This window comes from Pholcus phalangioides, unplaced genomic scaffold (genome assembly GCF_987345545.1).
Source record: "Pholcus phalangioides strain wild (caught in Gottingen) unplaced genomic scaffold, Ppha-v1.0 ptg000013l_1, whole genome shotgun sequence".
Taxonomy (NCBI): domain Eukaryota; kingdom Metazoa; phylum Arthropoda; class Arachnida; order Araneae; family Pholcidae; genus Pholcus; species Pholcus phalangioides.
In genome coordinates, this window is record NW_028301606.1 from 2085616 (window position 1) to 2207511 (window position 121896).

Below are 121896 nucleotides of genomic sequence, written 5' to 3' on the forward strand. Positions count from 1 at the left end.
GACCAAATTCATTGTTCTGTCACTTTGGTCCCCCCCCCCGAAATGAAAGTGGTCCCCCCCCGAACGAAATTTCTGGCTACGCCCCTGTGTTAGAGTTATACTCGCTTCGCGTTACTCTGACGTTGCCATCTGTTTTGGATATTTTGAAGTGAGAATGACCAAATGTCTGAATATCCATGCTATGTAAGTATCGTGATAAAGGTTTGCTGGCTCTCTTCGGGGAGATTTTTTCTGACCAATTCATACAGTAAATTCATTAGAAAATCAAGAGCCTGATCTGAGAGCCCACCAAAATAATCCCAGCGTAAAGGGTCTTGTCTTAGGTGATTTTGTCTATTAATACTAATCAGATCATTTGACTATGATTTACTAAACTGCGTTTATTAAGCATAATGATATGGATAAAGAATAACGCGCGTAATTATCTGATTAAATCGTACCAATTATGGATCGGCCATCTTATTTATTTCGTATTGCAGGTCGAATAACATGCAGTGGTTGCAAAAAACCCATAAATGAAAAAGCGATGATGAAAGTGAAAGAGAGCTTGTGGCATTCAAAATGTTTGAAATGTTATATCTGCCGGAAAAGATTGTCAAACAGATGTTATTTCAAAGAGGATCGTTACTATTGTATAGAAGACTTCTTTAGGTAAAACTTCCGTACAGAATCATTGTTAAAATTCGTATGAACAGTACTCGAGCGGAGCATTTCAACATCTCGACAGAAAAAATTGTAATGTCGTATGTGCTGTGAATTTAAATCTCATACAAATCAGAATATGAAAAATTAAAATGATTAATTAAAACTTGTGATCTCTCTCGTAGAAGAGTAATGTTATGTTAATCTAGATTTTTACTTCTCTTCAGAAAATTCGGGACAGCTTGCGCAGCTTGCCATGTCGGAATCTCGCCATCGGAGCACGTGCGCAGAGCTCAGAACTTGGTTTATCACCTGAATTGTTTTTCGTGTTGTTTATGCAGTCGAGAACTAGAGACCGGAGACCAGTTCTATATGGTGGAATGCCAGCAAATAGTTTGTCAAAACGACTACGAAAAAATCCGGAAACTCTCGAATATAAGTAAGAAAAATCGATGCTGAGTTAACTTTACTAAAACATCACTTTTTCCTTGTATGCAGGGCCGCCCTTGTCAGACGCGAGACCCGGGGCGGAAATTTTTAATTTCGGGGATATATTTATTTACCCCAAATTTTATCAATTTCGTGGGGGGAGGAGAATCAGGAATGCAAAGATTCATGCATTATCATACAGGAATGCTGAAAAATATAAATATCTACTGACCTATGAAAATTCAGAATTGAGCAGAGAAAAAATCAGACTTGATGAAAATTCAGAATCGATGAAAGGAAACATCCCATAGTTTACGAAAATGCAAAATTAATGAGAGAAATAATCCCAGAATTGACGAAACTTTAGAATTAATGACAGAAAAAAATCCCAAAATTGATGAAAATTCAGAGTTAACGAGAGAAAAAATCCCAAATTTGAAAATATGTTTGATACATATTTTTTCACTTCTACTACCATAAGTGCCGGGCCGGTGTGGCCGCACCTGTCGTACACCCCCAAGGCCAGCTCTGCATATACTCTTTTCGTTTTTAATTATTTTTATACTTAAAAATTTCGTAATTGAGCATTTTTCACAAAAAAAATAATTAAAAATCACTAATTGTCAAAATTATCACTAAAAACCGCTTACTTCATTAATTAAAAAAAAAAAAACTCAGAGTTTGATATGATTCAAGGCACTAAAACCATTTTCCCTTTGTCTTTGACCTATACTTGCAGCACAGGTGGAACAATCAAAAGACCTCGAACAGCAATATCCATATTCCAACTAGAAACTCTCAGAAATTCATACAAAAATAGCCCAAAACCACCACGGCATGTTAGAGAACAGCTAGCTGCACAGACAGGACTGGACATAAGAGTCGTTCAAGTATGGTTTCAAAACAGAAGAGCTAAAGAGAAGAGAAATATGAAAGACAAGAGGAGAATGCAATGGATGACAGACATCACTTCTTCAACTGCAACAATTTACAATCCATTCAGGATTAATATGTTTGGTTATGCACGATGCAGCCCTTGTTCGCAAAACAATATATATAATAATGCTTGTTTAGAAGATTCATTGAACTCATCACAAGAGGGACCACATTTCCTTTACTTTCTGAATCAATAATATATCAAGTTGACTTAACATTGTAGTATAATGTAGATTGGGCTCAAGAAGAAATACACACTTTCATGGGGGAAAAATCACAAAAATATCCATAAACAATTTCAAAATTTTTTAAAGGAAATTATGTCTTATGACTTTTGGTCAGACTACTACTACTTAACCATACATGCACCTCGTAAGCATTCTTTTAAGGAATTTCTAACGAATTGGTGCATGCTGGAATATGCTTTCTGAGTACATGCGTAGTCTAAGCATGTTTATGTTGTCTGAATTATGCAGGCTAGCGCTCAATGGTGCAGCCATCTGTCTTTCGTATTTTGAAATAAAAATGGTAGATACCTGAATTTTCATTTTATGTAAGTATAGGTCTGCCTGCTCTTTGCAGAGAGACGGCTTTTTTAAATAGGAGATTGGTTCACATATATATTCCTCCAAGTTGGAAAACTGTAGGAAACCAACTCAGCCGACCACCAATGTGCTGCCAATGGGGTTCGAACCTAAATCCTTGGGATGAGAGTCCAGGGCGATTCCCACATGACCGCACAGTAGCAATGTTGTTTTTGAAAAATTCAGCCTGCTGTAATAAATGAGATGCTACACAGGGACACAATAGCAGGGCCGCAACTAGATGCTTGGTTAGCTGGGACAAGCACGCATTTTGGCGCCTCCTCGCAATGTTGAAGGAGAGGTTAAAGAACACATGCTCGACCCGTGGCCCGCGACAAATAAACAAACCCACCCAAGTGGTTCACGAAAGATTATCCTATCACTTAGGTGGCCCGTGGTGCATTTATAGATAACTTAAGTGGCTCGCGGCACATTTCTAAATCATTACAGCTGGCAACGACACATATCCAGATATCTTGAGCGACCCCAAACACATTTCCAAATATCTAGAGCGACCCCAAACACATTTCCAAATATCTAGAGCGACCCCAAACACATTTCCAAATCACTTGATTGATCCGTGGCACACCTCCAGTTCACTTGACTGGCTCGTGGTACATTTGTAAATCGCTCGAGCGGCACACTTTCAAATCATCTGAGTGAATCACGTAACCTTTACAGATGACTCTCGTGGCCGCCACTCTTTCAAATAAAACCACCTCAGTGATACACAATCACACCCACCTGAGTGATTCGTTGCACATTTTCAGATGACTTAAATTACCCTGACCCATTTCTAGATCACTCAAGAGGCCTGCTGCACACTTTCAGATCAGCTGGTCGACTTCCGGCACACCTGGAAATGTGCCGGGAGTGGCCAGTGGCGCATTTTCAGATCACCTGAGTGGCTCGAGGACTTTTCTAAAACAATGAAGAGGCCTGCACTCTGAGAGCTTGAGCACCCTTGGGTAAAAGGGTGAAATTTGCACCTCCTCTAGTCCGATATCCGGAGCACCAGACCCACCTGCCCCCCTCCTCAGGGCCTCGTTGTGGCCCTGCACACTGGAGCATGTCTTTATAATCTTGTGTACTCTGTCTTTGATGTAATTAGATAAAGGAAAAGAAAACAGATATTCCTGGCTCTTCCTTTTCTCAACTCCGTACAGTGAACATAGTTAATTCAAATTTTGGATAGTTTGACCTTTTACAGACTACCCTTGAGTTTTTATCTCTCTCTCTCTCTATATATATATATATATACAGGGTGATTATAAAAAAACTATCAAATACAAATACAACGCCACAACAGGCAAATTGCCCAACGAGGTGGCTGACTTAAGAACATCATGGATCCCCGAGCCCCTACCTACTACTGCTACACCACACATGAAACCCCCCCACTTCCGCGGAACCCCCCAACGAATCGGTACATGCGGGAATGTGCGTGTACGTGTAGTGCAACCTGACGTAAAGTTTGTTTCAGTGTAATGCTTGTTATGTGTAGTGCTGTCATCTGCCCCCAGTTTTACTAACTATGAGTGAAGTGTTATGGTTGAATGATTTACCGTTATAGGACTGTTGCTCTCTGTGGCGAGACTTTTTAACGGGGAGATCGGCTCGCATTTGCGCCTTGAAGTTGGGAACCACAGAAAACCAACTTCAGCCGACCACCACTGTGGGGTTCGAACCCGGATTCTCGCATCACGAGTCCGGCACTATAACCACTCGACCACCACAGCGGCAAAAACTCATCTCTGCCTCTACCGGGAGTCGAACCCGGGTCCCTCGATTGCCGGACGAGTGCTCTGACCACTAAGCTACAGAGGAGGGCTATCCTGACATATGGGCCCCTAACTATCATACCATTCACAGAAACTGAATGAAATTTTGGCATAAGGTATTTTGAGGTATGCACTCAAGAATGATATGGAAAACAACAGTGTCACTCTAACAGTTACGGTTACAGTGAGAAAATTTCGAAAATATCAAATGGCAACACCAAGTTTTTTGTATTGGAATGCGATCTCCATTGTGAAAAACCCTAAATAGCGTTCGAACGGCAACTGTAGCATGAAAATCACCGGCAGTAGATAGGCTAAAAGTGAGGCCAACCAATAAGGACAGAGAAGCAGCATAAAATAAAGCATTTTATTGTGTTTCACAAATTTTCCACTTGACCTTGTGGAGGACTAATCAGGCTGGGATCTCAGCCGAAGAAACGGTGTGACGAATGAAACGAACATTAATGCTCTGGTGCACGGCAAAGTCCTTTTTCCTTGCCTAGCTCCGGGAATTTTCGTGCTACAGGTGTCATTCCAACGCTATTTAGTGTTTTTCAGTATGGAGATCGCATTCCAATACAAAAAACTTGGTGTGGCCATTTGATATTTTCGAAATTTTCTCACTGTAACCGTAACTGTTAGAGTGACACTGTTGTTTTCCATATCATTCTTGAGTGCATACCTCAAAATACCTTATGCCAAAATTTCATTCAGTTTCTGTGAATGGTATGATAGTTAGGGGCCCATATGTTGGGATAGTTTTTTTATAATCACCCCGTATATTAGAGTTAAAAATTTTTTTTCAATTGTATTGGTTAATTCAAAGTTGGAGGGAAAAAATTACGATTTTTGTTTGAGCAAATTTTGTTTGGAAAAGTTCTACAAATTGTTAAACAACAAATTCTTAAAAAACAAATAAAAGCTTGACAATTTTTTCTCAACACTGTTTTTGATAAGTTAATGCCACTTTTAACATTGTTCAGCTGCAGTGCATTGAGAATGTGTACCACTTGATAGCGATTATGTTGTTCAACCTATAGATCAAGTACTCTATTCAAAATCTGAATATTTTTATTGTCATTAAGATTATGGAAAGTAGGGGAAAGTGGAAATTGTAATACATTAAAAAAAGTTATTTTGCAAAATTTGTGAAACAGTTCCATAATGGATGATCATTGTTTCCGTAAACTGGGCTTTGAGCATGGGACAAGAAATTCGACCATGATGATGATTCCTGAATAGTGGAATAATGTAGTAGAGCTAAGATCAATTATAATTATGAATTAATAAAATCTGGTAAAAAGTTTCATATATAACATGTGATAAAATTTTAATAACTGATAATTATTAGCCAATGTGAGCGCTGATGATTGAGTTGCAATTTATGGTCACTGAGGATCCAGAGAATAGATTAATTAAATAATTCAAACTTTTTCCCAGTGAGTTTGAACTTTGAATTAACTAAGTTTGACTGTATTAATGTTTGTCAAGTGAATTACCCAACTTTAATAGGTAGATTATCATACAAATATCACTGAATTTTGGTATGACACTGACATGGAACACTATATTAGAAAAAAATTGAGTGGTGGATACATTTTTCATTTCGTTCAAGATGATCAGAATCTTAACAGCCACGTTTAGAGCATATTGAAGTGAGATTTATTTGATGGGTTTTTCATTGTGGAAAAAAAGAATGATCTGCCCTTCCATGGGATACAACACAGAAAAATGTTGAATTTTGGTGAATCTTGCCAAGTACAGTATGATTATTGAAAGAATTTTACAATTTACTTCAACAAATTGGAAAAGAAATGCATGCAAGTAATTTTTATCATTTAACCCTACGAAATTTGGAAAGCATCAATTTGAATCCAGTGTGCACAAAGTTTTGATGCACACTGGATACAGAATGAGAAATTTATGTAGCAAGGGATAAAATTCAAGGGGACATTAGTCTATACTAGTAAAACTTAAAGATTTTCAAAACTATTTCAATGGTTATTATTGATATTCATGATGAACATCATATTCTACGTCAAATAAAATAATTAAAAGATAATGTTCAGGAAATCAAAACTTTTGAGAAATTTTTTCCTCACAGGCAAGAACTATCATTTGTATCAATATGAATCAATTTACATGCACAATGTGAAGAAAAGAACCACCAGTCAAAATATGTGACTTATCAAAAACATTAATATTCAATAGCTATATAAAATTTTATAATAGTATATTAAATCATGTAAATGAAACTAAACTACTTAGCTGTATGCAAATTTTTTAATAGTGATCTGAAATGTACAAAACGTATACAAACATTTATGCATTTTACAAAAATATGTTAACTCTATTTGACGATGTAAAAAATAATCCAAGTCACAATACTAAATCTGAATATACACAGAAAAAGCTCCAATTTTCTCAAGTCTATGATACATATTATATGTACAACAAATTGTTTTCTAAAATGCAATTTCTCATTGAGAACCGTGAAGTTATGATGACCGATCAGACAATTCTTCTTCAAAAGCCTGGGAAAAGGAAAAAAAAATCTACTTAAGAGAGAAAATTAAATGAATTGATGAGGAATTAAAAGCCTCATAGTTCAACACATAATTATTCCAACAAAAACTTTCAAAAGCACTAATTACAAACATCGTGAAATGAAACAAAGCAATATACACTTTGCATGTCATACAGTGAATTATATCACTAAAAATTCAAGCTTAAAGAATAATGAAATAGGAAATTATCAAGCACTCACATTCATTAGATTCTTAGGGCCCAGACTGAATGAGCTATTAATGCTTTGTTTGGAAAACCTGGGGCTTCGCCTTGCCGACTTCGGACTGCTACTTCTGTGGGGAGTAAATCTGTATAAAGGAAAGTAAAAAAAATGATTATTATAGAGCTTGCATAATAAACTTAAAAAATATCTAAATAAATTAAATTGTACACTGAAATGTATGCACACATAAACTGATTTAAAAAAATATTGTTTCAAATGTTACCTCAGGCCTCTTACAAACAGAGCGGGTGCGTCTGTTTTAACTCATGTAATCACATGCCAGGTCTAACTCAAGAATGACTGAGATTAGAATCCTTTCAGATGAATTGGAAGAGGGGAATCGCCTGCTCACAGACAAAATGTATGAGCAAGCATGATAAAGCATCAGTTTCTATGCATTGCCTCATGATCTTTCACACACAGCGTATTTCCAGTCCCTTGCTACAGTTGTTTCTAGTGTTCTTGTGGACATTGCATCAATTAATTTTGTAATTTTTTTATTGATTTTGATTTCAGTTGCTATTAATCTTTTTGACTGACTTTGCATTTGCATAACACTTTGTTAAAAAAAAAAAATTCAAGTAATTTTAATATAAAATATTTTGTGATCAGCAATTAATTCTGTGAACTTTTAAAAGTTTTAATTTTATTTTATAGTATCTTTTGAAATTTATTCAATGTAAATGCAATTTTGATTTTTTTTAAATATTAATTTTTGAATGATTTTTATTTTCACGCATTTTATGTTTGTTCATAAATGGTTATGTGTGAATTTTTTCAAAAGAAAAAACCCCCTAAATTTTTGTTTTCATACAGCATATTAGATTTCAAGCAAATTTTTAAGCATTATAATTTTTAAAATTTTTTTCCTGATGGTTTTTTGAAAAAGATTACAAGCTGGATCAACTGTATTTCATATGAATAAAGAAGTTTTTTTTTTAACACTTTCGGGTCTGAGCTATTTCGACTATGTTTGTCCCTGTGGACTGAGGGTTTTTGGCACTTTTCATGATTTTTTTTAAATACTTAGAATATATACATCTCCACAGTTTTTTTAGCTAGAAATTTCAAACTCTTTTCTTTCATAATATAGCAATTATTTAAAGATATAAATAATTAATGAGAAATAATTAAAAAGTATGTTTTAGAGTTTTAAAAAGTTTCACATAAAGAAACATCATTTTTTAACATAAAATTTTAAACAATTCTGAATAAAAACTTATCCAAATGTTGTAAAAATATCTAAAAATGGTTTTTATTAAAAAAAAAATCTTGTCATCAACAAACATGGCTACCTTACCTAGGAAGACAAATATGTTTCAACTATACTTACTTTCACATCATTTCATAAAGCTACATCGGTTGGCTCTGCTGCCATCTTATATATATATAGATTAATTTTATTTTATTTTTTTTGGAACAGGAAGATTCATGGATTATGTTTAAAAGCACTGGGAACATATATATTCAACCATTTTATAGCTGCTAGAGTTAAATTTAAGCCCGAGTTTGACTCAGGCTTAGTTCCCTTGGACAGAAACAGCATTCCGAGTCAGGCTCGGGATTAGACCTGAAAGTGTTAAATTAAATGAATACCCATTTTTTTTAACTTGTCAAATACGTTATCTAAAATACCGGCAGTTAATTAGTAAATTTTAAATCAATTAAAAACACCAAACAGATGACGACTATCAATTTTTTTTTTAGAAAATTGGTTTGAAAATGTCAAAATATGGCATTATTCTAGTGTTTTGTTGCAATATTTGATATAAATTAATTAATTTTACTGATTAATTATTGATTCTTCCAACAATGTTTAAGAAGTTTCTGAAAACTGTGAATTAGTTTGATGGTTTTTTTCATTGATATTTTTCTAAATTAATTAAAAGTAAAAATAAACCCATAAAATTAATGCTTTAATTTTTGAAAACAAAAAATTTCAACTCAAAGATGCATCAGTAATCATATAGTATACCCTGCATTAACCAGCATGTAGTGAAACTTGAGGAACACTAGCTTTTTGAATGTTCCCAGCATACTGGAAAAAGCAAGGTTTAAATAAGGATCACAATATGAATTTAGCCAATTCAATGGATATTTAGATTAAAGATATTAAGGAATTTTCCAGAATTTGTGGCTTGAATTTACTGGCATGCTGGATAATATGGGGAATATGGTATAAAAAAAAATTGTGCAATGCATCCACCAATTCACCCATCCAAAGAATTGTAAAGATTAGATAAATCAGTGATTAATCAAGAATTAGTAACTTAGAAATTTTACAACCAATAATTAATTAATTTTGATTGTTGGAAATAGCTATTGTTATGGAACATGAAGTAGAATATGAATAACAATGACGATTCATATTCATTACAAACTAGCGCTAGCATTGTTGATGAAAATTTGCTGAAACGGGGGGGGGGGGGGAAAGGGAGGATTCAAGCGATGTTTCTGCACTGCGTATGAAAGGATCAATGGAATGGATGGAAAAAATTATTCACACGGATCCTATCCACTCTGTCTGAAAGAAGCCTCAAGAGTCTGATGACCCTAAGTAGCAGTGTCCAGCCATCAGTGCACCTAACTATTAGCCAGGGTACATTTACAGTGCAGTGAGTATTTGGGCACCTACAATATTATAGGGTAAAGCACCACCTGAATTAATTTATGTATCAGAAATTCCAGCATAAAGCAAAAGCTGAGCACCCATAGGTCTAAAACACTTTCAATGCTAATGATGAAGAATGAATAAGTGTTTTGCAGTGGTTTCTGTAATGATATCGAAGGTTTAACTTCTGAATCTTCAGGACATAGTAATAACTGAACCCTCCATATTCCCCTTTTCTTTTAGAGTATATATTAATCGCAACTGCACTCAATATAGTGTAAATGTATAAATACAATCTACAGTGGAACCTCTCCATAATGAACGCCTATGAAAGATCTTTGGAACTGAAAATATTGTCTGCTAATGAGGAATGTATGTTAATAAAAATTTTGAAGTTCATTAAAGCCCTACATGGCTGGATTCAAAAAGTGTTTGGTAATAAGAGGTGTCCACTAATTGCAAAAGTTCATAATGGGACGTTCCCCTGTAAAATTGATTTTCTATCGGTCCTTGTGTATATAAGCATCCAATAAAAATCTACAATTTTGAACTGATGTCACCTAAATTTTGTACATCATACGGTTTACGTCTAATGTCTTCAAGAACCAGCAGGCCATTTCCCAGACTTCAGATACTTTGCAGTGGGAAGCAACTGCTTAGTCTTGTTGCAAAAATGATAAACCTTGCAGCAGTGCTGCAGGAACCTCTGACACATTGATAAATGGGGCCCCTCACTGAAATTTTTTGACTATATTCCTTAACTCGTTTTTTTCTCCTTTTCTTTTCTAACATGAATCATTTTATTTCATGCTCAGAGCGGGGATTAAGTAACAGTTGTATTTTTCGCAAAATGCGAAAGAAAATTGTATAATGCAAAAGTACTAGTAGCCACTTTCGCAAAAATGCGTACAGGAGGTACGAAACGAGTAGAAATCCAACCATAAATCATTACATTAGCATTGTAGCATTTTGCTAAAGCTTTCACCCCCATTTTCGCTTTTTAGCGAAAGGAATTTTTTATCCAGCTTAAACCCTGGCTCAGAGTACAGAGCAAATCCAGACGGTAGCAGATATTTCTGTAGCAAAATAGATGAATACATTAACATGTATAAAATAAAACCATATAGATGCTATAAAATGATTTCTCACAGAAATAAAAACCAAATTTAAATGTCTCCGAATATTCAATGAGAGATTCAAATATTGTGAGAAAAATCATTAATCCCACAAAATACAGAAATTAGTTGATATGAAATAATTGAACTAATTTAAGATTAAGAGCACCTCCTGTTATTTGTCTGATTAATACACTTTAGCCAATTATAAAGAATAACAAATATTTAAAATTAAATCATACCTGGTATAATAAGAAGAGCCACTAGATTCATCAAGATCTGTTTCATTGAAAATCGAACTCTGAGAATTTTCTGCACTCACTTTATCTCGAATTCTACTACATAGAGTAAAAAATTTGTTTTCATCAAAGAAAAAATTCATAATTTGTTTTATGCATTGCCATTTAATTGCTAATACAAGTTGACTCAATATACTCAAAAAAAAAACCCATAAGAAATAGCAAAAAATCTTTTATGTCTGTAAAAAAATAAAGATAAAATTACTGCTGAACTGGACAATAAAATACTTCTAATGAGGTAGGTAGAATAAAGAGAGAAAATTGTTGACAGAAAATTGTTGCTTTTGAAGCTCTGAAATAAAGACTAAAAATAATAATTTAACAGAGATGCTACAAAATGAAATTCACAATTTTGTCATACATCAGAATAGCTCCAAAGAATTTCTTTCAATCTTATACAATAAATTTTCAGGCAACAGCAAGGAAAAAAAAACCCATTGCTTTAAAATGTACTGGATTATAATTATTTTAAATACAAGCGGATTTCCAAGGGTATCAATAGCTGGCTGATTGTGAAGATGAATTTAGGAAAGAGAAAATTTAACTGCCCTTGCGGGAAATCAAACCCACGTCCTCTCACCTGCCAGGTGATGACTTTCTTAAATTCATCTTCGCATGAGCCAGCTGTTGAAAATCTTTGTATGTATAGCCAAGAGTGACATCATCCTTGGGTAAGTGGATTTGTTTTATTAAACACAGATTTTCATAGTCCACTACATGCAATAAAACTGGTTATAAAGAAAAATTTTCATGGTGCCATGTGTGAGACTTTGAGGGCTAGTTCCATGCACAGTTGACTATTATTTCAATAAATAAATTACCTTTTGATTATGAAGTTACTTTTTTCTTTCACATTGCTTGATTTTGAAACCTCATCTTCGTCATCTTTAAATAAAACACCACAAACATCATCCAAAGAAACATCATCTGAACTCCTTTCTCCTTCAAAAACATCATCTAAATAAAAATGTGATATAACAATTATATCTTTCGTTGTAAGTAGCATTCAAATATTTGCTATTGGCCATATTATAGGTAAGTACAATAAAACCCTCTTAGCGGACACCCCTTAGATGTGGTCACTCTTTTACAGCCAAATAATATTTCCCCTTGTGTAATGAAAGTATGCATTTCAAACCCGATTAATGGTCACCCCTCTTTTATGGACAAATATTTTTGTCCCATTGGTGTCCCTAAAAGAGAGGTTTTACCATATAATAAAACCTCAATATAACAAATGTTCTGGGGACCAAGGATAAAATACCATTGTAGAGGGATTATTGTTATATCAAGAGGCAATATTATCATGTCATCAAAAATTTGTTTTTGTTGATATATTTTCTGAATCGCCATTGTTAGCATTTTTAGTAACACCAGAAATGAATTATTATTTGTTCCGCTGCAAAAAATTGTAATCAATTAGATTAATAAAATTCAATTAGATACATAGCCCAATAACATTCTTTACTTAATTGTACTTCTGTCTTACACAAAAAGTAGCAATATCAACAACTTTATCAGTACTTTTCGGTGATTAGCCCTGAAGCAGAATGGTTTGTATTGTTCTGCAACGAGCCCTCACCTAACTGGAAATGTTCTGTGGTGAAAATTCCCATAATAGTGTTTTTTACACTTTTTCTTAAAGTTCTTTCAAATTGTTCTGCCTAAACATGTGATGTTCACATGTTTAGGTATATTCTGCTCTGGAAGTGATTAGGTGGTGCCAAATATTGATATGCTTTTAGATACCATCAGAAGAACAAAAGCAAGTGAAAAAGTCAACATTCGAATTCAAGATGATTTTGAGCGAAATATAAAAAAATATTGTTGAAGCACTTGCAGAATCTCAAAAAATATTATAAAGGAATTTATTGTAGTGATGGAACTACTAAACCACACATGCACCTCGTCCATATTCCTCAGCGGAACTTCTAACGAGTTGGTACATGTTGGAATGTGCATGTATGTGTAGCGAACCTGACATGAAGTTTGTTTCAGTGCAATGCTTGTTGTATGTAATGCTTCCATCAACCATCAATTTTTCTAACTATGAGTGAAGTGTAATGACTGAATAATTGTATTGTTGTAGGCTTGTTGCTCTCTGTGGACAGACTTTTTAACAGAGATTGGCTTGCATTCATGCCTCGAAGTTGGGAACCACATAAAACCAACTTCAGCCGACCTCCATTATGGTGATGGTGGGGCTCAAACACCTGGGTCTTCGTGATGCAAGTCCGTCACTATGACAACTCGACCACCATAGCGGCTATAAAGACAGAGGAGGACAGCAAAAGGGGCAAATGCCAAGGCGGGTAACTTTAGGACAAAACAAAAAAATAGTTATAAAATCATCGGGGGGGACAAATTAGCCTATAGGTAATTCGAAACAAGATTTGATAAAAATATATATCATTGTTATATTGAGCATCGCTGTAGCAAGGTTTCACTGTGCTACATTACCAATGATTTCTACTGAGGTTGAAAAGAATGGTATTTTCATTAATCTGATCTTTACAAAAAAACATACATGTTATGGTAAATATGATAAATCATTATTTTTCACAATAACCAGTTATTATGCATATTTATCAATTGTTTTGGTAAGTTTGATAAATTTATCCCTTTCATTGACGAAATGCTTAAGACCCAAGCATCGTTGGTAAATTTGATAAATAGTAAAAAAATTATCACTTTTACCAGCGATTATGCATAATAAACAAGCGTCTCATTGGTAAATACTTGAAATTTATTGCCTTTATCTGTGATTATGCATAATACCCCAGTGTAATTGGTAAATTTGATAAATATTAAATTTTTTTAAAATGAGTCTAGTATGTTGTGATGAATACAGACAGTCATACCCCGATGTAATGATACAATACATGTATGAATTGATGTAAAGTACATCATAGAGTGTGGGTTTATCATGTTCACTAACGAGCAATGCTTGGTTATTATGTAAAATCACCAGTAATTAATTTATGGAAATTTACCAAATTTACGAAAATGCTAGGTGATTATACATAACTGGTTATTAAAATAATTACTGGATTCATCACATTTACCCTAACATATGTGTATATATATATATATATATATATATATACACACATATAACACTGCTCATATCCTCCAGACCAGATTATTAGCAGCCTCTCCTCAAATTAAATATGAAAAAATTAGATATTAAGATTGAGTTGATGATTCTAAAATTTATGCACTCACATTACCAATATTGAAAACAAGTATTCAAGAAGTGCATATTCAATTCTCTCATTGTGTACGCTACCACTGAACTTGAACTGTACATGCACCTTTGTACACATCCCTATGAAGAATTTCTAATCAATTGGTGCATGATGGAAGATGTCACATGCAAATGTGTGTTACCTTATTATATTTATATCTGAGGTAGGCACATTGTGCATTAAGTGTTGTCATCTACTTTTCAAATTGGGAGTGAAAATGACAAATGTCTGAAATTTGGTGTTTTGTAAGTACAGTCGAATCCCATTATAATGAACTCCAAGAGACCGGAGAAATCACTTCGATATAACAAAATTTCGTCATAAAGGAATTCCAGGTTATTCCATTGTTCCTATGTAAACTTATGTGGGGGATCAGAAAAATGCTCATAAAAACAATATTTTTGCTAAAACGGTATTTGTTAAAATAAGATTTGACTGTATTGTATTGTTGGACTGCCTTTTCTCCAGGCAGACTGTTTTTAAATGGCAGACCGGCTCACATTCATGTCTTGAAGTTGGAATTTGTGTACACTTATGTCTAGTCGAAAACAGAATTAGAAACAAGAATGTGTTCTGGTGAATTATTCCTTTTATGCGCCTTTACTGTCTTTCCTTAACTGTGAATCAATTCAAGTCACATCACTGATTATGCAACTCATTACCGATTGAGTTTGGTTGGAATTCTCTGGAGAAAGCATTTTTATAGTAGACTTATAGTGTTGCTGGTGGCCGCTGTGGTGGTCGAGGGTCACAGTGATGGACTCGAGTCGCGAGGATCAGGGTTCAAACCCCACCATTGCCGCAGTGGTGGTAGGCTGAAAAGTTGGTTTTCTGTGGTTCCCAACTTCGAGGCGCAAATGCGAGCCGATATCCCCGTTAAAAAGTCTCTCCGCAGAGAGCAACAGGCCTACAACGGTATACTAATTCATTAGTACACTTCACTCACTATGAGCTGAGAAAAAAACTCATAGCTTAAAAAATTGATTGCATATGGCAGCACTAAACATCACAAGCAAGGGAAATGGACCACTATGGTCATGGTTTGGGCAGGCATCATACTGGGTGGCAGCACACCCCTCCATGTGTTTGGCAGAAGGTCTGTGACTGCTAGGAGGTATAGAGAGGAAATCTTAGAGCCCTAAGTTTGGCTTTTCAGGGGTGCAGTTAGCCCTCGGTTCTTGTTCATGGACAACCAATGCTCGTCCACATTGGGCTCACCTGGTCAATGATTATCTGGAAAGTGAGGACATTCAGCGTATGGATTGGCCAGCCAGATCTCCTGACCTAAACCCTATAGAACATGTTTGGGACGCTATTCAGAGGACAATTGTATCTTGCCATCCCCCTCTGAGAACCATCCTGGAACTGAAAACTGTGTTGCTGCAGGAGTGGGCCGATTGCCACAGGGACTCCTCAACTGCCTTGTGTCCAGTATGCTGTTGCGCTGTGCGGCCTGTCTGACTGTGAGGGGGGACTATACACTATATTAGACTCATTTTCGGTTCGATCTCGCAACATGGATTTTGGACATTCTTGCAATGATGAGCTTCACTGACAATCATGCATGTGTACTATGATTTTTGTATGGTACACCTCTTTCGCTGTTATATAACTGTGTATTCATACCAAATTTCATTAAAATCTGTCCACTAGTTTTTCAGAAAATTCAATATAATGTGCTAATTCTCTTAATTTTGCACACGAGTGTACATCAGTCATGTGGCGCATTTGTAATTTAAAGCAAATTAATAGTTAAAGAAAATGATTTTGATTTCAAAACTATAAACCGAAAGTGTTCAATCAAATAATGAAAAAAAAATTTACCATCCGAGAAACTATAATCCCAATCACCGGTTTTCTTTTGAACATCTCGTGTAGGAGTGATCAGATCAACATCTTTTTGTGCAGCCTTTTTCTGAAAGTATGGAATCTTTTTTAGAACAAAAGACTTGATCCAACAGGAAAGAAAAGTGAGCCAGTGGTACACAACCATAAAGGAAGACTGCTGTAAAAAAATGAACACCATGAATAAATAAACTTTGTATTAGTAAATAGAAATTTAATGCTTTAAATTCAATTTGAAATATTAAAATTATTTTCTTACCACTGACTTTAATCGTAAAAGGAATCTTCTTTTGTTGTACACCTGAAAAAAAAATTGAACATACTTAAAAATTAGACAGAAAAATTAATTCAAACAAAAGGTTTTCACAAATTAAACATATTTTGAAAATGACAGATCATTACTTTATGAACTGCAGGAATTTTAAGAATTTCATCGATTGTGGGTCTATTCTTATAGTTGGGTTCCATCATCATCCGAATGACTGCAGCTAATGCTGGACTCAGTCCTAGAGAACATACATCAAAATACATTACTTACATTCAGAAAAAGGATTATGCAATAATATGAAAATATACAAAAATGTTTATGAATTATCTAGGAAAATTACTTGCCGAAACATAAAAATAATTTTTACCCAAGTGGGAATAAAATTAACTTTAATAACTGGTCACTTTCTATGAAAACAAATCATGTATCACATATCATCAGTTAGAGATGTAAAATTCTCAAGAATAATCTTTCGGAGGAGAATAATCTTTCTTATTCTTATCGAGGAGAATATTCTGTGGTAGGACTACTATTATAAATAACTTGAGAATATTCTTATAAGTTCTTGATGAGAATATTCTCCTGTTATTTATAAAATATAGTTACATATCATATCCTTGAGAATTGAGAATATTCTCTGGAAGGACTACTTTCATAAATTTCTGGGGAATATTCTTGTGGAAAATAAGAATTATTCTGAAGTTATTAATAATAGTCCTTCCAGAGAATATTCTCGAATACTCTCCTCGATGAGAGAATATTTTTCAGTTACCAAAATCTTTCCAGAGAGTATTATCAAGAATATATGTAATAAGATGTATTATAATAAATAATCTAGATAAATAACTTGAGAATAATAAAAAGTTATTATTTTTGATAAGAATAATCTCTAGTAATTTATAGTCCTTTGAGTTCTCTGGAGAATGTCCCTGTCTCTCTTCCCGTCAAGAAGATGGGTATATTGAAGTTTGTAGACCACAATATTAAAGTTTGAAAGCAAGAAAATTAAACCAACATGGCTGAATTACGCAACTTTTAAAGAAATGTGAGTGATACAGAATTTAAGTATATGTGCATTGAAAAAACAACAGTTCTGTATCTTCTTAGAATGAAGGTGATTGTATAATAATTGCTTCCTTATCAATCAACTTTGATTTAATTCCTTTTGCTGTGAACTTATTTCTGAAAATTTATCTAATTTTAAAATAATTTTTTAATGTTTTAATCTAAAGGTTTCTAAAATCTTTATAACAAAACTTTTAAAATCTCTCATGTCCTGAAGAATATTCTGAGAATATTCTTGAACTAAAAGTTGTCATTGGGGAGTGATTATACCAAAAATTGTTCTGTTGTAAATGCTTCAGGCAATTAAAACTGATTTATATTTCACAATATAAATAAAATTAGTAAAAAAATTTAAATTATTTAAAAGAAAAATGAATATTCTCAATTATTCTCCAATTTTTACTTTCAAGAGAATATTCTCAGAATATTTTCGTTCTCTGAGAATATTCTAATATTCTCACCTCACATCTCTATAATCAGAAAAGGAAAAAAAGAGAGATACAGGCTAATATGAAAATAGTTTTTCCCACACTAATTCACTGATTGTCTGCCATATCTAAAGCGAAAATTCTAATGATTTGGCTACTTGATTATTGACTGATGTTCACTGATAATTTATCAGCAATAAAATGTAACTAACAACAGCAAAAATTCTCATGCACAATATATTATGATCAAAATTTAAGGAACATAATAAGGCATTTTCAGATCAACAAAACAAACAGAAAGCTTAACATACGTTGAATGAATTCCTTTGGGAAATCGCCTTGCCTCAATTGATGCCATGCTGTATCTCCACGTGGCAAATCAAGATCACAAGCAAGTTCCAAGATGGTTATACCTAAGCTGATTTTTTAAAGATATGCAATGAATTCTCAGAATACACAAAAATAAATCAACAGAAGCAAGTTTTCACAAACACACACAAATCTTTGATGTATCGATATAAATAAATATTTTGGATCAAAATGAAATGGATCTTGGCAAGCAGCCAATTTGTTATGCATATATATTATGCAGAAATCCAGAAAGTCCCTCAAAGAAAATACACAGTACACATAGTGAGGACCAAACCTAATGTGATTTCAAAGAATTTATAATTTTTTATAATTCCTGATAGAAATAAAAAACAGAGGTGTATAGATGGGGGATATTCAAAAGACTGACTAAAACATTGATTTAATATAAAAATAAAAAATTCTGCTTTGAGAATTATTAGGAGAAGCTCTATTAGAGACCTTCAGGAAATAGAATATGTTCTGTCATTTCTCTATCATAAAATATAAAATTTTGACATTCTGTTATAAGTGCTGTACCTACATGGTAAACATTGACTAGAGAGGCATCACAGTTATGTTGCTTTCCAACAAAAACATTCCCTTCAATGAAACTTGCTACAGTATATTGCGGACATCAAATTATTTTATGTGAAAACAAAAAAACATAAATTACCTGAAAATATCAGCGGCTTTGGTAAAATGCCCTTGCATTAGCTCAGGTGCTAAATATTTTGGATCTCCTTCTAACGCATCACCTAAATCACCCTAAGAACACAAAAAATAGGGATACTTGATTGTTAATAAAAGGCAATGAACAGCTCTGGTTTTAATAATGTAGGATACTTATAATTGATAGTATTTGTGATGTGTTTTATCCATTGTTTTATTTATTTGTATGTTCATGTCCACAATTTGCAATTTATTATTTTTTTCAGGTTTACATTAGTAAACCTGTATGGGGGGGGGGGAACACTTGTACATTACTGAAATCTATATCAAAGTCACAAGTGCATGAATAATAGTGATGAAAGAAAAAAAAATTGAAGACTTAGTTAAAGAAAGCAATGCATTAAAAAAAACTTACCACTTGACGATCAGTTAGCCCATTAGCCAACATTTAAATAACTTCTCAGCTGATAGAGAAATTTGATTTAACACTAGAATGTCACGAATTCTGAATGATCTAGAACAGTGGTTTCCAAAAGTTGATTTATGAGGCTTTTTTGATCACGTGATACCTCCCTCTTTTTTTGAGGGACATACAAACCATATCCAAGGTAACCACACACAATATGGCGACTTCATGCGCAACTCATGAAAGAGACTAATCTAGGTTAAAGAAACATAGAAATGAATCTTTTTTCTTTTTAATGGGTGCTAGATATCTTGAATTTTTTTTATATTTAAGTTATTGAACCACCTGTTTTTGCTTTAAAAAATAATTAGTTAAAGCTACAGAATTTTTTCAATCTATTTTATGTACCCATAATTAATTTTAAAACATCCTAAACTATATGGATTGATGCAATTGGATATTAAGAGACAATACGGATTAATTCATTTTCATTTTCGCGCTTGAGAAGATATAAATAAAAAGTTGAAATCAATGTTATCGCATAGATATCCAACTCATAAGTAGGTCCGGCTAATTATTTTATATTCAATTTTCTGTGCTTCATTCATATCTTAAAGTGAACTCAATACTTCAAAAATCAAAAATTCAATTTGACTTTTAAAATTATTGATGTGGTGGAAAACACCACTAAATTTCTGCATTTCTACAGTAAAATCTGCAATATTAACATTGATTTCTATGGGGATCATCCTGTGCCTGTGCCTCAAAGTGATGCTGATGTGATGATTATGATATCTATTCAAAAAGCCTCATAGACTCCCAGAGACTATCATAGGTTGCTAAAGTGTTAAAGTATGTTTAGAACAAAGATGGAAAAATAAGCATTCTCTCAAACAGAAGATTCTTTAATTGATGTTTGACAAAAGAGTCCTAAATCAAGTAAGTGCTAATCAAAAAATACATACTTAGAATGTCAGACACATGTCATTTTGACTACCATGGAAGAAAAATGCCTCACATTTTGTTTTTTATAATGAGAACATCTTACAAACTACATTTATGTAGTTTTTTCAGCACATTTTTGCAATAAACCTTCCTCATATACATATGCAGTTTTTAGCATTCTGGACAAATAGCTTGATAAATGACAATATGAAAATCGTTTGTTTTGTTGTGGCAAAAGAAGTATTGATTGCTTGTGATTATTTTAGATCTTTTTATAGTCATTGATCTATTTTCGTATATAATATTACAATAAAACATCCTTTTCTTTGATATTTTTTTTATTTTGCATGCAGAGTAACTATATTTCATTATAATATTTTGATAACTATATATAACTTTTATAACTATACTTCATCATTATATTTTGTACACAAATGCAAATTCTACATCACTAAACTGGGCAGTTAAAACAGAATTCCTATAAAAATATGAATGTCAAATCAAATATATGTGATCATACTGCACACAATATTTATGTTGGTCATTTTGACCTCTGCAGTGTTCACAGGTTAAACATTTGTTTGATCACTTTCAAACCAAATGATGAACAAAACCAAGAAAATTTGTCTTATAAGAATTAAAAAGAAAAGAAATAAGTCATAAAATGTATATAACCAGTGATTAGCTATTTAGGTAAAATTATATGTAAAAGCAGCTTTGTGGTGAAAATAATCACTTCTGCCATTCTAATGTTGAATTTCCTACCATAACAGTAGAAAGCTTAGCAATTCTTGGAAATAAAAAAATATATATAAAATAACTAATGAATTCTTCATAACTGCATTATAAGAAATGCCATAACATACCCTGACTTTAGATAAGAATATTAATGAAAACTATGCATGTGACTACACACACACACATATGCTTTCAGAACTCGTAACCATTTTAAAAGAGCAAAAAAAAAAAACAACAATTACATGAAAGAATCATTCATGATTTCTTCTACTTGCTATACAAATTGTAATAAAAATTCTCTACCTTTGAGATATCAAACACCAAACCAAAATCTCCCAATTTACAAATGCCATCTTCAGAGATGAAAATGTTGTCAGGTTTAATGTCAAAATGCACAAGATCATGATCATGAAGGTGTTTAACAGCCTGAATAATGAAAATGTCAGAAATATAGAGTTAGGACAGACAAAGTAACATAAAAATATATACATTCACAAATAAAAAATATATATATTACAAAAGAAGCAAATTTCGGTATAAAAAGTAATCACCATCAGCAAGTCAACAAGGTAGTTCCACACAATGGATTCCGGTATATCATGATTTTCTTCTGTGTATTGACTCAAACTGAAATGTATTACCATAAATTATTTAATTACACATTAAAAACAATAAATATTATTAACACTGGAAAATAATCATCTGAGTAAGTTCTGTCATCCTGGTAAAATAAAATAGGATTTCATGCTATGAACAATATTAGTTTAGTTTTCTCTTTTATCATTTCTTTGTGTAACACTGGGAAAGAGAAGCTGTAGAGCAAAAGCATATGCTTTCATGAAATTTATATTTCAGAGATCAATGAAAGAAATACAGAAAAAATTAACACAAACCTTGTTTGACAGAGTTCTGTTTGGATGTAAAGATATCCCCTTTCTTCCCATGCATTATAAAATGCAACACAGTTTTGGTGCTTTGGCAGCTGTTCATGCTTTTTCACTTCCTCGAGTTTCCTCAGCCTGTCTGATTTGCCTCTGAAGCGTTCTTTGGAACGTTTTATGGCATAGCACTTGCCATCATCTTTATTTTGAACTTTGAAAACCTATTTGAGTTATCAGGAAATATATGATCAGTTAGATTTAAAGCGAAAAAACTATTCAACTGAAAAACATTTTTTTATGTAGGGTTAATGAATATGTGTGCGCATATGCAATTATGTAACATACAACGCAAGATTTATTTAACCCACCCAAATGGGACATGCAAGAATAATCCAGCTGAATAGATTTCAGAAGTATACATGGATATTAATATTGCATACATGCAAAAATAAAGGCATGCAAAACATTATGGCAAATGTGACTAATCTAGTGATTATGCATAATTGCTGATAATTTTGGTAAGTTTGGCAAATTTTTTTCATACATTGCAAATTCATCACATTCCCCGGTGATCGTTCATAATGACCATTTCTTGTTGGTAAATCAAATTAACTAATTAATTTTTGTTCATTTTGCATAATCACCAGTAAAAGTGATAAATATAGTGAAATTTATTAAACTTATATCAATCCCTGAGATGATTGGTAATTCTGCAAAATCCTCCCCAATTTATCCCATTTACCATAACATATATATAATCAAGAGTATAAAACAAAGTAGAATCATACAGTGGTTACGTACGTATGATCAACATTTTTTCATTTCACAAAGTCAACTTTTTTTTTAATATATGTATTTCAATAGTTTCCAACAGATTTGCTAGTCAATTCATCATACAAATCACTTATACAGTAAAACCTAAGTTTGACACTTATGGCACCATTAAAATCTGTACAGATTTGAAGTGTGTTCAGAATATAGAGATAGGATTGTGGAAATTTTGTGTTATAGGATTACAGCCGATTCCATTCAAAGCCACCCAATGTTGTTTCCAAGTTGACAGGATTCAATGCAATTACTTATGCTTATAATTTTAGAAGCATCATAATCATTATGCATTAAACTCTATTTCAAGAAAATTTCATTTTACTCTTATGTTACACAAATGAGATGTAATTAGAAGAGAACCTACAGTTTAAACTTGATTGTTAACAGCAAGCTTCACGTTAATCTCCATTTTTTTTTCTTTTGAAAAATCAGATACGATAGATAATTTTTTCAAAGATCACAAATGAAATGCATGTTTAAAGGAAAATGAATTGACAAATTTCAATACTCAAAACATGAAAAATGAACTGAAATGATCAGTTGTACTTTGAAAAATGAGATTGAAATTACCTCTCCAAATGATCCTGAGCCTACTTTGCAAATAATGTCAAAGCACTGGTTTAAGTAGAGTTTGCCACTGTCTGCATCGTAGAACTTGGAGGAAAGTTCTGATCACAAATTAAGAAGGATAACAAATAAGGCTAATACAAAAAAGTAAAATTTTAGAAAATTCACAAAAATACTCAAATTTATCTATATAGAAATAAATGACTGAAAGACTGACAAAAATATTAAAAACAAAACTACCAGGTAAATTTGTGCTTATATTACACCAAAAAATGATATGCAAAATAAAATCTTTTGGCTTTCTATATGCAGTGAAAATCCTATAACAATATTACTCTCTGCTCTCAATACATTTTTCAGTGTTAATATATTCCACACATAACCAAGTCTTTTATAATGATACATTACTCTGATTCCCTGAGTATTGTTATATAGGCTGTTTTCACTGCATTTAAATTTTTTTGTGTTCATTTAATATACAGTAGACCAGTGTTTCCCAAAGTGGGCAATATCGCTCTCTGCGGTGGGGAAATGGAATGGTCTGGGGGGGGGGTAGAAACTATGGGTTTAGTATAGGAGTCTATGGGATGGCTTGAGAGTTGGGGGGATGAGAACGAAAAAATTTTGAAGAAGGGGGGGGGGGAAGATGGAACAAAAAGTTTGCAGTAGTAACAAACTATGCAGTAGAATTTGTTAATCTAGCACATATCAGACCAGGGTGAACCAGATTACCAAAACTGGAGAATTACTGGACGTTAATTGAAAACGCCTATTCAAATAATAAAAATTTCTGTGCATAGACATGGAGTGACGTTTTTCTTTTGTACGGCTCAATGAAAATGGTCTAAAAAATGCCAGATTACTGGACAGGATGAATTATTGAGAGTCCACTATCATATTTTCCTGTGTATAATATGAAAATCATGTGTTTGGAAACGTTGGAACTTCTTTATGTGGACTACATACCATCTCAGGCAGTAATATAAAACTACATGGTCTGTGTTAAATGTAGTTTTATATATATGTTACTGCCAAAGCCTGAAATGCAACCAATTTGCAAATTGGCCAAGAGTTTCAACCAAATTCCAAATTTTTTTTCGTAGTGTTGTGTTTGACTTTTCAGTGCTGCCATCTATACTGCATCCCACCCTACTGCAGAAATGAAGTGAGTGATGTGTTAGTATTGAATTACATTTGTACTGTTTGTAGGTCTGGTGCTCTCTGTGGCGAGACTTTTTGAAGGGGAGATTGGCTCGCATTCGCGCCTTGAAGTTGGGAACCACAGAAAACCAACTTCAGCCGACCACCACTGTGGGGACGGTGGGGTCAAAATTATAGAAATGATTCAGTCTTTGGCTGGCAATTTCATGAAGCGTCCGGAGATCCCTGGCCAAAGCTCAATGTGGTAATGCAAGATGGCCCGGTAAGAGCCAATTCCAGTTTTTTAATTGACAACGTGTGATACATGCCTGTATATAGCAGCTGTATTGGATTAGATACATGTGAAACTTTACAGCAAACTATAAAAATAATTATATAAACAGTTTTTCCTGCCAAATTTTAGAGAAAAACAATGATCACCACATTGTGCCTGTGGTTTGATGGGTTGCCATAACTAACGTAGACACAATTATCATGAAAAAATATGCCAACTTGACTATAATTTCGAATCATGTCTTTTATTATCAGACTTTAGCTAAGGATCACTGGCCACTCCGGGAACTGGCCCTGGGCCAATATTTTATGAAATTGAGGAATTGGCGAAGTGGACAGCCCCAAATGGTGAATTGGTCAATTTCGTGCTTTGGCAAGTAACATAGATACAAATATATATAGGCTTGCAGAATTTTTTTTTGAGAGGTTGGAATAGAAATAAATAAGTGATAAAAAAATAATTTTTCAAAAGATATATGGAATGTTTCCTTCAAAACCTGATTCATTTTATAGATCAGCTTTTCTTAAATTGCTGTGTGCTGACCAGGAAGATGCGAATATAACATAGAATCCTACATGTCCACTGGAGGGTTATTTTTTGTGAGAAGCGAAGGTAGAAGGACGATTATTCATTACTATGCTCTGATTCAAGTTAATTCCAAAACGGCAGCAAAACACATCTACGCTATCGGTCAGTATTTCTAGTATCTAGTATGCATACTTGTTCAATCAACAGTTTTCTTACTACCCTGGCTTGTTACAAATATAGTGAAAGAGTTTAATTGTAAATAAAATTGTTAATAAAGCTCAATGAGGATACCAAGCTTCTAACCATGTTTTGTAAAAAAAAATTGGACTTCAAACATACAATATAAACATTTTATTTTTTATAAATTTTGCAATTTAGAGCATCAAAATTTATAGCGCACTAAAATACTAAAAAATTATTATTTTTTCAGTGTTTCCTGGAAAAAATCATAGAACCATCTAAAATACTTTAAAGGTGTATTCTTTTCATGAACATGTCAATACTTTGACATGAAAAGGATACTTGATTTGGTTTTTGTGAAGCTGACGGACTGCGCTTTACTGTTAAGGCCATATTCAAACAATCGGCTAGCTGGTGGACAGCTCCTTAACATTGTTCGTGGGCGAGGCGTAGGTGGTGGACATTCTCTTGGAGTCTGTCTTTCCTAAAAAATATAAAAAGCATAGAAAAATAATTAGACATGATGTGGATTTCAACAAGCTTTGACAAGTTCACGTGAAACCACAAAAGTTCTACTGGTTTTAAAAATCATGATTTTAATAATTTAACATACATGTATGAAACAATATGTTGCCACGAGGAAACACTCGTATGATTTTCACAGATCTACCCTGGACGAGCATAGGTCCCTTTGGGAGATCATACCCTTGTATTAAGTTGTGTGTAGTTTATGTGTTGTATTGTTTTATTGTATTATGTTTTTGTATTGTATATTATAATAAATTTTTTTATTTATTTATCACAATCAGTTTTTGTAGTAATAGATATGTGATCACATTTGTATCATCTTCGATTAAAAAGAAACACTAATTACCTAGTTTGTAGAATACTGTTGGTTACGAAGAAAATGAAAACAAAACAAATATCCAACACAATCAAAAACTTTATACAGGCTTTCTAGTGTTAGTTAAATTTTAAAAGGCAAGTTCTAGTAAAACATGCAAAATATCCAACTTTGTGAAGCAATGAGGTGCTACTATACCGTAGATAAATCACACATGCATGCATATTTCAGCCATCATTGGGACAATCCTTAAATTAGATGACCAGATTCTGGACATTCTGAGAGAAAACATACTTGAACACCGATCAACGTGCATACAGCAAAACTTCTCTACAACGATATTCAATATAATGATAAATACCTCTAAAACTATATTTTTCAAGCCTTATTTGGAAATTTCTATAGCCTACTGTAATGTTAAGCTGCTGCCTCTTGATAATCTCTCAACAAAAATATTCTTACTCGGTCTGCAGAGTATCATTAGGTATATATCAAGATTTCACTATATACAGCATTACCTCTTGGTGAAACAAATTTTTCAAAACTAAGTGTGGACTTACGTTACAGACTGCCTAGTTGTTGCAAATGCCAGGGCGTAGTTATACAGCTATCACATTTAGGTCCACTTGTTGGTAGATATGATAATTTATTAGTGATCTTGTGCATTAATTTATAAAATACAATAATTACTGCAACTTCAAACAACATATTACGTAACACAGAATGATAAAAATTCTTTTACTTCTCATTTTCAATGCAAATAATTTTTGCCTGAAGTTCCCAAATTTTAATCAAGGTGGATGCTGATATCTTAGTTTAATCACTTATCTGCGTACTTTTAATGTTTTAGCATAGGGATATGGCAGGGTATAAGCTAGATAAAAAATTCCTTTAGCAAAAAAGTGAAAATGGGGAAAAAAGCTTTAGCAAAATGCTGTAATGCTAATGATTTAAGGTTGGATGTCTTCTCGTTTTGTACCTCCTGTATGCATTTTTACGAAAGTGACTACTACTTCTTTCACATTCTAAGATTTTCTTTCGCATTTTGTGAAAAATGTGACAGTAGCTTAAACCCTGGGCTATGGCTTAAAGCATCTAGGCCATACTCACATGACTGGCTAACTGTTCCAGTGCCACCCAGATGCTGATCCAGGGTAATGTGTCGGGAGGGATGATAAATTGTTTAAGTTTGCAAAATCATCCGACATTTATTATCCCGGGACAGACCAATTTTTTCTATATTGCCCAGCTCTTGGGAGGGCAGTCATCCTCTCCCCTGCATTCACACCTGGTGATGATACCACAGATATTTCAGTCATTTAACCATTTTCGCTGCATTATGGTTATTTCCTGCAAACAATGGCTAATTGAACCATGATGAAGAGTTTACAGTTAATTGTTTCTTGTCTCTCACCAAGATGTTCGTGTACTTACCAACCAGAAAGTGCCGTCTTAACTCTTAACACATGAGGCCCGGGAGGGCCTTAGGATAAGATCTGATCATAATTTTCAAGAGTAAGTATGTAAATTGGTAGGTGGGTATTTCCAGCCTGGTAAAAAGAATCCTCGAACAAATTCTTTTGCCTGGGGGCTATGATGCTCTTAAGATGGCTCTGCAATCAGAGTAGGGTTTTTCTGCGGTGGCAATGAGTTATGTGGTTGTCTAAGCACCGTTTCTACTGCAGGTTAGTTGTATAGTTCACCAAGCATGAGATGAGGCTTCACCAGATCACATCCACATCAGACAACTCTATTCCATTCCTTTAGATAAAGCAATTGAGCATTGGCAATCGCTCATCAGTAACTGAGCTTTCCCCGTTTGTCTTCTCATTCTAAAAAAGAATAGACTCATTCAATGCAATGTGACATGAAGGGAAGTAGCCAAGTGCCATCTCGTACTAGGAGGACTATACCTCTAACGAGCGTATTCACCAACACAGTTTAAAGTACAATCGCAGGTTAAACGATTAGCGATCGACACGGATTGGTTGAAATCCTCAATTTCACCAATCCATTTCAATCTTCAATCCCTTCACCTGCGATTGCAGTTTAAACTGTGTTGGTGAATACGGTCGTAAGTCAGTTGATTATTAAAGAGTGTATTCAAACCTGCTTTGGGAGATTCTGAGCGTCTTATTGAACTGGGCTAATACCCAGGAACGTTGGAAGTATTTTGAACCTGTGGGTGCTTTCTTATGATTCATGTATGGAATTTTGATTTGTTTTAACCTGTTCTGGGAGTGCTTGGACCTGTGCCATAAATTCCTGTCGAGCACCTACAGCATCCCTGGCTCAGAGGCCATTAGTACTTGATTGTATGACCCATACATGCACCTCATAGAACTGCATCCACACCTCGAAGTTAGAAAAAACAACTTCAGCTGACTAACACTGTGTCACTAACAGGATTTGAACCTCCTGGGTTAGCCATCAATCGATTCGACAAGGGGACAATAGTGAGGGAAAATTCCAGGTTGTGGAGTCGCATAGAGTTTTTCTCTAATACGGTTGTTTATAAATTAAACATGTATGAATCTAAGGGGGAGGGGGTGATCACCCCTACGAAGAGAAAAAAATGAGGGGAAAATTTATGTCCTGTAAAATATGGAATTATTCAAGGAACCAAATTGTGTTTGCCCCTTTACATTCGCAGCTGATGGTGTCTGCCTTGGCTTTATTAGAAGCTCAAGATGTCTGCTTTGGAAGTATTTGTTCATAGCTGATAATGCCAGCCTCCACTAAATTTGAAGCTGAATATACCTGCCTCAGCTCCATTTAGAGCAGAAGATATCTGCCTCGGCTTGATTTGCAGATGATGATGTCTACCTACACCTCATTGCCAGCCGAAGGTGTCTGCCTCCACTCTATTCACTGCTGAAGATGTCCACATCTGCTTCATTTAGAGCCGGAGATATTGTCTGCTTCATTTGCCGCTGATCATGTCTGTCTCTGCTCCATTCGTGTCTAGAAATATCTGCCTAGGCTTTATTCGTGGCTGAAGATGTGAAGATGTCTGCCTTAGACAATACGTAGACAATTGTAATCTTTTTACGGGCAGTGTATAATATAGTCAGTGCAGTAGTGTGCCTTCTTCGGACCACGGGGCAGACTTTTCCTGTGGGGGGGGGGGGGGAATTATGCAAGAAATTGTAAACTTTTGTGGCCCTCCATTCAACTCAGGGGTCCAGGGGCAGTGCCCCGGTTGCCCCAGTCTAGTTACGGCCCAGAATATAGTATTAATTATTAGTTTTTCTTTCATTGACATATGCTTTTATGAATGGTGCTGTATTTTGGCTATATTTGACACTTTGCCCGTTGTGGCCCTTGTTTTTGTATCTGAACTTGGAGATCAACTACACATCATTAAGCAACACTACATACAAGTGGGTATGAATGAGAGAAATATGCACTCACTTTTTTAGTGGAAAACGTTTGTTCCTTGAAGAAAAACTTGGGTGTAGGCCGCGGGGACTCAACGTAATTGGATGATCCAACCCTGTCGAGAAGCACGGCATTTTTATCGAGTCCAGTGCTCGTCCGAGACACCATTACCAACAATTATATTCAAGAGCATTTATCAGTTTTCATTCATTTGAATATTTAAAAAATTATTAAATATTTCCGAGTGTACTCAACGCACAGGGAAATGCAGTGGCGTAAGTAAATTGCAGCGAAAATTTTAGGATACAGCCGCGAAGAAAACAGTGGCGAGATATTTCTTGAAAGCTTTTTCTAAACGACACAAACAATCGGTATTAAAAAGACGGCGTTCATTCCCAGTTTTCAACAAACAGGTTAGGACGACTGTAACTGCGAAAGCGTTTCGTCTCTCTTCTGCCTTTAAAAAAAAAAAAACATTCATGTCGTCAGGAATTCTTGCATCAGGGAAAACTGTGACCATATGACCATATTTTACGGGACATTTCTGTGATTTTAACGGACTTTTGAACTGAAATGCCCTGTTCTTTTCCTCCTCCTAACCAGATCATGGTTCGCCGCTTTGTCTCAATAAAGACAGATGCAAGCAAGTGATCAAAGAAGACCTGGGCCATACTGAAAAATTCACACGTATGTGTTGTGAAGCTAACGTGAAGTTTGTTTCTGTGTGATGCTTGTTCGTTAGTGCTGCCATCAATTTTCCTAACTATGAGTGAAGTGTAATGATTGAATAATTAATTGTACCATTGTAGGCCTGTTGCTCTGTGTGGCGAGATTATTTAACTGGGAGATCGGTTCACATTCGGGTGTCGAAGTTGGGAACCACAGAAAACCAACTTCATCCAACCATCGCTGTAGCGACGGTGGGGTTCGATTTCAGGTGTTCGCGATGTGAATCCCACTCGACCACCACAGTGACTTAAAAGTTCATTTCCTGCTTTTGTTTGAAAGGTAACTGGAATTCGTAATCTTTACTAGAAAATGAACCAATAAATGCAAATAATAATCTTTCATATTTGTCATGTTTAGCTCTTTTTTTTTCCCTGGAATACATTTTTTCTCGGCACGATGCTGTGCTGGAAGAGATCTCGGCATTGGGATAAGCCTGGTGGTAGAGTACTAACATTCCTCCATTCATGGTGCTGCCATCTGTCTTGCATATTTTGAAGTGAAGATGGTGAATGCTACAATTTTCATGTTACGGAAGGAATAAGACCATTGTGTTAAAACCTGCTGTCTGCGGAAAGACTTTTTCAAATTGGAGAACTTTTTCAATTGCTTTGCAATTAGGAGCATACGTAGGGAAGGGGACAGGAGCCCCCCTGCGCTCCCTCCAAGACAATCAGAATTCAAAAACTCGAAAATATTGAAATTAAAAAAATTTTTGCGGGGTTTTTAATCAATTCACGTGAGTTCAAACTAATTTCTGTTGGTTAGAAATTCAAAATTCCAGTGGAAGAGATTTCTTGAGCCTTGCCCTATCAAAACATCTAATCAATCAGTGTGACCTCCCCCCCCCCCCCCCCCCTTCAAAGGTAGGTCCTGCGAATGCCCCTGTTTGCAGTAGCTAAATTCATTAAATATGTAAGTCGGATGGCAGAACCACTATAACACGGAACAAGTATAACTATGGCAACATTAATGCGTTAAGGCCCCGCACGTACACTCATAACACACATTCCGGCATGTACTGATCCGTCATAAATCCACGAGTTGCACGTACACGGTAGGTTGTAACTCTTCATTTCTCGCCATTAGCAAGTAGTCAGCGGTGATTGACAGCTTTGCCGATAGTTGACGTCGATTTGATCAGCCATATCCCATATCTTCCGTATTTGAGAACCCAATGTTCCCGTATTTTTTTAAAGGTAGATGGCAGCACCAAGCTCTCACGCAACACTTGATACGCGCGCAGGTTAACGTGCAAACGCTCACACTTCCGGCACAACTCACTTATCCCTGAAAGGAGGTAAAATGTTACCCCTGATGTGTGGCGATCGACCGAGGTTATGCTTGGGTGAGACTTTAGAATATAGTTCCCCTAAACTTTTCAGTTTATTTCCCTTCTCCCCCGCTCCTACTCTAAACTTTTTTCTCTCATCGGTCTCAATGTAGCGATTTCATAAGATCCTTTATTATATCCGTAACTAATCACTTCCTGGTACTTTCCATCGCTCCTCATGTGGGAGGCACTCCCAGAGCATATCCAAACATATTCATCTTATATCTTACATCTCTTCCCATTTCCACATCACTTGACTGACCCACAGCACAGGTACGTTCTAGATCATTTGCGTTGGGCGTGGCACATTCTCGGATAATTTTTTTCCTGCGTTACATTTACAGTTCACTTACGCGTACCGCGGCACATTTTCAAATCTTTTAAGCGGTCCCATGGCACATTTACACATAATTTAAGTGACCCAATCATCAGAAGTTCCAAAGCACTAAAGCAGTGTTTCCCAATGTGGGCGATGGAATGGTCTAAGGGGGCGATAGAACCTACTTATTCAACATAGGATCCTATGAGCTTACTTAAGTTGGGGGGCGATAAGAGGAAAAAATTTCTGAAGAAGGGGGCGATGGAACAAAAAGTTTGGGAGACCATGCACTAAAGCAACCCGCGGCACAACACTAGGAAACTCAAGTGACCCGCAGCAGAGTTCCAAATCACTCCAGCGGTACGTGGCGCATTTGCAGATCATTTAATTAACTCGCGCGGTGCAGTTCAACTTCACTCAAGCGGCCCGCGGCACATCTAAAAATCACTTGAATAACCTGCGGTGTTGTTCCGATATCTTAATCAGCCTTTTAGCTGCGGAATTAAGATTTCGATTAATATATTTTCTTAATTATTTCATTTTACTTCCACTTCTGATCCTTTAGCATCGAGATGTCAACCAAAATCTTCATGAATAAAAACTACTTCTTTTTATAGGTTTCTGAACTTGCCCATGTCCATAGAAACAACATCTATCTATATATATAAAATTGATTTTCTGTGTATGTGTCTGTGTGTGTGTGTGTGTGTGTGTGTATGTTCTCTATACAAATCTACAATTTTAGATCGATCGTCGCCAAATTTTGCATATATACCAAATGGGACCCGACTTGAACGATAGGCTACTTTAAAATTTCGTCAGACCAGGGCAAATGCCCCAAATGGGCAAAAAACTGTCCGGCAAAAATGGTTTTTGGGCCTCAACAATCACTTTCCGAACGTTTACTTTGGTTACCGTGGTTCCCTAGCAATGCGTTTCAGACGTGTATATGCCTTTACAGTGGTTTGCCACTTCTTTAACGCTGCCAGTGTATGTATAATAGTTTATGCCTTTATAATGGTTTGCCACATTTTCAATATACTCTCAGTAATGAGGCTTTTTTGAATAGCCGTCATAATCATCATCAGCATCGCTTTGAGAATCAGGAAAAGTTTGATCCTCATGGAAATAAGTGCTAAAATTGTCGATTTTACTGTAGAAATGCAGAAATTAGTGGGATTTTCCGCACCATCAATTATTTTAAAAATTGTATTGAATTCTCGATTTTTGAAATATTCAGTTCGCTTAGAGATATACGAAGCCCAGGAGATTAAATATGAAGTAATTGGCCAAACCTATACTTTTGAGTTGGATATTCGAGCAATATCATTGATTTCATTTATATCTTCTCAAGTATGAAAATTAATGTCTCCATATTGTCTCTTTTGATATTTATTTGCATAAGTTCATGTGGGTTAGGATATTTTAAAATTAGTTATGAGCCCGTGAAAAGTGCATCGAAAAAATTCCACAGCTTTAACTAAGGATTTTTGGAAGCTGGAAGAGACAGCTGGATAACTTGAAGTTCAGGGGGGGGGGGGATCGAAATACCTAGCGCCCCTTAAAAAAAGAAAAATATATATTCATTTCTACGTTTCTGTGTAAATCTATATTTGTTTATTTCGCGCAGGTCGCCATATTGGTTAACTTGGACACGGTTTGTATGTCCCTCAAGAAAAAGAGAGGGAGATATCACGTGATCCAAAAAAGCCTCATTGAAGAAAACCCGGGCAGCGCGGGTATTATAGCTAGTATATATAAAAAATTGATTTTCTGTGTGTGTGTATGTTCTCTATACAAATCTACAATTTTAAATCGATCGTCACTAAATTTTGCATATATACCAAATGGGACCCGACTTGAACGATAGGCTACTTTAAAATTTCGTCAGAGCAGGGCAAATGCTTCAAATGGGCAAAAAACTGTCGGGCAAAAATGGTTTCCGGGCCTCAACAATCACTTTCCGAACGTTTACTTTGGTTACCATGGTTCCCTAGCAATGCGTTTAAGACGTGTATATGCCTTTCCAATGGTTTGTCATTGCTTCAACGCTGTCAGTATATGTATAATATTTATGCCCTTATAATGGTTTGCCACATTTTCAATACTCCCAGTAATGAGGTTTTTTGAATGACGTCGTTATCATCATCAGCATCGCTTTGAGGGTCAGGAAAAGGGTGATCCTCATAGAAATCAGTGTTAAAATTGCCGATTTCAATGTAGAAATGAGGAAATTTGGTGGGGTTTTCTGTCACATCAATAATTTTAAAAATTGTATTAAATACTCGATTTCTCAAATATTGAGTTCGCTTAGAGATATACGAAGCCCAGAAAATTAAATATCAAGTAATTAGCCGGACCTACTTTCGAGTTGGATATCCATACAATAACATTGATTTCAACTTATTTATATCTTCTCAAGCATGAAAATTAATGTCTCCATATTGTCTTTTTATATTCAACTGCATAAATTCATGTGGATTAAGATATTTGAAAATGAATTATGGGCCCGTAAAAAAGTACATCGAAAAATTCCACAGTTTTAATTAACCATTTTTGAAGCAGAAGCAGGCAGAGATGGATAACTTGAAGTTCGGGGGGGGGAGGGAAGGGAATCGAAATACCTGGCACCCTTTAAAAAAAGAAAAAAATATATATTTCTTTTTACGTTTCTTTAAATCTAGATTTGTTTCTTTCATGAGTCGCGCAGGAAGTCGCCATATTGGTGAACTTAGACACGGTTTGCATGTCCCTTAAAGAAGGAGGGAGATATCAAGTGATCCAAAAAAAGCCTCATTGAAGAAAACCCGGGCAACGCCGGGTATTATAGCTAGTACAAAAATAAAAACAAAAAATTTAATTCTATTCTTCCTTAAAAATGGGTGATTTAAAATAATGAAACATGTGGTAGTGCTGAAATAAGATGAAATTTTTGTTTCATGAATTAAGTTTTAAGTTTGGAATCTCTCACGCCTTCAGGGGGGAAAAATTGCTTCTATGGACGAAAAGGTATTTTTCTCGTAATTAATGAAACTGATGGTCCCGATAATTGGAAACATTTGGTCACTAAAATGCCAAGTGGCTCGCTTGCGATACATTTTGGAATCAATGAAAAGTGTTGCCCCGCACTAATTTCCAAAAAGTTGAACACCCTTGTTTTTTATAGGCAGGGATAAGAGCATGATGGACACCCGAGCCAGGGGCGTAGCCAGAAATTTCGTTCGGGGGGGGGGGACCACTTTCATTTCGGGGGGGGGACCAAAGTGACAGAACAATGGATTTGGCCATCTTTTTCCCTTTTTTCGGTCATTTTCTCACATTTCGGGGGGGGGGACCAGACCCCCAAGTCCCCCCCCCCCTGGCTACGCCCTTGCCCCGAGCCAATCGGTTTCTACTGAGGGTCCCCCCCAGCTGACTAGAAATGATTGCCTAGTAATACATAATGAAATCTCATAATCACGAGGCCTCCCCTCTGCACATTAATCACTGTTTTGCCGCTGTGATGGTCGAGTGGTCCTAGTGACTGACTCGCATCGCGAGGATCCGGGTTCGAACCCCACCGTCACCGCATCGGTGGTCGGCTGAAGTTGGTTTCCTGTAGTTCCCAACTTCGAGGCGCAAATGCGAGCCGATCTCCCCATTAAAAAGTCTCGCCACAGAGAGCAACAGGCGTACAAATGCAATTCAATCATAACACATCACTCACTTCTCTTCTGAAATATAGATGGCAGCGCTGAAAAATCAAACAACACTACATACGCACTCAGACTGTTAGGTACACACACAGTTACACTTCCGGCACAACTCACTAGGCAGTAAATCGCCCATGGATGGCGATAGACCTGAGTTGTGCTCGGTTTGAAAGAAAAAGAAAGCCCTATACATAAAAAGCATTACACAGAAACAAATTTCACACGTCAGGTTTCACTACACGTACATAAACATTCCAACATGTACCAATTCGTTAGAGGTTCTGCAGAGGAATATGGACGAGGTACATGTCTGGGGTTTAGTAGTAGTAGTAGGCCCCTCTGCACTTGAGGCCCCAGGGTCGTGTCCGGGTGGGTTCCATTCGTTAAGACAGCACTGGCTGTGGGTGTTCGAATCGAACTTTATATAGGAAATTTTGTTGTCAGAATTCTGTGATGTTCTGTCAGAACATGTTAACTCCAAAATCACATTTTTGAGATAAGCATTTTCATTGTCATTTAAAAATCAAAAATGAAGCATACACACAAATACAAATGAAAATATCATACATCAGCATGTTGTTTAGTCGTGTGCACGTATTTGTGCATTTATCTCACTTCTAACTAGTTATAATTAGCAGGACTTGCTTTTAGATCAAAAAGCCATGTTTTTGGAGATATCATGTTCTGACCAAACACCACATAATTAATTCTGCGGTTGTTCGGGCCCTTGTTACAAAACACTCTGGGTGCTCAATCGCCTGTAACACCAATGGCTCCAAGCTACTGTTTTCATTCACTTTAAAAAAAACTGTCTTTTAACCCCTTGAGGGGTGGTGGTTTCACTGAGAAATCTTCTGTTCAAAAACTTTTTCCTCAGTCGGGTGGTTTAGAGGTGGTTGATTTGGAAAAATAATGTTACCTAAAATTCAATAAAGCTATTTAATTTGAACAAACCTTAGCCACAGGAAGATGAAAAAAGTGTTGATTTTTCTCATTAATCTCCAAAAAATGTGATCAATAACTTGGACGAAAGCTATACAGTTTCCAGTGACACACTCTATTATTCACTAAAATCAGAAAACCAAGAAAAAATAATAGTAATTTCTATAAATTTTTTTTTTTTCAGCTTTTAAGTGGGGTCGTTTTTAAGTGGTTTCAGGCCCTTCATACAACCAATAAACGTATCGATTGCATTCGAGAGAATGTAACCAATAGGCTTATTTGTTGGTTTTTTGTAAGCTTGTGTGAAAGATCTTTTATCAAAATTTTATAGTGTAATCTCGGCTTTAGAGCTAAAAAGTGTGACAGTTTTTTTGCGAGGCAATAATATATTCTTGCAAGTGGGAAAACTGAATTATGTGTTTTTGGGGGAGGTTGATGTCATTCCTTTTTTTTGAAGACAAAAACCCCTTCAAAGGTTTAAACATCGGGCCAAAACATTGAAATAACTTTATTTTTTAAAAGGATGTAATTTAAAAGTATACCTACACCAATCAAGCATTTTTTGTGAGGTTCATTTTTGTTCGCGTCAAAGTTTTCACGCTCCTTTATTATTGGCAAAAATTTACAAGAACTAAATTAAAAAAAGAAATTAAATCGTGTTCTCCAGCCACTTGAAGAAAATCCCCTTTTGTAAAAATAGTCAGAGCTTTTCTCTCGACAATAACAAGAGCAGGTGCTATACGTATAGTCGTGTTTGCGCCAACGATCTCCGTCTCTTTTTAGTTGCTTCTTTTTCCCACCTAAAAAGTGAACAGCTGTTCCACTGCTGGCCCGCTTTTTCGCCACCACCAGCAGCACCTACTCCCAATTTTCTACCTGGCTGTAATAATGTGGGGGATAATAATGGTAGGAGAAAAAGACAGAGAGGAAGCTTGTGAGTGTGTGTGTGGGGTTGTAAATAGCACACAGAAAAAAAAAAGTTGATAGATTGGTTGAAGAGCCGGATGGGCAGGGCCACAAGTCACCAATAATACAACCATCGGCTCGTTAGCCCGTCAACTCTATGTCGTCATTATTGCATGAATGTGAGAAGTCCCATAACCAATCCATTCAAACAACTGTGATAAAAATGTTTGTTTCGATATATAACAAACTGAATCTGTTGGCTGTATTTTGGCGGAAGATTATATATTTGGCGATAGAGTTCCAATAAAACAGAGATTTAGGTTTATCATAGCAGATTTTACAATGTAAAATGTGTTTCAGAAATGTTCCTTTTATAATTAAGTACAAGAAGTTTTTTGTGTTTGCGTGTGCGCTTGGAATCTAAACAAGGCCACGAGTAAAAATCACGATTCCGGGGCCACAGAGAGATGTGGGGGGAAAACAGATTTTTGAAAATAAAATATATAATTGAAAATATATTGTACAAAACAAAAAAGAAGAGTTCTCTCGAACCCACTGGACCAGGGGTTCTAAAACCTTTTCCACTCGTGGCGCCCTTTCTCTCAGCAACACTTATCCGTGGCTCCCCAGAGTATATAGTTTAACAAAGAATCTCTTCGGGAAAGCTTTGCCTGGGCCGCAAAAAAAGTTGGCGGCGTACAGTGTTTTTTTGGGAATCTCTACATTAGGTCAAGGGTGCTCTACTTTTATTAGAGTGCGGGCCATGTCATTGACGTAAAAACGTGACGAGGGCCACTACATTAAGTGATCTGAAATAGCCCCCGCTGGTTACTTAAGGGATCTGTGAATGTTCCGCAGGCACTTGAGTGATCTGGAACTGTGCCGCGATACACTCTAGTGATCTGTAAATGCGCCGCGGGTCACTTGAAAGATCTGAAGCAGGTGGGTTGATATTTGGCAGGCTGGGATTTTTTTTTTGACAGGTGCCCTCGTCGAATTTTTCACCTCCCTCTTTAGGGAATTTATATCGTGAGGAAACAAAAACAGTTGGAGTCCTCAGACACTCAATCTTGGGGGGGGGGGGGGGGTTACAACTCCTGCCATAAAAAAAAGCAGGATTCCTTAATCTGAAGATCTGATTCACAAATTCTTCTTACAGTAATCAGTTTAATAAATAAGTAGGGTCTCATTCTTGTATGTGAGAGGCATGGCCTACATATCTTACAGCTGAGTTCCCTATCTTACTTATGGGGAGTGGGAGCGTTTGGTAGAAAGGTAAAGCTGGGCTCCTTTCGGCAAGGCCACAACTAGAAGAGGCAATGCCGTCTAAACACATGGGCCCACCTGAGCTCGGCCCGGGGCCTCAAAAGAAGAGGGGCTTCACAAAAATAATAACTAATTGAAATTTTCGAGAATTTTCCAGGTGGGGCCTCAGAAAAACAAATTGGCTCGGGGGCCCATGATGCTCTTAAGAAGGCCCTGAGAATTGGAGGGGGTAGCAGAGTTCTGGTGCTCCGGTCGGGGGACCAGAGGGAGTGCAAATTTCACCCTTTTACCCATTCTTCAACATTTCAAGGGAGCGTAAAAATGTGATCTTGCCCCAGCTGACCAAGCATCTAGTTGCAGCCGTGCCTCACCGGCTCCCGGCCAGCCCGTCAGCCCTACTCTTAATGGGGGGGGGGGAATGCTGAGTGGCCATTAGTCTAGCGCAGTAGGGCCACAAGAAGTAAATATAATCGAAAAAGAGTCATGAGCTAAAAAAAGATCAAGAAACACCGATTCAACTTCTTGGAGTCCGAATTCAGAATCGGATAGATTTTTTCAATTTTTTTTATTTATTTTACCTTCTAATCCTTTTTCAACTGAAAAATTCATGAAATTTTTTTCCCCGTATTTTCTTAATTTTTCTGTATGTTTTCTGTTCTTGCTCATATCCATGGAAGAAAAGATTAAAAATGAAAACAAAAATTTTATTATTTCTTAAAAATAGGCGATTGAAAAAAAAAATTAACGAAAGAGTTGCTGTAATGAATGAAATTTGTGTTTTGTAAATTAAGTTTGTGGAATCTCATTCGTTCAGGTAAAAAGAGAATCAATTGCTTTCATTGAACGCAAAATAGATTTTTTCCAATTAATAAAACATGTTTCCAATTGTCTTTGAAAGATATTTTGACAAACATGTTACATACAGTCGATCCCGCTTAGTACGACTAATTTTTGCGAATTTAACTTTTTTCCTATATTGATAATGTCAATATTTTTCTCTGATACAACGTTTGGATTTTTCGCTATTCCCACTTACAACGTTCGAAAAATTCATATCGAGCTTTTTCCTCCTTTGAAAACAGCGTACTTTTTCCGCCTTTTTCACAGGTAAAGAAACGAAAATGGTGTTTGTTTGTGTGCCAGCGATTAACTATTATGTGAAAACTAGAGATGGGGCTTTATGCCGAAAACATAACCGTATATAGCCATACCATAACCGTATGGAGGCTATACCTATATGGCTTCCGAAGAGCCATAAATGAAGAATTGACTGGAAAGTACGTTTTTTTCTTTTTTTCAAAGGCAGTTTAATTATAAGTCATTTCCCGCTTATAACGTTTTTTTGTTGCGATTTTTGAAAAACGTTATAAGCGGGATCGACTATATAGAACATTGCGGGTCAAAAAAATATCCATGAAGCCTGAGGGCCTACAATTGATCTACGATACATAGATAAGATATCTTCAACCCGTCGCTCTCGAGCACCATAGTGCTGACCGAAGCACCCAGAGTGCTCGATGCTTGTGTCCGATTTGATGCTCACGAGCACTTGATCAACGTTCCAATTAAACACTTTGTACAAATAGTGCCGTCTTAACGCATGGGCCCACCCCGGTACGGCCCGGGTGCCCCAAGAGAAGAAGGGCCTCACAAAAATGAGATCTGGTTGAAATTTTCGAGAATTTGCCACGTAAAAAGGGCATCAGAAAAATTACTTAGCTCGGGGGGCACATGATACTCTTAAGACGGCTCTGTGTACAAATTGTATTCAAGGATTGAAATTATCCTGATTTCATGCATTCGTGAGTCAAACATGCCATAAAAGTGCTCTACTTTTGATGTCGGGTACAGGCAGTGTTCACGAGTAGAAAAAGGTAGAAGATCTCTGATCTAGATTCATGAAGTTGTGTGTTAACGGGTGAGCCTAACAGGGCCTAGAGCCAAAAACTTCTAGAAGTATCTAGGAGGCTTTGCTAGAGTTCCATGCCAAACAGGGGGCTTTATATTATTGGAGAAATTTGTTTATTCTGAAACTATTTTTTTCATTGAACTTTCATTAATATTTGACATTTTATTTTACATCATATTATAATATTACATTTTTGCCAGTAATTTTTCATCAGGAATGAATTTAATTATTACTATTTTTTAATCAAATATGAACTTTTATGAAATCTGAAAAAAATTCTTTCAATAATTTTGGATTTGTTTTTCATTCGATAAGAATTTACATGCATTGCGAAATAAAGTAGATCTCTCTTATAATGTTTTTAAAAAAAACCCGTCATGAGGACGTTGTAAGTGGAAAAACGCTATAAACGGGAAATCTTAACGAACGAATTAAGAGTTGTTGGACCACGAAAATATGTCGGGAAAGCGTTCTCTGTGGGAACGTTATAAGCGGGATCGACAGTACTTTTTTAGAAATTCTGAAATAATTTCTTTCAATAATTATGAAATTATTTTTCATCAATTCTGTGAAATTATTTCTCTGAAATTGCTTCTCTCATTAGATCTGAAATTTTTTCTGAAAGTAATTTTGAAATTACTTCTTTTTTTCACCAATTCGAGAATTTTTTTTTTCCATTGAGGTATTTTTTTCTTTTTTTTCAGCATTTCTATAAATTTTGTATATAAGCCTTTTCATCCGTGGGCCACTTCAAAAAAGCTTCGAGGATTATACGTGGCCTCCACAAGTGTCGGTCTCATAAGACTGAAGCCCGTGGGCAAGGGACGACTCTCATCGTTTTTTGCTTTTTCACACATGATCAATGCATTATTTAGGGCCCCGTGAAAAAATTGATCAAGGAAGCCCGCAAAGATCCTAGCCCAGGGGCTGGCTGCAGGATGCGAGAGCTATGCATGCCCCCACTAGGGTGGGGCTGACAGGGCTCCAACCCTGGGGCCCGGGACAATTCTCACCATTTTTTGTTTTTTTTTCGCGCTATAAATTCGATATAGAAGGGACCATGGAAAGTCTGGTCCGGGGGACATGCCAAAGATCCCAACCAAGGGGCGTCCGATCTAGTATGTGGGGGTCATGGGGCTATGCAATGAAGACCCCTGCTTCAAGCTCTGAAACTGTAAATGGAGATAATTTTTGACAAGGAAAACAAATTTTTCATGGTCAAAAGCCGAAATGACTTTCTCTTTCTCGGACAATTCATCCAGCCGCGAAAGCAACGGGAAAAGAAAAGAGTGAGAGGAGTCATTGTGGAGTGAAATAGGGGTCAACCTTTGGTCGGATGCACCAGACGCTACTGCCCTTTCACTCACCAACCATCATGTTCCCATTGAAGATGACCATCTGCTCGGCGTTGTTATAAGACCGACTGCATCGTGTCTCGAGGATCAGACACTGTGAAACTTTCCAACGTTGGAAAACGCACAGAGATCACTTGTTTTTTCTGTATTTATTTTTTTGGTTTAAGATTTCCTATAAAAGCCAAAGGGCGGATCAAACATGAGAGACCTTCTTCCCTCGGGTGGCGTTTCTTTGTTTTCTCGCTCAAATTATAAAACTTACAATATGGTTTGTTTTTGGACGAGGGATGTTATCGAGTAAATATTTCACAAGACAATCCTTTTTTCACTCATTTTCTTCATGCATCGTTGAGTCTTTTTTTTAGCTTTGATCTAAGATTTAACGGACATCTTGGGGTTTTCCTCCAAGTTTTTTCATGTAACTGAAAGTCAAGCATTTTTTTTTTATTTATACCAATTAAAGACATATTATTACACATCAATAAGTACTCGAATCACCATATCATCATATGGTCCATGTTGGTCATTACAAAGAATTCCTAAGGAAATCTGCTAGTACATTTCTGTATACAAAACAAAATACACAAACACGAAACACGTATAATACACACGTATGTGAAATGTACACAACGTATGTGACATACAAGAAATGTGCCACAAATCTTGTATGTGACATACAAGAAATGTGCCACAAATCTTGTATGTGACATACAAGAAATGTGCCACAAATCTAAGTTCCCCCGTGTAACGATCAAGACGAGCACCCACATGTTCCAAACATTTCCGACGTCCTGTGGGAAGCAAATATAAAAAAATTCCAACATACAATGTTTGAAGTTACTATTATTTTAAATGCTAATATCAAAAGACATTACAAAACGTCGACTATTGCTTGGGTTTAATCCATTTCTTAGTCCATAGATCATAAAAATATTATAAAAATGCTACATGCGCATTCCTGGGATATTAAAACAATACCATAAACGAGAAATATCTCAATCGTATGCTGATGTCGCCTGCTATAAAAAAAAGTAGCAGGGCCGTGACGTCACACAGCACCTCCGAGACCATGCCTACTGAGCCAAGGCGGCAAGAGCAACATCAAGTAGATGAAACAGTCCTTACTATATAGGCCTGCATCTAATTGGTGTAGAGCTGTCTCAAATAAAGATCGTCACGTCTTATGCAGCTCGATTGGAGGGTTTTTTGAAAATACAGTGTTTGATGCCTCCATAGAAGTCATTACAAGTTTACCCACTATTCATTTATTTTTGAGCAGCAGTTTCTCAGACATTACGATGCTTGACCCAAGAATGCGAGAGACAAGAAATAAATTCACAACAAAAAGACGAAAAGAACAGAAATTTTAAACTTGCCTAAAACTTACGATAAATATCAGTGCCACCATCAAGTAAGCCAGTCTCTGGTAGATGCTATTCCGACGGTAGAAATTCGAAATTTTAGGCGTGATTATGGCGGAGACGGAGAAACAAGTATCAATCCAGTGGGTGTCGATTGAAAATGAATGATTAATAATCAATCCAAAAGCATGAATTTCCAAGCAGTCGCGGGACGTCCTTGGTACTTTGAATTGGAATTCAGAGAAGAAAGTATTTTACGACTGGGTTTGGAGTCATTTGAATATTCGGACGAAAAGCTCCTGGTGAATTACCCTTTCGTTCTGAAGAGAGGTAACCGTAAAATTGCGGATACGTTTCATTCGGCTGTTTTTTCCAGTTCCAAACTTACGCTTGAACTGTATCACCTTCCTAGTGGGAACCATGCCGACGCATTCAGCGTTCATGTACAACTTCATGAGCCACCTATCAACACTCACACTCTCGTGAAGGAACGCCATCACATCACTACTACTAAACCACACATGCACCTCGTCCATATTCCTCTGCGGAACCTCTAACGAATTGGTGCATGCGGGAATGTGCGTGTACGTGTAGTGAAGTTTGTTTTTGTGTAATGCTGCCATCTACCACCAGTTTTTCTAACTATGAGTGAAGTGTAATGAGTGGGTAATTTATCGTTGTAGGCCTGTTGCTCTCTGTGGCGAGACTTTTTAATGGGGAGATCGGCTCGCATTTGCGCCTCGAAGTTAGGAACCACAGGAAACCAACTTCAGCCGACCACCACTGCGACGACGGTGGGGTTCGATCCCGGATCCTCGCGATGCGAGTCCGTTACTATGACCACTCGACTACCACAGTGGCAACCATCACATCACTGGTCTTCATACCGGGAAAGATTTGACAAACTTCTTTTCCTTTTTGATGAACGGCGATTTACATGACGTGGTCGTGAAAGTCGACGGCGGAGAAATAAACTTTCATAAATGTGTCTTGTGCTGGAGTTCACCTTATTTCAACGCGATATTCAGATCTGGTTTCAGCGAGAGTAGAGAGGAAACCAAATCGACATCGAAATGACTGACTTTGATTTTCAAACCATTGAAGCCATGAAAAAAGTTTTCTGTACACTCTGTCCGAAATTACCAGTCGCAAGTGAAATGAGCCTGCTTGCCGCCGCCGGAAAATACCAGATGTACGACCTAAAAGATATTCGTGAGGAGCATTTGATCTCGGATATCGCTCTATCGAATGCGGTAGAATTTTTGATACATGCGGACACTCATTCTGCAGCCAAACTCAAGAAATGTGCCACTGATTTCATGTGTGAGAATTCGGTATCTTTATAGAAAGACGAGCAGCTTGAACCGTTGGAGAAAAAGCCTTACTTTTCCGTGAGTTGGTGTGGGCGGCTAAGATGGCTGAAGCAAATGCTAAGGTGGCTGAAGAAAATGATAAGATGGTCGAAGCAAATGATAAGATGGGTGAAGAAAATGATAAATGAATTTCGAAGAAGAAATGACAAAACATCTGTGATAAGTCCTAAAGCATTTGATAAAATAGTTTTGTAAGTATCTAAATGCGCATATTCATAAAACTAAAATTGTAAACTTTTCTATGGCAAATATGTATTCAAAATTTTGCAGTTGCGAATGGCTATAATGCTATAAATATATTTGTTCTAAAAAAACATTTTAGAATATTTCCATGATAAAAAAATTTTCTAATTTTTTCAATGAATAACGTGCTGTAAAAAAAATCGTTTCTCCGATAGTATCACAATAAATACAGTCCACGCCACTTAATATGATCACATCCCGGACTAGGGGTTTCTGATAACAATAATCGAATGAAGTAACTCACATATCTGAAAAAAAAATCAAAAAAATCCCGTGTGCCAGTACGGTGACCATACATCCCGTTTGGTTAAATGAATATTGGTGAAATGTGACAACTATGCTTTTCTTTCCTACATAATTGGTTGCAAAATGTTTGATCTCGTTCTCTTCTTTTTTTTCTAAATTCTAACCGAGACTTCTTATTTTTCTCTTTAAGCTAAAATCCTGTATTAAATTTTTTTATTTACGTTACGTTCCATAGATTCCTTGAGAAACTCGGAAAAAAGAAATTTGCATCTGGCCAACTGAAAGAAACTGATCAAGAACTGAAGAAAAGGGCGTTATTTTTTGTCATACATTTGAAGGGTCCAGGGGAAAAAGGTAGTAGCTTCTTGTAGCTTTCAAGGAATACTATTTCCACGTGCATTCATTTTTGAGGTACAATGATTTTAAAAGCCGTAACAAATAGAGATAAAGTTTTGGTTTAAATGGGGAAAACCATTATAATCAAAAGTTTCAAACTCGTTTTTCTTAAAATCTTATTGTTGCTGTAAAAAGTCGTTTTTTCCCTGAACCCTTCATTTGTCTTCACTATAGGAATGCCATTGCAAAAGCAGTTCTACACGCACATCCATCACAGCGAAAACTAAAGACCGATTACGAAGCACGGAAATGTTTGTCAACAAGGAAGAGATGGGGAGAACATCTTCTATCCTCCTACATAGTCTTGCAACCTGATAACGATAACTTACAGGGACAATAATAAGTTTGGATAAACCTTAGCTTCAGAATGCGCAAGAAAGAAAATTTCGACGGGAAAAAAAATTGATAACATTATCCGAAGTCGATATAACTAGAAACGAATTTTTTCCTATGTTACGATATTGGTCCGTCCCGTTGTTTGGAAAAGTGATAACAATACCTGGATAATGATATCATCAGTGATTTTAATAAGCGGCGTCAACTGTAATTGTAAAAACTGATCTGAATCTTTATTCATCATTTTTTGAATATTATAACGGACATCTTTCATGGTTCTGAAAACCAGAGAGAGAATAGAACAATTGTTATTAGATATTTATAACCAATATTAATTATGAATTTTTAAGATTCAGAAAAAAAGGGTGATTTCCTTTTGTGGGAAATATTTTCAGCCGGCATTACACTATAAAAGTTTGACAAAAGATCTTTTACAAAACTTGAAAAAGAAACAGCCAATAAGCGTAACCGATGCGCTTATTGGTTGCATTTTTTGAGGAAATTTTTGAAAACTTTTACAATGTATCACGGCCTTCGAAAAGAAGAAAACAGAGACGTATAATTTTGAGAAAAATCAAATAAAGGAAAGAAAATTGAAGGGATGTCGTGTCCTTACATAAACTTGCGGATAGGTTGTAGTCAGCGTCATCACGGAACACAATACATCGTTAACAGATGCGCTGTCTGATAAGGCTGCCGTTAAAACACGCAAACGTTAACATCCGTTATAACAGAGTTTCTTAAAGATAAAGAAGACACTGTGAAAGAAATCTTGGGAAGAAAGAACAAGTATACCTATCTCGACATCATCCACGACAAGGACCGACAACTTTTCGTTTCGACCGCGCTTTTGCGAAAATACTGTTATTATCATTACTGGAGCTTTCAAGTTCAAGGTCGCAGATTTTTTTAACTAGTCGATCAATTGATGATCAGCGATGCTTCACGTGCCGAAAATATTGATGGGGAAGATCTTTTGATCATTTTTGTCGCACACCACGGTCATTTTCTGCACTCGAGGGCTAATTAGACCGGGACCTACAATTTAGTGCCGATTCCGAACGGCAGGCTGGTTTTTTATACTCATCGAGAGGTTGGTGCGCTAACCCCTCGATGGGGGAACTCCCTGCAGTAGTAATTTTTTCTGTGGTTATGTCACTGTTTCTGTTGTACCCCTGTGTCAGGAACGTTTTCTGACAAGAACGAACCGGGTATCGAACTCGCGACACCTCTAAACATCCTTTGGTACTTTAGGCGAGTAGGGGGAAAAAAGTGTTAAACTATAAATCAGTTGTTTCCATCTTGTAGCACGTATACCTACCAGTAGCGTACGCAGGATATACGCATCTACTACTAATTAGCCGGACATGCACCTCGTACATATTTCTCTGCGGAATTTCTAACAAATTGGTACATGCCGGAATGTGTGTTCTCAGTGTGTGTGGGGCCCTAACGTATATATGTTGTGGAGTTAAGATTGTTTCATGTCCGTGCTGCCATCTGTCTTATATTTTCTGAAGTAAAAATGGAAATGCTTAAATTTTCGAGTTATGTCAGTATCGTTTTGTACGTCTTGTGTGCTCTCTCTCTCCATTTTTTTTTTCCCAAATGAGCGACCAGCTCGCATTCGTGCCTCAAGCTAGAAAAACACAGAACACCAACTTCAGGCGACCCCCCACTGTGCCGTCTATGGGGTTCAAACCTGAATCCTCAGCACGAGAGTCCAGCACGATGCCCACGCGACTGCATAGTGACGCACTTTTACCCCTGAATTGCCCATCACAAATATAGGGGGGTGTTCGTGATGGCTTGCTCAGAGGTAAACGAGAAACATTTAGTAATGGTACAAAATCAGCAAAAAATTGCAAAGAGTTAAAATAATGAATACCAAGTCACATGGTACGTAATTTCATTTGTTATTATAAACAAGAAATGTCTGAACCACTGGCATATCGAGGATCAGTGGGTTAATTTTGATTCCCGGAATGGGATTCAACCCCCGCCCGGAGGAGCATGAATGACCATCTACGAATACGCCAAAAACAATCTGTAGTGTCGCATCATATAAACATTTCTAAGGAGTACCCACTACAACATGAGCCCCACACGGGATGGGCTGGCAAGACTCCAGCCTAAAATTAGGCCCTCACAGTAAATGAGCCTATCCGTATGAACGAAATCTGATCTTTACTTATCAAATTTTTGGATCATCAACTAAAATTTATGTAAAGAATCTAAAGAGAGCTGGAAAGTTTTTCATTCGTCAGCAAATTATATAATAACTGCGTTAATATTGTAACTTTAATTACAGAAAAAATTGCCGATTGTTGAAAAGGGTAAGTAATTCTGCAATAATATTTGATACATACGGTGTTGTACTGAAATATCATGGCAATAAGGGTAAAATAAAAATTTAAATTTTAGATATAGAATAAGATTTTTTTTTATCATGCGTTCGTATTATAAAAAAAAATATTTATACTAAACACTATAGAATGCATGATATGAAATATTTCAAAAATTATGTGAAATGAAATTTTTCAAAATTGTGTGAAATAAAGTTTTTAAAAATTGTGTAAAATAAAATGTTTTAAAATCATTTTAAATAAAATTATTTTAATTAACAAAAATATCTGTACTTAATTTTGTATAAGTATTTATGCAACAATATAATTTCAAAGACACAAATTTACATAATTCTTTTTGTACATTGCGTAATTTATACGTTTCAAATATCGAAAAACAATCCACAGCATCAAAATTTTAATCCGAAAAATAATAGAAAATTTCATTCAATTCACCAAAATATAAAGAAAGATTTCAATCTTTCAGGCAAATATCAATTAAGGTAATTAGATTAGATAAACGATTGATTTTCCGCTGGTTTTACCAATAGCTAAAAGAAAAGGGAAAATAGAAAAATTCCAGGCCAGTGAATTACTCATACCACAAATCCTATATATAAGGTTACATCTTTTATATATATATATAGTATAATACTAACTAAATTCACATTCACCTTCTCCTCCTCCCCCATCGTCATCCGATTAGTAGGTTTACCTGTATTGTAAGACCTGTAAGTATTATATTCAGTATGCAGACCGCCAACCTTTCGATTTCCGATTTCCCAGATGATGATGGCTTTTTCACACGCCTCGAGATTTGTGGATTTTATTATTATTATTTTTACCCCTTTCCTTGTGTGTGTGTGTGTATTGCGTGCACTGATGCATCTTCTTCAGAAAGAAAAGAAAAGAAAAAAACTCCTTTATTACATATTAAGAAATAACAGTAGTTTTTTTGGTGTAATACTTAGAAAGTAGCCGGTCGCCAAACCGTTAATCGCCAAACGTCAGTGTTAACCCTCACGTCGTTGAATACACCGGATATGTGCCCCCCTCAAATCACAATAGTACTACATTGCATTGCAACGCCGGCTGCAGCAGGTCTGTGTGTGTGTGTTGTTTCCATCGCCCGTTCGCATAGTTGTGCGTTGCGCACCACACGTACATAGGTACGAGAACACACATACGCGGCTTCCGTTTCTTTTATTATATTTTCATTATTTTATTTTTTTTAGGTTTTTAGTTTTTTTGAGGGGAAAAAATATTATATTGTGTGTTTGTGTGCATAGTGTTGTGTTTTTCCTCCCTCATGGATAGAAGAAGCAATGATTTTGTGAAAACAGGATTTCATTTGGATTGCGTGGATTATATTATTCTTATCAACTGGGTACGTAATATATTTCGAGAATTTGATATTTTTAATATTTTTTCATGATTTTAATTAATAGAATATTTTTAGTCTTGTTTAAAAATTGTTCAACATTAATAAATAGAAAATGATTTATGTGTAATTTGGAGTAAAGTTTTGCAGCTGTATGGGGTATTACAGGTGGTTATTTAAAGGGCTAATCCCCTACTACCAGCTCCTAAAAAACTTTAATGAGAAATCTGACTCCCCGATTATTAATGAATATACTATGTACTGATGTTAACCCTGTATGGCCCCGTGCATATTTTAAAATACATGATAAAAAAAAACATATTATATTTATTTTTAATTCTTAAACTAATTTATTCTCTAAAACTTTTTGGTATTTAATGAAGTCTTTTTACCATGTTTTAATGGTCGTTTCAGGACTGAATAAGGCTAAATTAGTGCAATCCTTTTTTTTACCTAGTTGATTCCTTGGTGGTGGAGGCAAAATTTTTCGAGAGCTGTTGAAATTTTATGTGTTCAGAGATTTATAAAAGCGCATGAAATTGAGGAGATTGGAATAAAATTCAAAGTAAAAACGATTTAATTTTACTAAGTAAAAATTTAACTGTTTATAGATTATCATTGAAAATTATGGAAAATAATATTTTACCGTTAATTTGCCATTTTAGCTGATTAAAAGGTATACTTTAATTAAATAAATTGCTGTTTTGGTGTGATGTTTCAATTAAAAATATACTAAAAGCACCAGAGTTTTCATACGTTTTGGTGAAAATAAATTTAACATGGGGTGAAGCATAAAGGGTAACAAATTTGCAGTAAAGTTTGAGACTGTATGAAGTATAACAACTTCCCCGCAAGTTCTCCTAGAAACTTTATTGAGAAATTTGATCCTCCTCTAACTATTAATGAACGTACAATATACCGATGATAACTGTGAAAAAACGACTATTTTGTCCATCATATGATACTGAATAAAATTTTGAAATTTGCGAACGAAAACTCAATCCTAATTCAATTGATTTTGAAATGTTTCTTAATTTGTCTGCATTAATTAATGAATGTTTATTAATTTTCATGAATATATAATTGTTTGATGAATTTTTCAATTTTTGCCATTCCTGTGGATAGTCACAGTCTTAAATGTAATTAATAAACATTTACATGAAAAACAATTCTTTATTAATTGAATTATAATAGAAAACAGGATTATATTTTGTGTAAATATCAATCGATAAATAATTTTTAAACTAAAATTTCCTGCGATTTTTTACAGCACAATTGATTTTATAGAAAAATATATTAAGGCCGGAAAAGTATTCTAATATTAATTTCGAGGCGATAATGGCCGAAATTCGATATTTGTAAATTAATGCCCGTCTCTGATATGTTGAAATAATGAAAACAAAACGAGTATTATATAAGTTTATTGATTGTACGAAATCTAAACAGCATAATTATACAATTATGAAATGCTAGATTTATTTTTTAAGAAATCATAAAAAAATGGTCGAATAATGTTAATTAATTGACCTTTCATTTATTTTCAATCCATAAGAAAAAAAATAAAGCCGGACGAAGTTATCTTTTGCTATCTTCGGACTGATAATCAATAAATTAAATTTAAGGCATGGTATTTGCAAAATATTAAGCTTGATTCTTAAAAAAATTTATTGGAATTTATAAAATGAACACCAAACTGGCATATTATGATTAAATAATAATTTAAAATAATGAGTAAAGTATCTATATTTAAAATTTTGCATTACTGATTTTCTTTTACGATCAAATTTTATTTTATAAAATTCTTTTAAAACCCGGATTTTCATAGAAGAAAAATTAATTTTTATAAAATTTCTCAAACCATAAAAGAAATTATATTTGAAGGAAAAATTATGTTTATTGACAAAATTATGTCCAATAAAGTCAAAGGTAATACATTTAAATGTAAATATCTTGACTGCATACAGTATTTATTAAATTAATTTCAAAACATTCTTCAATGTAAGTACATCGAATATTATCGCAAGATAGTCAAGTGCAAATTACGATTCATCATTTACTGAGAGTTATCCCGCATAAAAGTTGAGCATTATTTTGTTTTGCAGAAAAATGTAATTAAAATTACAGTTAATCTCGAAATACATGTTACAATAGCTATGAACAGGACTAATTACCAGAGCAGTGGCGTCTTAAGGCATGGATCCACCCAGGCATGGCTCGGGAACCTCAAGAGAAGACATATTCCTCACAAAAAGGAGATCCGGTTGACATTTTCGAGAATTTACCTGGTAAGGTACTCAAAAAAACCACTTGGCCTGGGGGCTTATGATGTTGTTAAGACGGTCGGGTACCAGAGTCGAAGCCCCCTGCAGAAATCTTAAAGGGGTCCCCCTACAGCCTCGATTATATGCATTCTGAGAGGGGGAGGAAAATCAGACGTGCTAAAATTCAAACATATTAATAATGAAAAACGGGGGCGTAAAAAAATTATAAACATACAATTGAATGTAAATGAACACAAAACAAATTAAAATTTTAAATTGATGAAAATTTAGAACTGAATTTTTTTTAAATTAATGAAAAAAATAACTCCAAAACTAATCAATGAAGTGATCTGAGAACTAATGGAAATTTAGAAATGATTAATAAAAACTAAGAAAAATAATTCCAGCACCTACGAAAATTCGCAATTAATGGAAGAAATACTTTCAAACTTTGTGGAAATTCAGAACTAATATGGAAAAAAATAATTACAGTATCAGTGGGAAGTCAGAATTAATCAAAGCTATAATTCCATAATTGATAAAAATTCACTTCTATTACTGTCTTTGTGCTGCCCCTCAAACCACGGGACCAGGTCACGCACCCTGGGGAGGGGGCCTCTGGCAATGAAAGGGAGCCTGAGAGAGCTTTGGAAAAAAACACACTTAACTTTATTAGTAAAGGTAGTTACAGGCCTACGCAGAATTTTCTCGGGAGGGGGGGGGGATGGGTTAAATTTTTTCCTGCAACATAACATTATAATCTCGGCTTTGGGGGGATAGAACCCCAAAACCCCCCTTTGCGTATGCCAATGATGGTAGTAAAGGAGCCAGCTCCGGGCTATGGATGTTATGTCAATAGAACATCAGATTTTGATTTCTATTGTCAGTGTTCAGTCAACTATTTGAGTTCAAAGTAAAAATGTAAATTTTTATAATAGAACAATACTTGAATGTTATCCTATAATGGGGCTTCATTTCAATGAGATTAAGGTTAGTTAATTTCAATAATTCGTGATTGCAACGCCGCCCTTATTAGATGCGTGGCCCGGGGCGAAAATAATTTCTGGGCTCGGTAGCACCGAATAATTAAATATCTGCTCACCAATGAAAATCCAGTTGTTATGAAAGAAAAAAAATCCCAGAATATTGATAAGAACTCAGAATTAATGAAAGAAAATATCCCAGAAGTGATGAGTTCAGTTTTAATGAAAAAACTAATGAGAGAGAAAATCCCAGAATTGATGAAGTTTTCGAAATTAATGAGAAAATATTCTCAGAATTGGGAACGATGAAAAATTCAGAATTAATGAGAGGAAAAAAATCCCAAAATTGGTGAAAGTTCAGAATTAATGGGACAATCATCCCAGAATTCATGAAAAACCAGAATAAATGAGATAAAAATCGCAGAATTTTCAAAAGAAATCAGAATTAATGGGAGAGAAAACCGAGAATTAATGAAAATTCAGAATAATAGAAGAAAAAATCCCAGAACTAATGACAATTCAAAGTTAATGTAAAAAAAATCCAAAAATTGGTGAGAATTCGGAATTAATGAGGTAAAAAATTTCAAAATTGAGACAGAAGGATGAAAATTCAGAACTAACAAGGGGGGAAAAAATCCCAGAATTGATGAAAATTCCAGAATCAAACCAGTTGAAGCGCTCAGACGCCTTGCTTATTACGAAAAAAATGTATTTGATATATATATACTTTTTTTCACTTCCATTACCTTAAATGTGGTGGTGGGACCTGGTGCGACCGCACCTGTCGCACACCCCTCAGGGCGGCTCTGCGTGATTGATATGTCAACTTTCGCAATCAACTAATGTCAAATTATGCGACTGCTTATGATTGATGGGATTTAGATTAAATCTAAAAAAACTGATCTGAGAAAGAGGAATATATTTGTTATAATTGACCAAATTGTGCGATTGATTGGAATCATATGAAATGATTTGAATGATTAGAGACTTTCACTTTTTTCATGATTTGATTTATTCCGGCGGAAAAAAAAAAAGTCGGAGCCTTTCAAGTGAAACGGTCTTCGTATAAATGTGTCCTCTTCATTTCATGCTCATCCATGGACGTCGCAAGAAAGCAAAAAAAAAAATGGCCAAACATTTTCTTTTCTAGACATTGAAATTGTTGAAATCAGTCACGCACTATGTTATGTTCACGGAACCACAGACTACTTCTAACTTACTGTCATCACGATGGTTAAGATTCTCCTCTAGCGAGATATATACGGTGGTCTCATACGAAATCATCACCATATTCGCGTCCTCAAGAAGAATAAGAATCGCCCTTTTTCTTAGAAAAAAATCGAACGTTATTTATTTATTTGTATTTTCATAATTTTGTTTTTTTGCTTTTTACCCTGTTTGGTATTCATAGGCGTGCACCGCTCGCGGAAGTCATTTGCATCATAACTTTCTCAGACCTCCGACAGGTTCTTTCTAGTCCATACATACATTTACAATTCGACGATACGTAAATAATTTCGGCAATTTCACACATGAAATCATGGTTTCCGATGCAACTTTAGCATGAGATAGAGTATATTAAGAATCCTCTACAGCTCATTTTCAACTCAATGAGGCTAAATTATTATCTTGGTATTTTGAGGAGCATGGATTTTTTTCCACGTTAATGTACGCTTTACAGCAGTACAGCAGGGCTTGAAAAATCGAAACAAAATTTGAACACCAGCTAAATTTCACCGCAGCCAGGGATTTTTTTCTACCGGTAAATTGGGTCCAAAACGGTGCAGGGTCCAATTAGGGTAGCCTTGACGTAGAAGAAGACCATGAAGATAGATAACTGGGGCTCGGAGACACCAAAGACCCATTGGCCCGGCACTTGGGTCAGCCAGCAAGGCCAAACGAACTCAAAGCTCAGTAGATCGAAAATATGTGAGTGCAGAAAGGAGGACCATGAGGATGGGCCAAGGGCTCTGCAGAGACCAAAGACCCATTAGCCGACACATCAGACTGCCGGCAACCATAGACGGAGATAGACTTGGAAGTCTGGGGGGGGGGGGGCACGATGATGATGCCAATTCATATATACATATATACATTACATCAGTCGACTCCACCTTTGACCCTGGGAGGCAATGACCCCCACGCCTCCCCCCCCCCCCCCGTATCTCCCCCATGCCGGCAACTACGAAAAGGCAGCAAGGGTTCAACCGAGCAATGTGGACTCACCTCGGAGCTCACCAACCAAAGACCCAGTGGTTGGCCTCGGGGTCTGTCGGCCGTAATGGCAAGGCAGTAAGGGATCAACCGAGTACTGGGGCTGATTTGGGAGCTCACCACCCAAAGGCCCACTGGCTACACTTTGAGAACCTTACTTGTGAATAGGCAACTGTCGCGAGGCAGCGCCCTGAAAACTGCGCCAATTACGTAACTGCTCACAAGGCGGTTTAACTTTGAAGGCTGAGCCACGATTGACGAAATGTCGCGTTTATACTATGTGCTTTTTGTATACTTTGCATATAATCGTTTTCACGGCCCCTCCCGGGGAATTCGGGGAGGGGGACACACTCATACTTCCGGCACAATTCAATCGGTAGTATGTTGATAGACCCGGGTTGTGTTCGGATTGAATGAATGAATGAATGAAGGTCCAAAACAGTGGTTCCTGGTTCGGGAGTTGGGGCATCGATATCAATTTTTCAGTCGCCATGGCAACCTGGTGCATGGGACTTGTCAAGCCTTGCTACACCACACAGTATAACTTTTACTGAAGGTTTATACTTACCATACACAATCGTGTTTCTCAACTTGGGGCATCCCAGGGGGAAACGTGACTGGCTATTCAGGGGTACGAAAACATAATTAGCAATAACGATGACGAAAACGAGTGAAGTAAAAAAAAAAGTTCAAAATAGTTTGACATGCTAGTTATGGCCAGGGCTTGATAAATCCCAAGTGCCAAGTCGTCGCCATGATGACAGAAAAACTGATGTTTTGTGGTTAGGGGGAATCGACATCCAAAAGTTCACACATTGAATGCTAAAATAAATCCATAAAAATACATAAACATATAAGCAATAATAAAACGGAAATACAAATTTCACATAATTAAATTTTTCAAATTGATGGAAATTAGAACCGAAGAAAATTTTGATTTAATGAAATAAATTTAAAAAGAATGAAAATTCAGACCTATATATATATATATATATATATAATATATATATAATGAAAAAAATAATTTCAAACAATGAAAATTATGACCTAATGAAATAAATAATCTGACAACTCTTATCTGGAAATGTATAATTGATGGGTCAAAAATAATTGAATGAAATAATTCTAGCACCTATGAATATTCAGGAATAATAATTGTATGATGATTGAATAACTGGTGAAAAAATCCAGAATATATGGGCGAAATAATTCCATAATTGTTAAAAATTCAAAATCAATGAAAGAAATAAATCCATAATTTATGAAAATATAGAATCTATGGAACAAATAATTTCATGGTTGACGAAAGTTTTTAATAATTTGAGGGCCCCCGTTTGATTCGGGGCTAAGTGTCCCTTTGCCCCACAACTAGAAACAATAATGCATCCAGTCAACCGGGGCAAACACCTTTTTTCGGGCTCCACCTCGTAATACTGTATGCATGAACAAAAGGTTAATTAGCGCCCTGGTACGTCGCTTAATCCGGATAGAATAACTAAGGCCTCATCTTATCTCCATCTGGAATCTGAAATGCGTTGCTTTTTTTCGAGTATGAAGCCGAAAGGATATCAAACTCGAGCCAGTTCTCAGAATGTATATAATAATAATAATAATAATAATAAAAATAATAAACCATTCACACGGCAGCGTCCACCACGAGCTGAGTCACGACATGCAAAGTGGTTTCTATGGCAGTGCCAAATCGAACAAAACATTATGAAAAGCCAATGGCGTGGCTCCTCTACTCGGAAGGTGAAAATTATCATAAAGAAGAATATCGGCTATATAGAAGAGAACATTTTACACTCTTCCGAAAAACACGTATTCTGTGATTTATGGAAGAAAAAACACAACTGCATTGATTCGACAGGCAATTGCGTCATTGTATGAATGATCCCGTGTATTTAATCTAGCCTAACGAATACGATTAAATATTTAAAGAAATCAATGCCTGTGTGATGTGGTGTCTTTTTAATGGGTGGGTCAACGGAGCCGAAGACAACTTTACCTTAAAAATCATTGGAAATTTTATTCATTCCAAATATTAATTTCATTTTGTTGTTGACAGTTCGATTCAGTGTTTCTGATTTTCGATTTAATTTTTTTTTTCTCCGTCATCGAAACGTAAAGACTCATTAAAAAATTCGATGAAATAGACTTGAAATGTTTCTAGTCACCAAAACTTCAAAATGAGTTTTGTCTTGAAACTCTTGAAGTCTTCAACGCATGACCCGCGGGCCACATTTGGCATTCAGAGCTTTTATTCATACTTGCTGATGATATTGATAATTTTCAGGAAAGGGTTTGAAACATTGAAAGACAATTTATTGTAGAATTAATGAAGGAAATAATTGATGAAAATTCAAAATTGTTGAAATAATTTTTGAATTTTTGAAACAAAATAGTTTCAGAATTAGTGAAAAATAAATTTGTCCCGTCGTGTATGAAAGGTTGAAGACCCTACGTTAGATAAACGTTTGATCATATCCAAAGTTTGACTCATACGTCTATATGGCATGTCAGATATATGATGCAGTAATATAAAAATTAAGACAAACAGGCGTAACTCCTCGCATTATCTAATAAGATTATAATATATATTAGAAAGCAAAAATGGGAGAGAAAGAGAAAGGACGCGTATAAGGACATTTTTCTTGTTTAAATTAATCGAATTTAAAGTTTTTAATGTGTATTGGCTCAACATGTGTCATACATAGGCTGATAATATTTTCTCGATAAAATACGAAAAATAAGGAAATTGTTGCTAGAAATATTCCAAAGGTAAGAGAAGTTGCCAGTTATTGGTAAAATTTACAATGGCGGAAGTTTGAGCAATGGATTTAAACAAATATCACAAAAAAAAACCAAAAAAAAAAAACAAAAAAAACCCAACGTCTGACATTATAAATATATAAGACAGGGCTGGATAAATCACAGACGCCAGTTCACCATAGCGATTGAAAAATTGGTATTGGCGCCTAAAATTTTCCTAGCGTAGTTACTAAATTGCAGGCTGAGAGCAGAACAAAATGTTTGGAATTCATAGCAGCATATATAACAACATGAAAGAGGGGGGGAGGGCACTATGCCCTGTAAAAGTTAAAAGAAGAATTATTTTGGACCTTTTTTCGAATAAAAAGTTTTTTGGAGCCTACAAATTTTTTCTGGCGCCAAATATTTTTGTGATTTGCCCAGCTCTGATATAAGATGAATAGTCATAATTATCACATTATAATTTATAAATTGGGAAAAGAATTTTAATCTTTTTTTCGAGAAATAAAAAGAAACCGGGGAAAAATGCGACATGTCATGAATAATTCAGAAATGCCCAAATGTGTGTGACGGAACAATACAGGGATATGCCTGGAAATACGGGTCATATGGTCTCTCTAGTCATACAAGACAAAGCCTTCACATTTCGTAGGACATGTACTGCTCGACGGTAGGGCTATTCTTAACACAAAAGATGCTCTTGCGTGAAATTAGAGTAGCTGTTAGAGTCAAAATTTTGAAGCTGGATTGGCTGAATATTTTATAGCCAGGAATCAGCCTCATGAAAAGCATCAAGAAACAGCACTGAAATAGACTGAGAAGCATATACGCTAAGTCAACAAATAGTTTATTTTCTATATTTAAAATTTTTTCTAAGTATTGAAAAATAATATTTAGATGGTTGAGTTAATTAAAAATAAGAAAAGAACCCACACAGTGTATATGGCAGGCGACAAGGTTACCAAAAGGTCATCAAATTCACTGTAATGTTGTGAACGACTTTAACTTTTAATGAACATATACATATATACTATAACATATTTGGGCGTAGCCTTTCGATTAGAAAATTCTTTTTTAGGAAGATCAAACACTGGACATAAAGGGACAATAATGCATCTATTCATAGATTGATTGTCACAAAAAACTGTTTCTCATCAGTTTTAGATTTTCTAACGATGAGTCTCAACTCGAATTTCATCGAAAATGTATGTGGCATATTTACAAGAAAAGGTGCATGCAAAGGGCAAAAAAGTACATATCCATTATTTGACATACAAGGAAAGGGTTCGAAGATGACCTAAAAGTTTTGAAAAAATTACCCCACTGATTCCACTCATTTATATGCACGAAAATATAAAAAAAAAAAAATTCGGCGGAACTATGGGTTACTCAAAAAATGAAAAGAAATGTAGATATTAATATTTTGAACACCGATAGAGGCCAGCCAAGAATGAATTTGAAAACCCCGCAACCATATAATATTAGAGTGCCGTCATTCAAACAACACATGAAAAAGTACAGCACAAGTCAGAGAAACTGTTCTAGAAACTAGAACAGAGGAAAGAAAGGAAAATAAAGTGAAAAAAGAAGTTTATATATCGCCAAGAAGCGCGAGAGGCAATGAGTAACCGACTGCTATCATTTTTAATAATTTTCTGCGGCTTCAATAATTATTGCATTCCACCGCTAATTTATCTGTTTTTATGAGTTTCTGCGTGAGAAATGAATATACATAAATGTTTCCGTAATTTTTTTTGAGGAAGACATCTTGGAACCCCTTGCCTTGTTAGTTATAAAGTTAAATGGAAAGACAAACACCTTGCTTTGAGTGCAAGTTTTCTACTTAATATGATTGCTTTCTGGGAAAAACTTGACGTCACAACTTTTTTTAAACTCATTTCTAAAGTACATATTCGTGTTGTTTCATCGTGAAACTAAATAAAGACCAGTTGCTGCTTTCGATCTGATTCTAGTCTTCATTTATGCTCTATTCTGAAGTATTCTTTTTACGTATTTGGTGAAAATATTGAAAAAATAAATGACATTTGAATTTTTCGTATCGACGTTAACATAAAATACATATATTCACGTGAAAAAAGCTATGGAATAAAGTGTGGTGAGTAACTGTCGTCGGCGTATTTCTCGGAATTTCCAACCACTGCTCAGCTGAAAAAGATCTTATTTACCCAGCTTTGCTTGATATGATGCTGATGATGATATGCCCGTATATGCCTGGTAGAGAGCAGTGGGTGCCACAAGGTCAAGCTAGAAAGTCCACACAAACAGTAGTCGGATCTTTCGAAACAGAAGCTGATTTTTCAAAAATGTTCTCAGCTTATAATATAATCAGCTGAAGTCTCTAGTCAGCCGCAAATTTTATGAGTTCGCGAACAATAGTTTCCCAAACAAAAACGTTTCTAAGAGAGTGAGTCAACGAAATCGAGAGACACGACCCTTTCTTTGGCCTCGGGTCAGGCAATACTGTATCACGCTATTGTACGACAGTGTCGCAGCCGAATGTTTTCTGGTTGTAGAAGAACAAAACAAAAACTCACCATTAATATGAATTGTGGAAAATTTTCCTGTTGACGATTGTTGCGGAAAAAAAAGACAATTTTGATTGATTCGATTGTTATTGAAGCTAACAGATATATCTACCGTATTAATTCTATCACTTCATTTCACTCCAAATTCACACAAATTTAATTCATCTACAAAAGCAATTAGCATTATACAGTGAGACAGGGGTCTTCAACGCATGCCTGCGAGTCACGTGCGGCCCTCGAAGCATTTTTTGCCGATGTCCGCTTGCATAGTAAAATCTTATATAGAGATACTGAAAAAAAATTTCCAATGAGGAAATGTGTTCCAGAATTATTGAAAGAAATAATTTCAAAATTACTTTCAGAAAAACGTTGCAGAACTAATGAGACAGAAATAATTTCAGAATTAATGAGAAATAATTTCCTAATTAATGAGTGAACTAATTTTAGAATTATTGAAAGAAACTCATTTCAGAAATGATGGGTTGATGTACACGTTCGCATTTAATGAAAATTCATAATTAATAAAAAATATTATAATATGAGAGAGAATTGTGAGAAATATTATTGTAGGAATTAATGAGACGTAATTTAAAAATCAATGAGAAATAATTTAAGAATTAATGAAGGAAATAATTTAAGAATTAATGAAGGAAATAATTTAAGAATTAATGAAGGAAATAATTTAAGAATTAATGAAGGAAATAATTTAAGAATTAATGAAGGAAATAATTTAAGAATTAATGAAGGAAATAATTTTAGAACTAATGAGGGAAATGATTTCATAATTATTGAAAATTCCTCCCCACCGATATTTTAAGAGGTAGTTTTTAAAAGAAGGGGGGGAGGTATTTTTTTAATGAAAAACAGAGAAACAACTCTATTAAAAAAACTACCTAAAACTTGAATACAAAAACAAGGCCAGAACAGGCAAAATTCCCTACGAGATGGCCGAAAGACGATGCCTATAAAAAATAGGGATGTCCAGTATAAAAAAATACAGGACAAAAAATAACAGCAATTATTACGAAAAAATAAACTAAAAAATTATGAGATTATATAATAACTACCCATATATATATATATATATATATAAGTCTAAGTATATATAGCTTCTAGATTCATCCCGTTATGAGCATCGTATTTCTTTTTAAACATGTCAATTGCGTTGACCCTTGGAGATAAGCTATTCCATTTGTTAACAAACCTATTCGAGAAAAACTCCCTGCGACACAACAAACTGGAATTGCCCCTTACTAAACGACACGTTCCCTTGTCGAAGCAGTCGATTGTCGATGTATTAATGGTCCATCCTGGTCCATCCATGGTCCATCCCATTGAAATTTTTAAATACTACTTCGATCATATCCCTCCGACACCTGCGTTCCTCCCTCCAATGCAAACGTATTCAAGAAATCAAGTCTTTCTTCATATCTCAAGCCTTGTGCGCCAACAAGAGCACGCGCAGCTCTTCTTTGCATCCCCCTCCCCAACCAAATCTGTATCCCTATATAAGGAGTATTTTCACACTCCTCAACGAAATTTGGAGGAGTAAATTGGATTTCAGATGCGTATTGGCGAACACTGGTTGGAAGTTAGAGGACGGGGGGGGGGAATCGTATAAAAAAATCCAATTTAGTATCGGAGTACTTATACGGTCTCTAGTAAAATGGAATGTTATATCCAAAATGAACACGCTATTTTGGTACTTTATGGAAAGTATATTTCTATTACCAACGCTTCAAAAGATAAAGAGAGTAAATGTTTAAAAGAGTTTATATATTTTTTTCCCCAAAGCGAGAGCTGTCAATGGACGAAAATGATGAAGCATAGCAGCAATATTGAAAATAATCGAAGTATAGCCTAATAACAACAATATTGTCATACAAGTAGATTAGATTTTCTGGATTAGTCGACTTAACATTGAAAAGAATATTTAATGAAGAAGAAAATAAGAAATATATACGTTGGAACATTGGTTTGACATGGAAAAGAAAGTGGCGTTTCGCTTGACCGCCATTCCTCGTTTTTGATCAGATGATAAAACATACAATATGTACATATTTGAACAGCCTCGAGCCTTTTTTTCGAAACCTTGCCAAAAGTTCAAAGATAAGTTATGGATAGAATCTAACGTTCCAAGGTGGAATTTGCTTTTGAATACTTTCATCGTAATACAATCTTATACTGTATGTTACTTTTATATTATACGCATAAAGTTTTTAAGGGATATAACAATTTATATAAAATGTGACACTGATCCTACAGGAGAGAATCTAGGAAATCTCAAAATAAATAAAATGAAGGTTTGAGTTCATTCAAAGAATACAAGAATATGCGTATTCATACTTCATCACTCATCTTCATAATCTTTTAAGTGTTTTATGATGGTATTTCTTTATTATTTTCTTATATTTATCCGAATAGAAAATCTTTTGTACTTTATTTTACTGAAATAAAATCCCCCGAAAATCTGGGGAAGGGGAACTCTGTCCAATTTACTCTAAAAAAGTATACTTGGCTCCCAAAAAAATCGTCATGGCGAATAAAAATTGGTATTTTATAATCCACAAACCTTTTTGTGCGTGGTTACTTAATTGTAATATGAGGATACCATAATTTTTTGAAATTTATATCATTGTGTATTCCGACGTGGAAAGGATCATGCCCTAGAAAAGTAGAAAACTTTTTTATTTTGGACTATTCTTCTGGGGGGAAATACAGTTGGCTATTAAGAAATTTGGCTAGTTCTAAATATTTTTTTTTTTGTACCTTTGAGCCATTCTGCTGGTAATTATAGAAACTTCATAAACAGTTCTAAATTTAAAATCGAATGTGTAGGAGTTGCTCAGAAGCATCAATGTCGAAACGAGCTCAAAATATAAAATGTCTTTATTTCAAAAATGTAAGAAACTCATGTTGCTTGAGAGCAACACGGCCAAATAAGGGTTTAATGGAACGTAAGTGGCTAACTTACACAGATTTTATTGTACAGGGTGGTTCAGAAGTCCTAACATGATTTGAAAAAAAAAAATTAATTAAAAACAAGCTATTAAAAATAGAGACAAACGGTTTAAAACATTTGGAAAACAAAGTTCCAAAATTCTTTTACTATATATTACAATTTTTTTTGCACACTTTTAGTGACGCGGAGGATGTCAAGCCTGTATAGAATTTCTTGCCACGTTATTTGTATCATGGCTGTTACAAAAAATGGAAATAAAATGGGTCGAAGTTTTTTTTTCTATGATTTATTTATTTTATCTGTGTTGAGTTGTTGTCACTAAACGTTTTAATTAAAATTGTAGATTTGCTTATTTTTTTCATATTTTTACTTGCATAAAATTCTGGGTGGTCCAGAAGTACTGACCTGTTTTGAAAAAAAAACACCATTTTAAAAAAGCTGTTACGATGGAGACAAACGGCTTAAACCATTTAAAAGAGAATGTTTCAAAATAATTTTAAACTTCCATTCATTCTGCTTTTATCTTTACGCTCATTATTTATAACCTCCATGTCACAAATAACATGGCAACAAATGTTATATATATAGGCTTGACATCCAGTGCCGTCTTAACACATGGGCCCACCCGGGCACGGCCCGGGGACCTCAAGAGAAGAGGGGCCTCACAAAAATGAGAACTGGTTGAAAGTTTTGAAAATTGGCCAGGCAGGGTCTCAGAAAAATTGGCCCGGGGGCCCAGGATGTCCTTAAGACGAGGTTGACATCCTCCCCTTCGCTAAAGATGCACATGTAGAAATTTCGTTGTAAATAGCAAAAATTTTTTTTTGAAACTTTCTCTTTCAAATGCTTTAAGTCTCATTTGTCTTCTCATCATCATCTGTCTTCAACTTTTTTTTTCTAATGATTTTTCAAATCATGTCAGGCCTTCTGACCACCCTTTATAATAAGATAATTGGAAGCAACATCACTTTAAGTGAGATTTGGTTGTGAGAACATTGGTTTTCGGATCGTAAAGAAAGTTTATGGTTTTACATCTTTGGGGGAAATTACGGAAACTGTGGATAGCACAGTCTGTTATTATGTACCGTTGCATGGTGTTATTATTAATAGGATCACGCTTTTTTGCTTATAGAAACAGTCAGGAAGCACGTAATGGCTCAATCCTTCGATTTTCTTGAACAACCTTGCTACTCTCCTCGCGATTCACACTTAACAACGCATGCAAAGACCAGCTCGACGGTTGATGATTTGTTGTGAAAGTATCCAAACAAACTTGACCATGCGTGAGAATAATGATGATAATAATAAAAGTAAAAATAACACAAAAAAAAAGAACCATCTTTGTGTGTGATGTTTTAGTGAAATGATACGAAAAAATAGGAGAGAAAAAGGATTAGGACTTCCCGTTACCTTGTTTTCTCGACCATTCAAAATATTACGAAGGACAGCCGTAGTAATAGCACTAATGGCGATAATATCGTCCATGAATCTGCTGGTTTGTGAATTGTAACCACTGAAAAAATAGAAAAAAAAAATTGCGCACGCATCACCAATGTTTACGTGCATAATGATAATAGTGATGCGTGCGAAGTCTATAAGTAAAGTCACTAAACCGAGAAGGACGGAGTATATCCAGTCAGTCTGTGTGGTGATCCAAAATATGTTTTTATCCACGTTAAGTTTGATATCATGTGCATGATGGAAACATCACGCTATAATAAATTTGCATACATAAGTTGAATGTTGTCTCTTGATTGGATTCACTGAGAAAATCACAGGATGTTCAGTTCATTGACGTAATTTCAGTATATTTTGTGATTTTTGATAAATTAAAAAAATTAATAAATTTAGATTATTTTTTTAGATGTCAATGTAATATTGATATCAATACTGTATAATATTGATTACATATCAATACTGTATAATATTGATTACATATCAATATAATAATAATACAGTAAAATCTCGTAACAATGATACTCGGTATAACGATAAATCGATAAATCGCTGTACAACGATATATTTTTTTTCAAAGTTAGTTTGGAATAGCCTATAGTCTTATATTTAGAGCCTGGAAGTTCAGGCGCTAAAAATGGTCGAAATAGGCAGGCAAAAAGCACTAAAATGCCTAAAATAGGCACTAAAAAAAGGCATTTATAATTTATAGAAAGAAGTATAATTAAAAACTAAGGTATTAAGGGTCTAAAAACTATCTGAAAAATTGGTTGCACTTAATCCGCGTCTATTGTTTTAATTATAGTTTATAATAACTGCATTATATTTTCTAAGTTGAATTGAATCCAAGCCCAAAATAAAGTTTTTCAGATCCCTCAGGATTAGGTCAATTTTATTGCCACTATTACAAGATATGGAACACATTGAACACCACTCTGGAGCCTGAAGGGAAAATGGTCTGTGGGGCTCCTTAGTTGAGAATAATTCGCGTTTATTTGATGCATTATTTACAATAATCATTATCATTTCTATAGCTGGAGCGCAGCCACCTTGTTCTATTGTAGTAAAAAAAAAAATTAAATTTTTTTTTATATTACCACATATGCCCGCGGGGCCTTGTGTGGCACATCCATTGGGTGACTCTAGTCAATTTAATTAATCGAATACAAAATATGTATGCAAAATAAATAGCCATGGTTGTTTTCAGTGCATGTGTGATGTAAAAAAAATTAAATCACAGCAACATGTGGACCGCAGAGCTCTGTCTGCTCCTACCCCTTCTTGTGTGAGCCATGACGCCAACTGATGACCTCTTCGGTCATCTATGTATATACAATGCCTGTATATGCAATCCAATGCCTAAACGAGATATATAATGTGAAGCATGTGAAGAAACATAGTTCTAATTTCTCATATATAGCTGCGTTTTCAGGAAAACGCATTATATTTTCCAGGGGAAAAAGTCTCTGAACTCCGTAGTGTCCCATGACTTATGGCTACACTGTATATATTATCATTTGCGCACGAGGGCTAGTTGGACCGGGAGCCAAAATTTATTGCCCACTCTGAGAGCGGCAGCCTTTTTTTTTATACTCACCGTAAGGTTGGTGCGCTAACCCCTCGATGTGGGACTCCTTGCGATAGCAATCTTTTTCTGTGATCGTGCCGCCATTTCCGTGGTACCCCCTGTGTCAGGAAAGTTTCTGACGAGGACGAACTCAAGACACCTCTAAATATCCTTTGGTACTTCAGGCGAGTATCTTATCGACTTGGGATACCGCTTCCCTAGTATATATGAACATATACTGTAATGTGTTTAGAAAATTAGGCGATTTAAACGATAATGAATTATTGTTCTAGTATTTTTTTTCATTTCGGTATCTTTTAACCAACATTAAAATGCGAATTTTTCACGAAGTTTAAGTCTATAGAATGATGATCATAACATTCAACGGAAACGAACTTACGTGGAAAAGAAATGCAAGCTCACACATGACTCTTTTATGGTTTTTTTTTTTCGGAAAAATTTCTTTTACGTAATTTTTATTTTCGTGAGGATTTGGCCCGAATAATGAAAATGCGGAAACCGCTAGATGTCGCTGTATTCGTGCCATATACAAACGACTATAATTGCCTAAATGCGGAAAAAAAAATACGCAGTATGTCGCTTCTATAGGGGGTTAGAGCTCGGCCACCGGAAACTATACGCATGGATAGACCGGACAGGAAACGCTGAATTAATTTCCGTGTACATTTATGTATAAAAAAAGCGGAAATAGAGGCATTTTTTTTTTCTGTGTGTGTGTGAGCCTAAGTTATAAGACATTAATTGAGCTCGAAACATAATATTGTATAATACCATAAGCTTTTTTTAAATGGGTATCTTATTATATAGTACCCGCAGAGCGGTCGAAAAATAATTCATAAAGTTGGATGAATCCGGCTCAGGATCCTGATTTTTTTGAAACAATTTTTTTCTACATCAATAAAACATTTTCATATTTGGTATAAAAGACGGAAAAATGAGAGATTTAAGGAAAAAAGGTCATTGTTATCCTATTTATATTCAGTGAGGTGACGTGTTCTCTACATTTTTCTTCCATACTGATTTGCTGAGCCTTGATTTTAAGTAAAAACAGTTCTAAATATTTTTCTAACATGTGACGACTTGGATCTACAATCAGATCTTTCGAGTGTATGGTTCGAATGCCATGACGTAAACCAAGACTGAGATCAATCTGACGATCATAATGGCAACAAATCTAGAAAAACTAACAGAGCTCTCTCTCTTTTATTTCCTAAATCAAGATTTTATGCAGTGCTTAAGAGCATCCAAAAGGAAACAAATGAAAATTACGAATTTACAAATGAAATATTTCTTGTGATCATTTACGTTTTATACAAACACTGGTTCTAGTAACGAGGAAACTGGAAAAAGTTTTCGACTTTTCGTGAAAATTTTGTTATCTCATATCGATGAATTGGGCAGATGGAATTTTCGGTAATTCAAACTGTTTTGCTGTCTCCTTGAGCTTCAAATTATCCAAGTTCGACTGTAATTAACATATCATTACTGATTCACAGTTGCTCACACTACTAATCAGTAACATTAACAATTCCTTGTCAATAACATTAACTAATTAAAACAACCAACTAATTATCACATATACCTTAGTTCGTATGACTTGTTATCATTTTGATTATTGTCTTGCGGTATGATTATTACCACTGTCCGGCGGTTGAGAAACCCTACCTTAGTGGAACTTATCAAAACAATCATTTCTAAAAACCAAGAGAATACATTTCAATGCATGCAACGTATCCAGCCGAATTCCAATGACGTAAGTGTCTGCTGTATTTTGCCAAGAATGAAACCTATGACACATTTGGGACACCAATGATATATAAAAATAAATCACTAAGGTCCGATATTTAAAGATGGGACCGGAAATATATACGAACATGTTTGATCTACTTTTGATGCCACTTGTCAATCAAATATGAAAGCATGTGAAGATAAACAAAGCGAATTGATCACACAAGTCACCTCGATTCGACCGAAAAGAAAAGGGTCATTCACTGACGAAATCACTGACGAATTATTATCGAGTTGTAATAAATAACTGGGAAAAAAAACTTGATGTAAAGGGCGTTGACTTTACAGGAAAAACGATGAGCAAAACATATATTTCCCCTCCCATAATTAGTTATTACGTGTATATGAGTGAGAGACTCGGATGTGTCCCTTGTCTAAGAGAATCGCACGTCCTTTATTATGGGATTAAAAATGGAAATCTTTTGACGATGATTTATTGCCTGTCAATGACCATGGAATAGGAACATTGGCCTGATTTTACTGGCCTTTCAGTATCTCATAACTACTGATAGTATAAAAAAAATTTCTAAAAATTTTACGTAAACAATGCGTTTGTATAGAGGATATTTTCGACCGCTACTACTTAACCGTACATGCACCTCGTACACATTCCTCTACAGAATTTCTAACGAATCGACACGTGCCGGAATGTGTGTTCTGAGTGTATGCGTGGCCCTAACGTATTGATATTGTCGAATTGCGTTTGTTTCGTGTCCATGCTGCCTTCCATTTGCTGAAGTAAAGATGGGAATGCCTGAACTTTTGTTATGTCAGTATTGTTCTGTGGGTCTACCGGCTCTCTGCGGAGATTTTCGACTGTATTTTGTGGAAATATTGAAAAAGTACTCACGTACTCCATAAATGCAAAGTCCGGATTTTTTTTATGAGGATGGGGATGGCAAAGACGTCATAAGAAGGCCCTCCCAGTTAAGATTTTTGGTTATTCGGTAACATATGGGGTGTCTCATAAATTCGTAAATAGTTTGAATATTCATAACAATGCAGGCACTTAGTATATTTGAAAAAATGTGGTTTTCGAATAAGTTATTCCTCACGAAGGGGTTTTTTTTTTGGTTTTGGTTCAGAAAGAAATTTTGTTCGAATTTCTGTCAATAGATTGTGCTGCACCGAAGGAAATGGTATTCTGAACGTGAACCTTTATTCTATGTCTTCTGCGTCCGAAACGTTCTTAAATCTTCTGCCGTTGATTTGTGGCTGAGGTAAAACAATTTCACCAATACTGCTTTATTCACAAATGCCCGCATCACAATGAAAACTTGCTTGCGAAATCGCAATGAAAACAATGTTTGAGCTAGTGACAGGAAAATTAAGAAATGAACTGCTAATCATACACCCTGCATTTTGTAGAACTACGATTTGCATATTTTTAGGAATTCGTTTTTGTGCAGCGCCATCTATCGACAAAAATTTGAACTAAACATTTATTTATTAAAATTAAAAACAAAAAAAGTTTCCCCTTTCTCTTGAGAAAAACTTTTTTTTTTGCATACCGGGCATTCAAACAGATATATATATATATATATATATATATATATATTCCTTCAATTTATATTCATTTTTAAACAATTTAGGAATTTATAGGACATTCTTTAGTTGAATTTATCATCCTTTGACACACACGTGTTACAAAAATTTATTGCAGTCTAATACTTTAATTGGCAAGCATTGAAATATCCAGAGGCGAATATTTTTGAAGGGTTACATATGCAAATGAGGCACCCTCAATTCTTTTACATCACAAAAATAATTATTGTCAATATTTGAAAAAATATGGGATGTCGCACTTCACACATTGTATTTATATTTTAAAATGTACTGTAGATTTGAATACTGTAAAAATGTCATTTTTAGTTTGTTAACTTTTTTTTCTATCATTGTTGAAGAATGCACACGGCGTGCACACAGCAATATGTTCCCTTCCACAAATAGTATTTTCCTTCCAAAATGCAAGGGTCTTGTGTAAAATCGTTCTTTCTTGGCTGGTCAAGAGATAGGAGACGCGTATACCTTTCAGCCATAATTCTGCTGGAAGTTATAGAAACTTCATAAACAACTCGCAAGTAAATATCTAATATTTAGGAGTTGCTTAGAAACATCAATGTCAAAACGAGCTCTAAATATGCAATGACTTTTCTTGAAAAATTTTAGAAACTCATATTTCGCTTGAGCCAAATTAAATGAGTTATGAAGTTTTTATGAAGGAGTTAATGTATTTATGAAGTTTTCGTTTTCTTCCTTCCACTCCACAGAGCATAGAATTTTCATGATGTATATAACATGAGTAGAAATATGGTTGATAATTACTGTACTTATAATTTAGCATTCAACTAAATAATATTTTGTACAAATATTTTTACAAATTTTTATACAAATTTTTTTACATATGTTCTCACAAATTTTTGTACAAATGTTTTTACAAATTTTTGTACAAATGTTTTTACAAATTTTTGTACAAATGTTTTTACAAATTTTTGTACAAATTTTCTAATGACGCACGCTTTATTAAATTTTTCAATGATTTCTCATGAAGAAACTGAAATTATTTTCGCTTCAGTCCATGATACCTCGTCATTATTGTTCTTTATGAAGGCGTCATGGCCTGCACATCTTGCAGCAGGGCTCCTAGGCTGGGATCTTTGGCGAGCCACTTGTACAGCATGAAAAAAAAACAAAAAAAAAACGAAAAATGATGAGGATCGTCCTCCGGGAACCCATGCTGGAGTACTTTTAGCCCCACCCTTAGCGGGGATGGGCATGACTAGCATAAAAATAATAATCCTTGTTCATGCTCAATTGGTATTCAGACATCCAACCCTCTATTCTTAGCCTTAATCTATGCCAGCGGTTCTCAACCGGTGCTCCGTGGAGCCCTTGGGGCTCCGTGTGCACTTCTTAGGGGCTCCACGGTGACTTAAGGAAAATAAAATAAATAAGTAAATTTGATAGATATATATAAAATGAAAAAAAGAGGCCTACAGGGTTCCACCATAAAAATTATTTACAAAAAGGGCTCCTCGAGTCAAACATGGCTCCCATTTAAAAGTTATGTACTGAAAAGGGCTCCGCGAGTCAAAAAAGGTTGAGAACCGCTGATCTAAGTTGTTCCTGAAACGCGGATGAGTATCCCTTTTGAAGCACACGTTACAAAACATCTTAGGAAAATAGCTTCCATAGAGTAACATGGCTAGAGAATCCATTCAAATGTCATTTCAAACGTTCTTTTTTTTTGCGAGGACATTGCACATTCGTGATTTTGGCATGACGTAGCCGATATATTGGTTATTGTACAAGCAGAATTTGACAAAATTACATTACAAACAAATTACAGTATGATACATGGTAATTAGCTCAGCTGAATAAAGGCATTCTTTAGTTTTGACATATTTTTTAATAAAAATTTCTTATTTGTAAGTTTTTATTTTGGAAAATCTTTCATGACCCCCGCCCCTCCCCAACCTCACCTCAGTTCATTGACACGACCCACGGTTTGCGCACCACTGTGATTCGCTCATACCATAGTTGAATAACAATGTGTCTCAACAAATGGATTACTTTCTCGCTCATTATTGAGCAACGGAATCTCTTAAAAATACATTTTGGACGTGTTGAAACGTCTGTTGAAAATCATTCGTGTTGAAGATTCCATTCCGGTAAGACGTACTTGCGTCTAACCTCGAAGGAAGAGGCCTCTGTATGAGGCTTAATCTAGATTCAGGTAAGAATCACAGTTTTTAGGGCTTCGGTCGTGGGCATTGACACGGTTAGGTAGCTCTGGGAAGGGTTCCCAATGTCTTCGTTTGATGTTTTTGTGGTTCGTTGTTCTTTCTCCCCTGTTAGTTTGGCTTAGCTCTGTGGACCAGAGAGGTACCGGGCATCGTGACCCCCGGCAGTTTGAGTGAGCGAACCCTTTGCGTTCGTCCTCTCTGCATTTGGAGGTCAGTTGCTCAGCCACTTACACTCAACATCGTCGTGGCAATGGTATCACTGGCTCGTTGTTTCGAGTCACTGTGCCAATGGTGCCGGGTTTTGAGGTGGTGGGCTAAGGGTCCGCAGAGCTGAGCAGAAACCGTTTCATTCAAGACTACTATAGTCAAACTTAGGTATGTACACTAAACCACTGTGGTGGTCTAATGCGAAAACCCGGGTTCGAACTCTACCGTCACCACAGCAGTGGTGATGTTGAACCATCTGAAGTTGGTTTTCTGTGGTTCCCGTAAAATTTTCATCGGGATGGATAGGATTGACCACATGGGTTATCAATACACCTTCGACTGCTTCGACAAGAGGACACTAGTACCGTTTGAACTGTCTGAGCGGAATGGGGTGCTCCACCCCTCTGTCAAGTAATCCCTGATCGATCAAACTTTTGATTGCTCCTGTGATATGATTTTGCACAACTTTCCATAATTTATTATTGGTGCCCGTTGCACTTTGACCTTCACTTGATTTATTTGATTCTTCGATTTACATAATGTTCATTACGATGCACTACATTTAATCTTTGGCATATCAATAAACTCTGGTTTTACCTGAGATACCCGGGGGGAGCTGAAGTGCTTACGTTGATTTTTGCGTCAGTCTGGGTGTCTCGCGGTTTCTCCAGTTATAACCGAAGTGACTCCACGCTGATCAAAGGAAAGCCGCCCATTAGGTAAAGCCACCCATTTGCTTAGCTTAAGAGATTTAGGAAGTATTAATTTGTTTACTAGTGTAATTAATGAGATGATTAAGTACAGTAAAACCTCTCTTTTGCTGTCACTGGTGGGACGAAAATAAAATTCATCCGTAAAAAATGGGTGACCGTTTATCAAGGGTTTCAATGGCATACTTTTATTACACCAGGGGAAAATACTATTTGGCCGTAAAAGAGTTGTGACTCCATCAGTGCAGTGTCCCCGTTAAGAGGAGTTTTACCGTACTACTTAACCGCACATGCATCTCATAAACATTCCTCTGGGAAATTTCTAAGGAATTTGTGCATGCAGAACGTGTTGTGTGCATATGCGCGACTCCAAACTCGGTTTGGACTCCAAACATTCAAACTCGGTTATAACGACTTCGGTTGTAACGACACCTCGGCTGTAATTATTGACTGTTCGTACTCATTCCTATAAAGAATAAAATTTTAAAAGTTCAAATTTTATGCATGCTACTGCCAAAGCCCGAAATGCAGCCAATTCGCGAATTGGACGAGAGTTTTGGCCAAAGCCCGATGTGCTGATGAAAAAATGTCCGTTGGGCGCCAAATCCATATTTTTTCATCGCCAAAGTGTTATACGTGGCGATATATTGTAGCTTCATTGGATTAGCTCCATGTGACGAGAGAGAAAATAGAAATTTGAGCTAAAAAAAATTATTTATATAATTATTTGATCATTTTTGTCGCACCACGGTTATTTTCTGCACACGAGGGCTAATTAGACCAGGACCTACAATTTTTTGCCGATTCCGAACGGCAGGCTTTTTTTTTTTTTTTCGAAAAGCATCGAAAACTAATCATTATGACCGCTAATCCAATTCATCGTGCTATTTAACCACTAACGCTGCTAATTACCTAATTTTTAAGCAGATAATTACGCATTTATTTTACGGAGAGGACCTGTACATATTAACCATAACCACATTCTCTCCAAGGTGGAGTAAAACCGAAACTTATCAACACTGCTAAGCCGAAAATTAATCACGTGAGAGATTAGCAATCAGCGCATCATTGATTTTTATTGAGTGAAAATATTGAATTAATATTGAAAAATTATGCAAATCAGTCATTATTGAAGAATATCTTATACCCTCGATTCGTGGGAAAATTCGCCGACAGCTATTCATCTCGCCACGCAATTCACCAATATGAAAATTTCACGGACAAACAGTTCGTCACGAGTGAGTGAGTGATTGAGCGAGCGAGTGAATGTGTGATTGAGCGATTGAGCAAGTAAGTGAATATGTGAGCGAGTGAGGAGCCGAATGAGTTGGTGAATCAGCCAGTGAACAAGCTAGTAAGTCACTAAAGTGTTCATGTGCTCACCAGCTCACTCACTCGCTCACTTGTCCACTCACTTGCTCACCTGCTCTTTCATACGTTCATCTATTTACTTTCTTGCTCACCCACCCACTAACTCTCACTCACTCACCTACTTATTTTTCCACTCACTTGCTCAGCACTACTTCACTTAGTCTTATTTCTCATTAACCGTCACTCGCTCAACCGTTAGTTTCTGTTATCCGTCATCGTTTTAAAAAAAAATGCGTGAGTATCAACACAAACAAACAGACATCTTTAAAATTGTCCACGGATTACTTTTACACCCTACTGCAGCGGTTCTCAACCGGTGCTCCGCGGAGCCGTTGGGGCTCCTTGTGCGCTCGTCAAGGGCTCCGCGGCCACTCGAGGGAAATATAAAAAAACAGTTATTTGAAAAAAAAATTATAATTACTTTAGAATAATAAAAATTAATCAGTAATTTTGCTAAATAAGTAAAAAAATAGGTCTACGGTTCTCCGCCATAGAAATTATATGCCAAAAAGGGCTCCGCGAGTCAAAAAAGGTTGAGAACCGCTGATCTATGCTATTAAGAATTTCTTCAATTTCGAATGGGAAAAGTTAATTATGAAGTTAATTTTTAAGAACTTGGATTTAAATGTTAAATCGGAAAACTGCCCTAATTAGGCAAGAGGTTTTCTTGCCAGTTGGACACATTCTCAACTAAGGAAGTATGAAGCTACATTTATAACTAAAATTATCGATTAATAATGACCACAGTGACCAAAATGACCATAATCAAAATCGGGTATTTTTAAATGTCATGTTACAGATCATTATGCAGTTGTATGCAAGGCTAAGTTTACTAATCCGCAGTACCGAATATGCTTTCCAAACTTTTGTAAAATTTACTTATAGAAGCATCGAATAATAAACAAACTGTTGCAATTTTTCTTGATATCTCTAAGACGTTTGACACCGTTAATCACGAAATTTCACCTAGTAATTTTTATTATGCTGGTATCAGGTGTGAATCGCTTCTTTGGTTCAGATCATACTTAAGGTTAAAAACGTTTAACTTAACAGTTCTTACAGGAATTCAGTTCTTACTCGAACATTGGGAGAGGGGTTCCTTAGGGATCCATTTTGGGTCCATTGCTTTTCATTATTTTCATCAATGATTTTGTTCCCTAAAACTTTTCGGTAAAATTATCACATACGCCGATGATTCTGTAATTTTTTAGTCCTGCGACGATCAAAATACATTGATAACTCAGATCGAGCAAGATCTAACTATTAACGATTGGTTTGCTCAGAACGATATGAGGCGAAACCTCAACAAAACGAATTTTATACACTTTTGCCTCAGGGGAAGTCCTTGTTCTTAAATCTCATGCAACAGGTTGTTTACGTCACGCTTGTAATTGTCAATGTAAAAATCTCGTGTTGATTTCCTCACGAAAAAACTCAGATTTTTCGTATATACGTTTTATCATTTGCGAAAAAATTTTCATCACACTTACTGCACTCTGTTTATTATGCCTGGACTCATTCATCATTACAATACAGTCTACTGATGTGGGGCTACGATTATATAAGACTAACTTATTACCAATAATAACTAATCAATACAAATTTTTCAAGTTGTTAGGGTACTCAACTTCAAATGATATTTCTCTATATAATAAATATATCCTAAACTTACGACAATTTGTCTTCTATAAAGAAATATTTTTTCTGGTCAAAAACAAAAACCTTTGCCCACCAAAAATGAATGTTTCCTTGAGGCGACCTCACGTGGTCTTTGAGATTCCCTCACATAGAAAAAATATTTTTTGCAAACATCTTTTTTACACACACACACAAACACAACATTGCTCCTAAAATTCATCACTTCAAAGATTGAATTGTAAAATGCAATACCGTTTCCTGCTTTCAAACGACAACTTCAACGATATACATCGCTAATATATCAAATATTGAAGCTTATTTTAATAGTCAGACATAAAAATTTATAAGTGTTAATGAATTGTTAATTAATTGAAGTGTTAATTAATTTATATATTTTTCACCTAAGCGATTTGCTTATTTTTTGTACGAATAAATGTCTGTCTGTCACCTTTATTTTTTATACTCATGCATTTTCTTTGATTTGATGTTCACACGTCTTTTTTATTTTCGTGCATTTAACATAGCAATACTAATTGCACTAATGAATATTAATTTTAGCCACATTATATGTTGTAAGTACTGGTAACCAAGGTAACCAAATTATCCCTTGTCAACTCATATGAAACTCACAGTATATCGATATTTACGTCAGTCTATATTATAATATATAATATATTGTGTAAAATTTTCATAAATTCTGAATAAAGATAATTTTTTTTCTTCTTCAAAATAAAAATATCACAACATAAATTACGGTGGCTGCTTATCATTTGATAATTACAGTGCCAACTAGCGATAATTGAGTTCATGTGCCAGTAACATAGTTGCTCGACAAAATTCACATATCCGATTCACAGGTAATTCAATTCAGTGAAACATGTTCAGAATGCAACGTGTTCATTAGTCGGAGGGTGTTTTAAAAAAAAATAATCAGTGTAGTGATTTAAAGCTATATACTGTACTGCAGAGTTTTTTTAACTTATGGTCCGCGACCACGCACAGTGGTCCAAGTCGCGATATTTTAGCTGGGGAAAAAATTAAAAACGAAGTTTTCACATATCAGGAAAAAACTGTATCATTTGTGCAGAGGTGACTGGTGTGTCTTGAGGTGTTTTTTATTTCGTTATATTTGTTTACATCAGGAAGCATCAGAGGGTCAAAGTAGAGCGATAACTTACTCAAATGGGATTTTCACTGAAATGTGACGAAAAACTTAATTTCTTAGCTTATTACTCGGTTGTGTTTGAGTGAAACCACAAAACTCTTTTTTCTATTCGTTTTTAGGTCTCTTTTCTTTTCAATTCTTTGTTTTTCAGGTCTGGGTAGAATAAATTATTTTAGAAAGTGCTACTTGAAATTTAGCTTTTCTTTTTGAGTAGTTTTGAGCACAAAAAGTCACTAACGAAAAATGTCCAACTTTGTTCCACCGTGAAACTTCTTTTTGGATGTTTCACATGTTGTGGGTGAACACACTGTGCGATCCATCGCTACTCCTTTTCTTGAAATAAATTGTTAAAATTACCTTACGTATGACTCGCATAGTGCTAGTGGTGGATTGGGCTTGATTTTTAGAAAATCTTTCAACTCGAATACATTGATAATCACACACAAAATTTAAATTCCTTTGAATTTAAAGCTTTAAATTTCGTCAAAATATCGAAACATTTCATCAGAGAGAGAGAGAGAGAGTCACCTCTTAGAAAACTGAAAATCATGCAACAAGACCCTATCATGTTTTCCCGAAAGCAATTCGTCGTTGGTTACGAGAAAAGAATGATAATACAAATACAACGCCACAACAGCCAAAATGCCCAACGAGGTGGCTGATAAAAAGATGCCCATAAACCATGGAAAATACTCCAACAAAGATCAGGGCAGAACTCGGATAATCCAACACATCGGCTTGAAGAGCATGGAGTTTAAAGTAGATGTTTAGGAGAATCCCAGCACGAGCAGCTTTGCTATGCAGTACAAGCTAATGTCAGATCATCCGGCCAACGCACGATAATGAAGTTTCACTATCGCTTAGATAAATTTTAAAAGCAAAAATTCTCTCGTTGCTGGCGGAATTTTTTTTTGTTGTTGAAAAAAACTAGGTAAGGTGAACTAATTTAACCAATCAAATAATAAACTTTTCAAGTGTTTGCAGCACTCTGAGTATATATTTGTTAATTTTAAATAGTAGGTAGTTTATCGTATTTTTTGTTTCGAAATTCCACTCTACGCCAAATGTGTGATGGGTAATCCAAATCGAAAATAAAAACTATATTTTGCAATTTGACATAGTTTATTTTTGAAGTGTTTCGCTATATGGGAAAAAATATTTATTTGGGAATGTGGAAAGATTGATTTATGCATACAAACATTCTACTAACAGTTCCGAAAAAAAAATATTTTCACTGTGCATTTTGTTAAAAATATTTTGGTACCATTGTTTATTTCAGTTTTTTTTTGTTCTGAATATGAGGGATACATTATTACTTTGAGTATAATCAATCAATAAAATAACAAATATCAATACAAACTCAAAAAAAATTGGTTAGAAAAGTAATTTTGTCTTAAAAATGCAGAGAATTGCAAGAAATAGAATACGTGGTAACCGTGTTAAAATGATTTTGAAATAACTGAATTCTGTAATTATTATTTCATACTTCTCAGCGTATGTGGATCTATACCTTTAATGTGGATCAAAAAGAATTTTCAAAAAATATGCAATATAATTTTTAGAGAATATTTTTCCCCAGCTATAAATTCGCTATACGGAACACTGTGCGACAGCACGGGTGGTCCGTGGGCAGACTTGATAAATTAATTCTAATTGAATGAAATAATATTCAGTTGCTGTCATTGATATTGGTAAGAGCTTATTTGGGTTTCTGTAAACAATTAGACCGTCATACTTAAGGTAACCATACTTCATCGAGAAAAATATGGGAAAAATCACCATCCTCAATACGTACTGGGTTCTCTTAATCTGAGTATGAATAGCTTCTCAATTTATCCCACTATGTATATTGTACTTCTTTTTAAACGTGCCAATTGTGTTAGAATTCGTGACCTCGGGAGGTAAGCTGTTCCAATTATTAATAACCCTCAACTTTGTATTCATTTACTTTTGTATTAATTTTTATCTTTTCGTCTTTAAATAGTCGTTCTGTACAGGCTTTGGTTTCTTGACGACAAATATTGAAATTTGACTGTTTTTGATATTATGTTGCTAACTTTGGAAAATAAATTTGAATTTGAAAAATACAAATATTGCATCAAGAAACATGGATTTTTTCACACACACACACACACACACACACACACACACACACACACACACACACACACTGTATTTTTCACTCAAAAATGGTACAGGGTAATTTTCGAACGCTTTTTGAGCATTTTCTAAATTGGAATCACACCTCGGGCGCGGTAGCCCGGTCGATAAGATGCTCGCCTAAAGTACCAAAGGATGTTTAGAGGTGTCGCGAGTTCGATACCCGGTTCATCCTTGTCAGAAAACTTTCCTGACACAGGGGTACAACAAAAAACGGCGACTTGACCGCAGCAAAATATTGCTACCGCAGGGAGTCCCCCATCGAGGGGTTAACGCGCCAACCTCTCGATGAGTATAAAAAAAAAAAAAAAAAAAAAAAAAAAAAAACAAGCCTGCCGTTCGGAATCGGCAATAAATTGTAGGTCCCGGTCTAATTAGCCCTCGTGTGCAGAAAATGACCGTGGTGCGACAAAAATGGTCAAATGGTCAATGGAATCACACCTCTACGACGGACGGTTGATGAGATAAAAGCCTCATTAGCACTTACAGGACACCCTGCATACTTCTGCGAGAGACTGTAACTCCATCAGGATTACATTTGCGGCTCCGGAACACAATAGGATAAATCCAAATAAACTAGCTAATTCCTAATGCTATATTGAAAGGTGAAAAATACTATAGCTGTGTAGTATCAGATTATTATGGCACGGTGACCTCGTTGTCCGGCAATGTGTTAGTCAACCGGATACTCGGGCTTCATCCTACCTGTGAATCCTGAAGGAAAAAAATAAATAAATAGAAAAATTCATATGCACAATAAAGAATCTGATTATTTTGGAGGAAATATGAATCAACCGACAGGAAATACCGGATATTATAAATTGATATAAACCTTGAAAAAAACCAGCTTAGGTCATTGATACAGTTTTTTTTAGTGTAGGTCAACAAAGTAGATTTATCACTGTCACTAGAGCCACTAACATATGTACTAAAAAAAGTGGCTAAATGTGTTCTAAAAGTATGCAAATATGTCTTCAAAATGAAAAAAAAATATGCACTTAAAATGCTAAAATATACGTTAAAAACAACAAAATATGCACTAAATATCCTGAAAAGTGTTAAAACTTTCCAAATCTGTACCAAAAATGAGAAAATCTACGTTAAAAAAACACCATGCCAAAAATAGTAGATATGTTTTTAAAATGAATTTTTTTTTATTCCTTATGCATATTCATTTACAAAAAAAAAAAAAAAAAAAAAATATCCCCACATATGTGTCTGCATATGCAAATAACTTCTAGGTATATTTTCATTCAGACATTTTCAATTTCTAGTGAGTCGTAGCTGCTCAAAGTTACAAAAGAAGTTACAGAAGTTACAAAAGAATTTCGTCGTTATTTTGGTAAAATAGCCTAGCTATTTCTAAAAAAATTGAACACTTCTGACGCTATATCTCTAGAAATAGCGTTACAATAAAAAATTTTATTTGGAAAATATTACAAATATCTCTATTAATTCACCAAATCCCATTCGCGAAAAAAAAACCCCGACGTTATATGGAAAATATTATAGCAATATTCATTTGAAAAATTATAAAAAAAGCTTTAAAAAAACTTCCAAAAATATGCTCTTATTCTGAAAATTCTTTGATATTACGCATTTATATACATTAATGCCAAAAAAAAAGCCTAAATACGCATGATCCAGGCGCTATTTATGATCTATAACGTTATGAATGGAAAAATGGGCTACAGTGAAATCTCGATAACTCGAATGTGCAGCGGCCGACAAAAAACTTCGAGTTATCGTTAATTCAACTTATCGGAAATTTTTCAGAGAGATTTTGAAATCTTTACAGTGCTATTGACGAATATTGTATTAATAAAATACGTCGAACTACTTTAGATGAAGAAATTGGGAAAGATAAAGTTATTCTAATTTAATCATATTTGATTATTGTGAATAAGATTTAGAAATAAACTAGACGTCCATACAGTATTATGGAAACGGACGAATACATGATACTCGTATAAATAAAACGAATTATAAATGAAGTGTATGCAAGATTTTTTTCTGTCAAAAAAATGCACACAATAATTTTTTATTGTTTCGCTCTATTTGTCGTCTTTCCTTCGATACAAAGTCATTCACTTTTTACGTGCAGACAAATGAATCTGCTGAATTCTAATGCTAAATGCTGAATTCTGTTGCTAAACGCTAAATCCTATTGCTAAATGATATTGCAAAATGGTATTGCTAAATGATATTGCTAAATGGTATTGCTAAATGATATTGCTAAATGGTATTGCTAAATGCTATTGCAAAACGGTATTGCTAAATCCTATTGGTAAACGGTATTGCTAAATCCTATTGCTAAATGGTATCGCTAAATCCTATTGCTAAATGGTATCGCTAAATCCTATTGATAAATTCTAAATCCTATTGATAAATTCTAAATCCTATTGATAAATTCTAAATCCTATTGATAAATTCTAAATCCTATTGATAAATTCTAAATCCTATTGATAAATTCTAAATCCTATTGATAAATGGTATCGCTAAATCCTATTGATAAATTCTAAATCCTATTGATAAATTCTAAATCCTATTGATAAATTCTAAATCCTATTGATAAATTCTAAATCCTATTGATAAATTCTAAATCCTATTGATAAATTCTAAATCCTATTGATAAATTCTAAATCCTATTGCTAAATGGTATCGCTAAATCCTACTGATAAATTCTAAATCCTATTGATAAATTCTAAATCCTATTGATAAATTCCAAATCCTATTGATAAATTCTAAATCCTATTGCTAAATGGTATCGCTAAATCCTATTGATAAATTCTAAATCCTATTCATAAATTCTAAATCCTATTCATAAATTCTAAATCCTATTGATAAATTCTAAATCCTATTGCTAAATGGTATCGCTAAATCCTATTGATAAATTCTAAATCCTATTGCTAAATGGTATCGCTAAATCCTATTGATAAATTCTAAATCCTATTGCTAAATGGTATCGCTAAATCCTATTGATAAATTCTAAATCCTATTGCTAAATGGTATCGTTAAATCCTATTGCTAAATGGTATCGCTAAATCCTATTGCTAAATGGTATCGCTAAATCCTATTGCTAAATCCTATTGTTAAATGGTATTGCTAAATCCTATTGCTAAATGGTATTGCTAAATCCTATTGCTAAATGGTATTGCTAAATCCTATTGCTAAATGGTATTGCTAAATCCTATTGATAAATTCTAAATCCTATTGATAAATTCTAAATCCTATTGCTAAATGGTATCGCTAAATCCTATTGATAAATTCTAAATCCTATTCATAAATTCTAAATCCTATTGATAAATTCTAAATCCTATTGCTAAATGGTATCGCTAAATCCTATTGATAAATTCTAAATCCTATTGCTAAATGGTATCGCTAAATCCTATTGATAAATTCTAAATCCTATTGCTAAATGGTATCGTTAAATCCTATTACTAAATGGTATCGCTAAATCCTATTGCTAAGTGGTATCGCTAAATCCTATTGCTAAATCCTATTGCTAAATGGTATTGCTAAATCCTATTGCTAAATGGTATTGCTAAATGCTATTGCTAAATGGTATTGCTAAATCCTATTGCTAAATGGTATTGCTAAATCCTATTGATAAATTCTAAATCCTATTTCTAAATACTAAATTCCATCGCCAAATGCTAAATGATATATATATATATATATATATATATATATATATATATATATTGCTAAATGCTATTTCTTAAATTCCTCTCATTCTCGAAAACTTCGAGTTAAGGTAAAATTTTAACACTATAATGCAGAAACAGACTATGTGAAAACTTCGACTTATACAGATATTCGAGCTATCGCGAACTGACGTATTTATATAAAAGTGGTACTTTTGTTTGTTCCACATAAAGCCATTCAAAATCATATGAAATGCAATTTTTATAGTATTTATGTATACAGATCTTGCCTACAGCTCCATCCGTATTGTAGAAAATGTTGCGGCTAATACAGGGTGGACAAGGAGTCCTGGACACATTTTAAAAACTGATGACAAATCAACCAATTGACACAAAAATGTATGGTTTTGCACTAAAATACTTATGGTGGCCTAGAGATCCCCTTTTTTTGGTTTGAATTAGAAAAATATTTCGAATTTCACTCACAGGGCAGTGGCGTATTTACAGGGTGGGGTTTTAGCGGGCTATAGCCCAATGCGCAAGTTCGGGAAGGCATCAAATTTGAGGACTCAGTTGCCCAGAAAATTATTATTACGGGAGAAGGACCGCAAAAAATTTTGAGAGATTGAAAGAGTGACCTATAAAATGTCTGCAAGCATGCGAATGACCCAAAGAGTGACCTAGAGTGTCTGCAAGCATGTGAATGACCAAAAGAGTGATCTAGAATGTGTGAACATCTGAATGGTCAAACGGGTGACTTAAGCAAGGGAACTAGGTTAGTGAGCGACCAAAAAAAGTGGCGTAGAGCGTGTGCAAGCATGCGATGGATCAAAAGAGTGACTTGGAGAGTGTGTTAGTATGAGAGTGACCTAGAGAGCAAGGAACCAGGTGAGTAGCCTCATTAAGTACTGAGTAAACGGCCCAAAGAATGACCTAGAGCGTGTGCAAGCATGCGATGGATCAAAAGAGTGACCTAGAGAGTGTGTTGGCATGAGAGCAGCCTAAATTGCAAGGAACCAGATGAGTAGCCTCAGTGAGTACTAAGTAAGCGGTCCAAAGAATAACCTACAGTGCGCGCACGCATGTGAACGACCGAAACAAAAACCGAGAGAGTGTTCGAGCATGTGAAATATCCAAAAGAGTGACCTAGCATGTGAAATGTCCAAAAAAATGACCTAGCATGTGAAATGTCCAAAAGAGTGACCTAGCATGTGAAATGTCCAAAAGAGTGACCTAGCATGTGAAATGTCCAAAAGAGTGACCTAGCATGTATACAAGCATATGGAGTGACCTAGCATGTATACAAGCTTATGGAGTGACCTAGCATGTATACAAGCATATGGAGTGACTAAGAGAGTACGCAAGCATGAGAGTGACCAAAAGAGTTATTTAGAAGCATCGACGTATTTACAGTCGTGGGGCCAAGCACATTGCTATTCGAGGAATAAATAGTGGAAAAATGAAGGCCGGAAAAAATTCGTGTAGCTCACATGCGGAAAAACCATAAGCACACACAGTAACGCCTCTGCTCATAGGTGGCGCTCTAAGACGAAAAACTCGACATGACACGTGAAACGCAACACACAAACAGTGCTTAATAAATGTTTCTAACAATTTTTATAGAACTAACAATATTTTAACAAGTGCGCCCTTCCACTCGTTAAAATGTAGCCCGTGGTAAAAAAAAACAACTGGAATTTGGTAGTATTATATAGTGCAAATTGTCATAAACACCCATTTTTAACTGATCTTACAATTCGTGACGAAATTGCGCAATTTTTTTTACGTAAGATGACTGGCTACTTCAATAACAGATTTTCGAAGTTTCAAAAAATTGGACATAAATTTAGCATGGTTTTCCTTTGTAAATGTAAATTTCAAAATTAGTTAACTATCTAATCAATGTAAATTAATTATCTTAGTTTAATCAAAGTAATTAATAATTATAATTTCACGAAACCTCATGTACCACGTGACAAAAAGAATTTGCGGAAAAATTAATTTCTGTTCATGGCCAGGAGAAAAAAAAATACAGATAGAAAATTTCTGAAAATTTCGTAATTCGAAAAATCATAATAAAAAAAGATCAAATTTGATTGTAAACAAATTTAAAAAATACTATGACATTCATTAGACCTTTAGTTAGTGTTTCGCTAAAACGAGATTTTCGCTATACCGGTATTCGCTAAAACGAGATTTTCGCTATACCGGTATTCGTTAAAACGGGATTCGACTGTAGGAAAGGGAGGCGAATTCGAGGAATCTAATGGTCACGAAAATCAGACTAGAAAGGAAGAAGGGTTCACCAGAAATTTTACACTTATCAATGTACTCGTTTAAGTTTCTTACATAAAAGCTGAATTTATCATGAAAAACATGAATCACATTCCCATTTCCGATACAAGAAACTTTTCTCTTGTTTTCATGCTTAATGTCACTTTGGTGTTGTTTTCTAACATGTGGCTCCGTTTATTTTATAGGTTGCAAATATGTGCTACTATGGATCTGATTGCTCATGAGGTAAGTCTAATTTGTCACCATATACTATTTTGCCTGCTGTATTTCCCCCGTATTGGGGTACGAACATACTGCTTGCTGGTTTCCGATTCTGTGACCATTCACCGTTACTTGAATTTCAGGTTTTTCTTAAACCAATCCGTAACGGTGCCGACTCACAGAATAGAAGACCAGCAAATAATATTTTCATAATCTAGTCGGCATGCCGGGAAAGAAAGCGAAAGGAAACCAGCATGTCGTGAATACCCGTATTTTCTGGCATGCCGGGAAATTTGAGTCACAGATTCTGGAAAATTTGTGAATATTTTTATTCCAAAAATCCATTGAATTGGTTGAACGCTCAATCCCATTTTGTGATGCTAATTAAATCTCGATTTTCCCGGGATGCCGGGAATGGACAAGATCCCAACATTCGGGCAAAACGACCAGAGTCTCGATGGTCTCACTTGTTCCCTTCTCTTCGACAGAAAAATCTGTAGAATCTGGCATATCGACATTTCCAGGTAAGGAATCGATCGAATATTTTTGCAATCACTCCGGACTGTTCAGCCAAAGGCCAAATCAAATGAGCTCAGATGGCATCGGTCCTCTCGTGCCAAGGTCCGCGGGATTATCTATTCCGGTTACGTGATGCCACTTAACGTCGGGAATCGCAGACTGGACTTTTGATATCCGATTCGCGACAAACTGCTTCCAACGGAATGGCTCTAACGCGATCCACGAGAATGGTATCGTTGAATCTGACCAGGCGACTGAACGTTGAATCGGTAGACGTATGTCTTTGAGAACAGCCTGAAGCACACCTGATGACAATAAGGCAGAGCACAATTCGAGTCTTGGCAACGACTGCGTCTTTAGAGGGGCAACTTTTGATGCAACGCGTACACCAAGATCGGATGAAACACGTCTCAAACATGTAACAGCACAATACGCCTTTTCAGACGCGTCGCAAAAGGCTGACGAATATACTTGAATTATACACTGTTACGCGCGTAATAGCGTATTTGTTAGATACGAAATTCTTACCCGTGTGAGACCTCATTTCGGCACCCCCTTCTGTGCATAAGCAGCACCTCCTAGAGGTAGAAGGCCTCCGCAGTCTACTTGTGACGTCAGTAAGTAGTCCATTTTCCCCTCAGAATATTCAGGGGGGAAAAATTCCCTGCTCGTGCCAGTGTTATCGTTGTGAAGAAAAGAAATGATCGGGCTCAGAATTGGTGATTTCTCTGTCCCACATCCAATCACTATGCGGTATTTGTGAGCCAATCAGTAAAATTCTCCGCCAAAATAAGAAGAAACGAAATAGGATGCTGTGTTTCAAAACGTGGCAAACTTGCTAGGTAGTCTGAATGACGTTTATGGCAAACAATGCAGAGGCCTTCTATCTCTAGGAGGTGCTGGTATAAGTCCCACCGGTAAAAGGATCCAGAAAACTCGCTGATTCGTATACGCCATGCGTTATGCATCAAAAATTAGTGTTATTCCACAAGTTATTCCCTCTAGCACAGTTATATTTTTACTTTTACCGGGAAAAGATTTTTTTCCAAATTTTTCTGCAGCTATTACTTTGCTTCACCCCTGATTGGTGCCCTGTACGGCTGCACTATACAGCCCTAGATCCACTCCTGATTACCTCGAATTGGTGCAAGCTTATTTTTCGGCTTCGATCTTTTCTGTGTGTGAGTTTGAGGGTCCACTTCTCTGGTGGTAATGTAATTGAAACGACGGAATCCATTCTAAGTGCTCGTCAAATCTTTCTATGAGATCTTTATAATATACGTTATCAAAGTTCTCATAAAATTATTCGCCATACTTTAAGCAAGGGTTGATTGGTGTACGAATTTGATTTGGTTGGGGGTTGTACGTAACTCAAATAATCGATTACACAACGACGAGATATAATGACCGATTGATTTTCGTTCAAAAACTTGCTTCAATTATTTGGAGAAATCCAAATAAACACAAAAAAAAGAATTGAAAATGTTAAGATTAACTCAACGCTTTTTCGTTCACGATTCTTTTCCAGGTCCCTTTGGATAGTAGTTACTTGAAAGATCGAGCTAACCTGGTCAGCAGGAGCTCCATCGCTTGTAGAAGGAGACCATCACGATACGTCAACAAGTCTTCGGGAATCGAACCACGCCTGAAAGCCGCTCAGCACATCATTTCATTGACCCACGGTTAGTAAGCGTTCAAAGTAATTCCTAGAAAAGACGACTCTTCAAAAAATTTTCGAGTCACCGTGTGAGCAGTATCGCATCCATCACCATGATCATTAGAAGACTACACGTGTGCGATTCAAATCTCAGCATGATGCTGATTCTCGAGTCGTGTTTAATGTGAATCAAAAATTCAATTACCGTATTTTCCTGGGCATAATCCGCCTGCGAAATTTGAAGAAAGGGGAATAAAAATATCCGCAGGATTTAAAAAATAATAAAAACTTATCTCGTGTTTCAATTACTGATCCATTGGTATGTTAATTGATGAAATTTATTTACGAAATAATAACATATTATTTACACACAAAACAAAATTTACAGTTAAATCAAAAACTTTCAAATTCAGACTCATCAGGCTGAAAACATCATTTTCTGCAGATTGTCCGCAGCGGTAGATAATCCGCGTATTAGACGGTAATAACGAGCGAACTTGTGGAAAAATTTTAATATGTATCAATAGTACGAGAGTACTCACTCGAACGCTTTAATTAATCAATACCGTCAACATATCATAGTGTGTATAAATATCATACATATAGTTTCTTCTTATTTCTAATTCAAAAGATCGATAGATCATGGCATTTGCTTTTATAAGAATTTAGTGCTTTTTTGGAAGGTTACCAGACAAGATAACTTAAAAATGAGGACACATGCTTCTGCCACCTTAGTATTGACTAATTTACCTCCGTTCGCAACAGATGTCGTGACTATACTTTTAAAAGCTGTTATAGTTCTACGATCGAAACAGAATTGCTTTTTTTCCCAAGGGTTAAGAAACTAGGGGTAAGAACATATTGCATGCGGATTTCCGATTCTGTAAGTCGGTGCCATTGCCGATTGGTTAAGAACCCCTGAATTTCCGTTTTTTTTAACCAATCCGTAACGACGCCGACTTGCAGAATCGGAAACTCACGTGCAATATGGTTTGTACTTTTAAAAATGATGACAAATGCGGGCACTCACTCTTAACAACGAGGTTTCTATATTTTTACAACAGGTTGCGCCTGCGTCTGTACCGACGAAGAACAAATGCCTTTTCCTCCCGACGGAGACACGTTTGATATATGTACACAGTTTCTTTTTGAGTTGGGGGGGGGGGTGCTTTTTTAATGGAGAGTAACTGCAGCCCTGGGATCCTCCAAAGCGTGCAAATTCAGTAAAACCTCGATGAGTCGTCATTCATGTTAATGAAAAATTATGACTGCTTAAGCGAAGCGCCGTTAGTTTCAATGTGTAATATTATTAAAAGCGTATAAATTCAAAGTAATCATAAAATTTGTTAAAATATGAATTAAGATTACAATACAGTCGAATCCCGTTATAAAGAACTTCAAGAGACCGAAAAAAATCACTTCGTTACAACAAAATTGAGTTATAAAGGAATTCCATTTCAGTACGTTGAATTCTCCCTCAGTAGTTCATGATACAAATACAAGGTGATCTCGAATACGGGGCTCATTTCTGACTTAAGGGGGCTCTGGGCTGGAAAAAACAGACATTAGCAAACCTGAACTTGGGGAAAATGTCTGGGTTTTCAGCAGTCCTCGGTAGTGTAATCGGTCAAGTATCCCCGTCTGTCACGCGGGAGACCAAGGTTCGATGGTTCGATTCCACGTTGGGGAGGTGCAAAATTTTTTTTCTTCGTTGAAATAGAGCGGCACGCCATGTTCTGGTTAGGAAGAGGGGGATGATCTTCAACGTGAGATATGTTGTTTTTAATTTGAAGCCCCCAAATTATTGAGCCATGCAGAAATCGAGGCTGTTTCTGCCCCTTACGGGCTGAAAACTCGTGCATATAGAGAACTTATGACCTATATTTCACTGGATATTCCCATATGTTCCAGACTCTGCCACGAAGCTGGGCTGGAAGAGATCTCGGCAACGGGATAAGTCCAGTGGCAAAATTCTGGCGTTCCTTTTTTTGAATCAGTGATGGTCATCGATAATATGACGAATGATATTGCTTTTGTCTCAGTTCCAAGAAATATTTTAGAGCAATAACAGTTATTATCACCACATCTTACAAAACACTGTCACACCTTTCGAAAGAAAAATCTGAATACAATATATGCTGAATAGTATAATTTATAATCAACTTAATCATCATTTGATTTCAATTTCATTGCTATCATAAGCATCTCCTGGAATCGAGAGCTCACGTGTTGCCATTTTCTTTAAAGTAATATATATATCTGTTGAGTAAATGTGATAAATTCGTTTATTATGCATAATCGCCGAGTATTTTGGTAATTTTGTAAGTAATTTCTCAAAATTAATCACTTATACTAGCGATTATGCATAATGCCCAAGCGTCGTTGGCAAATTTGATAAATTTCTCTAAGTTGATAACGTTTAGCGGTGATTATGCATAGTTTTGCAAGCATCGTTAGTAGATTTAATAAGTCCTGAAAAAATTATCAATTTTACCCTGGCGCGGATTCAAGACAATGTGTCGGGAGGGGTGATTTCTTGTGTAGGACAGTTGAATCATCCCGTGTTTTACGGGACAGACAACTTTTTCTATCTTATTTGGCTCTTGGGATGTATCCGAAGCTGCTTTTACCGGCGATTAATGCGTGACACTCAAGCGTCGCGTCGTTGGTAAACATGATAAATCATACATGTAGGTCTATCATTATATCGGGTAAGATCGCAAAATTTGTTATCATTGTATCGGGGTCCGACTTTATCCCCCACACGTACTAGACTAATTTGGAATTTTTTCATGTTTATCAAATTTATCAATTACACTTAGGGTTTTCTGCATAATCACAGGTAAAGGAGATAAGTTTCAAGTATTTATCGAATTTACCAACGACACTTGGTTATTGTACATAATCGCTGGTAAAAATGATACATTTTTTAGTATTTATCAAATTCAAATTTTTGGGAATTACGCATATTAGTCGGTAAAAGTGATAAATTTATTAAACGTTAAACTTACCAAGACAATTGATAAGCATACATAATGGCCGATTTATCACATCTACCGTAACATATCCACACACAACGAAAATTATTGTTTTGCTCCCTTGAAAATATACTTATTGAAGACCCTGCCTATTACATACTCAATATTATGCAACGCCCCTTACGTTTCTCGACAGACAGTGAAATCTGTAAGTAGTCCATCCACCATCACAGCCTATCATTTGTTCCGCTTCACAGAAAGAAGAAAACCCGTAGAAAGAGAAAGATGTATTCACTTGATAAGATCATTTGCATGCGTCTCACAAAAAAACAAAAAACAAAGCTCCCTCTCATCATAATTTGGCAAGCGGCGAATGATACGGATGTAGCAAGTAGACACTCCGTTCAACCGGAACGTCAAAACATGCATGTCATTATGTAATTTTATTGCCGGCGGAAAAATATAAGCTGAAGCTTTTCAGAATCTTATCCAGGGAAGAAACCAGAGGGGTGTAACTGCCCCGTGCGGCAAAATTTAGGGAGTGGCAAATTTTAGATGGAACAGAAACACCGTTATTCCCCCCTCCTTCCACAAAAATCATAGTTACGCCCCTGTCTTATCAAATTATTAAAATGAGTTGCATATGTTTGACAAATATGTGAGATTGATACAGTACTGTTTATTTATATGACTATAATTAATTATAATGGAGAACAATTATCATAATATTATTTATAAAGTCATGAAAATAGTCTCAATTCCAAAAATTCAATTTTGCCTTGTTAAAAGAAGGGAAGAAACGCAGGAAATTTTAAAAAAAATTTTAGGATTGCCACAATTAGCTCTCGATCTCTACCCCCATATTATAGAGATGGATTTTTTTTCAAAATAAATTTTCTACATATTATATGATTCTCTCATTTTTTTGTATATATTACTATTCTTCTACCTAGGAGATAATTCTTGGATATTGGACCCCCGGGAGAGGCGGAGGAGGAGGACCGTGTCTGATACCATTGCATTCGATCGAAGGTCTCTGAGGTCTCTGGATTCCGAGAAGTCGTCAAAAAAGAGCGCCGTTCTCATTCAGACTTGGGAAAGGAGAAGTCAAACTGAGAACGGGAGATCGGACATCTTGTGCAACGGGAGCTCCGCAAACAGAACGGACGTCGTCATTGTCCACGACCCTAAAAGCAACGGTCATTCGGTAAATGACTTGGCGAAGATGCCTGGACGGCCGGCATCTAACAACAACGGAGGGACATGCCTAACGAAAGCGACGACGAATTTCGGTTATACGTGTTGCAACGGCTCGGCCAAGCCTCAAAGTAAGCGTTGGCATTCCAAGATTCATCCAATTTTGATATTTCGTTCATAAATGAAATACTGAACCTGCTTTATTATGTTGGTATTATTTATTCTTCGACAGGTTTTCTGAAAGGAAAATCTACAAAGCAGGATTTCAATACGAGGCCTTTGACCCGACCGAGATCGCTTCATAATTTGTCCAATGCGTCTTCAAACGAGGAACCAGAGTGGATCAGCCTTAGTCGGAAGCTATGTGCCAAATTTATTCAAAGTCATCTTGGTAAGGTTCCGTTTATTTTGGTATGAAATGGAATCCGCTGGGAGGGCTCGAGTTTGACTTGATGGAGCAAGTTGATTGATGATGTATTAATAACTCTTGGTCCAATTTATCCATCTCTTTGAAAATTTTAAACGCTTCAATCGTATCCTCCCGACCCCTACGCTTTTCCAATATAAGCATATTCAACAGATCAAGTCTCTCTGGAGATGTTCCAGAATAGCATTAGACTAGTCGCTTGACCAGTTATTAGGGATTTAGTGCAATGATGATAACGGTTCAGTATGTGCCACTGGGTGAGGAGCGGACATTTGGTTCTCTACTGTTGATCCTATGGATGGGGAGTGCCGGATGGTGTCATCTTGGGCTGCCGGGGTGTTTTTGCTGGTCCTTTGCGTGGGTCGGAGGTCCAGTGGCACGATGCTGGCCGGCGTTCAAACCGTGGTCTTGGTGGCTGGCGGAGCTTTCCTTTTTCCAGCATGGCCAGCCGTAAAGTAACCTGCTTATATCCCGCAAGGGACAGAGCGGGGGGCCATGCTTGGTGTTTGCGTAGCTCAAGCTCCTCGTGACATCAAGAGCACGCATGACTCTTCTCTGCACCCCCCGATCAAGTCAACGTAACTCTGTAAGTATGGCCTCCAAAATCTAACGGCATACTCCAATCCAAGACGAACTAAGCCCCGGAAAAGTGGAAGAATCGATTTAGGACAACGCGAAGAGACCTTTTTGAGAATGAAACCGAGCATTCTGTGCACTTTTGTTAACCACCGCTGAACAGTGATCAGAAAATCTAAGCCTGTCGTCAATAGGAATACCCAGATCAGCGATCCTAGTTGTATCCGGAATAATAACGGGCAGTTAAGAAGCATTATGAATTTGAACTCTCATCAGGTAAGAAGAGCACCTCGTACATATTATTCCGATGAATTGGCATTCTCTCCCCCACCCCCATCTCGTCAGTTTTATTATTGCTTTTTCTACCCTTTTTTCTTAAAAATTGAAAAAAATTATTTAAATATTTTCGTAATTTTTTTTTCATATTCTTTAAAAAAAAAGCTTTCCCATTTTTCTCTTCTGTGATTTTGATGTGAATATATCCTATATGTTTATATATAAAATATAAATGATGCTTTTATTCACTGTGTAAGCACCGTGGGGTTGTTTGTATAATTATTGCTTGCTTTTCTTTATAGATATATATAACGTGCTGTTTATTTTTCGTTTTTTTACTACACTGTAACTGAGAATAGGCCTCCATATAATCCTTCCATGAGTCATAAAGAGTAACTCAAATGGAACAATTTTACTTCATATTATTCGGTTCTTGGGAGAATTCGGCTTTGGAGGATCCGCTATTGCTCATCCCAAGCGCATGTTACAGAGATAGAGCATTACCATCGAGAGTTCATTAGACTACAATACTAAAGTTGTCATCCATCGCTTTGACACATAATCCAATCAATTTGATCATTTGATCAACATTTGATCATTGTTGTCTCACCACGGTCATTTTCTTCACACGAAGGTAAATTAAACCGGGACCTACAAGTTATTGGCGATTCCGAAAGACAGCCTTTTTAATATTCACCGAGAGGTTGGTGCGCTAGCACCTCGGTGTGAGACTCCCTGCGGTAGCAATCTTTTCCTGTGGTCATGTTACCGTTTCTGCTGTACCCCCCCCCCCCCGTTAGGATGATTTCTTACAAGGATGAACCGGGTAACGAATTCGCGACACCTCTACACATGCTTTGGTACTTTAAGCGAGTATCTTATCGACTTGAGCTACCACACACTCAGCCAATCAAACAGAAGCATTAGAAATTCAAGGAAGAGCAGATAAAAAAAATTTGATAGAAAAAATTTCATTTACGGTAATCGATATTTGATAATACTTAACAATAGTGAGCACTTTAGAAGGAGTATAAATGTGATTTATGAATATTTTTTTGATATTCGCAAATTTTATCACTAAAAAAAGTGAGTAAAAATTTTGGAGTCCCCCCCCCCCTAATGCAAGGGACCTTAGACAAGTACCCCTGTTGCTCATACAGAAATCGGGCCCTGTCCGCTGATCATTTACGTAGGAACACTACAGTTTATAAATGTGCAATGTGTTGGTGATATGATTTCGGTCTGAATTATGATGATCTCTCGCCATTCACTAGATAAAGATTCCAATGATGTGGTATCAGAACCCCGAGAGAACGGTCCGCAAGCAGTTCCAGTGTCTCGAGTGTCCAAGCAAACGCAGAACGTGGAGAACGTCAAGAGGAATTTCAGGATTCCAGTCACTGAAAACAATAAACAGCAACAGCAGCACCATCAGAACGGTGATGTACCACAGTGGGTGAACTTGAGCAAAAAGCTCTGCACGAAGTTCATCGAAGAACATATAGGTACGGTATGTTTCTTGTGGTGGGCTTTTGAGTATATTAGACGATAATACAGGGGAAACGTAACATGCTCTGCCAAACGAAATAGGGTGACAGATGACCCCCAAGTGGAACATGAACCATCCTACCAACCCTGTCCTATTTCGAACCGTTTTCGAGTTATGGTGGATAATCGATTATGGAAAACAAAATGCATCAAGTCTATATAGAAAAACCCAAATTTGTAAAGTTTTTGAGAGACGTGCATGCAAACTAAGCACATACTTGGAAACAGCAGAAAAAATCCTACAAGGTGCCATCAATGCCATTGAATTATCTGGATTTAATGGCGAGCTAAAAGTGCTTAAAGATTGGCGAAGTTCAAAATTGAATTGTTCGCCAAAATTTTTAATCACCAATTCTGAAAACACCCTTCTACCTAGAATCGGTCAAATTTACCAAACACTTGTCCATTGCACCAGCTTTTGAAAGAGCCTACCATAAACCATATCAGTGGTGTACTGCAGGAGAAATTCAGTCTTTTCTTTGCAGTGCAATCACTGAAATCTGAGTTCGTCGAAGTGATTTTAGTAGGTTTTGGGAACAATTCGGTTGTTCACTTCACTAATCTCTCGGTGTTTAAAGTTCTCGCCATTAAATACAGATATCATGTACACTGAAGAGCCAAAAAAACTGGTACACCTGCCTAATATCGTGTAGGGCCCCCGCGAGCCCGCAGAAGTGCCGCAACACGACGTGGCATGGGCTCGACTAATGTCTGAAGTAGTGCTGGAGGTAATTGACACCATGAATCCTGCAGGGGTGTCCATAAATCCGTAGGAGTAAAAGAGGGGTGGAGATCTCTTCAAGGCATCCCAGATATGTTCAATAATGTTCATGTCTGGGGATTTAGGTGGCCAGCGGAAGTGTCTAAAGTCAGAAGAGTGTTCCTGGAGCCACTTTGTAGCAATTCTGGACGTGTGGGGTGTCGCATTGTCCTGCTGAAATTGTCCAAGTCCGTCGGAATGCACAATGGACATATGAACGGGTGCAGGTGATCAGACAGGATGCTTACGTACCTGTCACCTGTCAGAGTCGTATCTAGACGTATCAGGGGTCCCATATCACGCCAACTGCACACGCCCCATACCATCACAGAGCCTCCACCAGCTTGAACAGTCCCCCTGTTGACATGTAGGGTCCATGGATTCATGAGGTTGTCTCCATACCCGTACACGTCCATCAGCTCGAAGCAATTGGAACCGAGACTCGTCAGACCAGGCAACGTGTTTCCAGTCCTCAACAGTCCAATGTCGGTGTTGTCGGGCCCAGGCGATGCGTAAAGCTTTGTGTCGTGCAGTCATCAAGGGTACACGAGTGGGCCTTCGGCTCCGAAAGCCCATATCGATGATGTTTCGTTGAATGGTTCGCACGCTGACACTTGATGGCCCAGCATTGAAATCTGCAGCAATTTGCGGAAGGGTTGCACGTCTCTCACGTTTAATGATTCTCGTCAGTCCCGTTCTTGCATGATCTTTTTCCGGCCGCAGCGATGTCGCAGATTTAATTTTTTACCGGATTCCCGATATTCACGGTACACTCGTGAAATGGTCGTACGTGAAAATCCAAATTTCATCGCTACCTCGAAGATGATATGTCCCATCTCTCGTGCGCCGACTATAACACCACGTTCAAACTCACTTAAATCTCGATAACCTGCCATTGTAGCAGCAGTAACCGATCTAACAACACTATGCCAGACACTTGTTGTGTTATATAGGCGCTGCCGACCGCAGTGCCGTACTTTGATTGGTTCCATATCTATTTATTTGCATACGCATGCCTGTACTAGTTTTTTTGGCTCTTCAGTTTAGATAGAGGTAATGTCACCTAATAGGATTTTGTCTGCAAAATCAAATTGTCACCGAAATCTCTATCCACCAATTTCGAATTTTGGTTGCTATCTACTTCGACAAACGCTGATTTCAGTGAAGTATTGCAAATAAAATGGCTGAATTTGTCTTGAACCACAACACCGATATGGTATATTGTAGGCTCTTTCGAAAGCTAAATTAGATTGAAAAGTTTTTGGTAATTTGATCGATTGTAGTTGCAGGGTCGTTTGTAGAATTGGTGATTAAAAATTTTGGCGAAGAATTCAATTTTGAACTTCGGCAATATTTGAGCGCTTGTAGCTCGCTATTAAATCCAGATTTTTCAATGAAATTGACGTCACCGTATAGGATTTTTTTTGTTATTTTCAAATATGTGCTTAGTTTACATATTAATTTCTCAGAAACTAGACGAATTTTGGTTTCTCTAGACTTGACGCATTTTTTCCCACAATCGATTATCCACCACAACTCGAATACGGTTCGGGATAGGACAGGGTTGGTAGGGTATTTCATGTTTCGCTTGGTCTCGTCTATCACCCCCTTTAGTTGGGCAGAACATGTCACGTTCACCCTGTATATCCTTCAAATAACTAAGTTTTCGTCCCCTCGTCTATGTAGAATGTGAACCGTGCAATGAAGACGCCAAGCCGATCCCTAATCCGAAGAGCGGACTCGATCTGGAGAAGAGTTCGGATATTCGCATCATCGAAAAGATTGGGAAAAAGGACGAGGACAAAAGCAAGCAAAAGTCCGAGGAGTTACCCGAATGGGTGACCTTAAGCCGCAGACTCAGGGCGAAATTCATTGAAGGACACAAAGGTTGGTACAGTTTTAAAATCGAAGTCCAATACTAATTGATGTTGCGCACACATGAACATTTAATTTATGTACGAATTTCACGGAGAGGTAGGTGAGGTCGTAACAAATGGGCACACCCGGTCATAGCCCAGAGACTGGGAAGGAGGTAGGAGCACATGAAAATGAGAACTGATTGAACATTTCAAGTGAACGTGCGAATCGGTAAGCAGGCAGCAGGCATTTCTAGCCAGGTAAAGGGCCTCGGAAAAATCACTTCACCCGGGTAACCATGATACTCTTGAGACGGTCCTGGGAAGGGGTATACAAGGTCAAATCGGAATCATAAGTGAATGCAAGGTCATAGTCACTACGTTCATGAGGTGGATGACGTTGTTCATTTTAGAGACTACTCGAGCATTTTTTCAGCAATCCTCATCTGTGAATTTCTCTCTTAACATAAGGGGTTCCCCTTGCAACACATCTGTGAGCTGCTGGAATGGTCCAAAATATATATCAGTTATACTTCAGAAAAATGTCATTTCATGCGCTGACGCTTTCAAAGCTTGGATGGCGATGGCATCAAATAGCATCGAAGTAGGGGTGTTTGAGCACCCACAGGTCTAAAACAGTTTCCACCCTCTCCCCGAACGTATTTTTGACAGCTTCTGCACCATAAATGCATTTCACAAACGTCTTTTGAGACAAAAACCATTTGTTCTTTTACTTGTCTTCTCTATATAATAGTGATTGGCGATGGACTCTACAACCCTTCATATGACTTCAATGTCTTTTTGAACCGTAACCAGAGGTATATGGTTTTGTCACCCATGGGCTACACGAATTTTTCCGCCTTTCTCCCATTCCAGTCGATTTTTTTATTACACTTTCTTCAAATTCGCCACCCTGTACTATACCCACTTGCTCCCCCCCCCCTGCAAGTACACCTGTGTCTGTGAAGTCACTCTTGTGGTCACTCCCATGCTCACACTCTCTGAATCACTCTTTTAGTCATTCATATGCTTGCGCACTATTTTGGTCACACACATAGTTGCACACTGTTTTGGTAACTCACATATGGTACTTGCACACACTCTAGATTACTCTTTTGCTCACTCACATGCTTGCAAACCCTCTAGGCCACTCACTAGTCCCTTACTCTCTCGCAGAGAAGGAATTGTTTAGGGTTAAACAAATTTTACGGTCATTCCCCATTCTACTAATTTTATTGGCCACACACCCTCCCAAATTTGCCGCCATGGGCTATAGCCCGCTATATATGCCCCCCTCTGTAAATACGCCACTGACCGTAACCACTTTTACAAGTTTATACATGCTTTTCCGAAACACCCTGCGCATTTTATTTTTTGACCATACAGCTCAAATGTGCTTATTAATTAATTATTTTACTGATTTTTAGATGACCCAGATACAATATCGTTGGACAATCAATTAAACGCTTCGGACCTAGAGGATTACTTTGATGGCAAGTATCGCAGAGAAAATGCTAGAGACAACGAAGGACGGAAATACGTACTCAAGAAGGATGAATTCCAGAGGACACCTAATAATGGTGATTTTATTATGTACTACGTCGACGAACCATTTGTGCCCCGTATTACGGGACATTTATGTATTTTTGGTCGTGCCGATTTTTCTTTCATTCAAACATTTGTCTCGTTTGTTTAACGATACTTATTTGAATTTGTAATAAAATCGCGAATAAACAGCGTTTTTATAACTTTATAAATTACTAGCTATAATACCCGATGTTGCCCGTGTTTACCCCATGTACTCAAGCGCGGATTCAAGGCGATATGTCGTGAGGGGGGGGGGGTGACTTATTGTGCAGGTTTGTGGGATCAGTCCGTATTTCATGGAAAAGGCAAATTTTCCCCATATTATCGAACTCTTGGGAAAGGTGACCCCCCCCCCCCCACGGATCCACGCCTGTATTTACTGGCAGCATTTAAGAAGTGACAAACCTTATAAAGGCATGAACATGTCTTAAACGCATTGTTAGGGAACGAACATTTTCTAAAAATGAACTAAGCAGCACATTTACAGATCGCTTAAGTTACCCGTGGCCCAATTCCAGAGCATTTAAGTGGCAGGTTTTCAGATCACCCAAATAGGCCCGTCGCACGTTCACAGATTACTTAAGTGACCCCGCGGTACATTTACATATCACTTGAGTGATCCGTAGCACAGTTCCAGAACCCTTAAGTGGTCCGTGGCATATGGCATGTGGCATAGTTTTAGAGCATTTAAGTGGCCTACGACATATTTCGAGAGCACTTAAGCGGCCCATATACATTTCCAAATCACTTGAAGGATTCGCGGAACATCTAGAGATCACTAAAGTGGCACAATAGAGGACTTATCAATAGGGGGAAAAAATTGTTTTTCTCGTTTTTGGCACACCCAGTAAAGGTGGCATTAAGAATATTCAATATTGTCATAAAGGGTAGTTGAGTCGTAAGTATGATTCCAATCTTGTCATCAAAAGTCAGCAAATCCGAAAACCCCTCCTTCCCATCGATGCTGACGTAATACTTGAATAGTCAATTCTGCATCGTCATTTCTAGAAGCCCGAAGTTCAGACCATATATATATATATATAGATATATATATATATCCCTTTTTTTTGCCTATTTTCAAACTTTGCAAAACTCCATCTTTTGAGATTTTCCTGCCGTAAGTGCCACGAAATTTTTTTAACTTCTGTTCGTGGATTTTAGATAAGTTAGGCCGGGTTCATATTGAAGCGATACAACCGCAACATCAATACGTATTGGTTAGAAACCTGAATTTCCGATTTTTTTAACTAATCCGTGTCGATATCTACGATGGTATCGTTGTAGTATCGGTCCAGCGTGAACAAGGCCTCATTCCATGGAACTTAGATGTTTTTTAAGCATTGACATTCATTATTTCCCTTAATTTTAAAGAATTTTTATGTTTAAAATCTTCAAAATAATTTTATGTTTAAAATTTTGAACCCTTATTACGAATTAGGGGATAGGACGATTGCCATCAAAATAGAAAGGTTTGAATTTTTTGTTGCCGCCAGTAGGTCGATTGCCCTCAGTCTGATTTTCGCCATTGTAGGTCATGCAGGGGGGGAATAGTATTTCGAAAAACTTCTCAAATGTTATTAAAATAATCAGTAATCGTATGCAAAAGTTATGTGCAATTTGGTTTTTAGAAATTGGAAGAGCGATGAAAAATTTGTTGATGAAAAACAACAAAATTTGTTGTTTCATCAAAGAAATGTTTATACTAGCGTCCTCTGTTGTTGACTTAGAACACTAATTTCTGAATTGATGTATATTATAGGAATATTTTTGTCTTTTTTTCAAGAAATTTATGCTTGAAGTTATTATTTTGATTAAATTTATTATAGTTGAGCTTAATTATAGAGTAATTTGGAGAGTCAAATATCGGTTAATACATTTTTATTTTACTTTGTTACCATGAACAAAAAATTTTTTCCGTATCGAAATAAATTGGTTTCGTTTTTTAGCGTCATCTATCTTTGAAATTAAATATTTTCAAATTTTGTGAAATTCAATTTGTTCAAATATTTTCAAATTCGATAGTTTGTGTGCAATTGAAGTACTCCCTCTCAAATTGAGAATCCCTCTCACAAAGCCACTCATGGTTTCGGTGATTTTGTTGAATGTTTAGAAAGACTTTGCAAGTTCTTGAACTGAGTTTAACAATTTGCAAAATCCATTTGGGAACGTAATCAGTCCAGTGCTTGGGTCTACGGGAATTCCCCCATTGCCAAGTTTCATCAACTAATACAAATACAAATACAACGCCACAACAGGCAAAATGCCCAACGAGGTGGCTGATAAAAAGATGCCCATAAAAATATGGTTGTCATACGTTTCAAAAATATGAAAATGATATGATATGAAAATGATAGCAGTGCTGAGTAATTTTGCAGTTGAACTCGCATGTTGGTGGATAATGATAATTTTTTAACTTCGTGCCAGAGTGTTGATGATTTGAGGCAAGCATTGAGTTCATCAGCTGGCGTTGAACATTTTTATTCTCAGTTTTGTCGTCGTAGTTGTTGTTCTCTGTTGTTAGCATTGGCGTACGGCAGCGGGGGGGGAGGGGGGGCGGGGGGGTTTTTTAACTCCCTCCCCCCCTTGAGCCAAGATTATTATAGTGTTATTTTTCAGGAAAAAACCTAAACACCCCCCCCCCCTCCAGATGGGAAAAACATCTGAAACCTCCTCGAAAAAAATTCTGCGTACGCCTATGGTTGTTAGTGACGTCATATGTCCAGCTTGTGCGGAAAATATTATTCAAATGCCTTTTATACGCATTTTTTAAATTGAAACTATACCTCTACGATGGGCGGTTGATGGGCTATACATATTCTAGCCATAATACCCGGCGCTCTTCCCGTGTTTTCTTCAATTACTGGGAGGATTGGAAAAGTGACAAACCGTTATAAAGGAATAAACTGTTATAATAACAGAATTAAAGGTGTGACAAACCATTGTAAAGGCATATATACACGTCTGAAACGCCTATTCAAAAAACTCTCATTACTGGGGGGATTGAAAAAAGTGGCAAATCATTATAAAGACATAAGCTATTATACATATATACATTAAAGAAGTGACAAACCATTGTAAAGGCATATATACGTCTGAAACGCATTGCTAGGGAACTACGGTAACCAAAGTAAACTTTCCGAAAGTGATTGTTGAGGCCCTAAAACCATTGTTACCCGACAGTTTTTTTGACCACGGGCATTTGCCCAGCTCTGACGAACTTTTAAAGTAGCCTACGGTTCAATCCCGGACCTGTTTGGTATATATGCAAAATCTGGCGACGATCGGTCTAAAACTGTAGATTTGTATAAAGAGCATACATACATACATACATACATACTTTCACATTTATATATAAGATAAATTTTGAGTTCATAGCCTTCAAATAACATAGAAATTAACAGAAATTGATTATAATAACATGTAAAGGTATTTTCTTCCGAAATTTTAATTTAAAAAAAAATTATTTTTTGCATTGTAAAAATAAATTTTTGGTCGTGGGAGGGGGAGCCTCCTATGCCTCCCGCCTGTGTACGTCTCTGATTCCACCAATATGCGTTAGGATTCAGAGGGGCAGAGCTGATAACGAAATTTTGCTGACAGGGGGGGGGGGAAGGTCAGCGTTTTGCTGACAAGGGGGGAGGGAGTCAAAAATGGTGTAAGGGGATGCAACTATAAACATGAAAAGTTTGAGAATCTCATTTTTTGTCGTTAGATTTCAATACAGTTGAAGAGTGAATTCCCCGATATATGACACTTACATAAATTTCTCTCTTTCATTATGCAGGTACAAATGATTACAAAAATTTCATTAATGGAAACGGACGTATTGGCACCACAAACCATAACGGGAACGTCGATGGCCTGAACAAGAAGTATTGCTATTGGTCAGACATAGTCCCCCGAGACAGGAACACTAACTTGAATGTCACTGTACCGAACGGTCACGACTACACGCGTGACATGACGCCGAGGACAAGACGATTTTTCGAAGATGAAGACGACGTCAGTTACGAGCTGACCTTTGAGACGTTTGAAACCGAGGACTCCGTTAGTCAAGACAGCGGGACTGTCAGCGGCAGGAGCAGTGAGAACGAACCTTACGGTGGAAGGCACCGAAATACACAGCAACAAGATTCGCCACTCCCTCTGAAGGATGCGAAGATGAAGAGCAAGAGCATGGGCGACTTGATTCGTTGTCACGAAGATGACAGCGATTCCATGTATTCATGCTCGCAGATTAATAGTTGCGGTGACAGTAATGGCTCCGAATCCAAAGAGAACCGACAAATCGTTCACGAAACAACACGGCCTCAGAATACGTCGAAACACAATGGAAACGGACTCAGCTTGTGGAGAAACTTCTGTGAGGCATCCACAAACACCACAGACTCCCTTGATGTGCAATTTCATGACTCCGTTTATAATGATGGCAATGCCAATACTAAGTCTATGGCAGTCGGCACAGATCATTCTCTGAGTAGCTATGCCGATACAGTGCGCATAAAAGTGGACGGCCCATTTTCTAATGGGACAATAACTTCGTCCAAGAATGAATCAAGTTGGGATACGATAGAATCGAGCATAAATAACACACATTCAAGAAAGAGTTCTGTAAAGACTCAAAACTTTGCCAGTCATAATAATCACAATGGTAACGTGGTGGCTGCAAATGGCAACGGAGTACCATCGAACCATAAACACTTTGATGAGCGCAACGGAACTCAAAAACAGAGGGAATGGAATGGTGGAATCGACAGAGTTGCATCCGAAAAGTTAGAAATGAAATTCGCAACCGACGCAACTCGGATTGAAAATCACGACGGAGAAACAAGACCTATGGTGATACCTAAGCAGAGCAAGGAGCCATCTAGAGACAAATCGGATAGAAATATCGTAATAACCGAAGTCATAGCCTCGTGTACAGGAAACGGTCATGATGAATACACATCTGCCTTCACACCTGAGAAGGAAAGGGGAATGAACGACGGGGAATCATTGAAAGATAAGCGTCTGCTCTCTTTATCTCTGACTGAGAAATCACGTAGTAATAAGTCGAATCCATCGGAATCCACAGAAATATCTTCCTTACCATACAGCGATGCTGTGTATTCAGTATCGTCGCGAAACCCTATCAATGAAGTAAATGAATCCATAAATGACCGTAAATCAGTCGTGGATGATCACATGGAAAGTTTGTCAATTATAGCTAAGATAGGAAAAAAAGTGGACACATCGCGTTCGGATTCTCCTATATACGAAAGCATGCACCCTATCATTGGTATCGGCAATGAACAGCACAGCTATATATCTGACGATTCTCTGACGTATGAATCCATCCCTCAAGCCACTATGAATACGATGAATTCTGAAAATTCTCGACAAAATGGAGAGCTTTCTAACGCCAGAAAGGGTTGTGAACAGAGCCGAAAGACGTCAGATTCTAGGGGAGATAAGATCAAGGATAATGACACCAGCTGCCTCGACGCCAATGGTTTCTCCGAGCGCAAATACGGAACTGCCGCCGATGTAAGAGTGGAAAGAGTGGTTGCGAGTCGCAACAAGGAGTTCACCGTCCGGAAAGTTTACGAAGACATTAATGACCACAATGGAGAGAAACCATCCTCGACAACCAGAAAATCCAAACTAAATCAGGTCGAACCAGAAGATTCGAAGACTAACCACTACTACGACGAAGTTTCTATCGAAACGATATTCACGAATGATCCAGAAAGATACAAGGAGAGCGCAAATAGCAATGGTGCTGGCGCGAAACCGAAAGAAGAGAAGCATGCGTCAAGGCGCATCGAGAGCAACACCGGTCATCTGGTGAACGGTGAAGATATTAATAAGAGCAAGAAACACACTTCTAAGGTGATGTCGTACACAAGCATTTCATCGAATCACGTCACGCATAGGAAGGAAAACTTGCACAGCGTAGAGCTACCAGAATCGAACTGCAGCAGCAACAGCAGCCGGAGGAGTGTGATATCCGGCAAAGACGAGAAGAAGAGATCTTCATCGAAGGCGAGCGATAAACTCTCGTCCTACCAACCAATCAATTCACCGTTCGAGTTCGAGACCTTCGAAATCCCATCGCTATGTTCCCCAGAAAATAAGTCCGTACTACAAAAACACGAAGCGGAACTCATCCGGGCTAACGGACACGAACCAACGGATGAATGCAGAGAGATCAGGAGGTACGAAAGCTCTGACTCGGAGACACCGGGTTCCAGTCCGTTCGATGTCCGTACGCTGTTGTCTCCCAGTTCCTGCGCATCCGATTCCGAGGTGTCCAGTTGGACCCTGACTCAGAACAACTCTTACGGAGGCAAAAACAGCCCCGGGAACGCTGAAACGGATTGCTCTGACTGTTCGATGTCCGTGAAATGCGACTGCAATCCCGAATGCTCGTCGGAGCAGAACACGATGGAGAATCGGGGAATTTCTGCTCAGCAAAGGAGGAGAAAGAAAGACGGTGACCAGGAGTCAGAAAATAAGTTAGATCCCAGGGCTAGATTTTCCGAGATATTCGTAGACTGTGAGACTTCAAGGAACTGGAAGAAATCACGATCCCTGGATCACTTGGAAGAGAAATCCTCGTCACCGTCTTCGAACTTTTATGTCAATTTAGACGAAGACGGGTCGTCATCCACTACGAATCTCTCCAAGAGCACGGATAACATGGAGGCGATGCCCGAATCTCTGAGACACATTTTCAATCTGCCAATGAATCCCATATACACACCGTCGGCAAAGACGAACATGCTGCTGTCCAGAACCGCGGACCCCCCTCGTAGTCATTATTACTCGGCTGCCACTCCGGCCTTGTCCTCTTCTTCGTCTTTTAAGCAGCCGGTACCCTCGAAGCCGAAGAAATCCGAAAGATCTTCGTCACTCAAGATCAAGGACATTGCCCAGGGCATAATTCTCACTTTCAGGAAATTCCACAGTCACTCAAAGTCTTCGAACCTTTCGACTGGAGTCGACGTCAGCCACCTTGCCGAAACGAACGGATCTCAGCAGAAAGAATGCACGGAAATACCCCAGAGGAGACTGATGAGAAACGCCGCGACAGATTACGGTAACATGAACGGCAGAATGTTGAGCGCTGGCTACTTCGGCAGCAGGTCGACCAGCGAGTCAAACCTGTACGTGCCACCAGACTCGAAACTTCTGTCGTGTCCGGGAAAAGTGCCGAAGAAGTCGAAAGAAGATGGCCGGCCACTGTCGTTCAATTTCGGAAAGATACCCGAAGGGAAGAAGAGCAAAACGTCGAAGAAAACACCCGAAATGAAAGAGAAGAAAACCAAAAATCCTCAAGGTAAGCGAAGGGAAAATCTCGTAAGTACTAGACTTTTCTGGTACAGACTGTGTTTTATCCATAACTCATGGGCAAAACTTTAAGGTATGAGTGTTCAACCTTTAGGAGAGTGTGGGCCATTTCATTAACTTGAAAACATGTCGTTCGCCATTAAATGAAGTCATTTGGAACAGAGACGCAGATTGCTTAAATGATCTGAAAATGTCCCGCGGGTCACTTGAGTGATCAGAAATTATACCATAAAATCACTTAAGTGATCTATAAATCTGCTTTGAGTCTTTTTTTGCGATCTGGAACTGTGTCACGGGTCACTTATATGACCTGGAAATGTCCACCTGAGTTATCTGAATTCGTGTCGCTGGTCATTTAAGGTATCTGGAAATATGGCGGATCTCAAAACGTGCAGTGGATCGCTTAAGTGCTCTAGAACTGTGCCGCAGGTCGCTCAAAAGCTCAACTGATTTGTAAATGTGCCACGAGCCGTTGAGCACGTGTGCTTCAAGTTATGATAAAATCATCCAATGAAGCTATTTTCGTTTGGCAATGCGGGAATCCGCGAATTTCGCCCCGTTACGTTTCGTCCCCAGTGCGTTTAGCCCCTTGACATTTCATCTACCTGAATGTACGAGCAACCGAGTAAGTGACTGACTGTGTGAATGAGCTGTCCGAAGTTAACAGGAATTCCTCTCTTGACTGTGTGAATGACCAAGTGATGGGCAAGTGACCGTATGAGTGAGGGAGTAGTTCTATGAGTGACCAAGTGAATGAACGTATGAGTGAGTGTGAGTGACTGTTTGGTGTTGAGTGAATGATTATATGAATGATCAAGTGAGTGACTGTATGAGTGAGTGAGTGACCGTGTTAGTGATCAAGTTAGTGACCATATGAGTGATCAAGAGCGTGGCCGGATGAGAGACCAAGTTAGTGACCGTTTTCGTGATCAAGTTGGTGACCGTATGACTGATCAGTGGCGTGACCACGTGAGTGTGAGTGACTGTATGAGTGAGTGAGTGACCGTATTAGTGATCAAGTTAGTGACCATATGAGTGATCAAGTTAGTGACCATATGAGTGATCAAGTTAGGGACCATATGAGTGATCAAGTTAGTGACCATATGAGTGATCAAGAGCGTGGCCGGATGAGAAACCAAGTTAGTGACCGTTTTCGTGATCAAGTTGGTGACCGTATGACTGATCAGTGGCGTGACCACATGAGTGACCAAGGGAGTGACTATGAGCGATCAAATGGGTGACCGTATGAATGTCGACACTCACTTGGTCCTCATACGGTCACATACTCTCATCCACCCACAGGTCACCCGCACTCACTTATTCGCTCATACGGTCACGCACTCTCGCACACGCTCATTCACTTCTTCAAATAGTCTCTCATACGATCACTGATGCACTCATATTGTCATTCAGCCACTTACTTCGTCACACACATATCAGAGCAGGTGAAATAGCCGGGACGAAATGTCAGGGGTGAAATTTCCGTGAACCAACAATGCGTGATAGCAACGCAAGTGGTGAACCGCTTGAAGACACTGTCATTGAGCGCATAAATATTTTCATCACTTGTCATTTCTATCGCGGCTAGAAGAAAGGATGGAAAAGCGGACATGCAAGTCAGTGTATATAGTGTTGCGGACAAGGATGTTTTAGAAGCCCAGAAAATGTACCGGGAGTGTTAAGTTTCCATTCAGAGCCATTGAAGCGGTGTCTGTGCGAAACGAGTTTCTTCGTGTGCCCTCACACTTCTGACACGTCCTGTATACTGCATGCCGCTAACAGAGCAGCCCGTTTCGCACAGACACCGGTGCAATCTTTCAAAAGTCGATCTCGCACGCATCTTATCGGAAAACACTCCCGGCACAGTCTTTTTGGGTGGCAAATTTGAAGAATGAGTGGCCGAGAAAATTAGTAGAATGGGAGAACAGCGGCAAAAGCATTAATTACAACGCTTGCCCAGAAAATGAAGGACCAGGTCAGTGAGTGAGCAATAGCAGAGCATGACAAATCAAAGGAGCCAAGCATTGTTTTTCCCCAAAAAAGTAGTGACTTTTTTTTCAGCTTGTTCAGGACTCAGCAACCCTTTTCGCGTTGGTTGAAACACTGACATAATTCCTAACAATCCACTTTGGCAATAAAACATTAAATTTTAGTCGCCAATGAAAATTTTCTAGTCGCTATGGTGACCTGGCACCGGGGAGTTTTCAAGATCTGAGCTAGAACATGTGCAAGAACGTGAATGATCAAAAGAGAGACCTAGCTAGCGTCCAGGAGGCTCGTGATAGAGACCAGGTCGGCGAGCAATCAAAAAAGTTACGCAGAACGGGTGCAGGCATGTGAATGACCAAAAAAAGTAACCTAGAGAGAGAAGAACCAGGTCTGCGAGCGATCAAAAGCGTGACCTAGAGCCGATGCAATCATGTGAGGGACTAGAATAGTGTGTAAGCATATCAATGACCAAAAGGGTGGCGTAGGGAGTATGTGAACATGTGAGTGACCCAAAGAGTGACTTATAGACACAGACGTACTCACAGGAGAGGGAGGCCACGTTGGGTATTGCTCAGGGTGGTGAATTCAAAGAATAAGTGGTCAAGAAAATTAGAATATATTATAGAATGGGAGAAAGACGACAAAAAAAAACAGTAAATACGCCTCTGACGGCACCATCAGAGGTCAATTAAGGTCGGTTGAGGTCCGGGGCGCAAAAGAAAATGGATTTTTTGGGACCCTTCAGAAATCGGGGCCCAGCGATCGCACCCGTTGCTTCCACCATTAAACCATCCTGAGGGTACGACGAAAATTGCTTGTTGATATGTGTTCTCTTACTCAAAAACTTTTTGCCCACGAATAAATAATCACCAGAGTATAAAACCAGAATATGTATTGCAATTTTTAATTACCCCATGCTTTTTTTTTTTCTTATTTTACAGGGAAAAGCAAACACAAATCCAATTCCGGTGAAGGTACCGTGTCCAGCGTCAGTAGGAAAATACAACAAATGGCCGACGGGACTTTCTGCCTCGTGACCACTGTGTCGGGAGGCACGACCCTGCCCGGTGTCTACTCAGACTCCGCTGAAGCTGCCGGCGAGTCGGGTGCACCACGAACGAGGCAACTCGGTGAATCCAACTGCTGACTAAGCCAATTCGTTACATGAAAACACTTAGATTGAAAAATGTCAGCTTCCTCCGGGAACAAACGGAAACACAAAATAATGGCTTGCGTATTTGCCTTTTTTTCGATCGTGCTCTTGATGTACCGAATAGAGCATTCCTAATAATCAAAATGGACTGAGACATAAGCCACCAGTACGAAGCATTTTATTGCTCGAACATTAGTCAATCAGTGAAACGGTGCAATATATAATCAACCTTGATTATAAGTTACGATCATCGTGGTTATATTTTCCAGTTATGCTGAAGAAATTGTACATATCGTGTTTCTGAGAGAAAGAGATGCTTTTTAGTTTCAAAGTATATTTGTAAGATCTCAAAAAAAAAAAATTGATTGAAGACACATAAGCTCTACACCAGAGAGGCTTCGGCCCACTAGTTGGGAAAGGGAAGATTTTCTGCATGAATGTAATCATTGGCATAAGACTTTTTTTTTTAATCTCTATGATTCTTCAATAAATAAATATCTGAAGCCAATTTTTGAAAATTTATACCGATTCCAATGGCTGAAAGATATCTTAGATCCGATGATTATCCATTGATATTTTTTATAAAGACTGATTTACAAGAGTATTTTCATGCTAAAAAAGTAGCAAAATATTTGTTTTTATAATAGGGACTTGGAGGGATGCACCACGGGCGGGGTTTTTGTCAATCAGGTTTTTTGGTGCACAAAATGTAAAAAAAAAAGTTGTAAAACATAAAATTAATAAATAAAATAATTTTTTACATCCGTAAAAAAATTCAGAGTTTCTTCTTTTCTTTCACAGAAAGAAATTTTATTACTTATTTTATTTATTTTTCGTTTTATTTCCAAAAATGAAAAATTTCCAGCCATGCTATTCTGAAGAGGATCGATGTCTCGAAAATAAGGCATATAACCTTATTATTAGTTATTTTTATAGCGTTTTCGTCTAGCTTGATAACAAAGTACCGCGGAATCAAGGATGGGTGACGGTATGCAAATCTCAAAGTATGCAGAGGCGCTGCTGTTGTAAATAGCGTAGTAGTTACAATTTGTCTTTCGGACTAGGGGAATGGCCACAACTCGTAATTTAGATGCCTTGCTATCGCTGCTAAATAATGAGCCTTACGCAAGAACCTTCTGATGTCGTTAGACTATCGAGCTTTTCTTGTCCATCTGTGTCAATATTGTATTGAGAATATACGGATGGTGTAAGAAAGACGAGTAGTATGACAAACTGTGAACGACAATTAACCACGAGTGATCGTGGTCCGAGACGGCTCATCCATGGTTGAGCTGAAAGTGACCGGATTACCAACTACCCAACTGGATTAGGGGTCCAATCTGGCAGTCAATAGACGAACCGTGCACTATTGCATAATTCGGCTTATTCAGCTGACACCTTCACTACCACTGGTTAATGCACCGCAAAAGCAGCTAGTTTGCCTCGTTGGGACTGTACAATAAATATCACGATGGCTCAATAATGTCTTAGAGTATTTTTTTCCTTGGGCCTTTGATATGCCTATATATCACTCGTTCCAACCACTCTCAATATATGTGGATATGTACAGATACTGGCTGGTCACTCATATCAATTTATGTCTATCATCCATCCCGATGGACAGACAGAACAACTGTTCCTCTAACACGTCGATGTCCTGTGTGGTTGGTTATCGTCTAAATTATTGAATATTCTGTTAACTTTTCCCATGCTTCTCCATAAGGGTGTGGCTGGCACGACTTCAACCCTGGGGGTCCGGAACGATTCTCGTCATTTTTGTTTTTTCACGCTAGAAATTCACTATAAGGGCCCATGAAAAGTCTGGTCTGGGGCTCACCAAAGGTCCCAGCCTGGGGGGGGGGGGACCCTGCTCCAGGATGTGAAGGCCACAGACTCCTCAGTAAGGAATTCGTTGACGTAGAAGTTGAACATAAATCGTATTGAGCAAGTTTGAGACTTCGGGATATTGTGGAGAAAAAGATACACGCATGCCATTCCGCACAAGCGCGGATTGAGGGTGATGTGCCGAGATAGACGACTGATTGTATAGATTGGTAGGATTTCTTCATATTTTACAGGACAGGCTAGTTTTTTTTTCCCCCAAATAATCCGGCTCTTGGGAATGGCTATCGCTTCAACCCCCCCCCCCCCCGGATCTGTGTTTGACTCAGCATCGCCGAATTTCGGCCTGCATTATGGACATCTGCAGTCAATGGTTGGCAAGCAATACCATAACCACATTCCTGTACGCTGGCTGAATCTCTGCCTCTACTTGTGGCAGCCGTTATCCAGGCCAGAGACTTGACTATGTGACCCCACTCTATATCAATGTGGAACTATCACTAATTCAGTGGCACTTCAATTTACTCATTTTTTCCATTTGAAAGGATTTAGGACGGATTCCAAAGATGATTTTGTGATCACCATTATTTCTAATAGCAAATGAAATCACGTAATTTCACGTTGAACGAGTTGTGGAAGATGAACTGATCAGAGGTCCTCGATGGAGATCCTTTGACCTCAATCGTTAACGTAATTTTTTTTTTCTTTTTTTGAAGTCACTATACATCTTATGTACAAAATGGTTTCGTGCATTAACAATAATGGTGTCGAAACAGAGTCCCGTCAGTGATAAATAAATGGGTTTTCTCGATCTCTCTCACTTTGCAGGCGCGATCAAAAACACACTCATTAGTATCAGAACCGACGTCAAATGTCGTCATCGTCGTCATCATCGTCGGCGAGGATTCCTATTCTTTTCCCGATACTCCTGACGGATTTCGTTACTTCCTCCTGGACAAGATTGAATGACATGGCGAGCAAAGCCATCCCGAACAGAAGGTACAGCGAGCACAGCCCTAGTGCCAAATGGGCGTCCTCTGACAGCACGGCAGTTCCAGGCACCATGTCACCGAAACCGATCGTGGTGAGAGTTATGAAACAGAAGTAGCAGCTGTCCGAGTACTCCCAATCCTCCCAGTACGAAAATAATATGGCACCCCCGCAAATGTAACCGACGACTATGAGTATGCACAACATGATAGGCACGCTAGCCTCGTCGCCAACGTTATCTGCATCGTCTCTGTCGGTCGACAGCGACTGGAGGTCGTCAAAGTCGACCATGTCGTCGCAGAGAGGCATGAAAGTCGGCTGTATCGAGTTCTGCATTCTGGGCTGGTTTCTTATCAGGGGTGCCGACGGGTGGTACGACGCAGGGTCCATGGTATTCATTCTCCCGAGCGGATTCTGTCGTACGTGATGATTCAACTGGCTGTCCGTTAAGTTCATTACATATCTGTTAGTAATCACCGAGACCTTCATGGCATCAGCTGTACCGACCTAGGAAGTATTGAAGAAAACATAAGTTGCTGAAAAATTATCACTTTGACAGAAATTTCATTTGCGATGTATTTAAATTTATTGGGTGTCCGGACTTACTGTGTAACTGTGATGACTCCTTGCCAGTGATTGTTGCCCACCAGAATCTGTCGACCTGTAGCTTCTCTGAGTCTCATACTGCGCTGACGGTGCTCCGTAAACCCTTCTTTCCAAAGTGTCATACCTCCCAATAGCTGTGCTCTGCAAAGGGCCGCCTCTTACTTCACCACTGTACATGCTACTTCTGTTGGCCCTGCTCTTTTTGTAGTGGTTAGCTTTCGGTGTAGTGCAAAGGTAGCAGCAGACCTTCCAATATATGAACTTGAATGAATGGGCCATAGCGTCTCCTATATTCGATAGACATAGCAGAAGAAGTGGTATCCCGATAATGGCATACAAGATGGTCACGATCTTACCCGTGTCCGTCTTTGGAGCTATGTTACCATAACCTTGAGGAAAGAAAATAAAGATAGAAGTAGTATATAGGGTTTTGCCTGGAGAAATTTGGTATTAGTTATTATTAGGGGGCTCGGATTTCTATGACCTTGCATATTTTTGCATATTTGGATATACGCGCGGTAGAGCATTTTTTTCAGCAATTTCAACCTTTTGCAGTCCTATTCCAATCGATAGAATCGACATAGGTCCTATGCCAATCAACATGGGGGGCGATAGAATCGACATAGGTCTGCATCTGGAAACAACGGTATTTCATTGTTTCAACGGCCCTTTACGATAATAGGAAGGTCCCGTGAATTCGTCTTCTTAGCATAACTCATAAACTATATAAAAAGAAAAAGGGACAAACTTCTAGGTACCTTCCTTATTGCGAGGGAGGTGCTGTAACTTACGAACCGGACCAACGAAATGTCGAAAAACCTCTGAACCGCAAAGAATAAAGGTATTTTTAATGATTTCAGCAATTTTAAGGTATTTTTCATGGTTTTAAGAATTTAATTTCCAACATATTTTCATTATTTTGTAGAAGAACAATGAAACAGCCCCCCCCCACTCACTTTTCACTAGCTCCATCGACAATTTTACTCACCTTAGGCATAGTTTATGGCAGTGTTTCCCAAAGTGGGGCAATATCACTCCTTGGTGGGAGATGGAACGGTCCGTGGTGGCGATAGAAACTACTAGTATAACATAAGCCCCATTCACATGTGCAAATATTGCGGAAGAATTGGGGAACCCGCTTGACTTTTTTTACTTCGTAAGGAAAGAAATGGGGAGCAGTCATTGGTGAAAATTCTTAAAGCGGGTTTAAAACCCGCTTTTTCTATTTCCCATGTGAACGTATAGGATCCTATGGGTTCACTTGATCCGGGGGGCGATGAGAGAAAAGAATTCTGAAGAAGGGGGCGATGGAACAAAAAGTTGGGGAAACTATGGTTTATGGCAGTGATTGGCGATATTAGCAACCATTGGCAATTTTGTGTGCCTTTGGAATCCTTTTGGACAATAATTGGTAATTTCCCGTAATCTCCTCGTGGAAATATGGTCAGCCTATTTATACAGGATTATTTTTATGTTTTTACGACATACATTGAGGTTTTTTTAGGGCATAAATGCATTTTTTTTATGAAGCATATTCTGTCGGTTTTCATTCAGGTCATAAAAATCCCCCAGACCTTGTTATTATTATACTTGAAAAATACGAACAGAAGAATGTCTGACCTATCGTGGTGATGACGATGATAGAATAGAGTAAAGCTCCAGAAAACGACCACTGCGGCGACGCGGTCTCGTTAAAGTTTCCGTCGAACCCTTCTTTCCTCATGGCCTGGACGAGTTTCTTCTCGTATCCGGACAAGATGGAAGTAGCGTTCTCTGACCACTTGCTCTCGTTGAGGACCGTGCTCTCGGACGTCAGATGCCACAGCGAATCGACGACTTTCTGTGTTTCCTCGACCATGTGCTGTCTCTTCGTGTGCTCGTTGTCGGCCTCGAGGAGCTCGAACGTGAAGGCGCCCATCACCGTGTAGCCGAAAACGAGCCCGCACAGCCCGATGTGAGAGAACAGGAATGTCGCGCCCGTTCGGCAGTAATAACGGCACTTGGCACATTTCGACATGTGCTCCGTGTTGCGTATAGTCATGGCTGCGAACCTGAGGAAATTGAACAGTAATCACAATGTTGCTAAAAACATTCAGAGAATAAATCGATGACATCATTTCCACAACTTTTTCAGACCTTTTCTTATGGCCGACAACAAACGGGTGTATCGCCCTGGAGCAATTTACGACTTACTTTTTTTAGACCTAGAATGCCCGAAACAATTCAAACCAGAAACAGTTTGTTTGGGGGTGTGACAGGCAAGGCCGTCTCAAGAGCAATATAGGCCCTTGAGAAAAGTAATTTTTCTGAGTACTCTCCCTCACAGGCTTAAAATACCCTTCCATATTAATTTACATATTCTTGTTCTTGAAAACTGTAATCAGATCTCGTGAGGCTACTACTGTACTGAAGAAAGGACCCTGGGCAGTGCCCGGGTGGTCTCAAGTGGCACTGAATGAAAGGAAAAGGGATCAGAGTTGTCAGTTAGTAACCCTCCAGCCTTGTTTGAAACTCTAGGCCCTGTCAAATTTTTCACAATTAATCGAATTTTAATTGGACACCGGGAGATTTCCATTAATTATTTTTTTTCATGGCCAATTTTATCCGGAAAAATAATTTTGAAATGTAATTTCACTCCTTTCCAAAATTTTAAGGGATGGTCTTGTTGAACGAGGGGTGTTTTTCGTTATTTTATGAATGAAAAACAGAAGTAGCAGAAGGATACAATAGAAGGAGTATATTTTGTATCTTCAATGAAATTTCGAGGAGTAAAATTGAATTTTGATGCGGCAATCACTGATCTAGACGCGCATTGGAGAACAGTATTCGGGAAGCCTGGAAATTCTGTGAATGAAACCCATGATAGAACATAAGTGGGACGAGCGAACATTTCTGTGCTCAGATGGCAAAATGTTATAAATAACTTTTCAAAATTTCACAATCGCAAATTTATAAACAATATTTTGCCAAAATGCAGTACTAATGGTTTTTTTGAGTTATTACAATTTGCCTCCGTTGTTTCCCCATAAACTGAAAGCGAAAGACGAAATTTTGCCTCCTTCCAAAATTTTGACGAGTGAGACTCCAGAATGCGAACAAGTCCATTTTTTGGGAAAAGTGGCATGACATTTTGCCATCTGAGCAAAGATGGAAGGGGTTGGAAAGTTGGAAAGGGTAACGCGCAAAAAAAAAGTTCTGGCTTCTGGCTTTTATGATATATATATATATATAGGCCTATATATTGAAATTCTTGAATTCTTCTCGGTGATTGCTGAAATCAAGAATTTCAATAACCGATATCTCGGCGAATTTTTATCCAAATGTCACGAATCGGGTAAATTTCTTTTCGTAAAATAGATGACTAGAAAATTTTACTGGTTGACAATTTTTAGACTGAAGGTCGCAGGCAAATTTTTGCTTTTACATTTCCTCGAGATTATTATCGCACGTGTTATTTATTGTATGTGTTGCTTTTCTTTTGCATTTAATCTATTATAGTCATTTAGCCCCACACCGTTATTTAAATTGTATGGAGCACACAATAGGGCTCTCCATTCGCAAGTTATTTGAGACCGAAAGGAACTTTCCTATGCACTCATTCCTGTATCACATAACAAGGGTCGACAGCTAAATTTGACTGGTGAGCCACTTTATCGCTTATCGAAAAATCGACATCAATGCGTGATACAAGTTCCTAGGGCACGGACCCAGAAAGAGAGCCATTGAACTAAATCTAATGTGGGAAAATATGTCATTTAAAATTATTAAAAATATGTAAAAAGTATAAAAGTACAAAAGTATTAAAAATATGTAATGTCCTGTAAAACACTGGACACAGCATAGTGTTTTCTCTTCTGAAACAGGGGTTCTTACCCTTGAATGTCATTGGAAAGGTTCCGGAGGGAGGGGTGCGAGCTTAGATGAGGAAACAATTTGCTTATTGTTTTTAAGTTATACTGAATGTCGCATTTTGAAAAGTGTTCCATTGATTTCATTTTATTGGCACAGGGGCAACGGCGTATGTGGGGGGGGGGGACATAGGGGGAAACCTGGCTACAGCGATACTCGATATAATTGTAAATCCCTCTACAGGATATTTTTCAAGTCTTGTTTGGAAATGTCTATACTTTAATGTTGAACTGCTGCCTCTCGATATAACGCTAATCCTACTACAATGACATTTTTTCTTGGTCCGCAGAGTATTGTTATATCGAGGTTTCACCGTACTAAGTATTGTCACCATTTGAGGCGTACAATATTTTTTTACTCTCACATTTATTTTAGGGCTAGTCCGATTAATCGATTAATCTGGTAAATTAATCGATCAAATACAAATAAATACATATACAACGCCACAACAGGCAAAATGCCCAATGAGATGGCTGAGTAAAAGATGCCCATAACAAATATGAATGTCATATATTTCAAAAATACAGCAACCCAATTAAAAACACAATCATAAAAATTATAAACAATATATACACATGATAAAAATATTATACAATGCCCATAAAGAATATTATGGTTGTCTTATTCTGTTAATCGCAGTTAAAAATATTAGTTGAGATAATCGACTCGATCAATCCAATTAAAATTCAATTAAAATTTTCATTAAAAGTATGTAAATTAATTTTATTTGCTTGACGAAACCAATTAGATGTCTTTAATGATGTTCATCTTCGTAACATTTTAGATAAATGACCATATTTAAATATTTTTGAATCAATAATTTCACCAAATTTTATTGGGATTGAGAAATATAAAGCAAATCAGCGAAAACTGGGGAGGATTTCAGTTCCAATTTGAGTTTGATTGGAGTTTTAGAATAAAAACTCAAAATAATGTATATTGCTTCCACTGTGAACATCAGTTTTGTTACTCTGTAAATACACTCCCTCACTAGTACCATTTGGGAGTGAACTTCTCCTCGCCCGCTTAGATATTTCCTACAGTTTCTAGAGGAAAGTACAGACATGTTTCGAAATCGGTGACTAACCTGAAGTAGTCGATTTTCTAATAAAAAATAGACAAGATGATTTGAGTTGACAAATTCGAGGATATGACAAAATATGTTCAGCATATTTAAGCAGGTTGGTGCATGAAAATTTTCCGAAAACACATTTTCCAATTTTTAAATACTATGAAGTTTTCTGCGTCTAACTGTGTTGAAGTTTTTGTTCTACCTGTATATACTAAAAATATTTTTAAAATATTTTAATATAAACTGCTGGCAGGCATTACACATGCTAATGTTTTTCTCTGACTAAGTTTTTTGTTTGATAAGGAATATTTTTTCGAACACCACTAATTCAAAAATCTTGAAACTTTTTGCGCCTCTCAACACTATGGTGTTATATGCTTTAACACGAGCTTTTAGGATTTTAATCATTGGTTATTTTTTTTTATTTTAATTTTAACTACATGCAACTTTTTCAAAAATCACAAAAATATACCCATATTTTGTGTCATAAATTTTTTTTAAATAATTTTAATAAAAAAATCCTCGTGTTAAAGTATGTAACACCATAGTGTTGAGAGACACACAAAGTTTCAAGACATTTGAATCAGTGGTGTTCGAAAAAATGTTCTTTATCTAACAAAAAACTCAATTTCGAGAAAAACTTTAGCATGTGTAATGCCTACCAGCAGATTATATTGAAATATTTTAAAAAATATTTTTATTACAGGTAGAACAAAAACTTGAACAAAGTTCAACGCAGAAAATTTCGATATTTAAAAATCGAAAAAGGTGTTTTTTGGAAAATTTGTGTGCACAACCCCCCTTAATTGCTTCATGCGGGAGGCTAGAATTTCTGTATATATCCCTTATATTTGTGCGCATCCAGAACATAGGTGCTTGAAATTAGTAAAAAATATTTTTGTAGCATCAATTAATATTATATAATCACCAATATACTACGCCTATTGTGAATGGGTTAGCGTTCAAAAATATTAGGTTTTTAAAACATTTTGATTAACCAGTTAGAAAATCTCAATCAATTCCCAGCCCTAATTTATTTTCACTCGCCTCAAAATCAATTTTTCTTTTCGAGATTCTATAAACTTTTGGGACAGAGTGTGCATAACTTTGTTACATAACTTTTATGTAACTTACCTACGAACAGGTGAGGATCATTTCTAACTTTTCCGCATCCGTATTAGGTGTTCAAAACTAGAGCACAGAAATATTTCTTTTCTCCTCTTTTGATGTCTTGTACGTACAGTATATATTTGCTTTGCTCTTTCCAAAAAAGAGTTGCAGCACCGACTATTCTTTCTTCTTCATCTCAGCCATGTTGGTTGTGGGCCGCATCCCAAACACGCCACAAATAAAGCCGGCGTCGAAATGCGTGTGTTTGTGTCTTTGCTGGCCATTCGCCCGTTTGTCGCTCTCCTTCTTGTTCCTTACTTTAAAAACTAAAAAACGCTATTTTTATAATTTTTTTAATTTAAAAAACTTTGACTGTGCTGCCGCCCGCCGACATCACTGTTTGGGATTGATGTTGTACATATATTACGTATATGCACTAATTTTTTTTTTTTTAATATTTAAATCTTATTCGTAGCTAATTCTGTGTGAATGAAAAGATGGCTTATGTAATTGATGTCAGTAAGAGACGGGGATTTACTGAGCAGTCAACGACATGACACGGAAAGAAGAAGAGTATTTTTATTTTACTTTATTCTGTTTCTTATCTGGATGGAAAAGAATGTTGTATTGTTCTTTGAAGAGCTCTGACGCTCTGTCTTCTTTCTTCTTGTTAAAGGAACTCACTGCCATCAGTGATAATACAGTGGAACCGCGCTACAACGGTACTATGTATAACGATAACTCCCTCTACGACGATATATTTTCAGATCTTGTTTGGAATTTCCCATAGTCTAATGTTAAACTCCTCTCAATACAACGATACTCTTTAATACGATAACTCTCTGTGTAATAATATTTTTTTTTTTTTGAGGAGATTTCGAAACCGCCACAACGATATTCTTTATACTCGGCTCAAAAAAACATCACATATACAGTATATATTTTTAAATTCCTCACCAGGTTCTGTTCTTTCGAGAGTGTCTGATAGCATCGCCATTTTTCGCTATCTACCCTTTAGAGCATGGGTTTCCAACTGGTGTTCCGAGGGACCCCGGGATTCGGTGAAAGTTTTTTGGGGGTTCCACATGATCAAATGCCATGGAGCCCTTAAATATCCCGGATCCCGGGGAAGAAAACTTTCTTGTTGCTGATATATTCACAGAGACGATCTTTGTTTTGAATTTTAACGATATATTGTCACGTTTAAAAAAGTCCAGACCACTTCGATGAATAACCGGGAGAATGTGGAAGCACGTGGTTGACCAAAACAGCGCGCAAATTTGTGAGTGGCCAAAAGAATTACCTGGTGAGCGAGGGGGCGAAAACAGTGACCAAGAGGGTGTGAAAGCATGTGAACGACCGAAAGATAAAAACACACAGACATATTTACAGTGGGGGGGGGGGGGCGGCTAAGCAGACTATAGTCCGGGGTGGCTAATTTGGGGCAATGGGTAGTCAAGAAAACTAGACTAGAATGGAATTGCGGCAAAAATTTTATAGCTCACAGGCTATCAAGGATAAATTAGCATCCGGGGGGGGGCTAAAACTATATGGTCCTAGTAAATTGCTCGGAAAAATGAGGCTGAAATGAGGAAAATTGATAATTTTTTGGGTGCGGTATCCCAGGTCGATAAGATATTCGCCTAAAGTACAAAAAGGATGTTTAGAGGTGTCACGACTTCGATACCAGGTTCGTCCTTGTCAGAAAACTTTCCTGACACAGGGGTATAACAGAAACGGCGACATGACCTCAGAGAAAATTGCTACAGCAGGGAGTCCTCCATTGGGGGATTAGCGCACCAACCTCTCGATGAGTATAAAAATAAGCCTGCCGTTCGGAATCGGCAATGAATTGTAGGTCCCGGTCTAATTAGCCCTCGTGTACAGAAAATGACCGTGGTGCGACAAAAATGATCAAATGAATAAATTTTTTATTTATATATTACCAAGGATCCTTTTAATTTTCCAGACAGCGGGAACATTCTCTTTAATTTCCACCTGCACAGACCTGTTGTTTCTTTGAGCACAAAATTTCGATATCTGCGCGGAATGAAAAATACATCATATACACAATATAGGGAATTTTTTTCTGCGCAGCAGAATCTCTGTGTACACGGAAGTACTCTCTCATTCTTTGTGTCCATATTTAAATCACCTCAATAAAGCAATCACCTTAAAATTTATGGCTTTTGCGGTGACTGTGTAGAAAGAAGTGTTGCAGCAACGCGTTTCCACTGCATATAAAAATTGGGATCATTTTATGGATGTAAAAATGACCTTTTTTCAAAAGATTTACAGTTGGAGTCGAGGTGAAAATGTCGAATAATTGAGGATTTACGTAGATTAAGTTAATTATTTTAACATTTAAATGTACATGGAAACCAATTGCGACCAAAGTCAAACATCGTATAAACGTGAAAGTCGTATATCTGAACAACGTATAAACGAAGTATCACTGTCCTTTGTGTATCACGTAGTACACAAACGTATTGTGTGAAAAACTACTTTTAGCAGAGAGAAACAGCTGACTGAATTTTGAAGAGAATTCCACGGTCGAGGTTCATAATAAAATCCGCATAAATTTCGGGCTGTTATGCCATGTTCCAGGTTTTTCAGAAGCAGACATTTCGTGCACTACTGCTGTGGACATCATCAATGCAGTTGGTGCCCCCCCCCCTCCACTTCCCCGGCAAAGTGATTTTTGTGAGGCTCCCTACCTAGCTAGAAATACCTCCAACGCCTTGTTTATATGCGTACTCTAGAAAATTGGTAACAGATTTCATTATTATGAGGCCCCGTGAATTCGAGGCCAGTCTTAGGACCCATGCGCTAAGACTGGCGGTAGCAAACAAGGAGACATTCAATATCTACTGACACTT

The 121896-nt window shown here is 36.9% G+C and overlaps 3 protein-coding genes across 6 annotated transcripts; 1 reads left to right on the forward strand and 2 right to left on the reverse strand.

Annotated features, from left to right (window-relative positions):
* Window positions 1-6638: 6638 nt before the first annotated feature.
* LOC149078467 (membrane-associated tyrosine- and threonine-specific cdc2-inhibitory kinase-like) lies at window positions 6639-30228 on the reverse strand. Of its 3 annotated transcripts, none has more exons than XM_089240576.1 (15): window positions 29829-30228; window positions 25913-26054; window positions 23431-23528; window positions 22045-22253; window positions 21703-21778; window positions 21455-21577; window positions 19067-19158; window positions 18354-18460; window positions 16684-16787; window positions 16541-16582; window positions 16261-16441; window positions 12010-12145; window positions 11132-11227; window positions 7140-7248; window positions 6639-6906 (listed from the first exon to the last, which is right to left on the reverse strand). In XM_089240576.1, exons 1-15 carry the CDS (start codon window positions 29961-29963, stop codon window positions 6871-6873), a joined length of 1686 nt encoding a protein of 561 aa, XP_089096702.1. In that variant the 5' UTR covers window positions 29964-30228; the 3' UTR covers window positions 6639-6870. The 3 variants fall into 3 exon arrangements, with proteins under 3 accessions (XP_089096702.1, XP_089096703.1, XP_089096704.1); XM_089240577.1 differs by having other exon boundaries at window positions 6640-6906; window positions 16261-16438; XM_089240578.1 differs by having other exon boundaries at window positions 6735-6906; window positions 11132-11224.
* Window positions 30229-49604: 19376 nt separating this feature from the next.
* Window positions 49605-110250, forward strand: LOC149078468 (uncharacterized). 2 transcript variants are annotated; one of them, XM_089240579.1, is made up of 10 exons: window positions 49605-49930; window positions 85618-85657; window positions 87681-87834; window positions 91741-92115; window positions 92217-92375; window positions 94538-94768; window positions 97258-97458; window positions 98855-99007; window positions 102799-106335; window positions 109277-110250. In XM_089240579.1, exons 2-10 carry the CDS (start codon window positions 85637-85639, stop codon window positions 109480-109482), a joined length of 5037 nt encoding a protein of 1678 aa, XP_089096705.1. In that variant the 5' UTR covers window positions 49605-49930; window positions 85618-85636; the 3' UTR covers window positions 109483-110250. The 2 variants fall into 2 exon arrangements, with proteins under 2 accessions (XP_089096705.1, XP_089096706.1); XM_089240580.1 differs by having other exon boundaries at window positions 49630-49712.
* A 34-nt stretch (window positions 110251-110284) lies between these two features.
* Window positions 110285-119311, reverse strand: LOC149078469 (potassium channel subfamily K member 18-like). Its single transcript, XM_089240581.1, has 4 exons — window positions 119042-119311; window positions 114547-114977; window positions 112927-113315; window positions 110285-112827 (listed from the first exon to the last, which is right to left on the reverse strand). The coding sequence occupies exons 2-4, from the start codon at window positions 114965-114967 to the stop codon at window positions 112198-112200; spliced, it is 1440 nt and encodes a 479-aa protein (XP_089096707.1). The 5' UTR covers window positions 114968-114977; window positions 119042-119311; the 3' UTR covers window positions 110285-112197.
* Window positions 119312-121896: the final 2585 nt, after the last annotated feature.

Bases quoted from the DNA above. Each gene is read 5' to 3' on its own strand.
- LOC149078469 (XM_089240581.1), bottom strand. From the start codon at position 114,967: ATGACTATACGCAACACGGAGCACATGTCGAAATGTGCCAAGTGCCGT. The intron at 113,316-114,546 runs GTCAGACATTCT...TCTTTCCTCAAG, and splicing joins CATCGTCATCACCACGATAG to GTTATGGTAACATAGCTCCA. The intron at 112,828-112,926 runs GTAAGTCCGGAC...AATACTTCCTAG, and splicing joins GGAGTCATCACAGTTACACA to GTCGGTACAGCTGATGCCAT.
- LOC149078467 (XM_089240576.1), bottom strand. From the start codon at position 29,963: ATGGTGTCTCGGACGAGCACTGGACTCGATAAAAATGCCGTGCTTCTC. The intron at 26,055-29,828 runs GTGAGTGCATAT...TATATTTTTTAG, and splicing joins AAACGTTTTCCACTAAAAAA to GAAAGACAGACTCCAAGAGA. The intron at 16,788-18,353 runs GTATGTTAAGCT...TATGTTCTCTAG, and splicing joins CCCAAAGGAATTCATTCAAC to GACTGAGTCCAGCATTAGCT.
- LOC149078468 (XM_089240579.1), top strand. From the start codon at position 85,637: ATGGATCTGATTGCTCATGAG. The intron at 85,658-87,680 runs GTAAGTCTAATT...ATTCTTTTCCAG, and splicing joins TGGATCTGATTGCTCATGAG to GTCCCTTTGGATAGTAGTTA. The intron at 87,835-91,740 runs GTTAGTAAGCGT...TCTTCTACCTAG, and splicing joins CATCATTTCATTGACCCACG to GAGATAATTCTTGGATATTG.